Below are 144179 nucleotides of genomic sequence, written 5' to 3'. Positions count from 1 at the left end.
TACACGGACTCTTTCATCATAATACTGGGAGATTTTAACAGAGCAAACCTCTCAAATGAACTCCCCAAATACAGACAGCATATTAAGTGTCCCACCAGAGACAAAAACACACTGGACCATTGTTACACAGCTTTAAAGGACTCATATCATGCTGTTACCAGGGCTGCTCTGGGTTTTTCAGATCATTATCTAATCCATCTCATCCCAACCTACAGACAGAGACTAAGAGCTTCCAAACCCAAGGTTCACACTGTTAAGAAGTGGACTGAGGAATCAAAGCAGATGCTACAGGCCTGCTTTGAATGCACAGACTGGACTGTTTTTGAAATTTCAGCCACTGACTTAAACCAACTAACTGATGTGGTGACATCATACATCAGTTTCTGTGAGGACATGTGTGTGCAGACCTAGACCTTCTGCACCTTTGGGAACAACAAGCCATGGTTTACTCCACACCTCAGGAATCTCTGCAGGGAAAAGGAAGAAGCTCACAGCAGTGGAGATTGGGCGCGGTACAGGCAGGCCAGGAACAAACTAACAAAGGAGATCAAAGCAGCCAAGAGAAGCTACAGTGAGAAGCTGAAGAACAACCTTTCTACTGGTGATGCTTCAGCTGTATGGACTGGTCTGAGAAACCTGACTGCCTATAGGAGCCCCTCCACCCATCCTGAACAGAGTCGTCTCCTGGCCAACCGTCTGAATGGCTTCTACTGCAGACATGACAAGAAGCCATTCACACCTCAAATCATCTCCTCCACATCCCATTCAGGAACAAATTCCTCCCATAAAGCTACCAACCCCCCACCTTCAGATCCTCTACCTGCACTAAAGATCTCCGAGGAAGATGTAAACACGCTCTTTCAGCGCATGACAACAAAAAAAGCTGGAGGACCTGATAACGTCTCCCCATCATGCCTGAAAGCCTGTGCAAATCAACTCGCTCCGATCTTCACAAGGATCTTCAACAAATCACTGGAGAAATGTGAGGTCCCCTCCTGCCTCAAACGATCCACCATCATCCCGGTGCCCAAGAAACTGGACCCCCTGCAATTTGCTTACCGAGCAAACAGGTCGGCAGATGATGCTGTTAACTTAGGTCTACACTTCATCCTGCAACACCTCGACCACCCAGGGACGTACGCCAGGATCCTGTTTGTAGACTTCAGCTCCACCTTCAACACCATCATACCAGACATCCTCCACCAGAAGCTCACCCAGCTCAACGTCCCAGCCTCCACCTGTCAGTGGATCAACAGCTTCCTGACGGACCGACAGCAGCAGGTGAGACTGGGGAGCATCTTCTCCCGATCCAGATCAATAAGTACTGGTGCACCCCAGGGTTGTGTTCTATCCCCACTCCTCTTCTCCCTGTACACAAATGACTGCACCTCATTGGACTCGTCCGTGAAACTCCTTAAGTTTGCAGATGGCACCACTGTCATTGGACTGATCCAGGACGGTGATGAGTCTGCATACAGACAGCAGGTGGATCGGCTGGTACACTGGTGCAGTCAGAACTACCTTGAACTGAACCCACTCAAGACTGTGGAAATGGTGGTGGACCTTCGGAGAACACCACCCCCATACACCCCCCTCACCATCCTCAACAACACTGTATCGGCCGTGGACCACTTCAGGTTCTTAGGAACCACCATCTCTGAGGACCTGAGAGGGTCTTCACACATAGACACTGTTCGAAAGAAGGCCCAGCAGAGACTGTACTTCCTGAGGCAACTCAAGAAGTTCAACCTTCCACAGGAGCTGCTGGTCATCTTCTACACTGCCATCATTCAGTCTGTCCTGTCTTCATCCATCTCAGTGTGGTTTGGATCATCCACAAAACAGGAAAGGTCCAGACTGCAACGAATAATCAGGACTGCAGAGAATAATCAGAGCTGACCTTCCCTCCATCCAGGACTTATACAGGTCTAGGGTCAAGAAAAGAGCTGCTAAAATCTCTGCAGACCCCACACACCCTGCACATAAACTGTTTAGAGTTTTACCTTCAGGTGGCGCAGATGTTGCAAATGTACCTTTTTATTATATATGTGTATATTGTACATTGTAAATATGAATATTCTGTAATGCTAAAACAAAACCAAAGAGCAAAGTGTACCGGAGTCAAATTCCTTGTTTGTATGTACGAACTTAGCAATAAAGCTGATTCTGATAATTAAGGATGTAGCATGACATTTAGATTTATGTGTTTTACTATAAAAAGGTTAATGAAATAGTTTAAACTAATTTGAAGAATTAGTTTTGCATGCAGAATCATTGGTGATTTATTAGATTGGAAGTTTCTCTGGTACCATTAAGCTAGCTGACAGTTCAAGATATGCCAAAAGTAAGGAATATAATTTTGATAAAGAATCAGAGTTATGATTTCATACTTGACAGGAATTATTTATTAGATTAAATTTGTAGAGTGTATGCATCAGAATTACATTAGATTTCCATTAATCTAATACTCATCTTCATACAAGACAAATCAGGATGATATGTGACTTATTTCTAAGTGAAATATTGATGAACTGAATAACTGAAGTTTGTGTTTTATTTTTAATGGAACTGAGTTACAGTTAAAAACATCTGGATTTTATTTATGTTGCTTTTGTTAAATTCATAGAGACACATAGTTATGTCAGAATTCATTTCTTTGGTTCTATGTAATGTGATCTTGGGTACTAGAACATTCTTGTTTAAACCTTTTGCTGGATTGTTGCATGGGTTGGACCCTGCGCCAGAAGAGGGGAATGTCAGAATAAAGTAACGTGGAGTTATTGCCAAGATCATTTTCTTCCACATCTTTGTGTGAAGATAGGATGTTGTTTTACTGTCAAAACCTGTCCACTGTGTTTTCTCAAGTTTCACAGACGTTGAAGGCTGCATTACCAGAAACAGCCACTTCCACCCTCCAGTCCTTTATTCCTGGCAACTGGATTCTGATCAGAGAATCTAGGAGAAAACACTGGAAGTCCAGGCGCTGGAATGGCCCATATCAGATCCTACTAGACACCCAGGAAAGCTGCAGGAAAGCTCCTCCAGCTTCATCTGGCTTCCAGGACACAAGTCATCTTCCAACTGGATCATCCACAGCCTGAAAGATGTGAGGACAGCGGACCACCACAAGACAAAGAACTGTAAGCTGATCACTGGCGAGTGATTGAAGAGGTGGTTGAAGAACACTGTTCTTACAAGGGCACAATAATCCCTTGGGCAGTGCAACGTTATTTCAGAATCTACTTAAGGCCATCACATTGCCTGAAAACTAGAAATCATAAGGTCATTTGCCTCACTGCACACACACCACAGTGAGAGACACATAGGAAACATACAGGGAAGACCTCTACACATTTGCACATAACCTTTCTCTGGATGATGGACTGGTGACGTCTGCAACAGAGAGACAGTCAAATATGCGCCATGATGCTTATTCTCCTTAATTTCTTAACATTTGGTGGCTACTAGGCTCCTTTGCCTGGACAGCAAGGGTCAGCCAAATTCTTTTCTCCCACTTTGACAGCAAAACTGACTCTGAGGAGGAAATCTTGGATGCTTTTATCTAACTTTCATGTTTATTGCTTGAAATCTATCATTATGGTACAAATTTGAAATGTGTTCATTTCCACCGTTGTTTAGTTGGACTATGGAAGCCTAACTTCCAGCAAGTTAGAGTTCCTGTTTCTAAACATATTTCTAGAGGATCTTCCTACGACCGCCCACCTGTACCAGACTGGTAACAGGGCAGCTTGAAGCCCAGAAGCCACTCAGGAGAGGCAGCAGGATTTTTGAGTTTTGTTTATGATTTGTTTTCTTTGAAAAAAAAAAAACTGTTTGCTTTCAGTACCAGAAGAAAGGACATTCCACTTCAAGGTCACGATGCAGCTATATGGAAGATGGTCTGTTCTGATGCTAATGATTGGTATTGCAAGTATTTTATTACTCTTGTGTTCATTTGGGGAAAGGTACAGCAAAGATAATGTGGTTAATCTGAGTAATTATGCCAATAATACTCATCAGTTGATTCAAAGAGAGATTCATCACTTTTCTGACTACTATGATCATACTGATAATGTCTGGTGGCAACTGATGCATCAAACTGTGAGGAAGATAAGAAATGACAGTTGCTATGTTTGTTGTTTGATTCCACGTGTTATTAATGATCAACCATTTTTAGTACCTGTTCCTATTGATACTACTTTCTTTCCAGATAGGCAACATAACCAGCTGGTGGAGGTTGGTTTTCCTTGGGTGAGGAATTATATTGTAAGGCAAAGCAGAAATGTTAGTAGATTTTCTAGTGAGACTAATTTAATATGTGCTACTACAGGAATTCTTTAGAGATTTTGGGGTAATAGGAATCAATTGGATATCAAGATATATGTACAGATATTTTTATCGTACAGGAGGAAAACACACCTTATTTTCTTGGAAAGACAGAAGGTTGCAAAACTATTATATCTGTTTCATGTGCTTTAATCAACAGACATGAATTTGAGTCATGTCCTATCAGAACTGCTGCTTCTACCATTTCAGGATCTTTGGTCCCAGATCTCTTTGTGTTAACTCTTAATCTGACAGCCGTACCGAATGGAAGTAAATTGTATGACCAGGCAGGTAAATTAACCAGGGTTCTTGTTACTTTTCCTAGTAGAGATGGGTACTCATGTCCTAAGAACATGGTTTGGATGTGTGGAAATAGATCATATCTGTATCTGCCTGCTAATTGGTCTGGAGTATGTTATCTAGCTCACTTACTACCTACAGTCACAACTTGTAATTCAATCAGATTTCAATCTCTATAATTAGAGAGGAAGGTTTCACTGTTCTGACCAAGGAGCAGCAAGCTCTTAGAACATGAGTTTGAAAAGTAGAATGGCTTTGGATTATCTGTTAGCTGAGAGGGTTGATGGTTTTGAAGAATTTCTTTTTTCTTTTAATTGTGATTACCTTGTAATCAGAAGAAAGGAGTTGTAATGGAAATCCTTGTATTAAGTGCTCTAAGGAGTTCCAAAGTGTATAACCTTTAGGTTACCTCTCTTTCTTCAGAACATCTGTGTTAGAGGAGGAAGCTGTAAAAACCAGGATCAGACATTTAATGGTTAAAACCCATTCCTTTTGGGTGATGTCTCAGGAAAAGCAGATGGTAACTTTGTTACCTCTGACCCGAGGAGGGTCTAGGCCATAAAGCACAAACTCTTTTAAGTTGAGATAACACCCACATACTCTTTAAATACTCTGTAAATGTTGACACCACACTGAACCCAAAGACAGATGACTATGATGACACAGAAAAGGTTTATTTTACCGAGCTACAAAATAAAGACCACTACTCCTATGATGACATGTTGTAAATGAAAATATCTTTGATGCCTGAGTGTACTCATAATTGTACTTTCATAAAATGACTTTATAGCAGAAAATCGAAAGAAGTTGCTATTTAAGTGGAATGAGAAAAAGTACAATGATGACATGAACAAGGCTTGTTTTAATTATTTTACTTTTATTACATTTTGTTTTCTTTGATTTATTATATTATTATTGTACTCTGAGTATTTTTCCCACAATATAATCTGCTTACCATCGGTGGGTTTTTCGCTCACACAGAGTGTTTTCTTTTATATGTATCTAATTATGGCTTTCTTCGTGATAAAAAAGGAGGGACTGTTAGGGTTTGAAAACTTTTGTATTGTTTATCACTCATGTCTGCTCTAAGTGCTTTTCCCTCCTACATACCACCGAAAGGGATATACTTTTATCAGCAACATCTAGGGGCTGTTACCAAGTCCTCACTCCCTCTCTGTTTAAAATCAAGACACATGAACACTAACCTTTCTGACCCCACGCACACACACACACACACACACCCTGAATATTTGTTGAACTGTGTGTGAGCCAGCATGTATAAATAAAGAGAGAGGGGTGCTAATACTTTGTAGATTTGCACTGCAGAGTGTGAGCTACCCTTGCTGCAAGTAAATCTGACTCTGTATCGTTCTTGCCTCTGAGTTGACTAATTAATACCTAACATAATACAATCCTTCTAAGAAATCAAAAAATCTATGAAGCCACATTTAGGTAAAAAGAGGATAAGAAGAAAGACTACATTAGGTAAGAGAACGGGGGAAAAAATCAAATTTCACACTTTATCCTTAGCAGGATACAGTTTGAAATATCAAATAAAAAACTCAGCACAAATAAGCAACACATATACGAGACAACATATTGCAGGGATACGGTGAAGGCTGTATGTCAGGGGTGTGTATGTTTATATGAGCATGTGAGTGTGTGCAAAGTAAGTCTATGAAGCACTGTCACAGAGGCCATTGTCCTTGATGATACGTTGGAGTGTTCATCAACCAGCCACACAATTCTGAGCAGGTCCACAAAGTCCTCAGGGAAGGGAGGGGGCAATGAATGGAGTTCATTCCTCCTTTTCCCTCTTCAAAACCTTTTCATTTAAGTTAAGACAGATATTTATAACTACAATACATGAACACCTTGTATTTATGTGTATGACAAAGTGACAATGATGTACTTTTGATAAAGTTAATCTTTAAATTAGCTGACAGTAACATGTGCATTCTCAGCGACCTTTAGAATTCCCCTGTATGTACTTAAATTTCATCTATGTGTGTTTTGTTCTGTTTCTTTATTATATTAAAATATAACAGTGTGATTACTGATGGGCTAGTTCTTGATTCTATAAATAACTTAGTTCCAGTTTAATGATTAAATTTCATCTGAATTGTCACTAATATGATTCTTAATATACAGTACCAGTAAACAGTTTTGAATACACTTTCTCACTTAATGGGTCTTTTTATTTTCATGACTATGGTAGATTCTCACCAAAGACAACAAAATTATAAATGAACACACATGGAATTATACAGTAGACAAAAAGTGTGAAATAACTCTAAACATTTTTATATTTTAGATTCTTCTAAATAGCCTCCCTTTGTTTGAAGACTGCTTTGCTCTCTTGGCGTTCTCTCCATGAGCTTCATGAGGCGTTTTTCAAAAGTCTTGAAAGAAAGAGGTTCATTGAGAGATGGCCAAAGATTAATATTTCAGTCATTACAGCAAAGGGCTGTGATGATGCGATCTAAAATATAAAACATATTTAAAGTTCTTGGACAATTGTTTGTTTGCTACATAATTCCATATGTGTTCATTCACTGTTTTACTGCCTTTACTGAGAATCTGCGTACAATGTAAATAATCATAAACATAAAGAAAACCAATAAATGAGAAATATGTTCTAAAACCAGTCAGAGATAATGTATATATAATTAAATATATGTATTTAGAATGTATTAATGTATTTCCTTTCTCTAAAGTATACAGTTAAAGCTCACTGAGAAGAACTATTCAGACTGAATTCTTATAGATTTGAGGGTAAGAAAAACTATTTTTAACTAATGAGACTGATAAGCACCTTTATAAATGCTATGTTTATTGATCCACTGTTTGTGAATTATCATTTCCTCTAATTCCTCTATTAATGTCTCCACCTCTCCACACAGATATGCATTCTGTTTCACACAAAGCTAAGTGCTCCTGACCAACAAACTGCCAAAACTTCAGCTTTCATATAGTTGCCTAAACATGCTGATGATCATGCAGAACCAAATGCAACGTAGTTACCTCTCAGTTCCTGTGGAAACAGCTACAGTGAGTTTTTATGTGGCTTCTGCATTAGCACATTGTTTTGTAAAATAATGCATGACAGTTTGTTAATATATTTTAAGTGTTTATGAACCTACAGTTTGTACAGATACTAGGACCTGCAATCACATCACACATATAATCTATTGTGTTTGCTGCATTGGCTTAATTGTTATGCAGTGTGTCATTCTAAGGCATTAATATGAAATGCTCTTGTTTAAAAATAAATCTAATTATGTCACTCGATCAACAGAGCAAACATTTTTGTCAGATTACATAATTTGTGTGCTTTTCAATGTGTGTCTTTATGGATGTGTGTGCATGTGTGTGTTCATGTGTGTGTACAAGGACTGGTAAATAGAACACAATACAGGATTATTTGGAATGGATTTTAAAGACACAACTCAGGACTACATGTAGCTGGATGCTTAATGTGGATTAACAGGCAGCCGAGGTCAGACTACTTCAGGTTACTTTTTTAAAATTTTTATATATTTTTTTTTAACCGTGTCCTGTCCGGCAGAGTAGGGCTCAGAATTGTTGTCTGAGTGCCAAGAAATTGCCCAACAGATTTACTTTCACAAGCAGAGCATCACAGCTAATGCTTTAAAGCTCTGCTTGATATTTATAGAAGAAACTTTATTATAAACTTCTTTGGGAATATTTCAATTGTTACGGACACGGAGACTGAAATGAAAAGGAAAAATGAAGCTCAAAAAAGAGAGAGATGGGGAAAAGGGGAGGAAAGAGTGGAGGAGAGAAAGAAGGATAAAGAGAATTACACCCTGCTTGCTTATACACCTGGAGCTGTTTTTTTTTTAACAAAATAGTACATGGTACTTATGAATGTAAAATGTACTTAGTGAGAGGTGCATCCAAAGGACCCCCAAAGCACAGGAACCCTGGGAGAACCACCGCCGGGACTACCGCAACCCCCCCAGAGAAGAGCAGTGGAGAGTCCCAGGGGAACCACCCAGCAGCGACAGTGCAGAAGCCCCAGGGAGCCGCAGCGACGAGCCCACAGGGCCCGCTGGCAGCTGTCCATGCCCAAGCAGATCCAGCCATGGACCCAGAGGCCTAAGACCCCGGGATACACAACCCCCCAAGCAGAGGCCTGACAGAGCCCAGGGGGCCAGGCCCCGTCCAGCAGCCACCGGGAGTGAGCCAACACACACCAAAGCACCCGGCCCGGACACCGAGAACCACAAGTACACCAGCAGGCAGAGACTCCAACCACTGGCAGGTAGTGTGGCGGGGAGGAAATAGGCCCCCTCTAATATGAGGGTCCTAAGCTGATCCAGGAGAGGGAGCAGTCCAAGACCGAACCTGAAAAAAAAACAGGCACACACAGTTACATTCACCCACTCCCACCCTCATGCATATGCATAAAATCACTCGCACCCAACGTAAAGACAAACAACAATGGACGTCATACACTCACTCACACTTCCCATGCATACTCTATACTCCCAGGTCCAGGCGCCGGTACCCCCTAGGGGCAACAAGCCCCCGGACCCAGGAGGTGGTCCCCTTCCCTCCTGAGGCAGAGACAGGCAGACAGCGCCGGCACCGCCCAGACCGGGGTGACCCCGGCCTGGCTCCCGCCCCCCCACCCCGAACCCAGTCCCCAACAACCCCCATCCACCTCCGGAAAGGGGGCTATGTACAAAAGAGGGGTCCACATGGCTCAAAGCAGCCCACCAACCGGAGCCGCCCCAGGACGGAGCAGTCCCGACCCCACAATGAGCTCTGATCCCAACCCCATGAGTCTCCCACCCCCAGTGAACCCCAACAAGAACCTCCCCACAGGGCCACCCTCAACAAGGACACCAATATCGAACACATCCCCCCGCACCCATACGCCACGAATCCCCTCCCCCACAGGGGCACACTCCCACAAGTGAACTCCATGGCAGAGAAGCCGATGAAGCTTCACCCACACAGCGTAAGCTCCAGACACAGCCCCTCTCTAAGAACCTCCGCCGCACCCCGCTCCCCCACCACACAGTGCGCCGCAACGGCAAGGCAAGGGCCCCGCGCAATGCCACCTCCGCCCACCGGCGCAACAGGGCAGACCCCACCTCGCACCGCACCCACAACAGGACTCCCGACCCCGCACCACGACGGGATAAACTCGGCCAGCGGCAGACCGCCCAGTGAGAAACTCTATCCAGCTCAGCTCCACCATCGCCGCCCAGCCGATCCAAACGCCGGTGACCCCACGCCCTAGAAGTGGACACAACCCCTCCACCCCACAAGCTGCCGCCCCTCCACGCCACCCCCCAGCCCACTGTCCCGATCCCCCCTCGGACACGACAGCCAGCAGAGCAGCACACCTTCAAGCCCACCCAACCCCTCCAGAGAGCGCCAGCAGCCCCAGCCCACCAGTCCACGAAAGGGATACATGCACCGGCCGGGTACCTGGGCCATGCAGGCCAACCGCTCCAGGCCAAGCACAACCTGCCAGCCGCTCCGGTCCAGTCACAAGACATGCTCTGTCGCCCCACCCACCCGACCACCAACCACAGCCCGGCGCCCGACCATGGGCCAGAACCACAGAAGGAAGCAGTGGAAAAAGGCCACGGCGGCTCCAGTTACCGGGCACCCCGCCAACTCCACCCCCAAACCCCGGTGGCGCCCCAGCCCGCCGGCCACCCGCACCCCCGCATGGCGCACCATGGCCCACCAAGCAGTCCAGCCGGCCAGCCCCTCCACCAAAGCGGGGACACATCCCAATCAACGCCAGCTAAGACCCCCCTGCTGGAGCCTGGCACCCCCCCCCCCCCAGCTGGCAGACCGGGGCCCAAAGCCAGGGGCCGAGATGCAAGGGAACCCAAGCCATCCCGAGAGAGCCGAAACGCCAGCCCCAGCACCAGACAATCCCCAAGACCCGACCCCCAACCCCAGCCCAGACCCGACTAGAGGGCCCACTCTCTCTCCCGGCCTCTGACCACAGATGGGAAATACCGAACGGGGGTGAGAAAAGACCCCAAGCCTGCCTCCGCCAGCTCAAATGTGGTGTTGATGCATGTTGTTGTAGTGTGCACTTAAAAAGAAAAAAATGGTGTGTAAGAGAGTACATGCACCCCCCCCCCCAAAAAAAGAGGCCACACCCCCATCCAGAGACGCAGACCCACCTACATCCAGGTCAGCCACGATAGAGCCGAGCCGGACCGCAGCTCCCCCCGAGCCAGCGCCACAGCAACACCACACATCCTTCTGTGCATTTGTGGGGGCACGGCTAAGACCACTAACCCCAAGCACATACAACCCACCAGGAACCATCCAGCAAACAAGCAAACCCCACCCCAGTACGAGGCGGAGAAGCCCGACGCAAATGCAGAGCTCAGCGACACCCGCCCTGCCGCACCCACACCTGGAGGTCAGAGCCGCCACGCACAGGACCACCGCCCCAACACCACAGCACACCACCCAAGACCAAACAATGCCCACAACCATCCAAGGCCAACCACCCTTCCCCACCCCAGAAGGAAGCCTACACCCACCCCAACATTCGAACTACCCCCAGAGCACATAAGACATTGGACACCCAGGTTGACCCCGCCCCACCCCCTCCTGCAGACCCTCCGCCCCGCCAGCAGAATGTGCTCCTTGAAGGAAGGAGCACCTGCAATGAGATGGGACCTACCCGCCAGTTTTGGAGGCCCTTATGCCCACCGATACACCAAAGGTCCCCGAGCCAGGGCCGGGCGCACGGGAATGCACCAGCCCAAAACCCCGGCGACATGCTCGCCAGGACCCAAGACCCCCAAGGCCCAGCCAAGACCCCAGCCCGGGAGGCGATAGGCCCCAGAGTCCCCAAGCCCACCCCAGACCCACCCATGAGCAGCACAGGCACCAGGCCAGTGACCTATGTCCACAGTCCCCAGTGCCAGACCCCCTGCGATCCCAGCCCAGGGTCACCCCAAATGCCCCAACCCAGACACCCCCCGAATCTGCCACAATGCCCCACAGGATGAAGCCAAGGGCGCCCCACCCCCACTAGGTGATGGAGCCAATTAAAGGAGCCCAGAGAGATTGATCTGAGGTGGAGGCAGAGGCTGTCTCAAGGCTTATATAATCCAACAGAAAATTTCTATACTGATTAACATTAAGAAGGTTTTCATTTTTCCAGTTCATGAGGATAGTTTTCTTAGCGATGCATAAGGCAGTGAAAACCATGTGAACTGAATTTGTCTCTATGATGACATCATCTAAGTTGCCCAACGAGCAAACTGAAGGGGAAGGTGAAATATTACATCTCAGACACTTTGATAAATCTTCACATATCAGGCACCAGAACCTCTGAACGGGTGTACATAACCATAGTGCATGGATGTAATTGTCTGGTATATTGCTTGTGCAGTGTAAGCAAGTATTAGAAGGTGTCAAGCTCATCCTGAATATCCGTTGACCTGTATAGTATACTCTATGAAGGATTTTATATTGTATTAATTGCAAACTGGGGTTACTAGTCAGTTTAAATGTTCTGGAACATATCTGAGACCAAAATGTTTGGTCAAAGTTAACTGATAAGTCCACCTCCCACTTCGTAATAGGAAGGGAAATTGATTCATCTATATTAGACAGTGTCCTGTATATTTTAGATATTAATTTGGGGGGGTTGAGTTTTAGGAACACTTGTACACTTGATGGCATTTGTAACCCAACGTTATTAAGTCTAAATTTATTTTTTATTATAGATGTAATTTGTTGATATTCTAAAAATGTATTCTTGTCCATCCCGTATTGTATAATTAATCTGTTAAATGGGATGAACTGAATTCCTTCAAATATATGTTCCAGGTATTCAAATCCTTTACTCCTCTAATCTGGAAAATTTATCATATAATTTTTTGGAGGATGTCAGGGTTGTTCCAGATGGGTGTACGTCTGCATGGGATTAGTGAAGACCCTGTCATCTTTAGATATTCCCACCATGCTGTCAGAGAGGTGCTGACATTGAGGCATTTGAAGCATACATGCCGTTTTATATTTGAGCTAATAAACGGTAGATCGGAAATCTTTATATTATTGCATAATGTCTGTTCTACGTCTAGCCAGGGTTCATCTAGAGGACTGTGTTTAAACCATTTTGAGATGTAATGTAGCCTGTTAGCTAAGAAGTAAAGATGAAAGTTAGGCAGATCTAGTCCTCTTTTATCTTTGGTCTTCTGTAGTGTTTTTAGGCTAATACGTGGGGGTTTATCTTTCCAGAGAAATTTAGTGATGGAGGAGTCCAGAGATCTAAACAAGTCAGATGATGGTTTATTCGGAATCATTGAGAATAAGTAATTAGTTTTTTGGCAAGACCATCATTTTTATTGAAACAACCCTGCCCATGAGTGATATGGGTAAAGATTTCCATCTAACGAGATCATCTTCCACTTTTTTTCAGAGCGGGATGTGGTTTAGTTTTGTTAAATCTGCCAATCTAGGAGACACATTAATGCCTAAATATGTAATATTCCCTGATTGTAGTTGTATATTAGGAAAATTGTTGAAAGAACAATTAATTGGAAGAACTGTCGATTTTAACCAATTTATAGAATAGTCTGAAATTCTTGAGAAAGAATTAATCAATCCAATCACCTGAGCGACAGAGGTTTGCAAATGCTGGAGAAAGAGTAATACATCATCTGCATAAAGACATATTTTATGTTCAATATTCCTGCATTTTATGCCTTTAATATCTTTATTTTGTCTGATTGCTGCTGCTAGTGGTTCAATAAAAATAGCAAATAATGAGGGTGAAAGTGGGCATCCCTGCCTGGTGCCCCTCTGAAGACAGAAGCGGGAAGATGTTTGGTTATTTGTTCTGATACATGCCGCTGGGGAATTGTATAATATTTTTATGAAAGAGCTTCCAAAACCAAATTTAGTCATGGTTGCAAACAAGAATTTCCAGTTAACTCTATCAAATGGTTTTTCTGCATCTAGAGATAATATATTGATCTAAATATTTTTACTGTAGGAATAATCTATTAAATTAAGTAATCTGCGTGAATTAGTGGATGAATGCCTACCTTTAATAAATCCAGTTTGGTCAGGATGTATTATGAGAGGAGTAACCTTTTCTAGTCTTTTTGCGAGGGCTTTACAGATTATTTTGAGATCGGCGTTAATAAGGGATATGGGTCGGTAGCTGGTAGGGAGTACTGGGTCTTTTCCTGGTTTTAACAAGAGAGCAATGTTGGCAGAATTTATATCTGGCGGAAGTCTGACATTTGTTTCGGTTTCCAGCACCATTCTTTGGAATATTGGGGCCAAAATATTCCAGAATTCTTTGTAAAACTCTGTTGGGAATCCATCTGGCCCGGGAGCCTTTTTATTGGGCATGCTTTTTAGAGCTTCTTGGATTTTGGCTGAAGTCACTGGTACATCCAGGGCCATCGCTTGATTATCTAATAGTTTAGGAATTGTTACTTTATCCAGAAATTGATCAATGTCATTATCTGACGGGTCTATCTGTGGTGAGTATAAAGCTTTGTAGAAATCTCTGAAATTGCTGTTTATTCTTTCAGGATCATAAACTGTATTCCCTGTCGAGTCTTTTACAGCAAATATCGTTGTTCTTTCTTTATTTTTAGTTGCTTAGCTAAAAAGCTACCTGATTTATTGCCATGTTCAAAGTTTTGTATACGAAGTCTTTGTACAAAGAATTGGGGTTTTTTGTCGATGATTTCATTTAATTCTAGTTTGGCTTTACGTAGTTTGCCCAACTTTTAATGATTTCTTCTAATTCCTGTATACGTTTGTTTTCTTTTTTCTTCTTATGTGATGAGAATGAGAGTATTTTACCTCTCATCACTGCTTTCCCTGCCTCCCAGAAAACAGATGTTGATGTCCCTGGGATATAATTAAATTCCAAATATGAAGTCCACTCTTTTTTAAAATATTTAATAAATTCTTCGTCCTTAAGCAATGATGTATTAAACCTCCACAGTTTTTGCTTTGTGGGTTTTCTTTCTTATTTACTAGAGTTAAGGAAACAGGTGCATGATCGCTGACAGCTATAGGGTGTATCTCAGTGTCTGAAATGTCAGTCAACAATGAGCTGCTGACTAAGAAATAATCCAGACGAGAGTAAGATTGATGGACATGTGAGAAGAATGTATATTCTCTGTGATTAGGATGAAGAGATCGCCATGCATCGCAAAGTCCGTAATCACTCATGCACTGTCTAACTATATTTATTGATTGCCAACTGCGCTGAGTCCCGGTTGTACTCTGCCTGTCTATTTCTTCATTTAGACCAAAGTTGAGATCGCCCCCAAGAAGAAGTGAGCAATCCAAGTGTTTAGACAGTGCAGAAAAAAAAGAATGGAAGAATGGGGGATCATCAACATTTGGGGCATATATACTGACAATACATATCTTTTGGTTATGTATAGATATTTTTATTATTATAAATCTACCCTCTGGATCTGTAACTGTGTCCAATACTGTAAAGTTAACATTTTTGTGAATTAAGATTGCTACTCCCCTTTGCCTAGAATTATTGCAGGCAGAAAACAAATTAGGAAACTCAGGTGATTTAAGATCATTTGCAGCTGTGGCAGATTTATGAATCTCTTGTAATAAGACAACGTCTGCCTGCAGTCTTTTAAGCTGATTAAAAAATGTTTAACTTTTTCTCTCTGGTGCTGGCTCTATGCACATTCCATGTGAGAAACCTTAGTGTGCCCATAGTTGTGCGTGTGTAGTGGGACAGCGCATGTCACCATAGACACAGATAGACCCAAGTGAAATCATAATTAGTGCTTGGGGTTGCCTGATATGAAGTCCAGAAGCAGAGATATGGTAGGGAAAAAGACAGAAAATTAAGAGGCTGCTGGGGGTAAGAGGGGTGAGAGATATAAGGTTATGTTAATAGATATTTGTGTGTGTGTGAGTGTGCTTTTTGTGTGTGACAGAGAGGGGTGGTAACAAGTGTAAATGAGAGGAAGATGAGAGGAGACAAAAAAGGAGCAGATAATCAATAGCCCAGCCTTGGGCCCACCCACATCAAACAATGTAAACAACATGCTGAGCTGTGCTTTACATTACATTTGCCATATATCTGACCTCTTATCTAACCAGTGTTACATGTTATAGATTAACCTACTGTTGCTCCTAATAAAGCCAGGGAGTGATCTCCCGATCTCTAAACAACTGACCATTGATATAAAGTTTGTTTACAGTAGCTCTGATGCCTTCGCTGATATATTTCTTTCTAATTGGGAATAAAACTCGTCTCCAATCGAGGATCTCCTTTGGGAACTGGTCATTAACACTGAAGTTCGTTTCCCGCAGCTCTGCCCCGACTTCTGACCTGCTCTTTTTGTTTATAGTGCTCGAATTTTGCTACAATTGGCCGAGGTCGGCTGTGTTCGGGTTTCTTACCTCCGAGCCGGTGAACACGATGGAAAGTGTTTTTTACCTCGTAACTTGGGAGTTTTAGATGACATTGGAGAAATTCACGGACCGTGGATTCGGCGTCCTCCTCTGCCCGTTCCGGGATACCGGAGAAAACAAGGTTGTCCCGCATGCCCCGGGCCTGTATATCCAGGATGGTCTCCTTCATTTTTTTATTTTCTCCAGACAGCTGTCATTCCATCGGTGAGTGTTTTCACGCTATCCCTCAGTGTTTGGTTCTCAGCCGTTAGCGAAGCGAGTTGTTCTTGGCTAAACTCCAGAGACTCCCTCAGAGCTTGAAATTCCCTGTGGAGAACTTCCACCAGGGCGAGACGGGCATCCAGGCTGGTTAGCCTCTTATCGATAGAGTCCAGGACATCAGCGTAGCTTTTCTCTGGAGAGATAGTGGAGGTGCTGGCCGAGCACTCTGAACGGGTGCATTTTGATGTTGGTGTGGCCATGGGTGGAGAGTTTTGTGGCTTGCCCATTACAATGTTATCAAAACATACGTCCACGTAGCTCTCCAGGCTGTCCAAGGTTTCCTCGTCCAGTTTGTTTTATTGGAAAAATATGAGACAGTGGTTAGTATTTTACACGTTTCTATGTTCGGCTTGAATTTATTGGCTTGTTTTACCTGAGTTCTGTCGTGTTTGTTTGCCAATATACCACCATATTACTTACGCACAACTCTCGCGAGATCTTATCCGCTCATCACTTTCAATCGTGAAGTTCAGGTTACTTTTTATAAACAGTGATTTGGTTGTTGTTTTTCTGACTAATTTCCAGCACCAAGATTTTGAGATTTTTATTAGTTGTGCTAGTTCAGACACAATTGCAGGCTCATTAGGTGTTCCTGTCACATGTCATGTTGTTGGGGGTCCAGTAGCACAGAAGAGGACTGGAGGTGCATGATGATTTTTATGTTACCTGAACTCACAAAACCGACAAAATAGGCTGGCAGCAGCAACAGAGGATCTAAAACTGACTGAGAAAAAAACAAGAACTATTTATGCTTTGGAGCTTGATCACTGGATTGCTAGACAGGCAAGTTAATGCGCAGATGCGAGACAGCTAGGGAGCGCAAGGAGCTGAGACAGTAGGAAAGTTCTGGGAAATCAGTAAACTATTACTAACAAAACATAGTAAACACTAACAGAAATGAAAACTTTTAAAATACACAGAAACTCAAAATACTGCAGATCGTATAGTAAAATTTTTGACATGATCCTTGTTTTAAATTCCATTCAGGTGCCATTAGCTCCAACCACAGTTTTTCTCTTTCAGACTGAATGTTGTGAGCTTGTGCTGTTCTTCTAGGCTGCACTTATACAGCTTTTATGAACCAGGCCAGAATCTAATATCAAGATGATTTATTTCAGTAACCCAATTCACTAAGTGAAACAAATTATACAGATCAATTACACAGACTAATCTCTTCTTTATTTCTGTCAATTATGATGATTTTCTGCTTACAACTAATGAAAACAATTACAATATTACATCAGATCGATTAAAAAACATTTTTAATACAGAAATGTTGGCTTAATGAAAGTAGGTTTAATACCTGCTTGTTATTTTCAAATGTTACATTTAATTTGACAAAGACCCTCAATGGAACACACATTCCAAGATGGCGCCACAGATGGCCGCCTCGGCGTGTTGGTGCGCATTATTTTGTTTTGTTTTTTGCTTTAAAACGGTCTTCTGTGATGGTACCCGGAGCTCTCTCACCAGAGAAGAACTCATGAACATCAGGGCTACTACTCCAGAGGAGTTATTTCCCACTTTTCTGCCTACTGCTCTGGAATTTTTGGACATTCTGGTCAAAGGTGCGCTCACCTTTGTTCACGCGGTGAAATGCCGGAAGAGAGGGAAACGGGCTGGGGTGCTGGTACGTCTTCACCAGCGTGGACTACGAACACCGTTACCTGGAATATTTCTCTCTAACGTGCGCTCACTTCCCAACAAAATTGAGGAACTACAACTGATGTTGGGGAAAAACAGGGACTTTTATTCATCTGCAGTTTTGTGCTTCATAGAGACGTGGCTGTGTGGATTAATACCGGACTCTGCGCTGCAGCTGGCAGGATTCCAGCTCTACAGAGCGGACAGAGACACGGAACTCTCCGGCAAAGCGAAAGGTGGAGGAATCTGTTTCTATCTCAACAGTGGTTGGTGGAACGACGTGACAGTGATTCAGCAGCACTGTTCTCCAGATCTGGAAGCCTTCATCATAAACTGTAAGCCTTTCTATTCCCCCCGTGAGTTCGCTTCGTTCATCCTGGTCGGTGTTTACATCCCGCCGCAAGCTAACGTGCAGGTCTCACAGCGCATGCTCGCCGACCAGATACTGAGTGTGGAGCGGACCAACCCGGACTCCTTAGTTATCGTCGTTGGTGACTTTAACAAAGGTAATCTCACCCACGAACTCCCCAAATATAGACAGTTTATAAAATGTCCGACCAGAGAGGACAACATTCTGGATCACTGTTACACCACCATCAGAGACGCTTATCACGCCGTCCCACGTGCTGCACTGGGCCAATCCGACCACATCATGGTCCACCTGATTCCTGCATACAGGCAGAAACTAAAGCTCTGCAAACCTGTTGTGAGGACGACAAGGAAGTGGAGCAGTGAGGCTGTGGAGAATCTCCAGGCGTGTTTAGGCTGTACAGACTGGGATGTGTTCAGGACTACTACCAACAGTCTGGACGAGTACACAGAGGCTGTGACTTCCTACATCAGCTTCTGTGAGGACAGCTGTGTACCATCATGCACCAGGGTGAGTTACAACAACGACAAACCCTGGTTCACAGCTAAACTCAGAAGGTTAAGACTGGATAAGGAAGAGGCCTTCAGGAGTTGGGACAAAGACATATACAGAGAGGCCAAGTACAAGTTTGGCAAGGCAGTGAAAGAGGCCAAACGACTGTACTCTGAGAAGCTCCAAAACCAGTTCTCAGCCAACGACTCTGCGTCTGTCTGGAAAGGGCTCAAGCAAATCACCAACTACAAGCTGAAAGCCCCCCACTCCATCAACGACCGACGCCTCGCCAACGACCTGAACGAGTTCTACTGCCGCTTTGAAAGACAAAGGGACAGTCCTGCAACCATCCCCCACGACGCCCCCCAACAGCTGCAGCCACAATTCACCACCCCCACCTCCCCAACCTCAAGAGGGGCCTTGGCACCTCCAACCCCCACCCTGAAGTTCCCCCCCACCAGCCCCCTACCCACGCCGAGGACGGCTCTTTCCATCCAGGAGAGGGACGTCAACAAACTCTTCAGGAGACAGAACCCCCGGAAAGCTGCTGGTCCGGATTCTGTCTCACCAGCCAGCCTGAAGCACTGCGCTGATCAGCTGTCTCCAGTCTTCTCAGACATTTTTAACACCTCACTGGAGACATGTCATGTGCCAGCCTGCTTCAAGTCCTCCACCATCGTCCCTGTTCCCAAGAAGCCAAGGACCACAGGGCTTAATGACTTCAGACCCGTCGCCCTGACCTCTGTGGTGATGAAGTCCTTTGAGCGCCTTGTGCTCTCACACCTAAAAGACATCACCGACCCCCTCCTGGACCCCCTACAGAGCCAACAGGTCTGTAGATGATGCAGTCAACCTAGACCTTCACTTCATCCTCCGGCACCTGGACTCCACAGGAACCTATGCCAGGATCCTGTTTGTGGATTTCAGCTCTGCCTTCAACACCATCTTCCCAGTTCTGCTACAGGAGAAGCTCTCCCAGCTGAGTGTGCCCGACTCCACCTGCAGGTGGATCACTGACTTCCTGTCTGACAGGAAGCAGCGCGTGAGGCTGGGGAAGCACGTCTCTGACTCCCTGACCATCAGCACCGGTTTTCCCCAAGGCTGTGTTCTCTCTCCTCTGCTCTTCTCCCTGTACATCAACAGCTGCACCTCCAGTCACCAGTCTGTCAAGCTTCTGAGGTTTGCGGACGACACCACCCTGATCGGACTCATCTCTGATGGTGACGAGTCCGCGTACAGATGGGAGGTGGACCATCTGTTGGACTGGTGCAGCCAGAACAACCTTGAGCTCAACGCTCTAAAGACAGTGGAGATGGTTGTGGACTTCAGGCAGAACCCAGCCCCACCTGCCCCCATCACCCTCTGTGACTCCACAATTGACACTGTGGAATCTTTCCGCTTCCTGGGAACCATCATCTCCCAGGATCTCAAGTGGGAGCCAAACATCAGCTCCCTCATCAAGAAAGCCCAGCAGAGGATGTTCTTCCTGCGGCAGCTGAAGAAATTCAACCTGCCAAAGACTATGATGGTGCACTTCTACACAGCCATCATTGAGTCCATCCTCACCTCCTCCATCACCATCTGGTACGCCGCTGCTACAGCCAAGGATAAGGGCAGGCTGCAGCGTGTCATTCGGTCTGCTGAGAAGGTGATTGGCTGCAGTCTACTGTCGCTCCAGGAACTGTACACCTCCAGGACCCTGAAGCGGGCAGGGAAGATTCTGGCTGATCCCTCCCACCCCGGTCACAGACTCTTTGAGACTCTCCCCTCTGGCAGGAAGCTGCGGTCCATCCGGACCAAAACCTCACACCACAAGAACAGTTTTTTCCCATCTGCCACCAGCCTGGTTAACAAAGCCCGGAAACCACCCTGACACTCTCCCTTTCCCCCACACCCCCCCTTTTTTTGCTGACAGGACACCTGTAACCTGTAACTCTATGTGTTACATTAACGCTCAGCATGGACTCCTGCTTTACTTGCACTGCCATACTTGCACAATGATCACCTGCACTGTTGTACTGCTATATTTATATTATATTGTAGATATGTTTATACTGTTTAATTTGTATTGTATTGCACCGACTACGCCAAAACAAATTCCTTGTATGTCCAAAAACGAACTTGGCAATAAAGCTTTTCTGATTCTGATTCTAATTTATTGAATAGAACTGTATGTGGGGAAATAATTTATCCCTCCAAATTGATTTTTAAAAGACTGAGGCTTATTGGTCAAAGATAACTTAACATAACTTAATCAGCTACAATACGTTAGGTAAAAAAATGCACAAGATGGTTTGCAGCACAGTTAACTTATACATTTATTTTGAGCTGGAGCTAAAATAAACCAACAAACAAAAAAAGCATCCAGGAACAGTGACAATAGTAGGGGGAAAAAAACCCTAAAGAATAACTTTACAAAGCTAATTTAAATATGTCATGGTCTTTGGGTATTTGTGATTTTGTTTTCCATTGGGTTTGTTTCTGACCATTTCTGGGTTTAGGTCTTGCATAATCAGTTCATTTCCTGTCTTTCAATATTGCCACTAATATCTTATTGTTCAGGTTCATTCCTTGTGTTTAATTTCTTAGTTGTTTCTTCTGTTCTATTCTTAGGGCAGTTTGGGTAATTATCTTATATTAGTGATAGGTTTTTCCATTTTGATTTTTAAAACCTCCCTATGTGTGAATAAGTCTTCTTCCCATAGTTCAAATGTGTTTTTGTTAGAACATTGTGTTCAGTACTGTGCAAACCCATGATGTCTAGTGCTCCCTGAAAAGCAAGTTAGATGTTTAAGGAGCCTGGCAGCAGAGGGCTTTGTATTCTAGTATTAACTTTAAAAATGAAATGTCCTCATCTTGTAACTGTGCATCCATCTACTGTAACAGAATTACTCAATCTCTGCTGCAAGGCTTTATATTGACTTGTTTTTTAAATGACTACAGCACCTGAAACGTTTACATCCACCTGTGAGGCAACATTGCACACCATCAGAAGCACTGTGCATGTATGGCTGCTGAGCTTATCACTAAGCTTATTGAATATAAAGTTTTTTTAAATATTAGAACAGGAATTGTTTAACTTCATAACTCCAAATCTGTCACATTAAGGGAATATGAATTTGTAGGTTTGTTAATTGGGCTAACACCACTGAGATCAATAACAAAAACATGGGCTGTCAGAAAAAAAGCTCATGGACAAATTACAGACCTTTTTATTTTTATCATTAAAGGTCAAAGTTCATAATTGATCATATTTATTTAATATTTTATCTGCCTTAAAGTCAAAGAGCTGTGACAAATTTGATTAAATCTTGAAACATTTTCTGGTCATTTTCTAACATTAACCATATTTTTAGGAAAATGGATCATTGTCGTGGTAAAAAAAATCTAAAAATACTGAATGTTCACAATTCTCTGTTGGAAAGGGAAAATAAACTAGTGTTGAAACAAATTCTGATTGATAATTTTACACATAAACTGAAATGCATGTTAATGGGAAACTGGTTTAAATTAGAGACTGACATTTTTGCGGGAGTCACACGGGTCACACGGGTCACGGGAATCCCGCGGGACGGGAGACAGCATCAGTAAAGATCACATGATTGGGACGGTACAGGATAAAAAATGAATGGGAGCAGACGGGAGCAGGAGCTAACCAATAGGAGGAAAAGAAACTAGGATCAATTGTCTTTGGAAATGTAAAACTGAGACTTTGTTATAAACGTTAAGAAAAAAAAACTTGGATCGACACCGCCATTGTGTAGTTTTTTTCCAGAAAGCCTAAACTATAATGTGAGTCAAACGAACTACACGACCCACAAGCCAACAGTGCTTCTGATCGATGTTTTCCACCTGCGTTCAGAATGGAGGGAGCAAACGCAGGTGGAGAACTGGACGTGGTAAAATTGGATTTGTAACGTAAAGTCAGAAATAAGGACTTATCTATTAAACTCATAGAGCTGACAGGAAAGTTGCAAATATTACCAAACTTCAGGAGAGTTGAATGTAGCGGTGTTAACATGCAGTATGCTGCTTATTACCCAGCTTGTACACCAGTGATTAAGGCACACTTGTTAGGCAAATTCTGGATTAAATCAGTCCTGCATCTCTTCATTCGTCAAACCAAAAGTACCATCATGTGTCAAGTCTCATCTGACCAACAAAATTGCTGCATGTGCACTAAAGATTTAAGAGGTAAGGTATGGAAGCCCGTGAGGGGACATGGGGAAATTTATTTATTTTGCGTCCCCACGCAATACTTTTGCGTTCGGCATTTTGGAACAACAGCACAGATGACAAACTGCTCATAAAACAAACACTGATATGTCATTGATATGATTTATTTATCATATGCAGGTTAACACGCAGTAAACAATGTGATTAAATGTTTAGGATAAGAAGAACTGTTCAAATCACGATAAAAACAAAAACACTAATGGCGTACAAAAAAAGTACACATCATGCAGCAGTAATAAGGAAACAAAGTGTCACAGATGTGGTTTCATGCAGTATTATTGTTCAGTAGTTTGTTTGACAGCTTGTGGATAAAAACTGTCTTTTAGTCTGATTGAAGATAATTTTATTTAATGCTGATTTCAAAATAAAACTCAATAAATCTCAAAATGGGTGTAGTGTTTGTTTCATTTTTGCAGTTATCTGGTTTGGAAACTATCCCACAAAGTATTGCGAAATAACGCAAAGACTATTGCTTGGGGACACAAAAGAGAAAACAATTCCCCCATGTCCCCTCGCGGACTCCGTAGAAAGACTTCATCAAGGGAAGATATTAAATAAATATGTTGTGAAATAGAAAAAAATTTAATGTACCATTAAATGTTCAATTTATTTAATAAATCATTAAATATTAAGTGTACCACTAATTACGTCATGTCGTCTTTAAACTTATACTTAATTATTCAGTGGCACATTTAATTGGATTTCATGATATAATGGTACATTTATTGTTTCTAATGATGTATTAAATAAATAAATGGTACCTTTAATTTAATGGCACATTTAATGTTACATTTCTTTCATGTTACATTTACTTCACTTATGTAACATTCACAACATTTATTTATTTAATGATGATTTTATTGTATTAATTTTGTCCTGTTTGACCCTCCATTCTTGATGCCTGTATAGGAGGTCATGTCAGAATTTGAATCAGGTGTTCTGGAGCAGACAAACATCTAAAACCTGCAGGGAAGGGGTCCCTGAGGACCAGGGCTGTGAACCATTGAGGTACAGTTTCTAAATTATGAAGGTAATGCATTTTTGTCCTTTTGTTCACCAAGTACAGTTCTCTTACTAGTTGCATTTTTCTTTTGTTTCAGCAATTTGAAACATAAAAGTGATGTCATTGTTCAAAGGAAACAATCACTTAATAAATAAGTAAAATACAACTAGGTACATTTTGTTTATTCAACTAAGACAGGCATGGTCTGTTTCCTTGTTTGATATTTTATTATTTCTTCATTATTATTCCTTTTACTTTAACTGGCCTTTACTACAGCTAAAAACAGGAACCTAACTGGTCCTTCAAACAAAGAAATTGCCAAAAGACTAAATGAAGAAAACAAAAATGGGAGTGGCACAGGAGTGGGAGTCGTTCTAAATGGGAGCGGGATGGGAGTGGGAGTCAATTTACCAGGAGTGGGACGGGACAGGATTTTTTTCGTTATGCTGGCCTGGGATTGGGATTTGACAAGACATTTTTCTGTGAGAGCGGGATGGGACAGGAGAGAAAATCCACTCCCGTGTCACCCTCTAGTTTAAATTGTTCTCATATTGTTTTATGCTTACATGTGTTCTATGTATCCTATTTTTCCATCGTGAAGTTCAAGAATATACCTGACACTGGGTTGGTCCAATAATATCTCTTTATTTGTTATCACAACCAAAAACACAAGGTGAGAACTTCAAACATGTATTTGCTGTGTATCTGTTTCTGGAGGGCACACAGAAAAACTGCTCGGTTGTTTCATTAAGCCTATAGCTGGCTTCATGCTGTTGAACAGAACTTGGAAGTTTTACCTCTTCTCCAGCAGAAATCATAGGATGGTAAAATGATGCTACTTAAAAACACTGCCAGTGGATCTAGTTTACACTACAGAACCAGGTGTTTTCACTTCAGATAACATGAACTTCCACCAGCTATGTCATAAAGTCAATATAGGCAGGCTAGATTTTAAACCTTCAAAATTAAGCTGAAAAAATGTTTGAACTCAAATTTAACTAGTTAAGTTATCCAGGCTAATCTTGTCTACCCATGCTTTGAAAACATTAGACTTAGTCATTTTAGCCCAATTTTTGGATGGAAAACCTAACTCAGTGGGCTGTTCAGATGTGTTAAATCAACCAAGTGCTGGGTCAGTTACATAACCCAATCAACATTTATGGATGCTTTTCCATGCCAGATACTTTAACTGGATTTTGTGTCCAAATTTTTCATCGGTTGCTCACTGAGTGATTTTTTTTAATCTCAGGGATGGATCTCATCTGTGACGGATGGAGTTCCAACATACTTTATTTTTGTAAATGTTACGGTACCTTTACAAGTCATTCATTCAATAGTGTGGTGTATTAGTAATATGATTTCATACTCTGACACACTCTGAGACTGCACACTTTCATGCAAGTTAGGTTTTGTTTCAGAGGGACTATTAGCATGAGTATTTTAAACATGCAAAAGTCCATGATCATGTTTAAGCTGCTAAAGTCTAAAGCTTTTCTGAAGGAAAAACCTATAACATTCATATAATTCAGCAAAGACTGAAAATCATGAAAGCACAGTCATTTCATAGAGGAACCTTTTCCTGTTCCCACCAAATGTCAGCGTCGCAGAGAAACTTCTCTCTTGGCATTCACCGCGTGCCTTAATTGACTGATTTTAAATCAAGGTCCACTGTGAACACTAAGAGAAAGAAGCCAGGAAACAAACCTGGTGACTGAAACTGTGAGGTAAACAGCAGGTAGAATAGAATAAAATAATCGGAAGGTCACAGATGTTCAAACGTTTGCCAACTTCAACTGTATGTTCCATTTTTTCTGCATGACATGTCAAGGGCACATCAGGCAGGCAGGCAGCCATTACAGAGCAGAACCGGGTTGAGAAACCGATGTAAACAAGAGGAACTAGAATAGAAATAAAAAATCTCTTGTTCTTTGTTTCAGATAATTCCACGTGCCTTCTTTCCTTGTCGAATGAGAACATTAAAGAGCAATAAGTAAGCAGTAATGGAAATTCTGGATTATGTTAGAGATATTTGGTATAAATATTCAACAACACCATGCTATAGTGAAAATAATTTTAATGTGATTTTCTTGGAATCTTATATAACAATGGCTTTTTTCCCACCAGGATTTACACCCCTCCCGACAATGAATGGAGCAGATTAATCTGTAGGCCGGACCATGCAACATTAGCCTACATGTTCCATACAGGCCCAAACCACCGCATTCTGCCTAGTCCACTTTAGGCGTAGAAAACCATACGTATAATTTAGATATTCGTATTTGTCAGCGGAGACAAGCCGTTTGATTCCGTCTCTGTCAGGCTGTTTAAGCACAGAGGAGAGTCCCATAATAACCGCAGCAGGGAGAGAACCAGCAAGTTGACGGGAGCATTGATCTCTGCAGCTGCCAGTGTCTGTGTCGCATAATCTCCTCCAGGATCCATCCCGAAGCCTCAACATTTCTCCTTTCCTCCTCCCATCTTCTCCTTGATGCGGGACAGGAAAAATAGGGAAAAAAGAGAAAGAGAAAGAAAAACAACGGGATCCGAGGCGAGGTCTCTTCTTTCCGCTTCATGGATGATGAAAACCACCTTCAGTTATTTTTGATGTTTAAAACGGATCAGTTGTTTGGATTCCTCTTCTCGGACGGTGCGGACCGACGGAGGATTAAGGCGCAGGAGGAGGCAGGGTGACGTCACCATGCAGACAGATGCTCTCCTCTTTTCCCCCCACCCAGCCACCCATAGCATCACCTCCTCCCTCTCTTTGCCTTTCAGACAGGACTCCAGTACAGCTGATGCTGCCGTTTGGGTCTGTCCCTTTGCCTTGAATTCAGTAGTGTGCTGCAGGATGCAGCGTCCCTTGTTACTGGGTCTGGAAGAGGAGGCAGGGGCGTCCTCTGTGGCAAACGGGTATTGCAGGAAGTGAAAGGAAACAACTACACGAAAAAATTAGTCCAGAGTAAATTTGAACGGACCTGCGTTTTTCCATAAGGAATAATTGATGTCACAACAGTTAATTGCCATTTCGTTGCAAAGTACAGTACAGACCAAAAGTTTGGACACACCTTCTCATTCGAAGAGTTGTCTTTATTTTCATGACTATGAATATTGTAGCTTCACACTGAAGGCATCAAAACTATGAATTAACACATGTGGAATTATATACTGAACAGAAAAGTGTGAAACAACTGAAAAAATGTCTTATATTCTAGGTTCTTCAAAGTAGCCACCTTTTGCTTTAATTACTGCTCCACACACTCTTGGTATTCTGTTGATGAGCTTCAAGAGGTAGTCACCTGAAATGGTTTTCACTTCACAGGTGTGCCCTGTCAGGTTTAATAAGTGGGATTTCAAGCCTTATAAATGGGGTTGGGACCATCAGTTGTGTTGTGCAGGAGGTGGATACAGTACACAGCTGATAGTCCTTATGAATAGACTGTTAGAATTTGTATTATGGCAAGAAAAAAGCAGCTAAGTAAAGAAAAACGAGTGGCCATCATTACTTTAAGAAATGAAGGTCAATCAGTCCGAACAATTGGGAAAACTTTGAAAGTGTCCCCAAGTGCAGTCGCAAAAACCATCAAGCGCTACAAAGAAACTGGCTCACATGAGGACCGCCCCAGGAAAGGAAGACCAAGAGTCACCTCTGCTGCGGACGATAAGTTCATCAGAGTCTCCAGCCTCAAAAATCACAGGTTAACAGCAGCTCAGATTAGAGATCAGGTCAATGCCACACAGAGTTCTAGCAGCAGACACATCTCTAGAACAACTGTTAAGAGGAGACTGTGTGAATCAGGCCTTCATGGTAAAATAGCTGCTAGGAAACCACTGCTGAGGACAGGCAACAAGCAGAAGAGACTTGTTTGGGCTAAAGAAGACAAGGAATGGACATTAGACCAGTGGAAATCTGTGCTTTAGTCTGATGAGTCCAAGTTTGAGATCTTTGGTTCCAACCACCGTGTCTTTGTGCGGCGTAGAAGAGGTGAAGATGGACTCTACATGCCTGGTTCCAACCGTGAAGCATGGAGGAGGAGGTGTGATGGTGTGGGGGTGCTCTGCTGGTGACACTGTTGGGGATTTATTCAAAATTGAAGGCATACTGAACCAGCTTGGCTACCACAGCATCTTACAGCGGCATGCTATTCCATCCGGTTTGCGTTTAGTTGGACCATCATTTATTTTTCAACAGGACAATGACCCCAAACACACCTCCAGGTTGTGTAAGGGCTATTTGACCAAGAAGGAGAGTGATGGGGTGCTGCGCCAGATGACCTGGCCTCCACAGTCACCGGACCTGAACCCAATAGAGATGGTTTGGGGTGAGCTGGACCGCAGAGTGAAGGCAAAAGGGCCAACAAGTGCTTAGCATCTCTGGGAACTCCTTCAAGACTGTTGGAAAACCATTTCAGGTGACTACCTCTTGAAGCTCATCAACAGAATGCCAAGAGTGTGTGGAGCAGTAATCAAAGTAAAAGGTGGCTACTTTGAAGAACCTAGAATATAAGACATATTTTCAGTTGTTTCACACTTTTTTGTTCAGTATATAATTCCACATGTGTTAATTCATAGTTTTGATGCCTTCAGTGTGAAGCTACAATATTCATAATCATGAAAATAAAGAAAACTCTTTGAATGAGAAGGTGTGTCCAAACTTTTGGTCTGTACTGTACATGTGTGCTGCGCATCCATGATGTGAATGTTCCATTCCACCACGTCCTAAAGATGCTTTGTTGGGTTGAGGTTTGTTAAATGTGGAGGGGATTGGAGTACGGAAAGCTCAATGTGATGTTCAACAAACCAGTTTGAGATATGTCCGAGTTACCGCACCCTGTTGGCGGTCAGATGCCTCGGAGCTCCTCCGGTACTTGGTCCCCAAAAGCGATCAGACTCTATCTAAAGACTCTTAAAGGAACAACTCTCAACCAGTTTCTAACTTTTAGCTCCTTTAATCTAAGTTAAGGCAGAGGAATTATTGCAGAGATCAGCGCTGAGGCTCCCGTCTCGGACCGTCGCCGTCTGTTAGAGGATGACGAAGAGCCTCGATAGAAGGTCACATGTAGTTTTATATCTGGGATTCCAATGCAATGGATGTTCCCTCCCTCAGTGATTATCAGTAGACTATGTGCCACCATTGTGGTGTCTATCTGTTAGATTGTGTAGTAGCGGGTGTCCATACTTAATCTAAGTGTGCTGTAGCTTTCTAATCAAACCAGTTATACCAGCTGCTCCACTATCTACCCCAGTGCCCCAGCTTCAGGTCACTTATGACAAACCTTGGGCCATTTATCCTTGTAATGTGTGTCTATGAGCTTCTTATCCTATTGTAACAAAAGGGAAACAATAGAACTTATATTTAATTTCACTATAGTATAAAAGGGAAAAACAGCTATGAGTCATATTAATAAAGGTTATTCCTAACAACCCCCCTGATGAGGTGTCATTTAAAGGCACCTCACTAATTTACATCAGTTAACCCCCTAGGCACTGGGTAGTGGACCACCTGCAACTGGGTACCCACCCACCGAAACAATCATTCAACCTTGTATGTGTGTTAAACCTATATATGACCAATTAATCTCCTTCCAGCTGTCACGTGGTTCCTCCCCCCCAAGGAGGAACGCCATCTCTCCGGTAGACCCCCGGTTGTGTCTAAGCAACAGTTGATACACCTAGTGGAGACAAGTCTAACCCCATCAAACCTGTATGTGTATGATTTAGAGAAAAGAGAGAGAAAGGACAACAGCCTGAAGCACAGCAGAAAATTCTGTCTAACATCATGTGAATCAGTTAATGTAGACCCCAAGTGTTGATTGTCTTCGTCCATCTTCTCTGCCCCGAGCAACATCCCTAAACGTATTTTGGCAGGTTCAGCTACCTGAAAAGATGGGTCTTAGAATGGAATATAAAATCATATGTTCATACCGGGCAGATTACGCCCAATTGTAGGTAATTATCAACTACTATTACTATCATTAAAACAGGCCACATCATATGGATCTTAGTCAAAAACATTTCATCATTATCAAAAACAATGTAGTGGTTTAGCACAATTAGAAAACATTTTACTTTAAAGCAACCTCCATTTATTACTTAACACATGTCCTAAAAATCAACCTATGGAGAGGTGAACACATAACTAAAAATAACCTGTGAGGTCCTATTAATACTTTCATTCATGACTTGTGCTTAACTAATTTCATTTAATCAATCTGTCATTAACTTATCTGATTATCTGTACATCGTTCATACCAATAAATCAAATATTCTGATTCCTTTAATATCAACATTATTTATTAAGTCACATAAATCACTGTAAAGGATATTGGGTCAGACGGCGGGCCCCCCTTTTTCACTTATGGGTTATCCTCTGTTAATCCAGTGAGCCTGATCATGGCCCCCTCTTTCTTACATCCTTGATTTGAGGGGCCCGACCCCTTAACTATTTGCATCTGACAGGCGGTTGTCACTCTCAGTCCCCCTGAGTCCATGGTTGTAGTTATTCCCTGAGAGCCTAAAGGGTGTCATCCTCTTGTATTAGTTTATCTTTGATTATGTGTTGCATCTTATGTGAAATCAACAGTTATGTTGTGTAAGCTGTAGCAGTGAGCCGTGATAAGATAAGCAACAAGGGCAGATATATTTAATTAAGGCAGCAAAGAGATAATTAGAAAAGGCCACAGAATCATACATCCATAACAATCCCCCTGTTGAGGTGAGAAAAACTCACCTCCCATCAATCAATGTGTCTGGAGGATATGGACCCTAAGCTAGAATATGGGAGGCAGTTTCTTCCGTCCGTCGCTTAACTTTGTCCCCCAAACAGAGTACCATCTCTCTGGTAACTGCCTGCAGCCCTCAGTGTGTGGACCCCCTCTGGTTCCCATAGAGCAGACCTGTGATGATGTGTGTCTGAAATTTAAATGATTAAAACATTGCAAATAGATAATAATGCCCTGTTGGAAAATTTAAAACAACAAAACTAATAAAAAGCTAGAAGCACAGCAGAAATGAGCAGCACAATGTATATCAGTATATTATAGACCCTGAATGTAAACCCTGTTCAATTATCTATTGCAGTCGTCTGGTCCTCCTCCTCCTAGCACAGTATCATAATTTCTCCAACACTATGGTTTGGTTCCATGAGATCCACATCATCACTTGTGCTTAAATATTCAGCGGACAACATCAGTGTGGGCTCTGGCACCACATCCATTTAATATTCTGGTAATCTCAAACCTCTGGTATCACTGGAACCAATCGCACAATCAATACACCTGAGGATGAGAGCTTGAATACACGTTGCACAACAGCATACACAACCTGCGATCACCACAACTGTTAATGAAGTGAATATACTCACCAGTAGGTTTCCCCATTTTCTGAACCACGTCTCAAACATTTTTGTAAATTGTTCATAGATTCCTGAGTGCGATTTCAATTCAGTGGACAGTGATTGCAATCCTTTTAGGGCCTTCTTTAGAGATCCATCAGGTGCTGTAATTGTTGGGAATAAAAGAACAACAAGCCTCTCCAAAAACACACACAACCCTTATTTTTTTCCTTTTTGCTAGGATCATATCCAAAGCTATTCTATTTTGACAAGAAACAATTTCAACATCCTGGTTACACAGCCTTCAGCTGTCTCTCCTGTTTTGCCTTGGTGTCATTTAAAAGATTAGAAACGGTTCTAACAGGAAGCAGTTTGTATTCTAGCAGACATATCAAATTCAAAAACACATTTTCTGAAAGGTTCCCCCTGACGAAGTAGGCCAATCGGTGTCAGGGCGTCCTGGATGGGGAGGGTAACCAGGGCACAGCTTTCCTGTCCAGTCAATAGCAATCATTATTAATTATTAAAGCAATTATTCCCCATAAATAATTTCTGTTCAGCAGCAAGTAAAAGTTTAAGGCCTTGTATCAAGTTAATTTACAATCTAAGTTGTAAACAACATAATCTATAAATAAATAACTCAGAAGCACATAGGAAGTTATAATTTCTATTCATGAAGTTATTCGAATTGATTAAATAGTTGAACACTCCTTTAACCCTTAATGCAATTTATTCCACAATTTCCCACATTCACAGAAGTAAACATTTGTTTGTACGTTATTCACACAGTTTTACTTTAGAAATCCTTCTCCCCTCTGTGATTTTTGATTTCGTGACCTATTAAATTTACCAGAACATCCTTCTTCAAGCTTTAACCCAACAAATAGAATTTTTATTGTTTATATCTTTATCACGTTCCCTCTGTTAAAGTAACCCAGCCCACTCAAGATTTATGAAACAGGTTCCACATAATTGCATTTTGTTAGTTGTAAGCAAAAAGATGAGTTAATCTTACCGTTTGACGTTATGGTTACTGGGATAAATCAATTTAGTTTCATAAGCACATTTTTGATGTGTTAGCTGGAAATAAAATGTAATGTCAAAAGATATCCAGTTGAACCTATTCATATGTTCTTCCTCAGGTGCTTTCTGATTTCTCTGAGGTTTCCTTCAGATGATGGCTCTCCCTTCCTGCAATATGATCTACTTACCTTAGTTTTGCCCTCATCCAGAGTTTGTTTCTCCTGTTGGTTCTTTGGTTGGAGCCTCCTGTGTTTAATGAGACAAAAACTTCACAGCAGATTAGAATAGTTGAGCATAGTGTGTCAGTTGCTCACTCTGTGAATCCAGACTGGGTTCACACCCTGACTGGTTCTTCCTGTCAGCAGCTCATGGGGAGTTAATCCCATGAGCTCAGTGGGTGATGATCTGATGTAAAACATCACCAAGGGCAGCGCATCCAGCCACTTCATTTTTGTGTCAGCACAAACTTTAGCCAATGTTCTTTGATTGTAGACATAGTTCTGTTAGCTCTCCATACTAACCCATGAGATGCTGGTTTGAAAACCTGCACCAATTAACGTTTTACTCCCATTCATCTTTCAACTTCCCTTGGATCTTTATTGGAGAAAATGAGTGCCATCGTCAGATCTCATGATTTCCGGCTCTCCCATGGTGTGATTTCCTGGTCTTTCCCTTTTTAGAAGGAACCTTTTCCTTCAGTTTTGTGTTCTGATCCCATGTCAGTGAAATCAATCATTATTTGCTTCCATGGAGCACTGTGGACTAGAACACTGCCCAGTCCTGTTTTTGATGAAACCTTTTGATTAAACTGATTGCAGATTTCACACGGTTGCACAAAATATGTTGTGACATTTTTCCAATTGTCCTTCAGTTTATGACTTTTGAGAAATGGGACCTGTTGCTTTGAACCAGCACAGAGACGTCTGCTGTTTTTCTACTTCCCCCAGTTGAGAGAGAAAAAGTTATCATATCTAAGGTTCTACTTCTAGAGAATCACATACATTTCTGGTGTGCCGATTTTGGCCCGCGGGCCCTGAATTCTCCACATGCAGGGTAGAGTTACAATCTTTATCAGAGCTCTCAGCAGAGACAGGCTTCTGCTGTTTGCAGAAGTGTTATCTTTGTTTTCAGGCAGCTGCATGTCTGTGTCAAGTTTAATGCTGCAGTCATTTCACAGAGCTGAGGAGAGAATTTAACTTCTTTCAAAAGAGGAAAAATCAAAAATGCACACAATCTGGGTCTAATATGGAATTATTTCCCTGTAAAATGAATCTTCTGCATGTTATTATAGTGTCGCTGGTAGTATAACACCATATAATGATTTCAAAGCACCTGTTTCACCTTGTGAGAGGTTTGATTGGTTTTAGGCACTGGCCTGAGTTTTAGGTTCCTCCTCGTGAGTAATTTGGAGCTACCTTGGTGTTCTGAACTGGGATGGGTGGCAGTCTGCCCCCTTTTTGTTTTAAGTTTTCAGTTAAGCTGAAATTTCTGCCATGTGGTTTTCAACTGGCCTCAGCATTATGGCTATGTTAGTTAAAAGCTGCTCTTGCTGTTCTCTCTGTTCTTTAATTTTCAATCTAGTCTGACACCATGCTTGAGTTGACTAGGTTTGTTTCGTGAGTTTTTAACACAAAGCGGGGGAGGTGCACAATGAATTATAAAACTATTTTCTTTGCCTGTTGTTTATTAATCGCAGTGCTGCTGAATGACAGAGTGGGAGAAAATGATTTCCCTATAAAATCTCCATGAATTTCCAAAACATTCCCACAACCTGCATGTATTTGCACCAGCTGTTAAGAGTCCAATTGTTGTTTTGTGGTTTTAGCTGGATTTATGATTTGTTGTTTGCCGTTTTCCAGCAGTGCCCCAAAGGACGCTGGTGGATAAGGACTATTACTCTCATTCATACTCACTCAGTTTCTCATGGGGCCGCCCCCCATGACTTGCTTTTTATTCACAACACTCAGTTCTGGCCAACTGGGACGTATGATACGCTATGTTCCAAGCTCCTGGTCCAATTGAAATCGCTCTAATCGGCTTCCAAGACACCAGAACACATTCGCTGCACCGGAGGATGGATTCAGCGTGCAGTCCTTGTTATCACCGCTAGGTTTCCAGACTACACACTTCCTCAATCCACCGATCTCTTTCACACAGTACAAGTTATGTAAAAACATCATCATTTACAATACTACTGTTTACCGAGGCGAGCTTGTAAAAACAGGTGGGGACTTATTTTGTATAACTTCGTACGCAAGTTTCCCCGAGTGTCAAGATCATTGAGTCATCTTCTCACCTTTAACCCAAAAATCATATTTATATTGTAACCCAGTTAGTTGCTAATTTGTCTGTTAACTTGTTGCCAAAGTTAGATTTGTTCAAACTGTTATTTTCCATAAAAACGTTTGAAATCATCCCCAGAACAAAGTATTTACATCATTTACCATGAAGGTGTCCATTGTTTTGGACAAACTACTTTTCAAGCGCATTGATAATTTGATTATATCTACCTAAATTAGACCTTTAGGGTCCCTCCCGGTAACCTCTACCCCCAATAGTAGATAAAAGTAATTGGCATATTCTGTACAACCTTAATCATACCATTATTTAGTTATTCATTCCTGTTAAACATTTGATCGCTATAACCAGTCTTTTTTTCCCCCGTAAATTAATTTCCATTTTTTTCTATCCTATGATTATTATTATTATTATTATTTCTTTTTGTTTTCTCTGAAGTCTAAAGGTTAGTCAGACAAACATTTGAGACAAACATTGAAACAGAAATTTAGACAAACACTTAAGACACACAACACATGCCGGCTTCAGCCTCCCCTCTTAAAGAAGTTTGCTGCCAAATCTTTTACTATCAAATTATTCAACCAGAACCCTATGGCAGAATGACAGGTTCTATTTGGTTCTGTTCCCATCCCAAAGAGAATTTAGATCCAATTTCACCTCAAGAAAATTCATTAAAAATTTTAGTTTTCACCCTCAGAAACTAAAACCCAGAACATTGGTCCAACTTGCGAGCATCTGAACACATCTAGGGAACACCGACATTAGAGAAAACGAATGAAAAACAAACTTGGTGAACTCTAAAACGTTCATTAATTGTTCCAACACAACTGTGAATCAAAACCCAGAACAAATAATGAGCTCACAGAAACTAAAACATTCGCTCCATGAACCTTTCACTCATGTGGCCCACATCATTCATCATTCATACCTTGGACCTTCATTCATTCCTGTCACACTCTTCTCAACCACACGTTTTCAACCCTCAAACACAATCTTTGGATTCCTATTGTTCCTGAACCCCAGAGATGTCATGTTCTAAGTAATAATGTGTCAATGGACCCATTTGTCAGGCTGGTCCCAGCCACCTTTTCAGACCTTCTTCACCCAGGAGAAAAATAAATGTTTAGGGTTATCGCTCACATCATCAGGCAATATAGTGAGATGACTCTTCATCAACCTTTCCAGAGAAATCATGAGTATTGTGACCAGCAATGCCTGAAAATAACCAGTTTGATCATACAGTCATCCCAGTACAACAAATTAACAGAAACAAGAAATCACAAACTTGGGTAGTGAAATCAGCATTTTTCTTTCTTTCACCAACTTCATTTCACAAAACATAATCATATTTGTACATTGTTATTTCCATTATTATTATATACAAAGAACAAAATAAATGACATTACAGTCTTGCTGTGTACCAGCTTATTAAGGAGTAAAAGAAGATAAAAAGCAAATAGATTAGTTATAAACAGAATAATTTCGTTCAGAAAAAGGAAAGTATAGCCTACCTTTGTAGCACCTGGTGGTCTGATGCAAACACTATGGATACTTGGCCTCTTGTTACCCTTTTTGCAGTATCAAGTAGTGAAAGTTGAAAAATTAATTTGTACTTCTGCCTACCTCAATAAACCTATTTATGCATAAATAATGAATCTGACATCTAAACATTATTAGTTAAGTTTTCAGTCCAAATTTCCTTTCATTTTCTTATCCATCCTTTTATTCTTACCTCTGTTATTTGATTTTCCATACCACTGCAATGTTCCTCCTTATGCACAGCGTCCTGAGTGCCTTGTTGCTGGAAAGCACTATATAAATAATTTGACTCAACATAAATCGGTAGGTACGATTTGCCTGGCATTTTATTGCTTTTAATTCCATCAATTAAATCAAATCTATCATTTAATGCAACTACCACTTTTGGTGAAAACCAAGTTTTAATACAGGACATTAATTTTAATCTTGTCAGAAGGCAATGGTAGATTTATTCTGTTCAAATTATATAAAGTTAACAGCATTTTCCTCCTGCCGTAAGTCTTAAATGAGTGAACGTTTTTCCAAGTTTAATCACTGCAATTATTTGTTGTAAAGTTTTCGACAAATCATCCTTTGGAGTCGGACAAAATCTGAGTCTAACTGGTCGAGTTAAAATCCTAAATTTAATATTGTTTGAAAGCCTGTTGCCTTAAAATTGTCACATAATCTTTCTGAGAATGTTTTTCTCTTCCAGCTCGTAAAAGAGTTTTCCACAACTGGTGCTACCGATCCTAGAACACGCAGATGTTATTTATGGCCATGCCACAGAAACTAATTTTCATCCCCTCAAACTTTGAAATACTGCGTATTTAGAAATACTTAATCCAATTTAATTCACTATATGGCCTGAGAAATACTGATCAGTTATCTTTATGTATTTTACACCAAGAATAAGGAAACATTTTGACAGTTTGCATTTTGGTTTAAAGCTTCATCAGCTTGAATACTTTGCCTCATTCACTTGCTGTATTACTGTTATTCATAGATCTAAGCTGTCTTTACTTTATTTTAAAACATCTTTTTCTTGCATTCAGTAAGAATAAAGGTTCATTTATTCTGGACTTAATCCTCACAGAGATATGAACATGAACTCTGCATCTGTATGTTGTCTTACTTTGTGTCTTGATGTGAAGTCTATGTGTCATGCAGTTGCTATGCTGGTGGTTGAGAGAGTGTGTGTTTGTGGGTCCTTGAGAACGTTGTGGGTATTTCTGTGTGATTTTGTTTTACATTTGTTTGATACGTTTTACTGTTGTTTATCTTCTGTTCTGCAAGAACCCTGTCAAAAATGAGATGGTACATCTCAAGGGGTCACCCTTGAAATAATCAGGTATCAGTGTTGCCAATTATATCTTTTATTTCTTTCCATACATAATATGTGTCATAATAGGGTTAAATAAAGTCAAAATCAGGTTGAAGGACATTGGATCTTCCCTACAAATGTTTCTGTTTGGCCCTGATAAAGCTGCTCTCTTGTAATCATCTGGTTCCATAACAATGTTTGTGGTATTCGTCAGCAAGATTATAACGGCTCTGAAGGTTCTATTCTAATCTAGCTTTATTTAGATCTATCTATATTTTCTAATGCATATTTCTGACACTATAAAAATGTGTTCAGTTGTTTCATCCATCCCACAGTGGTCACATTGTCCTGCATTATGTTTTTGTATTTTAAAAAGTGTATAATTAAGTCCTGTATGTCCAAATCTTAATCTTGTTATTATTCTGTCCTCCATTCTACTCATTCTTCCAGTTCTTATTTCACCTATGGCCTTTTTGATCCTATAAAACAATCTTCCTTTTTTCTCCATCCCACATTTTCTGCCATTATTCCTTCAAGTTCTGTTTGATGATGCTCCTTGCCTCTGATATACTTAAATGTACTGCAAAATGTATATGATTTTGTGTTGCCTTCTTAGCCATCTTATCTGCCACCTCATATCCTTTAACTCCAATATGTGCTGGAACCCATAAAATACTATTGATAAACCCATCATTTGTAGTCTGAGTAAAGTATCCTGTACTTCTAATAGAATGTCTGGCCTGCTGTCTGAATTATTATGTCTTAAAATCAATAATACTGAGCTTGAATCTGAATAAATTGTTGTTTTTAATGGTCTTATGTCTTCCACCCACTGTACTGCTAATAGTATTGCTAACATTTCTCCTGTGTATACTGATACACCATTTGTGGTTCGTTTTCCTATTTTTACTATGAATCCTATTCCTATTTTATCATTTGTTATCAATGCATCTGTATAAATCTGAAGGTATTGGTCATAATTATTAACATGTTCCTGTACTGTATTTAAATCTAATATACATGTTCTTTTCTTTTTTGATGTTGTTTATCATTATAGTGAACAATATTGGACTTATAATACTACTTTGAGGTGTTCCATTGTCTATGACATATTTTGACATTTCTTGATCTTTTCTAACTTAAAGAGTTCGATTTGTTAAAAAGTTTTGAATCCAGTTAAACATTTTCCCAGTAACTTTCATTTCATTTCATTTAATCAGTAATCCTTCAACCCACATCATGTCATAAGCTTTCTCTATGTCAAACAATACAACAACTACACTTTCTTTATTAACTTGCGCTCTTCTGATTTCATGTTCTCAATATAATGTTGGGTCATTAATATTTCTCTCTTTTCTAAAACCACTTTGCACTTTAGTAATGTACCCGTTGCTATTCAAATAATATGTTAATCTATTATTAATAATTTTTTCCATTATTTTACATATATTTGATGTTAATGCAATAGGTCTATATTTTCTGGTTTTGTATTATCTTTTCCTGGTTTAACTATTGGTATGATGATTGACTCCTTCCAGCTCTGAGGCAGCTCCCCCTCCTCCCAGACTTTATTATAAAGCTCTAATAAGACATCTTTGGATGTTTCACTGAGATGTTGTATCATTGTGTAACAAATCTGATCTTGACCAGGTGCCGTATTTTTAATTTTTCTAAGCACAGAGTTCAGTTCTGCTTTTGTATATGGTTCATTCATTAAGTTATGTGTTTCTTCAGTGTTCTGTAGTAAATATTTGTATTTCAGTTTTCTAGCTTCCCTCCCTTTCCTTCCCTTGTCACTAATGTTACATGAACTATGAATTTTATCAAATGTTTTTGCTAGTATTTCAGCTTTTTCTTCATCTTTTATTATAGTTGTGTTATCTACTTTCAATATTGGACATCCATATTCTTTCTTAATACCATTGATTCTTTTAATTATTTTCCATATTTTATCAATTTTTGTTTCTCTCCCTACCGTACTACAAACGTTCCTCCAATAATCTCTTTTTGCTAATCATTTTCCTCACCATTGCTTGTTTTCTTTTATATTCAATGAAGTTTTGAAATACTGGATTTCTTTTAAGCGCACTAAATGTTTTGTTTCTTAATTTTATTACTTCTCTACATTCACTGGTCCACCATGGTACCATTCTCTCATCACACCGTCTTTCTCCTTTCTTTATTGAATTTTCTGCAGCTTCTATAATTGTTTTACAAACACATTAATTTATATTATTTACATCCGTTGTCATGTCTATTTTTCCTAGATTATTTTCACTCAAATATTGAAATTGAATCCAGTCTGCCTTATTAAAATTCCATTTATTTATTTTTATATTCTTAATGTTCAATATTAATCCTGTTCTGATTTTAATTGGATAATCACTACCCATTGTTGTGTTTTTATCAATATCCTACTCACATATACCAGCTAACGAATTTGATACCAAAGTTAAATCAATTGCTCACTCTGTTCCTCTTCTTACATTAATTCTTGTACCCATTCCATCATTAAGACATACTAAATTTTTGTTTTTATCACTTCTTCTATAACATGTCTGTTTTTATCATTACACTATCTCCATATTGTGCTTTAAGCAGTAAAGTCCCCACACCATATTACCTTCTCTGTCATAATGGGGTTTTCTTAGACTCTGAGGTACACAACCACGAGGACAAAGACAGCGTTTTAACAGTTTATTAAGAAACATGGATAAAGCTCGGACTGGAACCAGGACTGAAGCTGGCGGGAATCCTGAGAAACTGCAGGTGAGACCAGAGAAGCTGCTGGAAAACCAAGAACTGGCACTGGAGCTTGAAATGATGAGGGTGGAGGACCTCCAACGGAGACTGTATCTGGAGGGTCGAAAAATCCCTCTCTAAGAAACTCCTCATGCCAACAGCACAGATTCATAGTCCCGGGGGTTCTTGGCCAGATGTTCTGCTGTCTCCAAACAGCGTCAATTGATGTACCGGACTGCACCCATGCAGGTTCCTCTCTGAAGGAGGAAAACAGAGGCTGGTAAACACTGGGTGGAAATGGAGAAAATGTAAATGTGTTCTTCAGGTGCTGACTTACAGGTGTTGAGTTCTTGGAAAGACCAGGTGGAAATAAGTCCTTTTCCACGGTGGCTTGAGGCTCACAGGCTGTGAACAGTTTTTGGTAGATGAAATGCTTTGTTTCTTCTCTTCCAGGAAACTCCACTATGGTTGGAGAGTTAACGTTGGAGGGTGGACAGGCAGGTTGATGGGTGGTTCTTAAGTAACTCCTGAGAAGCTGGGTTTGGAGTTGAAAGCAGAGTGGAGGCTCAGGGCTGAGGCGTTGAGGCTGGAGTTTCCAAATTCCTCTGAACATGACATGAGTGAAAACAGAGACCAGAGAGATTCTACGACTTCCTTCAGTGAAGGTTGATCAACAAGGAAGGGAAGAAAAACAAGGAGATCTGAGAAATCTGCTTAGAAGCAGGACTGCAGAGAAGCAGAGGTCTAGCTGTTACCACACCAGGTGAGAAAACGAGCTGACGCCTCCTTCTGGGTTTCCACTCCATAAGAAGCACAGCTGATTGCTCTCAGATGGGCAACGCCTGTGCAGCATCATCTGCCAGTCACACCCTGCACAGAAAGAGCAAAGCACACAAAACACAGCCTGCATGCGGCCTGTACACAAACCACCGTGGATATGACATTCTCCTCCAGATATTCCAAAATCTCTTCCATCAACTCCATTGATAATGTTTTACATGGGTTATAAAAATCAATTATCTTACATTTACCTTTGTTTTCCCAAACTTCAACAACTATATACTTCAAATCTTTACCCTTTCCTAATATTTGATATTGAACTCCTTTCTTTATAAATATCGCACAGCCTGCTCCATTTCTTTCTGGACGATCCCTTCATATACTATCATATTCTTTAATAACAAAATCTAATGTTGGTTTTAACCATGTCGCCTGTACACAAATTACCTCTGGTTTCTCTTCAAGTCCATCAATATACACTTTCAATTCCTGTACGTTAGTTATCAGACTTCTTGCATTCCATTGTTGTATTATCTGTCAGGATCTGCCATTTTGGACTTTGTTTTGGTTTTGTGTTTGTTTACTTTTTCAGGTGTTTCTATTCCTTTGGGTTTAGTAGTTATGTTTGTTTATTCCTTCTGTCATCCTGATGTTGGTTTTGTTCTCTCTCCTGCCCCCTAGTTTTATTAATTCTTTCTCCCCTCGCCCATAGTTCCCTTGGTGGTTGCTTTCTCATTTATTTATTACTTAGAATGGTTTTCTCCTCTGGTTATTATTATTATTAGTACAGTTCTCTTTTGCTTCTTTGGTTTTTCTTGTTTAGTTTTTCGCTTGGTCCGACCCAAAACCATTCCTTAACAGAACGCGGCTACCAAAAGGACCAGGCAGAGCGGATCACCCTGTGGGAGTACCTCCGACAGGCAGCAGAGAAGAGCTCGCATCAGGCTGCAGAGGAGGAAAGGCAGCAGTCGCCATTTCGGGATTGCAAGTTGGCCATTCCCCTTCCTGGTACCGGCCCGCTTCGCTGCCAGTCTTCTCCACCTCCCCAGAGTAAACCTGCTCCAGTGTCTTCCCCCTCACACCATCCCTCACACCATCGTCGCCATCCATCCACGTCCGCAGCAGCATCAGCCACCGCCAAGGTTCCTGCGGGCTTTTTTTCTCGGCCAGGACGCCGCCGCTGTCGGAGCTCCGTTCCTCTCCGAGAACCCAACCTCGCCTTCTGGTGTCTCCAGGCGAGAGAGGGGGGCGTGGTCTGGGCCACCAGAGCAGACAGAGGCATATGCACATGCAATCCATCCTCCAGTGAGTCCACCAGCTCCTGCATGGGTGCAGTCCGGTACATCAATTGACGCTGTTTGGAGACAGCAGAACATCTGGCCAAGAACCCCCGGGACTATGAATCTGTGCTGTTGGCATGAGGAGTTTCTTAGAGAGGGATTTTTCGACCCTCCAGATACAGTCTCCGTTGGAGGTCCTCCACCCTCATCATTTCAAGCTCCAGTGCCAGTTCTTGGTTTTCCAGCAGCTTCTCTGGTCTCACCTGCAGTTTCTCAGGATTCCCCTGCGGCATCTTCGGAGCCATATGTTGCTCTTCAGGACTCCAGCGGTTCCCGCACCGCTTCCCAGAGTGTCAGCGGTTCCCGCACCGCTTCCCAGAGTGTCAGCAAATTTAAGTCTCCTGAGTGTCAGCCAGTAGCCAAGTCTCCTGAGTTTCAGCCGGCAGCCAAGTCTTCAGGGCCCCAGCTGACAGACAAGATTACAGAGCCTCCGAGAGGAGTTCGAAGGTGAACCGCCTCCATCCCTAGTTCCAGAGTTCCGAGAGGGGTCCGAAGTTGAACCGCCTCCATCCAAGTTCCCAAGTTTCAGGACGGTTTCGGGGAAGAACAGCCTGCAGCTAAGCCTCCAGAGCCTCAGAATGACTCTCAGACTTTTGACTTAGACCTAGACCTTGACCCAGACTCCAAGTCTCCAGAGACCTAACATGACAGCAAGACTGCAGACTCCAATACAGACTTCAAATCCCGAGACTCTACGACCGACTTTCTGACTGACTTCAAGTCTTCAGACTCCAGATCAGACTCCAAGCCTGACTCCAAGGCATCAGACTCTCAGTCCGACTTCAAGTCTCCAGACTCCAGGCATCAAGACACTGCTACCGACTCTCCAACTGACTTTAAACCTGACTCTCGACCAAACTCCAGACCAGACTCCAGACCAGACTCCAGGTCAGACTCCAGGCCTCCTGAGTTCCTGCTTGGTCCCAAGCCTCCTAGACTGCCCATGTTTCCAGGATCACAACGCGGTGCCAAGTCTCCCAAGCTCCATTGACTCAGACCTCCAGACCGCCTGCTTTGAGGGTCCTCTACTTGGCACGGCCGAGCTCCTGACCGAGGGTCCTCTACGCTCCGTGGCAGACCTCCAGACCTCCTCGGGTTGTTTTGTGTTGTTGGACTCTATAGATCGTCTGGAAGAGGCGGGGGACATCAGGATCTGCCATTTTGGACTTTGTTATTATTAGTACAGTTCTCTTTTCCTTCTTTGGTTTTTATTGTTTAGTTTATCGCTTAGCGGTTCTGTGCTTGTTCATTGTTAGTCAGGTTTATTTATTCTTGCACCATTATTCTAGGTTATTAGTTCCCTTTCCCCTTTGGCCTTGGCCTTTTTGTTATTGTTACCCAGATGTTGTTTTTTCTTGAGTCTTGTTCTCCCCATGGCCTCTGGGTTTAGTTTTCCCCCTTGAGTTTGTTTCTGTTTTAGGTTTTATTTATTATCCTTCCTAGCTTCCTTGATTTATTTACTTGCAGAGTTGTTTTAGTTTAGTGTGTTCCCATGTTTGTGTTCCAGCTTCTAGCCCCATCAGTACCCATAGCAACCTAGTTCCCTTAGTTCCCTTCACCTGGCCTGCTCACCTGTAATCACTCACTCTGATTACCTGCTTCCCTCTTACCCATCGTTGTCATCATTCACTTCCCCTGTATATATACTCCCTGGTATCACTTCTCCCTGTCGCTGTGTCTCTCTTCTAACCACCTGACAAGCTCCAGCCAGTTACCTGCCTTCTGGTCCTGTAAGTTCTGCTCGTTATGCTTACTGTTTCCTGCACTACTGCTGAGCATTCGACAAATAAAACATGGAATGAAACCTTACCTCATGGCTCTCGAGTGTCTCTCTGCAAGCTGGTCAGACCCAAAACCATTCCTTGACACCTGGTCTCCCCTCTGTTTCCAACCTTTTATTAATGTTCTTCCAAGATCCCTCTTTGAAACAAAGAAATTTTTTTTGAAATGAAGAAATTTTTGTGCTCCCCTTACAATTATTTAAATTTTTTCAGTTTTATTTTTGGCATGGTCAGTGCAATTCATTACATAAGCAATGAATAGTATGGGTTTTTCTACCGATAATGTGATATTCTCCTCTGTCTGCAGTTTGTTTTGTTGAGGAATTTGTCTGTCATTTTGTTCTGTCTCTCTTATCTTTTGTCCTTTAACACTATTGACTACTTTTGCATAACTTGTTTTTTTGCTCATCTTAACATGTTAGATATTCATTGCTGTTTTTCTCACCTAAGATCCTCCTTATGTTACTCTATGTTGACCTCCACAGTTACAACATGTTTCTTGCACTTCTTTACAGTCTTCTATCTTGTGGTCTTCTCCACACTTTGCACACCTCTGCATAGTGCTGCTATGTGTCCATATCTCTGGTATTTGTAACATCTAAGTGGAGGAGGGATGTATTGTCTTACTTTGAAGCTCAAGAATCCTATTTTTATGTCTTCTGGAAAGACTGTTAAGGCAAATTCAAGTTTACGTCTCTTAACACTTTCACCATTTCTACATCTCCTATTTTCCTTCTTATTTCCCTAGAAATCACTATCGGGCTAAGGTTATTGTGTTCTGCCTCATTTTTTTATTTTAATATTATTTTAAATTCCTCCCTCAGTATTTTCCTTCTTACTATTCTCTCTTCATCCGAGCTGCTTCCTTCCAACTCTCGTGTGCTACCCTGACTTTCAAACATCCCTCCTTCCTCCTTTTTCCCACGACCTCTTCCTCTCCCCCTACCTACCGGTGCCCATCCCTCAAAATCCGTATCTTCCCCGTCTCCTAACTGTACTTCCATCCGAACCATTCACATACCAGTTTATGCCGTATTCCGCCTTTCCAATATCAGAACAACGTTTATCCAATAAGCCAAAAGGAAGCTGGGTGGTCAATAACCAATCTCCCACTCTGTTGCCTGCGCCGCGAAAACCACGAAGAGGTCTGTTTGTTTTAACGCAGGGTTTTTATTCAAACAGTGATGTCATGGGAAGTCCGCTGTTACCCCTCTTGTTCATGTTCCTGGCTATGCTGGAAGTAGGTTAATGCGATTTATTTTGAAAGTTCCAGTAAAGTTCTTACTGGCCTTTAATGTTGTAAGTTATGGCTGGGGACCCAGCAGATGCAATAAAAAATTATGAAGATGGAGGTATAAAAGCAATAGATTTTGAAACAATGAATGTTGCAGTTTGATTTTCCCTACATACCCTGATGTTACAAAAAATAGGAGATATTCAGTTTTTATTAAAATGTGACTTCAATTCCTTGAACCGCCACCTTAACGTGGTGGAGGGGTTTGAGTGCTCAAATGATCCTAGAGGCTATGTTGTCTGGGGCCTAAATGCCCCTGGTAGGGTCTCCCATGGCAAACAGGCTCTGGGTGAAGGGTCAGACAAAGAGTGGTTCAAGAATCCCTCATGAGGACCAAAATATCGAGGCACGTGATGTCGCCCGGTACGGCGGAGCCGGGGTCCCACCCTGGAGCCAGGCCTGGCGTCGGGACTCATTGGAGAGCGCCTGGTGGCTGGGTTGCTCCTCGCGGGACCCGGCCGGGCAAAGCCCGAACGAGAGGCCATTCCCCAGTGGGCCCACCACCTGCAGGGGGAACCGTGAGGGACCGGTGCAAGGAGGATTGGGTGGCGGACGAAGGTGGAGACCTCAGCGGCCCGATCCCCGGATGCTTAGGCTGGCTCTAGGAACGTGGAATGTCACCTTGCTGGGGGGAAAGGAGCCTGAGCTTGTGCGGGAGGTCGAGAGATATCGACTAGAAATAGTCGGGCTCGCCTCCACGCACAGCGTGGGCACTGGAACCCATCTCCTTGAGAGGGGTTGGACTCTCTTCTACTCTGGAGTGGCCCACGGGGAGAGGCGGCGGGCTGGTGTGGGTTTTCTTGTTGCCCCCCAGCTCAGCCGTCTCGTGTTGGGGTTTACCCCAGTGGATGAGAGGGTCGTATCCCTGTGCCTTCGGGTTGGGGAGAGGTCTCTGACTATCATTTCAGCCTACGGGCCGAGTGGTAGTGCAGAGTACCCGGCCTTCTTGGCGTCCCTGTCGGGGGTGCTGGATAGTGCCCCTCCCGGGGACTCCATTATTCTGCTGGGGGACTACAACGCCCACGTGGGGAACGACAGTGACACCTGGAGAGGCGTGATCGGGAGGAATGGCCTCCCCGATCTGAATCCATGCGGTGTTTTGTTATTGGACTTCTGTGCTAGTCACGGATTGTCCATAATGAACACCATGTGGCACCAGGACACCCTAGGCAGGAGGTCGATGATCGACTTTGTTGTCGTATCATCAGACCTTCGGCCGCATGTTTTGGACACTCGGGTGAAGAGAGGGGCTGAGCTGTCCACTGATCACCACCTGGTGGTGAGTTGGATCCGCTGGAGGAGGAGAAAGCCGGACAGACTTGGCAGGCCCAAGCGCATAGTGAGGGTCTGCTGGGAACGCCTGGCGGAGCCCTCGGCCAGGGATGTATTCAACTCCCACCTCCGGGAGAGCTTTGACCAGATCCCGGGGGATGTTGGAGACATAGGGTCCGAGTGGACCATGTTCTCCGCATCTATTGTCGATGCTGCTGCCCGTGGCTGCGGCCGTAAGGTCTGCGGTGCCTGTCGCGGCGGCAATCTCAGAACCCGGTGGTGGACACCGGCAATAAGGGATGCTGTCAAGCTGAAGAAGGAGTCCTATCGGCTGTGGTTGGCTTGTGGGACTCCTGAGGCGGCTGACGGGTACCGTGAGGCCAAGCGTGCTGCAGCCCGGGCTGTGGCAGAGGCAAAAACTCGGGCCTGGGAGGAGTTTGGTGAGGCCATGGAGAAGGACTACCGGTTGACCTCGAAGCGATTCTGGCAAACCGTCCGGCGCCTCAGGAGGGGGAAGCAGTGCTTCGCCAACACTGTTTATAGTGGGGGTGGGAGACTGCTGACCTCGACTGAGGACATTATCGGGCGGTGGAAGGAGTACTTCGAGGATCTCCTCAATCCTGCCATCACGCATTCCGTGGTGGAAACAGAGGCTGGGGACTCGGGGTTGGACTCTTTCATCACCCAGGTTGAAGTCACCGAGGTGGTTAAAAAGCTCCGCGGTGGCAAGGCTTCGGGGGTGGATGAGATTCGCCCTGAGTACCTCAAGTCTCTGGATGTTGTAGGGCTGTCATGGTTGACACGCCTCTTCAACATTGTGTGGCGGTCGGGGACAGTGCCTCTGGACTGGCAGACTGGGGTGGTGGTCCCCCTACATAAGAAGGGTGACTGGAGGGTGTGTTCCAACTACAGGGGGATCACACTCCTCAGCCTCCCTGGTAAGGCCTACGCCAGGGTATTGGAGAGGAGAGTCCGGCCGATAGTCGAACCTCGGCTTCAGGAGGAGCAGTGTGGTTTTCCTCCCGGCCGTGGAACACTGGACCAGCTCTATACCCTCTACAGGGTGCTCGAGGGTTCATGGGAGTTTGCCCAACCGGTTCACATGTGTTTTGTGGACCTGGAGAAGGCATTCGACTGTATCCCTCGTGATGCCCTGTGGGGGGTGCTCCAGGAGTACGGAGTCGGGGGCCTTTTATTAGGGGCCATCCGGTCCCTCTACGAGCGGAGCAGGAGTTTGGTCCGCATTGCCGGCACTAAGTCGGACCTGTTCCCGGTGCATGTTGGACTCCGGCAGGGTTGCCCTTTGTCACCGGTCCTGTTCATAACTTTTATGGAAAGGATTTCTAGACGCAGCCAAGGGCCGGAGGGGGTCTGGTTTCGGGACCAGTGGATTTCGTCTCTTCTTTTTGCGGATGACGTGGTCCTGCTGGCCCCCTCTAGCCAAGACCTACAGCATGCGCTGTGGCGGTTCGCAGCCGAGTGTGAAGCGGCTGGGATGAGGATCAGCTCCTCCAAGTCCGAGGCCATGGTACTCGACCGGAAAAGGGTGGCTTGTCCTCTTCAGGTTGGAGGGGAGTTCCTGCCTCAAGTGGAGGAGTTTAAGTATCTACGGGTCTTGTTCACGAGTGAAGGAAGAATGGAGCGGGAGATCGACAGACGGATCGGTGCGGCTGCCACAGTAATGGGGGCGCTGTGCCGGTCCGTTGTGGTGAAGAGAGAGCTGAGCCGAAAAGCAAAGCTCTCAATTTACCGGTCGGTCTACGTTCCTACCCTCACCTATGGCCATGAACTTTGGGTCATGACCGAAAGAACGAGATCCCGGATATAAGCGGCTGAAATGAGCTTCCTCCGTAGAGTGGCCGGGCACTCCCTTAGAGATAGGGTGAGGAGCTCGGCCATCCGGGAGGGGCTTGGAGTAGAGCCGCTGCTCCTTCACATCGAGAGGAGCCAGTTGAGGTGGCTTGGGCATCTATACCGGATGCCTCCTGGACGCCTTCCTCGGGTGGTGTTCCAGGCACGTCCCACCGGGAGGAGGCCCAGGGGACGGCCCAGGACACGCTGGAGGGACTATGTCTCTCGGCTGGCCTGGGAACGCCTTGTGCTCCCCCTGGAGGAACTGGAGAAGTGTCTGGAGAGAGGGACGTCTGGGCGTCTCTGTTGAGTCTGCTGCCCCCGCGACCTGGTCCCAGATAAGCAGAAGACGACGAGTACGAGTACGACTTCAATATTTCGAAATTACTTGTCAAATTATCTGCTTTTCACCAACAGGTTTTGATGAATTGGAAAATTGCATACAAATACAATTTCAGTCCCCATAATGTTCCCATATCACACACAAAACATAACTAAACAAATCAAAATAGAAGAGGGCTAAACTAACTCGGACAGCTAATATACTGTAGTTTTTTTTGGTTCTCAATTTTTCAATTTTTGTAAGTGAACACCTTAACATATGGAGTTCTATTTGAAAAATGGTCCACTAGGGGGTCTTAGGTACAACCTCTTTTATTCAAATATCTAAAAATTGTATTTTGATAGTCATAATTAGGTTCTAAATATACTGTATGTAGCTGTTTAGTATCCCGATCAACACTCCATTCCAGTTGATGGCGGTAATGCACCAGAACGTTGCTTGCCAACTGCCAAGAAGACGTTTTTGTCAGCTGACACTGGAGTAAAGGCACGTGACTTGTAGAACTGAGTCGCTGTTGACAAGACAAGGAAACGTTTAAATATTCCTGACGCTTTCGTCGAGATAACTGTAAGACGTTTCTGTTTATTTGTAGACCATGTGAGTGTTGCGGTGTAAACGCTGTTCTGGATCGGTCAGGAAATGTTTCATGAGCAGAGCTCCATGGAGGTGCTGGTTATCCCTGAGAACCAGCACGGTGGTCAGCTAGCAGACATCCAGAAAGCCGAGCTGTGTCCTGCGGGTTCTATTCTTTGCTGTCTGGGTGTCTCGGGTCAGCTGCTGCTGTGGGACCCTGCAGACAGAGAGGCCCCTCCGGTTACCCCGGACGGTTGTTTCACTGAGTGAGTTCTGACAGATCTTCACTTCCCGTGTTGAAAAGAAACAAGATCTGTAATGTATTTCCCTGTGTCAAATTGCTTCTTATTTAGTTGCTTCGCATTTTGTCCTATTTGCCTTTAATTTCCCTGTATTGATTATTTTTTTTCACTTTTATGTTTTCATCCATAGTTTAATGTGATTAACCTAAATTAACCTAAAGTTTAAATATCCCCTCCAAATAAAATGCAGAAGGTATGGACCTCAGCTGGAGTCAGAGCTTTAAGAGTGACCACACACAGATGTGATCACAGCTTTCATATCCTCTATGTTAAGCTGCTTCTGAACCAGAGGCCATGTCAGAAATGTTATATATATATATAATTTCATTTCACCCAGCCTGATATATTTCAATCATTTGTATCTGTTATTTTGTATATATATGAACAACCTTGTGATAGGAAGGGCAGCAAAGACACTACTTTTTATCCAACAAAACCTCTTTGAGAACCTGTGGTCAGTTCCACAAAAGCAGGCGGAGAAACAGAATCCAAGAAATTGCGATCAACACCATCAGTCATGATTGTTCTATGTTGTTTCTATTAGTAAAAAAAGGAGATCAGGCTAAATACAAATGACAGTATATCTGTATTTTTTTTGCAGCACTAGTGGCCTTTATTTTTCATAGTGTGTTATTGACAGTGGATAGACAGGAAATGGGAACGGAGAGAAAGGGGAAGACATGCGGCAAACGTTGCCGGGGCCTGGACTCAAACCCGGGACAGCCATGTCGAGGACTAAGGCCTCCGTATATGGCTCGCGCGAGCTTAACCCCCTACTTCTGATATAAAATCTAAATTGTTCATGATTAGTTCTTCAAAAGCTAAAATTCTTTTTTTCTACTGAATGTGCATTATTAAAATAAATGGGTACTTTTTAAATCATTCCATGAACACAGCGCAGTTTAGAAACCTACCCCTAAGAGGAATTTTGAATGTGATGCAGTTAATGATAAGGAAATAAAAAAACACATTTTTTTTGTTAGTATGTGACCTGTTGATCTCAGCGAATCAGCGCATGTCACTGCTGGATTTATAAGCGTCTCTAATTTCTGGTGTTAAAAAGCAAGTTAACTATTAAATGCTGTTTTTCAAGGGGTGTATTTGAAAATAAGCTTTATCCATTCCGTAGCTTCTACTGGGAGGAGGTGACGACCAGCAGTCAGGAGGTCAGCAGCTTTCGTTTGTTGGCTGTTGGATCTCAGGGTGATTTGAAGCTGCTGGAATATGAAGCAGAACAATCCGCCCAAGTTTCGTTGCTGAGTATGCAGAAGTATTCTGCAGACCATCTACTGGACATTATCAAAGAGTGCAACCAAAGTGAGTACTCTGTTGTCCCTGTAAATCAGCTTCTGCTAATTGTTTTTATTTTTTATGTTTCGGTTTTACTGATTGAGCTCTTGTTGCCAGGTATGTGTGAACTGGACTCTGTACAGGTGCTGTCCTTTGTGGGCAATCGATGCTGTGTACTGTTAAACTGCCACTGGTTGCTGCAGTTGCAGTGGGAACAGGCATCACAAGAACCAAGAATGACCTCCTGCTGCGGCATCCAGCTAAGCAGCAGTGACATGCATGCTGCTGTTCACCACTGTGTCTGTGCAGAAACCCTGTTTGTCCTCAGCTCCAGTGGACTCATATGTATCCTACAAAAAGCTTCTTATACCAAATAGTAAAGTTGCTGCTTTTAACTTCAAGTTAGAGCTGCAGAACTAAGGACACTGATCAGTGAAAGATTAAGTAAAGACATATTTACGTAAAATATGTTCTGACTACTTTTTAATTCTGGATAAGGCTTTAAAAAGAATAGAAGAGTAGGGAAACATTATATTTTCACACTGTTGCTTTATTCCCCATCCTATCCCCAAATATCTATCCATCCATAAAAACAGGAGACACCTGCAGTACGTTGGTTTAATAACTACGCTGTGGGATCTAAAGCCCAGACGCTCTAACTCAAACCACAGCCCACCCTGAAATGTACAGAGAGCCTGGCGGGGCACATCAACCACACCCTGCACAACTGCAAGCTGCCAAGCCAAACATCAATGCATCCCTGTAGTGCCACCCTAAACACGTCACCAAACACCAACCCAGAGGCACAACGAGCCCCACAAAACCACTCCAGTGATTGTGCATAAATACCAAGAGTCAGAGACCCTGGAGTGACTTACAGAGTAGATGCATATGTTCATAGAATAACTAAGGAAGACCTATAAGGTGAGTGAAAAGGTTAGTTAAACCAGATTCCTAAAAGAACCCCTGGCAATAATGAACTCACTCCAGGACTCACTCCTTTCAGTTCCACTGCCTGTTTTTCTCTTTGTTACTGAAGACATTTGGCTGTAATTGGATGTGTTGTGACTTGCAATCCAAAAAAAATCTTTACGCAACAACGTATTTCTGATGAAAGAGTGCTTTTCCTAATCTTTCCACCAGATGTGTATGGCATTACTGATGGGTCACTGCTGGCCAGCATTAACCTTCCGGCCTACATGAGCTCTGGCTGGGCAGAGGCTGATCTGGCTTACTCCTCGCTCTCTTCCTCCTGCTCCTTCTCCCTGTTCCATGTGTCAGCAAATCTCAGTACAGCTGTTGCTGTAACTCAGTCTCACATAGCCATCGCTGTTGACCTTAACCACTACTTCAGGTACAGGAGCTAGTTTAGTAATCTTTAAATGTTTTTTCATTGTTTTAATGTTTTTTTTAAAGTCGTAAAACACGTATTAGTGATTTATGGCATTTCTCCTTAAGGTTTTGACCGTCCTCAATCTTTTAGATCTTTGTTACTCTGAAATTAAAATGTATACGTTTCGATTGCATTATATTTGATGTTTGTCCAAATGATGGAACGCACCAGCAGGCACGTAGTTAGACCTGGGCTTGTTTTCTGAAGAGTCCCGGACTTCTTGATAAAAGAAATGTAGAAGTATTAAAAAGATGCAGCCATAAAATGGTATTGGACTTCGCATTTTTATTTAAAAATGATCAAATTTTTTCAATTGTGTTCCATATAATCACGTCCCGCTCCACCTAACCTGACAATGAGTTAAAAGGAGAACACAAAAAATGGCTATTTGCGCACTCGCGGCGACTACGCACACAGCCAGAGACGGACTCTATTCTGGAGAAGTCCAGAACAGCAGTTCACTCCAGGTCGACCTGCCGCCTTAATTACCTGAAAAGTTACACTGAGCGCCTCAAACAGAGATCATTACAGAGCAACCATGGAGCCAGCTAGAGAGTAGGAGGCTGGTGGGTGTGTGTTCAGGAACAGGTGGAAGCCGAGCGGTAAAACCTGAATGCTGACTCAGAATGGGCTAATTGTAAGTTACAGCTAATCACTGATTCACTCAGAAAGACATGAGGTGGAGGTTCACTCTAATGAGCATCTTCAGGGTCATGATGAGGAACTTTCACCTGAGCTACAGGTGAAGGTAAATGATCTGTGATAGAAAACAGCGGCAACCTTCTCTGTGAGCTTCTAGTCGGATAATCATCATAATGTAAAAATATCTGGTCCTTTACTTGAGTCAAAATAAAAGCATTTAATCCTAATGTAGCTGAACACATTAAAAGGTCCTTCAGATCAACACATTGATCTCATTCCAGCAGCCGGTCTTATAGTCCAGTTCTACATGTAGACAGAACCATGTTTTGCTCAATAAACCAGGAAAATATCTTCTGGTTCCAGTAAGACGTAGTAGAAAGTTAGAAAGTAAACCTCCCTCTTCTCTTTCATATCTTCTGCTGATTCTAAACATACAGCTCTGGGTCTAAAGATGCAGAATAATTAAGAAATAAATCATAGCAATTAATAACAGGTGGACCATTGATTAGTTAACTATTTTATTTTTCTGAATTGCACATGTAATATTATATAAACTAAACTAATTAAACAAGGATACAGTTTTACTGAAGGTGAGACATACATACCATATGTATACAGTTATTAATAACTGTAATATTAGTACTGATAAGGTCCAGGATGAGGCTCTATGCTATATTTTAAACACCACAACTTAACACCCTTTCCTGTCAAAGTGTTTAATAGTAAAAACTTAAAAATGTCTCACATGCTCAGTGCAGAACAAAAGACTGTTGGAAAATGTTTCTTTTATTATTTTTGGGAGGCCAAATTTCTTTAGAAATGGAATGAAGGGCTGAAAAGATGGTGATAAAAGAGAACAGGTTAATAAAAGAAGGAACAATTTTAATAAAATGTTTCGAAAGCTCTTGGCATAATTAACGTAAATAAATGTGTTTTAGGATTTTGCTAATTGGCTAAGATTTAGGAAAATCAACTTTATACCACTTTCCTTTTTTGAAATATAAGAATAAAGACATTGGAGCCTCAGGAGTGGAACACTTTGATGAGAATGTAACGTTTAAAAAGGTTATTTATGTAGATGACAAAAGAAGCACATTTATTTGGCCCATAGTGAACATCTCTGAGTTTAAGAAAAACTTTTGTCAGCAAAAATTCAGATTAAGTTCTTTTTGAAATACCTCAAAATGTCTAATTTTTGCTTCAGCAAAATGGGTTTTCATGAGTCCTAAACTCTGTTTCTCCTTGTCCTTCATTCAGCTTCTAACAAAAATAAAAAGTAAAATTATTGCAAACTTTTTTGTTTGATTCACAATAATTTACATTCAGTCTAAAACCAGCCGAGACAGAGAACTGGTACAATATGTCCTATATTATTTTAACTTTAAATTACCTATAAATTGTCTTATTGAAATCTAAATATTTTGGATTTGGGCTGAAGCCCCCAATGTTTTGAGACCCTAAAAACGCCCCTGCGCACCAGAACACTGGATGATGCATACAAAATAATGTGGGAAAAATGTATTCTTTTAGTCTTTGTTAGATTAAGATCATTAGTGTTAGACTGAATCTGTATTTAACAAAAAAAAAAAAAAGGATGTGCTTCTCAAATACCTGCTATTCTGTGTGAAGACTTTGCAAAGAAATAGCTCAGCAGTTGGTAGCCCATGAAGCTTCAGGTTTTAATCATATGAACTGGAGGTGTGTCTTTTTACCTACCATAGTGAAATAAACAGCTCAAAATAAATAAAAGGAACACTTGTGTTAAGAACACAAGAATGATCAATCCACAGAGAGCTTAATATGAAATCATGAAGACATTTAAACAGGGAAACTAAATGGCAGGCTAGTCCAATTTGCTAAAAAGTCCTTGGAGCAACTCAAAATAGGACTCTATATGGTCCTTAAGTGTTGCTATGTATGCCTGACAATGTCAGGGCATGCTCCTTATGAGGACAGATGTTTTCCTGGGGTATCTCCTTCCAGATACCCCAGGACATCACTGCGCTCCTGAACAGTCAGTCTGAGGTGCAACCTGGTGGCATCAGATGGACCAAAACATGATATCCTAAAAATGACTTTGTGAAGTGCCTTGAGACGACATGTGTTGTGAATTGGCACTATATAAATAAACTGAATTGAATTAAATTGAAAATGTGCTATTGGATTTAGGTCAAAGGAGTGTGGAGATAAGTCAGTAAGAAAAGTCAATGGTTTAAGGATTTCATCCTAATCCTAATGGCAGTCAGGGTGCCATCGATTATCCTGTACAGGTCTGTGCATCCCCTCATGGATATGCCTCCTTAGACTGACACTGACCCACCACGAAACGATTTATGCTGAACAGTGGTGTAGGGAGCATATCGGTCACCGGAGCTTCTCCAGACCCTTTCACGTATGTCACATGAGCTCACAGTGAGCTTGCTCTCATCTTTTAAAAGAACAGGCCACCAGTGCTGAACCTGCCATTTCTGGTGTTCTATAGCCAATACCAGTCAAGCTCCTCTGTGCCCAACAATGAGCACAGGGCCTATTAGGGGATGTCAGGCCCTCAGGCCACCCTTAAGAAGTATGTTTTTAATGGTTTGGTCAGAGGTATGTATGCCAGTGGCCTGCTGGAAGTCTATTTGTAGGGCTCTGGCAGCACTCTTCCTGTTCTTCCTTGCACAAAGGAGCAGACATAAGTCCTGCTGATGTCCAGCTCTCCTAAAGTGACTGCCTTCCTCCTGGACTCTCCATTTTCTTGAGATTGTGCTGGGAGACTCAGCAAACCTTCGAGCAGTGGCACACATTGATGTGCCATCCTGCTGGAGTTGGACTGCCTGTGCAACCTCTGTAGGGTCCAGGTATTGCCTCATGCTATCAGTAGTGGCACTAACACTGGTCAGATGCCAAACTACTGAAAAGCGATCAAGAAAAATAAAAAGGAAAAAATATCTGTGGCCTCCACCTTCAAAACCATTCCTGTTTTTGGGGTTGGGTCATTGTTGCCCCTTTAGTGCACCTGTTGTTAATTCCATTAATACCTAAACATCTGATACTGATTAATATCGCCCTCTACTACTTATCTGACCAGATCAATATTTTGGACGTTTAACTGTCTGGATATTATCCTGATTAAAAAGTGTTTCTATAATTTTATTGAGCAGTGTATTTTAGCTGATCCATTACAACAAACATCTGCTGGTTGGTTTCCCCTTAATACATTAAATCTGTCTTTCAGAGTACACCCAGAGCACCTACACTGTGTTGGCCCCCAGTCCTATTCCACTCTTCAGCCGAAGGACCCAAGAGACCAGGACAGCCTGTCCAGCTGCAGTTATAGTCTCGCTGCTCTTGGCTCGCCCTTCTGTGATGAACGGTATAATCAATAACCGCAAACTGTCCCTTTTATTCACAGCAATACAGAATGAGAAGATATACTTTACTGTCCTCTTGGGGGTAAAATTGTTTTGTACTGAGCACTGTTTCTACAAATAAATACGCTTTTAGGTCAGTGTTTTACCAAACGAACATAATTCCACTATTCCCGTTAACAGAGAGACAAACAAAGAAGAAAAAAATATTACACAGTGTCAGTATTTTCAAAGATGTATGCAAAAGTTTGAAAAATATTCACTTTAAATTTAGGAATGCTGTACCTTCAACCTGACCTAAAGATGTTGAACATGTCGGACAAAATGTCCTGTGCCTGTTTGAGTACAGACCCCTCATAAATGGTCATCATGGAGAGGATATTATGTCATTTTTATGACCTTGATAGAAAGACAGAAAACATTCTACAGTTACAAAACTCCTGTAGCTTTTCTCTCTATGACTTCAAATTTACAGTTACAATGCACAAATACCTTCCCCCCAGATTTACCTTCATAGTCCAATAGTTAGCATGACATTTAGTTGAAGTTCAGGATTCATTCATTTTCAGTTTTTGTTTTTCTCTTTTAGCTCTTGGGAAACTCGTTTAGCATCCATGTATAGCAGAGCACAGCAGACTGCTTCTCCCTCATCCCCCTCTAAGTCTGCAGAGACGATGTGGTTCTACTCGCTCCCCCACATGCAGTTCCACCCAACTCCAACCTCCTCCCACAACAGAGTGCCTCCCAGTGGGGCATTTGTGGTGTTCTCTGTCCCTGAAACATCTACTCTATCTCTGCTCGCTGTTTCTGAGTTCTCTGCACTTTTGACCTTTGTCACTCCTGGTAACACACAGACCACAGTGGCCTTATGGGATATGGAGTCTGGGAGTATAAACTACCACCAGACTGAAGGCATGGCCGTACCAGTGCAGCACAGTGGAGAAAGACAGAATAGACTGCTGCTGAAGAGTAAGCTAAGCAATGCCACAGTATTCATTGTTATTTCTTATGTCGACTGCCTCTAATATACACATTTAAATGTTATTTTAAAGATAAAACAGATTTAACACAATTTATTTGTCCTTTGTTTTTTTTGTTTTTTAAACTTGGTGTTACTTGTAATGCAACAGTAATCAAAGTATGTATTTTGTGTTTGTTTGGCAGTTTGCAGACATGTTTCTAAAAAGATGCTATACAAAGGAAGAAGATAATTCAAAGTCCAGTGTTCTTATTTTAGAAGACTCCACAGATTAATTATCTAGCCAAAGCTAAGAAACTCATCATTACTGCTGTTCATATTTCTGAGCCGATATTGTATGTGTTTTCCCCCAGGGTCAGGTATGATCCAGGTCTTGTTCACAGTGTCCCAGCAGGATTTATTAAGCAGGTTGATGCTGTTTGGCAGTGCGGCAACAGTGGACACAGTCTGTCACCTGAACAGCTGGGGGCACTGCTCCATTCCCTTCCATGCCTTACAGGTAGGCCTCTCCCTCTACTGCAAACATTAATTGATTGATTGATTATGTGTTGTTCCTTTTATTTATTTATTTTCTGTCTTTTTATAAAGGCTGGACTGAAGAACCGACAGCTTGACACAGTGGATTTGTACCTGAAAAGTAAAGAAAATGTCCTGAACCCCTCAGCACCAGTTGATGTTTCTGAGCAGTCAGTAGACTCGAAACAGAGTCTCAAAGCCAGTACGTTTGAAGGATTCATGAACGGTTAAACCATCACATTTAAACCTTTTCTCCTAAAACTAAGCCTTTTGCCAGACAGACAGCCCTGACTCATCATTGCTATGTCTGCACTTAACCTCTAAATGTCTGCTGTGTAATATGCTACCAAAAATGGAAAAACTTACTGTTGGCTTGAAGTTTGGTAGAGAAGCTTCCAAGTGTCTAATTTGTCAAAAACATTTTAAATATACTGATGAAATAGCTTAAAACTGACAGAATCTGAATGGCATCTCTTGTAGTTGATTTCATATTTAACAAAAATTAGCCTTTACTTTAGATTATTACCTCAGTTGAATGTTTCATAAAATTATTATTAACCAAATGAAAAGGGCATTGCCAAAAAAGAAAGGATGTCATATTCTTTGGCAGCACTCTTTTCAGCCATCACTGCCAGCAAGCAAAGGCTGCACTTCACAATGAGACATCTACATTTGTTAACAGGGCGTTTTAGCTTTGTTGTGTTGGGTGTCCTCACTGTAGTTTTCACAACCTCCTTTAGATGCTCAATAAGAATAAACATCTAAGCTCATAAAAGGTATTTAAATAATCCAAGTCCAACGTTTTCCCAGCCATTCTTGAGAGCTTTTAGCTTTATATTTGTTATTATCCTTTTGGAGAACCAATGACCAGCAACTGAGGAAGAGCTTTTTGACTCTGGGCAGTACATTCACTTCAGGATCCTTAGGTGTTCTGAGACATGCTTGTGCCCTGCAAAGATGGGGTTAGATTGGTTAATAGTCTCTTTTTATTGGCTCCAACAAACCTGTCCATACCATTTTAGCATATTTTCTAAAATATATGTTTACTTGATCACACTGTGAATGCATGGGTTATTGCTTTTTTAGCATTAGTCGGTTCTTGTCCTATCCCAGCATTTGTAAAATGTGTTGCTGACATCATACTCAAAATAAGCACATATTCTTTGAAATCTATACAGTTTCCTTTTTATTGTTTTCATTTTTAAAGCAGATCTTTTAATCAGTCCTTGCTATGGTTGTTTTAACGCGCTTTGTGAATAAGGTTTGTGTGGTATTAGATTTTTTATGAAGTTAAAGTTCAGAAAATTGGTAATCATCACATCTGTCGTAATCTGTTTGTAGCTGATTGAGATCCATTCTTAGTGCATAATAACATATGGGTGGTGTATTTTTGTGTTTCAAACTGTAAGTAATACACATTGCTATCCTTGCGTCTGTGTGTGTACCCATTCCCATGCAGGTGTCCAGGAGTTGTTTCTTGCTTTGGACTTGCTGTGTTCAGCTGTCAGGGATTTAAACTGTGAAGCTCAGAGTCGACAGTTCTCTGAGCAGCTGCTCAACCTTACCCTCTGCTTCATCAACACACAGATTCGCTCTGTGCTCCTTCAGCCACACTGTAAGAAACACACTGCACAGTTGCTTTATTGAAATGTATTTTTACTATTTTGAATTCCGAGAGTTGGAGCTGTTTTTGTTGTGCTTTCAGATGAGCACTCTGATGTGCAGAGCATTGTTAAAATTCTGGACAAATATGTCACAAAGTTGAGGAGTCATATGAAGAGATTCCCCTGGGCTTTAGGATTCATCACATCTAATACCAGTGCTGCTCCTCTCCAGGAAGTTAAGGGAGATGAATGGGAGCAGCTTTCAACTGGGGTGAAATTTACACTCACATTTGCTCTGGCATAAGTCATGATAAATAGTTAGTTATACCTCTTGTATTTTCTTGAGAAGAAAATCTCAGTTTTTACTGTTAATGGGTCTGGTCAATAGAATGCATCCAACCAAACTTGGATGTGTTTATGCCTTGCAGGAAGTGATCTATCAGTCAATCCTCACCAATCAGATTCCCAGAGCTCAGGCTGTATTGGGGAAAGGGAGCCAACCTGAGCAGCATCTGTCAGCTCTGAGGATGGTGGGGCTTCACCATGTCTTGTCCTGCTTGCAGTGCAAAGACCTCCAGTCTGCCAAAAAACTTCTGACTAACATGGTAAGAGTATGTTCCAATAGAAAACAAGCATACAGCTATTCTGTAAACGCTGTTGTGGTTATTACATTCATGTTTAGTTCCTGCATTGTTAATATCAAAACATATAGGTTGACGGAAGCCTTTAAAAAAAAGAAATTCCAAAGGGGAGTGGCTTGTGGCGCAGCGGTAGAGTGTGCAACCCATGTCACTAAGAAACACAACCAAAGCATTGAGAATTTACAGAATATATTTACCAGTTTAAAACCCAACAACGTTAACATAAAATTATGAGTCAATGATACAGACAACCTGCTGATAAATAGATACATGGTAGAATCAGATGTAAAATTATCTAAGGGAATGCAGTGGGATGAACAAATCTGAGAGAGCACATTATTTGCAGGGTAAATATCAGATATGGGTTAAATAAGGTAATACAGTCAGTCGGTCATTTTCTATACCACTTCTTCTATAGTGGGTCGTGGGGAAGCTGGTGCCTATCTCCAGGGCGAGAGGCCGGGTCCACCCTGGACAGGTGGCCAGTCCATCGCAGGGCAACACACAAACAACCATGCACACACTCATTCAGACACCTAAGGGCAATTTAGAGACCAATTAACCTAACAGGCATGTCTTTGGACTGTGGGAGGAAGCCGGAGTACCCGGTGAGAACCCACGCATGCACGGGGAGAACATGCAAACTCCATGCAGAAAGACCCCCGGCCGGGAGTCTAACCCAGGACCTTCTTGCTGCAAGGCAACAGTGCTACCAACTAAATTGAAGTAGAGTTTGCTAATAATATGGTCATGAAACACTCCACTGATCAAGGCTTTATTCTGCATCATTTTTGCTTTCTTTTGTTCGTTCTTTCTGTCTTTCCACTGACAGTGGTCAGTAACCGGTGGGTTGCCGGTTCGAACCCCAGCTCTCTCCATCTTAGTCGTTGTGTCCTTGGGCAAAACACTTCACCTGCCTTGCCTGCTTATGGTGGTCAGAGGGCCCGGTGGTGCCCATTGTATGGCAGCCTCACTTCTGTCAGTCTGCCCCAGGGCAGCTGCGGCTACGATGTAGCTTACCACTGTCACTGTGTGAATCTGTCCCAGTACTCGCACCACCCTTGTGTCCCTCAATTGCGCATTCCCGTTGATAGGTTCAAGTGTGTGTGGTGTCCCAATTGTTCAGAGTGGTCTTTTGCCCTGCCCCCTTTGTGTCCTTTATCCACACTTCGGCTAGGCGCACATCTAAGCAGACTTCATTGAAGTATATTACCCACGATTCACTGCTACAGGTGACATTTTGAGCAAAAACCAATCACAAACATCAATGTAATCAATTATCAAATCAGAATAATATCTGCGTAAACTAGACAGCAAGCCTACAATGTAAATATTTTTACTGGGCTCAACATTTTAAGGCGCTACTGGGTGATTCTTAGCAGTCAATAGCCCATAACATTGAAATTACCTTTCGAACTGGTGTATAAGCCTCCTTTGATTCCTGCGCTTCCTTCTCCTCAAAACAATTGCTTGTTGCAGTTTAAAAAAATTTTTTTAGCTGCAAGACTGCAAATACAGCGAGGGGTCCCGCCATTTTATATGTTGCAGTTACGGCGCAGAGGTGCTAGTTGATGACATAACCCCTATTCTCCAAATTCTCCAATTTTGCACGCTTGTAACCTGTGCACTTCAACCCATACATGCACTTTTGCAAAGTACACACTTCATAGAGGGGTGTTGGGTGTCGTGTGGTTATTGGAAGAGGACCTGTGTATGAATGGGTAGATGACTGGTTGTAGTGTAAAGTGCTTTGGGCTCTCTGGGCACTTGATAAGGCGCTATACAAGTACAGACAATTTACAATTTTTTGTCTTTTGTTATTTCTGTCATTCTTGCATTCTCTGTTTTTTTGAAAAAAAACAAAACAAAGGAAATTAATTAGAGTAAGGTCAGGTATAACTAACTAGCTTGAGGCAGGATTTCTTCTGAATTTAATCACTTTATCAATTTGTTACTTATCTTACTTACTACTTGGATTATTTTCTGGTTTACGTGATAAATTTGGCTAACAGAGTTGTTACTTAGAGCTCCACAAAAACTTTCTTTATGAGCAGACTAAAAGTCTAACATTTTGTGTCCAGGATGTTTGGGGTCTGCAGAGATGTTAACTGCCTTTTTCGACACCCTAGACCTGTACAAGTCCTGAATGGAGGGAAGATCCGCCCTGCTGATCTGCTCTCCAGGACTGATTGTTTATTGCAATCTGACCCAGTCCTGTTTTGTGGCTGAGCCAAACCACAGAGTAATGGACAAACACAGGACAGACTGTACAATAGCTGTGTAGGAGATGGGCCAGCAGCTCCTGAGGCAGGTTGTGGTAGTTAAGTTGTCGCAGGAAGTACATTCCCTTCTGGGCCTTCTAAAGAACACAGTCTATATGTGTGGTACACTTTTGGTCCAGAGAAAGGATAGTTCCTAGGACATAAAAGTAATCCACAGTAGAGACTGCGTTGTTCAGAATGGTAAGGAGGAAGTGTGAAATTAAGCAACCAAAGGATCTCCTCTCATTTCTTAGAATCCGCAGGTTAGCACAGGTGTCCACTCTCTAGACTGCCCCCTACATCATTATGTGATTATGGTGCTGCTAGAAAATGGTTATTTGTTTTAAGGCTTTTTACAGAAGGGTGACAACATTTGTTGAGGTAACTGTACAAGGTTAAAGCAAAAGCACCCACTTTTTTCAAGTATAAATAAAAAATTCGAACAACCAAACGGGGGATGAGCAGCTAAGGTCTCGTGAGAGTTGTGCATAAGTAATATGGCGGCATACTGGTAAACAAACAAATACGACAAACTCCAGTAAGACAAACCAATAAAATTAAGCCAAATATAGAAAACTTAAAATACTAAACGCTGTCTCATATTTTCCCAATAAAACAAACTAGACAAGGAAATCTTAGACAGCCTGGAGTTACATGGATGAATGTTGTGACAACATTGCTCATCCATGACCACACCAACATTAAAATGCATGTTCAGAGTCCTGGGTCAGCACTTCTACTGTATCTCCAGAGAACGCTACGCTGGTGTCTTGGACTCTATCGACAATAAGCTAAGCAGCCTGGATACTCATCTTGCACTGGTGGAGGTTCTCTACAGGGATTTCCAAGCTCCAAGGAAGTCTGGACTTCAGCCAGGAATAACTAACTTCGCTCACAGCTCAGAACCAAACGTTGAGGGATAGCGTGAAAACCCTTACTGATGGAATGACACAGCTGTATGGAGAAAATAAAAAAATTAAGGATGCCATCAATGATATACAAGCTCGGTGCATGCGGGGCAACCTTGTTTTCTCCAGCATCCCAGAACCGGGGATGCTGGAACAAGGATGCTGAATCCATGGTCCGTGGATTTCTCCAACGTCAGCTGAAACACCCAAGTGATGAAGTAAAAAACATCACATTCCATCGTGTTCACCGGCCTTGGCCATCTGTAGCAAAGTTCAAGCACTACAAGCAAAAAGAAAAGGTCAGAAGTTGGGGCAGAGCGCCAGAGCTACAGTGGGTGTAGATAAACTCAATATTGCTGGGCAGTTGTTCAGGGACTGGGAGATCACTCTGTGGCTTTATTGGGAGCAACAACAGGTTAATCTAAAACATGTAACACTGGTTAGATAAGAGGTTAGATAACTAACAACTGTAATCGAATGTAAAGCACAGCTCAGCATTTTTGCACTGTTTGTTTGATGTGGGCAGGACCAAGGCTGGGCTTTTGTCTATGCGCTCCTTTTTGTCTCCTCCCACTTTGTCTGTTACCATATTTCTTTGTCACTCGTTTTTCTTTCTGTCACACATAAACATGCACACTCACACACATGAACACGCACACACAAATATTTCGTAAAATAATATATCTCACCACCTCTTAACCCCAGCACCTTCTTAATTTTCTGTCTTTTTCTCTGCTATATCTCTGCTTCTGGACTTTACATCAGGCAACCTCAAGCACTGACTATGATTCCACTTGGGTCTATCTGTTTCTGTAGTGACATGCGCTGTACAACTTTAACTACATATGCACAACTATGTGCTACAGGCAGATGATGTCATATTATGATGTCATATTGTGAGAGATTCATAAATTTGCCAAAGCTGCAAATGATCTTAAATCACCTGAGTTTCCTAATGTGTTTTCTGCCTGCTATAATTCTAGACAAAGGGCACTAGCAATTTTAATGCACATAAATATTAACTTTACAGTATTAGACACAGTTACAGATCCAGAGGGTAGATTTATAATTATAAAAATATCTATACAAAATCAAAAGTTATGTATTGTCAGTATATATGGCCCACATATTGATGACGACCCCATTCTTCCATACTTTTTTTTTCTGCGCTGTCTGATGCCTTGGATTGCTCACCTTTTTTTGCAGGCAATCTCAACTTTGGTCTAAATGAGGAAATAGACAGGTTGAGTACAACAGGGATTCAGCGCAGTTGGCAATCAATAAATATAGTTAACCAGTACATGAGCGATTACAGACTTTGCGATGCATGGCGATCTCTTCACCCTAACCACACAGAATATATTTTCTTCTCACATCACTCCCATCACTCTTACTCTCGTCTGGATTATTTCTTAGTCAGCAGCTAGTTGTTGACTGACATTTCAGACACTGAGAGACACCCTATAGCTGTCAGCGATCATGCTCTTGTCTCTTTGATTGTAGTAATTTAATACATATTGCTTAAGGATAAAGATTTTATCAAATATTTTAAAGAAGAGTGGACTTCATATCTGGAATATATTGACCTGCCTGGGATATCGACATCTGTTTTCCGGGAGGCAGGGAAAGCAGTGATGAGAGGTAAAACGATCTCATTCACATCACATAAGAAGAAAAAAGAAAACAAATGTTATCAGGAATTAGAATAAACCATTAAATTATAAGAAGCTATGCTGGGCAAACTATGTAAAGCAAAACTAGAATTAAATGAAACTATTGACAAAAAAAATAAATTCTTAGTACAAAGACTTTGGATATAAAACTTTGAATATGGCAATAAATCAGGTAGCTAACCAGGTAAAATAAATAAAGAAAAGACAACTATATTTTCTGTTAAAGACTCGACAGGGAATACAGTTTATGATCCTGGAAGAATAAACAGCAATATCAGAGATTTTTACAAAGCTTTATACTCACCAAAGATAGACCCATCAAATAACCACATTGATAAATTTGTGAATAAAGTAAAACTTGAAAAACTTTCAGATAGTCAAGCGATGGCCCTTGATGTACCACTGACATCAGCCGAAATCCAAAAAGCCCTCAAAAACATGCCCAATGAAAAGGCTCCAGGCCCAGATGGATTTCCAACAGAGTTCTACAAAGAATTCTGGAATATTTTGTCTCTTAACATTCCACAGAATTTTGCATGAAACCGAGGAAAATGGCAGACTTCCGCCAAATGCTATAGGTCTTGGCTAGAGGGGGCCACCAGGACCATATCATCTGCAAAAAGAAGAGATGAAATCCACATAAGAGTTATGAACAGGACCGGTGACAAAGGGCAGCCCTCCCGGAGTCCAACATGCACCAGGAACGGGTCCGACTTAGTGACGGTAATGCGGACCAAACTCCTGCTCCGCTTGTGCAAAGACCAGATGGCCCCAAATAGAGAGCCCCTGACTCCGTACTCCTGGAGTACCCCCCACAGGGCATCACAAGGGACACAGTCGAATGCCTTCTCCAGGTCCACAAAACACAAATGGACCAGTTAGACTGGGCAAACTCCCATGAACCCTCGAGTACTCTGCAGAGGGTGTAGAGCTGGTCCAGTGTTCCACAGCCAGGACGAAAACCACACTGCTCCTCCTGAAGCCAGGGTTCAACTATCGGCCGGACTCTCCTCTCCAATACCCTGCCCTAGGCCTTACCAGGGAGGCTGAGGGCTGTGATCCCCCTATAGTTGAAACCCACACCCTTCGGTCATCCTTCTTATTAAGGGGGACCACCACCCCAGTCTGCCTGTCCAGAGGCATTGTCCCTGACCACCACGCAATGTTCAAAAGACGTGTCAACCATGACAGCCCCACAACATCTATAGGTAATAATTGGTTATTCCTAACAACATACCGCTTTTTTGAAAATAAAAAGGGTAAGATGACCTTGCTACATTGAAATCAGTACCCATATCACTTCAATAAAAATTATAGCCTTGCAAAAAAGCAATTACTTATTCTTGAATTACAGAAGTGTGGAGACAGTTGCTATGTTAACATGCACAAAATTTCACGATCGGATTAAAATGTATTTGTACTTAAAAACAAAAAATAATCGAATTGTACCGTTTATATGGACATAGGTAATTAGAATACCCCAGAGGACCACCACCACCACGGTAGTTGCAGTAGTCATGGTGATGGTGGTCCTCTTGGGGTTTCCATGCTCTGGAGGGCCTTTGGATGTGTGTGGCTCAGATTTCCTCCGTGTCTGTCTTGGGTCCTAGGGGGCAGGTCAGAGGATCTTTTTTATGGGACAACCCGATATACACAAGCACGTTATACACATGCACCCACAGGTGTTTGGATTCAGGTGTTAACAGATACAAAGATGTTCTATTTTGAGCAGCAGTTGCTACTAAAAAGGGGCATATCATGCTTTTAAATCCTTCCTTTCAGTTGTGCTCTATATAAAGTGGAACCCTAACCCTATATAAAGTGGAACTAGCACTCTAAATTCCTTGTTATTATAGCATTATAGCACAGACCTTTGATAACAATTATCCAGCGCCGCAGAAACAAGACAAAAATGGCAAAAACAATGCAAAACTGTTTATGTAATAACATTATTCACGGTTATGTCCTTAAGGACCTAAAAACGTAAGCAGAAAGTATGATGCTACTGCTATCGACACAATGGCCAGGACTTCATATGAACACACAATAAATTTATGTCTAAAATAAAGTTTGTTAGGTAAGGTAAGGTAAGTTTATTTATGTAGCGCTTTTCAGCAACGAGACACTCAAAGCGCTGTACATACAATTACAATACAATCACAAAGCAAATAAACACTGATACAGACACAGACACAGAAAAACAAATCAAATGATAAAAATCAAACAACAGAGATAATTAAAAAAAGTAAAATAAAGAAACATAAAGAAAATAGAATGATGGACAAGAAAATGAAAGGAAAATTGGACTGAAAACACAACTAATCATGCCTAAATGGCCCAGTCAAAGGCCACTCTAAACAAATACGTTTTTAATCTTGATTTAAAGCAACTTAGGGTTTCGGCGCTTTTACAGTTTTGTGGCAGTTTATTCCAGGTTAGTGGAGCATAAGAACTAAAAGCTGCTCCTCCATGTTTGGTTCTGGTTCTGGTTCTGCAGAGTAGATTTGAGCCAGAAGACCTGAGAGGTCTGGATGGTTGATCCACTGACAACAAGTGTGTAATGTATTTTGGTGCTAAGCCATTCAGTGATTTATAGACTAACAGAAGTATTTTAAAGTCTATTCTCTGAGCTACAGGGAGCCAGTGTAGGGACTTTAGAACTGGGTTGATGTGCTCCACTTTCTTAGTTCTAGTTGTTGTCATATTAGCATTATTTGGTAATTCTTTCATAAGTTGTTCAAACTACTGAATGTGGTTTGTACTAAATACTGGGGCAAGAAGGCGTCTGTGCTTGCCCTGGCCATTACCTTTCTGCTAGTGTGAGCCCGGCGTAATATGACTGAAACTCTTTTTTTGTGTTCTATGGAACACTTTTGTGATGATTGGAAAAGTTATGGGAAACTTTAGTGTGCTCTCCTTCCTTGCCCTACTTTTTATTACTTACGAATGCGCTTTAGAAAAATCGAAGAAGAAATCGAGAAAAAGAGGTTGTAGGGCTGGCATCCGGGTACGAATGAGGCGAGCATCCATGTCAGAGTTTCCCCAACTGGACTGGAGGCGTCCCCGCTTTCTGCTGCCTGTTACTCTCCAGACCATGGCTGAAAACACTCCCTCACAGCCACATAAGCCTTGTCTCTTCTCTCTGGATGCTCTGGATTCTGTCGAGTGCCGCCGGACTGCTGCGCTCTCGCCAGTAGCACCACTAAACCAGGAGATGGTTTCCCGCTGCAGCTTGAGATCATGTAACCGGACCAGTTGTTTGCTGTCAGCCTCAAGGCGATTAGGTTTTGTGAAACCTGGGCTGTCGTCACCCAGTCGGATTGCCTTTCTTAACTCTGACTTCATCGCCAACAAATCCATCTCCCTTAACGACCTTTTTACAAGAAAAAAGTGGGATTTTTTGTTTCTCATGGAAACATGGCAGAGGGATGGCTAGTTTATCCAACTAAATGGAAATTGCCCTGCTGGCTGTTCCTAACTGGTAGTTCCCCTGTTTAGGACGTCATGGTGGAGGACTTGCTGCTGTGTGAAAGGACAGATGCACCTGCAGAGGTGGGCAAACTGGAAACTACACTTCTTTCGAATTGCTAATGCTCAGGGCTGGCTCTTCTAACATGTTTTGCTGTGTTTTAATTTATCAACCACCTGGACCTACTGGGATATTTTACAGATTTGTTTTTTAATCTTCCATTATTAAGTTGGAAAAAGTCTTAATTCTTGGGGATTTTAACATCCATTTTGCTGATGCTTCTTCAAGCTGAACTTTCTTCATGTTTTTGGGCCTATCCAAATAAAAGGCCATACACTGGCCATGTACTAGCAGATCTTTTGGATAAAATGAAGCCGCCTTCAAGCACTTGAGATGTTCTCCTCACCAGGCTTTTTATCAGGGTCTTTGACATGATGGACCTTGGGTTGTAAATTTATTTATTGTTTACTTTCTGACTGGGGTGGTCCCCAGCTTTTTTAAACATGCTATTGTTGAACCAAAGCTTAAGAAGTCTAACTGGGATCCAACACTACATGAAATTATAGGCCAATTTCTAAACTTTCTTTCATGTCAAAGCTTATTGAGAAGGCAGTTGCTCTCCAACGTACAACCTACTTGGAAAGAAAAAACATATATGGTGATTTCCAATCTGGTTTTTGTAAAAAATGCATTGCACTGAAACGGCACTACGTAAGTTTACCAGTGATATTACGATGTTAGTCATGCTATTCTCATAAACTGATTGAGAGAAGTGTACTGTTTATTCTGCTGTCTTATTCTGTTGTAAAGCACTTTGTGACATTCTGTCTGCGAAAATGTGCTATTCAAAAAACTTTTATTTACTTACAGTGTCCTTCGTTTTCATTGACAGAAGAAACTGACCGCCTAATCAGATGAAGTCTTTCTGCAAATCCTCCTTGATAGTGGTGGAGGTTGCTGAAGGCACTTGTCCTTGTAGTGGGGGAAATGGAAATTTTCCCACTCATGTGGGTAGATTTCCATGAAAAACAAAATTTCAACCAGGCACTTTAAAAAGGCTCTGATGCTGGGGTGGGTTGTAATGAATTGTGTGGGTGAATACACCCAACAACCGAACTGAACTGGCATACTTCAGCTTGGATAACAAAATCGCAACGAGAAATAAATGTGGTGGACATGCAAAATTGGTCAGGCGGAAGTCCATGACCTTATTTAGCTGTTCCGCAACAAATACTGTGACATAACAGTTGGAAAAACATAATAGTTTGTAGAGAAAACTGAAAGGACTGAAAAATATCACTCAAACTGAATGTAAAGCTATCTCTGTAGCAGCCGGAGAGACTAAATTCAACTTTTCTGTACTCCTACAGACTCCAAGTACACAACAAAATGTATTTAAAGGCTAAAAAAGTAGATTTTGCATATGTCCCCTGAAATACACCTTGCATTCCTTAGTACCCTCTACTTTTCAGTAATATTGCTGTAGTTATATATGCGTTACTGCAGATGTAGTAGCAGTCTTCTAGGGTGTTATCTTGTATTCTCTTCATTCTACTTTCTCTCCTCTATTCTTTTCTCCCTCTCTCCCTTTTTCCTTTTTGCCCCACCTCTCTCTTGCTTCGTTTTTCCATTTTCGTTTCTGTCTCCATGTCCATTACAATTGAAATATTGCCAAATCAGTTTCTAACAAAGCTTTTTTTAAAATATATCAAGCGGAGCATTACAGCGTTAGCCATAATGTGACAGTTGTGAAAGTAAATCTGTTGGGCTTCTTGTTGGGACTCAGACAACAATTCTAAGTGCCACTCTGCCAGACAGAACAGGAAAAAAGAAAAGAACCAAAAAACATTATACATTTATGTCTATATCCAGAGTTAATTGGCAAAAAATTCTGTCCACCCCAACTGCGTCCATAATGAGTAACCAGGTAAGTATAAGCTGGGTACCACTGATTAAATGCAATGATTGTCTGATCAACAGCAAGTGTGACCACCTCTGCATATATAGAGGTGGTCACACTTGCTGTTGATCAGACAATCAATGCAAGTGTGACCACCTCTGTATATTCAATTCAATTCAGTTTTATTTATATAGCGCCAATTCACAACACATGACGTCTCAAGGCACTTCACAAAGTCAGGTTCATACATTCAAATCAATCCTAACCATTGAACAGTGCAGTCAGTTATTTATTTAAATTGGATAAAACGTTTTTCTATCTAAGGAAATCCAGCAGATTGCATCAAGTCAGAGACTTTAGCAGTCACTCCTGGATGAGCATGTAGAGACAATGGACAGTCACTGGCGTTGACTTTGCAGCAATCCCTCATATATGCAGAAATGTTGTTAGTTTGCTACTCTGGAGCATTCACGTGTTAACACATCGTCTAGCAGTAAAAAAGATATCAGCAATAACCTGAGAGGAGCAATTGTTCCTGTCCATCAATTGGAGAAATGTTTTAAGACCATCCTTAAAAGTCTTGGTCTGTTGAGAAAGATTATTGAAAGTGGTAAATATTTCAGGTCTGATAGTACATTGTGTACAAAACAAAAGAGCTAAAGCTCAGAGTCTTGGCATAACATTCACATAACAGCACTATGTTTAGCTTGTTTGGAAGGATTGCCAGAAGAAAGTCTTTCTAAAACGAATAAAGCAGCACAACTTAAGTTTCCAACGTTGCATCTGATGTAAACCCCAATAATGTTGGTTAGTTTGGTTTTTAATACACAGCTTTCCTATTTTCACTTCATCTTTGTTATAGAAAAGCAAAGGAAAATGTGTGTTTCTGTGTTTACTTTTGTTAATGCTATCATAATCTGGAACAATTATTAGGGTTATGCACGTTGTTGGCACCTATGTTTTATCTCTCTAGTGTTTTTATTTTTTTGTTTTCTATTATCTATTTATTTAATAATTTTTCTTACGAATGTCTTGAAGAGAAACACTGTTATGTGTTGTCTTCTTCTAGTAGGGGAATAAAATGATAGGTAATTGGTTTCATTAATGGAAATAATTTTTTAACTAGATTTTGGTACTAGATTTTAACTAATTTTTATGTCCGCATGCATCAAATCCTAGAAATGAAAGATACTTACTTTTTACCATGACTGTGGCAATAAACTAAATTGTATTTCAGCTAAGGTCTGCTAATAATAATAAAATAATTAAAAAAAGTTAAACTGCAACATTTTGCTGTCTGCAGGGTTTAAGTGTGAAGAAAGAGCTTCACAGCATCTGCCTTTATACCAATGACAGAAACCTCCGGGAATTATTGGTGAGTCAGTCATTTTTCAATAAACACCTCAAAGTGTTACCATTCTTTAATCTGATAGAATTATCCTCTATGTTCTGTTTCCAATACATTTGCACATTTTGTTATAGCTCTTCATATGTTAAACACATAATAAAGTACTATCTAAGATATGTTTTGGTTTGTGGACAGCCTTTGGCACCTTGCCTACAGAAACCCACGCTTGTACAGGGGCATCTTAATAAATTTAAATATATTTAAAAAGCTTGTTTATTTCAGTAATTTAATTACAAAACTGTAATTACACATATAGATTAAGGTGTTTAATTTGACAAAAGTTTGGATGATTCTTCTTTACAGTTAATTAAAAGCCAAAGTTCTGTTTCTCAGAAAAGTAGAACATTACATTGGACCTATAGAATATTATGTTTAAAATGATGTCTTTGAATGTTTGAATCAGCATTGAGGGGTTATCCCCTCTGAGGTCATTGTATTTCTGTTACAAAAGGTCAAACCTTTTACTGACATGCAAAGTTGTATATAAGGCACTTTAAATATAACATTCTACTATTTACTGCATCTAAGCTGTCCTTTGCTATTGCAATATTGCACACTTTTGTATTGGTACTGCTAATGGAAATACTAATGAGATATGATAAATTGTTCAGCTCTGCCATGTAACATACAGCATATGCACTCAGTACTTGTTTAGACCTAATTTTTCATGAATTCATCAGTGGGGCATAGCAGGTCTAATTTTGTTTCTCAAAGGTTGTTTTCTAGCAACTGCAATAATTTCTTATGCAAAATTGTATTAATTAAATATTTAAATCCAGTTTTAAGGCATAACATAGCACTTAGTTGGCCCCAACCAAGATTTACTGTTATTTTTGCATTCCGAGGACTGTGCAGCTGTAATGGTTTTGGATCATGGTTCCTGATTTGACACCCTTTGTCAAGGTCAGCACTCCGGTCCAGATTGTTACTTCAGTCCAGATCCATGCTGGGCACAAGGATACATACAGAAAAGCACAAGATGATATATAAAACATAACATCCCTAGTTGGTCTGGACTTTTAACCTTGTCCAGAAATCAGATTTGGACCTTTGAACATAATGTATGAGAACCTCTGATCTAGACTGTGTCATTATTTAACAACTTGTGGGGGTGGGGGTCTTTGGCTCTGAGCCCAAATGGTCTACATCTTATTTTGAATCAGACACTTTTTTGTTTCTTTGAATAACAATTCCCCAACACCTTCCTCCACATAAGATCCCGAGTGACCTAGCACTGGTGATGACATGTTACTAAACCTCCCATTACAATATGTCATTTCTGGTGTCCTGCAGCACCTGTTTAACTGCTTATAGTGGATGGCAGCTCAACCCAGCTTCTGAAATTTCAATTACAACACTGAAATAGAAATATTTGGATTTCTTGGTACTGCAGCTCATAGGTAACGAAATCATGAAAAGCCATTAAACGTAGTTGCTAGATCATCTTCTTATCACCTAAGAATCTGGAGCAAGTCCAAGCATATGTTTTCTTTGCTCTGCCACTGGTGCGGAATGCCACTGTGTGCTGACCCAGTAAATGTCCTGTCACTTTTTAAGACATTACATGAAGAAACACCAGCCTTATATCACCAACCTAATTGATCCTTACCACCCACAAAGAGTTCTGATGTCAACAGACTGCTCCCTGTTCCAACCAGCCATATAAGAAAAGTGGTTGGGCTTTCTCTGTGGCAAGGCTAAAATTGTGGAACACAACATGATCCACATATGCTTTGCCTCTAGCTTTTGTATAATCTTGGTTTTAACTTGTTCTTGTATATTTATTAAGTGCTTGATTGACCATGCCAGTCTGCTCTTTATAACTCTGTTTCATCGATCAGGTAGAGGATCTGTCAAACCAGAGTTCTTTGCCGAAAGATGAGATGCAGAGTGTTTCATTCATCAGGGAGATAGAGAGGCTTGGCGTGCTACCAGCAATGTTCTGCCAAGCTAATCCCATTTCACAAAGGTACAGATACTGTATTTTGTCTGTTTATTTGTTGTAATAATGGTCATCTCCACCTGAACAAATACAAAAGAAAATTGAGACAATTTAATCGACAGACAGAAAAAGCAAGCACACATTTTGATGAAATTTTTTATGTGAGAAAATATGAACACACTTTTTTCAAATGGATACAAATTTCAAACCAGATACATTAATATATAAAAATCTAAGATGAATAGTAGTATTAAATGCTTTTAATTATTCTTTAATATTTTCTTATTTTCACATTTAATTACTTAATTTACTTAAAGTATAGATATTTATGACTGTTTTGTGGTAGAAGTTCTAATTTCTTTATTCTTATACAGATTTCATAGTTTTTTGTGACACTATGGTAATTTCCTACTTGGTTACTTAAAAATGTGATAATCCTGAAATTTCCAAGATCTTCTCACTGAGCCTTATTAATGAATTTCTAATGGCTTTTCATTCTTAAATTCTGACTATTAATGTTTCTTACACATAGATGAAGTCTGTGTTTTGCTCTTTAGAGAACAAACATGTTCTAGGTTACCTCAGATGGTTCATACAGAGGTGGATGGTGAAGAGGTGCTGAAGGAGCTGGTGGAACAGAGGAGTCCTGAGGAGGTGAGAGAACTCTGGAATAACCTCCGACTGGACTGGGTGAGGAACTGGGACCAGAACTGCCAGACAGCTGTTCTCTTATCCAGGCTGCACCACATAGGTCGGGAGTCAAGTCCAATCAAAACTAAAATGGCTCTGTAGCTCAACAGTGTATAGATGCACAGCAATGATTTATCTTTTTAACAGAGCTGAGCTGCTTTGACCCTTCCTTGTTGTGGCGTTACATGACTGCCTTTCACGACCAGAAGCAGGTGGTTGACTGGATTCACAACCAAAGGACCTCCAGCTCCCCCTGTTGGCCTGACATAACTCCAGAGATGGTCAACAATAACACAGTGTGCAGCATCTTCCTAAAGGAGAACATCCTGGACCTTCTAGCCAGGCACAGTAGCTTATTTTAATCATTTATTTTTTGTTAGCTTCTTGTGTCTGAAATTGAAGTTGTTGTAAACAAAACAAATTGGCTCATCCTGTTAGCAGTCAGATATTTAATGTTTCTAAAGAACATGTACAGTATAAGTCCAAATCAAATGTGTTGGTTTTAATATATACTTTTAATTAGTTGAATATTTTTGTAGATAACAATACTGAACTATTTGCTAACAATGATGTCTTAGCCCCACGTCTATCTCACATCAGACATAAATGCAAGCTTGAAGTGCATACCTCCTTTTTTGTTTGCACTGTATTTCAGTGAATGTATTACATTGTCACATAGTTGCCTGGCATAGTTGTTAATATGGGGCGGGTTCTTTTGTATTGTTGAAAGTTTTTGTTATAATGGTATTCTTTTAAGGAACTTTTATGAAAGAACAAACAGCTTGTTTAGGATAATGTGGCATTACTATATGGATAATACATATAAACCATGGGATTGAAGTGTACCTAACATTCAATCTATTAAAATCTACATGTGCAAAAAAGACGTGGGTCGGTCACTAAAACTGACCCAATGCCAAGGCACTGCTTCTTTTAAATCTGGCCCTGCCTTCTATACATTTACACAAAAAATTCCCGACAGAGTGAAAAAGTAGAACTTGACCTGCCTCAATTCAATTAAATTTATTTATATAGCGCCAATTCACAACATGTTGTCTCAAGGTTCTTCACAACAGTCAGGTTCATACATTCCAATTAATCGTAACCATTGAACAGTTCAGTCAGATTCAGTTATTTATTCAAACTGGATAAAAAAGTTTTTCTATCTAAGGAAACCCAGCAGATTGCATCCAGTCAGTGACTTGCAGCATTCACTCCTCCTGGATGAGCATGTAGAGACAGTGGACAGTCACTGGTGTTGACTTTGCAGCAATCCCTCATACTGAGCATGCATGTAGCGACAGTGGAGAGGAAAAACTCCCTTTTAACAGGAAGAAACCTCCAGCAGAACCAGAACCAGGCTCAGTGTGAGCGGCCATCTGCCACGACCGACTGGGGGTTTGAGAGAACAGAGCAGAGACACAAAGAGAACAAAGAAGCACTGATCCAGGAGTACTTTCTATGGGAAGGAAAAGTAAATGTTAGTGGATGTAGCTCCTTTAGTCGTTTCATCTAGAAAGAAAGAACAGATAAACTCTGATCCAGTTTTCAAGGTTAGAGTCTGAAAGAGAGCACATAGAGTTAGTTACAGTAGAAGCTCAGTCAGTAGCCATGTCTAGGAGAGAGAAAGGGTTAAACACTAAAAGACAGGGCTATGTGGATCATCTGTAGAAGGTGAGCATTAAGTTGTTGCCAGCAGAAGCTTGGACGATTCCCCTCTCCAGAAAGGTGTCACAGGTAGACACAGAGTCTGGCCAGGTGTAGCTTCTCGGAAGAGAAAAGAGAGAGAACATAAAGTTAAAAGCTGAAATAACAGCAAATAATGCAAAATTGGAGAGTAGTGTGAGAATGTAGCGAAGAGGGTGAAAGTGGTCATTGTGTCCTCCAGCAGCCTAAGCCTATAGCAGCATAACTACAGAGATAGCTCAGGATAACCTAAGCCACTCTAACTATAAGCTTTATCAAAAAGGAAAGTTTTAAGCCTAGCCTTAAAAGTAGACAGGGTTTCTGCCTCACGGACTAAAACTGGGAGCTGGTTCCACAGGAGAGGAGCCTGATAACTAAAGGATCTGCCTCCCATTCTACTTCTAGAGACTCTAGGAACCACCAGTAAACCTGCAGTCCGAGAACAAAGTGCTCTGTTAGGAACATATGGAACAATCAGATCTCTGATGTATGATGGAGCTAGATCATTAAGGGCTTTATATGTGAGGAGGAGAATTTTAAATTCTATTCTGGATTTAACAGGGAGCCAATGAAGGGAAGCTAAAATAGGAGAAATATGATCTCTCTCTTTTTAATTTTCATCAGAACTCTTGCTGCAGCATTTTGAATCAGCTGAAGGCTTTTAACTGCATTTTGTGGACATCCTGATAGTAAAAATTACAATAGTCCAGCCTTGAAGTAACAAATGCATGGACTAGTTTTTCAGCGTCACTCCTGGACAGGATATTTCTAATTTCTCCAATGTTCCGGAGGTGAAAGAAGGAAATCCTAGAAACCTGTTTAATATGGGATTTAAATGACATGTCCTAGTCAAAAATAACACCAAGGGTTTTTACTTTATTACCGGAGGTCAATTTAATGCCATCCAGGTTAAGTGATTGACTAAGAAGTTTCTTTTTTAAAGACTGAGGTCCAAAGACGACAACTTCTATTTTTTTTATTTAGAAGCAGAAAATTTTAAGTCATCCAAGTTGGGGTCTATAAACTGTAATGAACAGAAAATGCTCAGAATCTCTTTTGTTTTTTTCTTGGAGGCAGAATTTTTAGAAAGTTTTAGGCTGGGGATCACGTTTTTTCCCAAACATTCAGTCTCATTTAACCCTTAATACCCCCTGCCACCCTAGGAAAGGTGTGTTCATTCCAGAAGAGATGTCAGACTTGGAGCAGTTGTTATGGCGGCTGGCTCACGGTGGGGAGCTGATGGGTTCACCCCTGCTTGTACCTCAGTGCCGCTCCCTTGTGGGCCTTGACCTACACAGTGCCTTTATCGCATTCTGTCTGGACCATAGTCTTCAGTACCTGCTTTATACCTACCTGGAGCACCACAGGTATGTGACTGCTGTTAATGATGTACATTCTGCATGGATTGAAACTGTTTCTGTGATTGTACTGTGAAAGAACGGCTGTGGGTCCCCTCTCCACAGACTGACACCCAGAAACTGCCTCCTCCTGACCAATCAGAGCCTGTTTGGCAGTCAGCCCTGGTTTGAGATGCTGGTAAAGACCCAGGACATAACCAGGGACCTGTCAGGTACTCAATGTGGCTATGATGCATTGAATGGGATAGAGCTTCTCTTCACACATTAACATAGGACATTGTCTTGAAATCAAAATGACAAATGGATGGTTGAAGCATCATAGCAGTGCAAATTAGTTTTTTTGGTTCACTAATTGAAATTACATCCATTTCATTAGGGTTTATAATATAACAAACTGTAAGTCACCATGTTACTCAAAATTGAAATACAGAGATAAAAGATTTCAAAATAAAGTTTATGATTATACATTTTGTGTTTTTCTATGTTTCCAGATCCAGAACGGCTGTTCCAGGCCAGTTTGACCAGTGCCCAGGTGCTGTTACCTGGCAGCCAGGCATCTCTGAGCAGTCTGCTGTTGGAGGGACACAGTCTGCTGGCTCTGGCTTGCATCATGTTTGCTCATGGTGGAATTGATCAGGTAAAATCTGCTGTTAAAAAAAAACTTTTTTCTTTAACTTACCTTTTCTCAAAAAAAAAAAAAAAACTAACTAGGACAACAGTTATATAGACAACACTAAAGAAAACATGAATAATATTAATAATACATGTTATTTATAAGTACCTGTCAAATCACTGTTGGGGTAAAAAAAATGTCTTTCAAAGAGGGGGGGGGGGGGGGGGGGGTGTTAATAGGTGCTGTTTAGGAGGCCAAAATGGGATTAAGATTAACCTAGGCAGAGATAAAGTAATGTTTCATCTCTACAAACGGAGGGTCCACAGATTACACCCCCACCTTTTTATAACCAATCATTGTAATTTTGTTTGACATCATCCACTTTATAAAACATGATAAATGCCTCCTCTTCAGGATATTGTGTGTAGGGATTGGTACCAAATTTTTTACTTTTATAGGTAGCGACCGAATTCCGTCGGTACTACAGAGGACATGCACAATCGAACGGTACCATGTTTCGGTACCTAAACGCATCATTGTGACATCGAGGGAGTGGAAGAGTGGGTGACTTTCCATGCCGGACATGATGCATTGCGCGCACAAGAGCGTAAAGACGTCAGTAGCCGCTGGTACCGTCAACAAAGTAAGCATGGCTGATAGAAAGCGCTCGACAGAATGGCTCCACTTTTAAAAATGCGGTGCAAATTACGCTCACTGCAATATTTGCGATGCATTGTGCAAGGCCAGCGGTGGGAATACTTCTAATCTGAGGAAGTACCTGCAGCATTTGCCTTACCACTATTCAAGGGGGACGCCCCGCCCCGCCCCACCTACCAGACCGCTCGCCCCCCCAAGAGGATCACGGCATGTAGTAATAGTATGTTATAACAATTAATGTAATTTGTTTTAATAGATCACATTGTAAAGGATTTCTGTCCCTGCATCGTCGCTACTCTACTTTCTATGGGCATACTTGACAAAAGCCGGACAAAAACACATTCCTCAAATTCTGTGTCACCAACGCTGACACACTGAGTTATGCTCGCGCAGGTGAACACACTTTCATTTTGTGTGTGACTCCAAATCCAGGCCTCCATTGGTTAATAAATTTGATTTCCATTGATGATTTTTGTGTGATTTTGGTGTCAGCACATTCAACTTTGTACAGAACAAAGTATTCAATGACAATATTTCATTCATTCAGATCTAGGATGTGTTATTTGAGTGTTCCCTTTATGTTTTTGAGTAGTGTACTTTCAAATTACAATTGACTGTAATTTTAAAACAGTGCAGTCACATTGAGTTTATTATTGAAATTGCTTAAAAAGTTTTCTAAGGAAAGGAAACCCAGCAGATTGCATCGAGTGAGAAACTTGCAGCATTCAGTTATCCTGAATGAACTTTTAGCGACAGTGGGCAGTCGCTTGCATAGAATTTGCAGTAATCACTCATGCTGAGCATGCATGTAGTGAAAGTGGAAAAGAAATCTCCCCTTAACAGGAAGAAACTTCCAGCAGAACCAGGCTCAGTGTGAGCGGCCATCTGCCACAACAGACTGGGGGTTTGAAAGAAAAGAGCAGAGACACAAAAAGAACACACAAGCGTGAGTCTGAGAGTACTTTCTTTGGGAAAGAAAAGTAGAATATTAATGGTAGTAGCCTCTATAGTGGCATCATCTAGGAGAGAAAGAGAGCTATAAGCAGATAAATTGAGTCAGTTTTTAAGTCTAAAGTATGAAACCCATACAGTCAGTCACAGTAAAAGCTCAGCCAGTAGCTATTTCTAGGAGCGAGACAGGGATAAACACTAAAAGACAAGACCAAATGTATCATCTTTAGAAGGAGAACATTAAAGGGGACATTTCATGCTTTTAAATCCTTCCTTTTGTTCGTCCTGTGTTAATTTACCCAACAACCTAACATTTAGACTTTATCCACTTGCAGCACCGGCATACTTGAGCTTCAACTACAAAATCACAGCAAGAAATAATAATGCTGGATACACGAATTGGTCAGAAGTCCATGACCTTGTTTAGCAGTGCAAATACTGTGACGTGACAGTTCAAAAAACGTAACAGATGATAGAGAAAACTGAAAGGAGTGAAAAATTTGACCCAAACAAAATATAAAGATATCCACAGAACACATGGAGAGGCTAAATTCAACTTTTCTGCACTCCTATAGACTCCAAGTAAACAACAAGAAGTATTTAAAGATTTAAAAAACCTTTAAGTCATTGGCAGCAGTAGCTCAACTGATGCCCCCCCTCCAGGAAGGTGTAAAAACCTGAACACAGAGCCAAGTCAGATGTAGCTTCTGGAAAGAGAAAAACAAAGGTAGAACATAAAGTTAAAAGCTGAAATAACAGCAAATAACACAAGTTGGAAAGTGGTCATTACGTCCTCCAGCAGCCTAAACCTATACCTGCATAACTACAGAGATAGCTAAGGATAACCTAAGCCACGATTAGCCTTAAAAGTAGACAGGGTGTCTGCCTCACGGACTAAAACTGGGAGTTGGTTCCACAGGAGAGGAGCCTAATAAGTAAAAGATCTGCCTCCCATTCTACTTCTAGAGAACCACCAGTAAACCAGCAGTCTGAGAATGAAGTGCTCTGTTAGGAACAATCAGATCACAATCTTGATCCATTAAGAGCTTTTTATGTGAGAAGGAGAATTTTAAATTCTATTCTGGATTCAACAGGGAAGCTAAAGTAGCAGAAATATTATTTCTCTTTTTACATTTTAGCAGAACTCTAGGCTTTTAACTAGATTTTGTGGACATCCTCATATTAAAGAATAGTCCTACCTTGTAGTTACAAATGCATGGACAATTTATTTTAGCATCACTCCTGAAAAGGATATTTCTAATTTTAGGCAGTATTCAGAAGGTTAAAGAAATGGAAGGCTGGTTGTGATAGAATACTTATTGGTTTTCAGCAGAGTAGCTGACTGCTCTGGCTGTGAGGAGTTTATTGCATTCTTCCCTTCAGGATGCTGCTGGTGCAACTGCGGCAGTTGGGTTTAGCGATGCAGCATTGCAGGCTTTGCGCTGATGACCAGAGAGCTCGGTCGTGTCATGTCTTTTCTCGTCCAAGCTCGTCGACAGGTCTGGCTGGCGCAGTCTCCTCTGATCGAAACATGCTGTCGGACCCTCGGGGTGTCCCAGTCGTGCCGGGGGAGTTGTTCGGGTCAGCAGCTGTGGAGGAGCTGGAGCAAACTGTTCAGGCACGCCAGACTAGCCAGCAGCTTTCTGGGCTCTGCAGGAGTATGCCCCCTCCTCCACAGCGCTCGAGCCGTCCTTCTGTTAGCCCCAGTGCTCGGCCGCCACCTCGGCATGGTGATAGATCTGGGGGTTTCTATCCCCGAGAGGTGAAGCACAGACCCGGCAGGGACGTTCGTCAGCTAGTCCGCCGCCCAGTTAGACAGACCCAGGACCCAGGCAGTGGGGATCGAAGATGATGCCACCAGGCCAGCTATCAGACATTTTTTCCCATCAGCAGCTCAGTTTCTGGCCTGCTCATACTGTAGATCTGTGGGTGTTTGCCACTTTGACCCACGGTTACAGGCTACAGTTCCAACGGCGGCCCCTCTTTTCACGCTGGGTCAAAATGACTGTTATCGCCGACTGGTGGTGGTGGCTCCGTTATGGCTCCGGTATGGCCGACCCTCAACGTCTCCAGCTGTGGGTGGGCATGGCCACCCGGAGGCTGACCCGGTGTTTGGACCCTGTCAGGCGCACCATATTGAGTGCTAGGGCACCCTCCACTCGTTAGCAGTATGACAACAGAGGGCGTCGTTTTTTGCAGTTGTGTTCTGCCCGCAATGAAAATCCGGTTTCTTGTCCGGTGCCCACTATTCTGGAGTTTCTCCAGTCTCTGCTTGATGAGGGTCGCTCTCCTTCAACCCCCAAGGTATATGTTGCAGCAATTTCATGTCATGCATCAGTTGACGACCGAACGGTGGGGAGCCATGATATGGTCTCTCTTTTTCTGTGCGGTGCATAGGTTGCACCCGCCACTGGTTTGGAGATTGCGTGGTTGGGATCTGCCCTTGGTTTTCGAAGCTTTGTGCTGCTCCCCTGTCGAGCCTTTGGTGCTGGCGGACCTCAAGTGGCTCTCGTATAAGACTGCCTTTTTGTTAGCTATTTTTTCGGCTAAGAGGGTTGGCGAGCTGCATGCAGTTTCTGTCAGTCCCTCATGTCTCCAATGGGTTCCAGATGATTCGGATGTTGCCTTGTGGCCTAACACTGGGTTTGTGCCTAAGGTGTTGTCTAGTTTGCACCGTAATCAGCCATTGAGGTTGGCTCGGTTTCGGCCTCAGTCGGGTGCAACGGCGGATGAGTCTGAGTTATTGTGCCCAGTACGGGCGCTGGAGGCATATGTTGTGGCCACTGAAGCTGTTAGACACTCAGACCAGCTTTTCCTGTGCTATGGCGCTCCGAGGGTGGGTTGTCCTCTTTCTAGACAACGTCTCTCCCACTGGATTGTGAATGTCATCTCCCACACCTACAGTGCAGGACGCCATCCGCTGCTGGTCTGTGTGAAGGCCCACTCTACCAGGAGCGTGTCTGCTTCCTGGGCTGCTATGAGGGGGGTTCCGCTGGAGGCCATATGTGCTGCTGCATCATGGGCTTCCCCAAGCACGTTTGCCAAGTTCTACAATGTTAATGTGGCCCCTCATCCCCTGGGCCTGGTTTTTTTGCGAGGTTCCGCTGGGCCCTCTCAGTGAGGTATGTGCTCAGGATTCCTCGTGACATGGTTGGTATTAGTCATTCAGTGCTTTCAGCACCTCCCTCTGGCGGTCAGTAGGGATGAAGTAGAATGTTACGTATGTAACTACGGTTCTATGAATCCCAGAGATTCTCTGTCACTCAGAATCCTTGCTTCCACGAGAAGATTCTGTAGGAACAGAGCCTCGGATGACGTAGGCATATATAGCCTCTGTGGTCATCCGGTGTGTCACAGGTGTGACACACCGGATGACCACAAGGGAACATTAAGTGCTTTCAGCACCGCCCTCTGGCAGTCATCTGGGATTCATAGAACCGTAGTTACATACGTAACTTTTGTTTTCTTAAGGCTACACAGCCGTTCAGTCCCAATCGCTTGAGTTCCCTTCGCATTGTGCGTGTGGAAAGGCTCTTACGTTCACTATTAAACAAAGCCCGGAGTTCTACTGTTTTTCTTCGATTTGATTTCACCACACGTTTAAATGATTACCAATCACGATCATTCAGTATTTTTTTCTGGACACATTTCAAACTGTGAATGTTTTTATATATATTTTTTTTAATTCATAGGCTTTAGATAAGTGCTGTCAATCAAACTGGAATTATTGATTCTCCCACACCTCTGTACCTTAATTATTCAGGGTACAGCCTTGAGACGTTATGGGAAAAATTAATAAATGACAAAAGTGTGTCTGACTTTAGACTCAAATCTAACCCAAGACCAACTGCAAGCAGGGTTAAATGTTTGCTGTCAAAGAAACAACATTGTATTTCCCCGGTGAAAGCAGCGAGGTACGTTTTATTTATTTCATTTGTATGTTAAACACATGTTCTGGAATTTTAATGTTTGTATAAATGTTCTAGTTTTCACGGTGTCTAAGGTGACCATGATGCTCAAGATGATCAAAAAGAGACAAATAAAGCACCTGAAATCACCTGTTGAGACTGTGCTGACTTTTGTCCAAGTGCTGGGGAGCTATTACAAAACCTAATATTTTACTGTGATCTTCAAGCAACCAAAACACCCAAGCATTATTTTAATGCCAATCTCCCCAGGTTCATGTTCGACCCCAGCTGGGGGCACACCACACAGTACTATTTAGAGAGCTGGCCTAAGGCCCTACAACAGCATTAATGTGATTTTAATATACTTTTTTATTATGGTCTTTTTTTTATTTTTATAGATGGCTTTGCTTCTTATTCTTCAGTCTTGCCTTATCGATGAAGTGTTCAAAAAATACTGTGTTCCTTAAAACAGTGCTGCTTATGTCTGTATTACAATCAACTTAATCTAAAGCTTGTGGTGCATATAATCTCTATTGATCAATATTTTGGTTTTGGTCATGATGAGGTGGATTTTAAATCTGTAAAACACTTTTTACCAAGCGTTGTATAAAGTGTGCAATACAAGTTTGATAAATTGTTGATGACTCAGTTTGGTGCAAGCTTCAGACAGATATCTTTGTATTGGACTCTGGAATGCTGTGTTATTCTAAGGTGCCTAGCTCCTGTGGCTGTATATAATCCCAAATCATCACCTTTCCAACACCGCACTTCACAGTTAAGAAGTGTTTGTGCTGATATTCTGTGTTGGGTTTTCCAGACGTTTTGGTTATTCAGATGCAACTGTGCAAACCTATGTCATTCTAACATGTTTGCAGTCTTTCTCTTGGTAACTTTCCCGATAAGACATATATGTAATGTCGAATTATCGAGTCATCATTTCAACCTTTAGCATCCTAACTGAAGCCTGCAGAGCCTGAGTTTGAGCCTTGTGTGTTTTTGTTAGTTTTTCTATCACATTTTATTTAAGCATTACAGATATAAGGTTGTCGTGTTACAAAAATGTCATCAGCAACTTGGTGTTTACCAAGACTCTTTTATAATTGTCCTCCATGCTATTATGCACAGGTGGCTCAAGGGTCAAGAAGTTTGGAGAGAACTATTGATCCCCAGCTATTGAAGATGGCACTGGCCCCTCATTATAAGCTGAGAGCAGCACTCTTCCCCTCTGGATGTTCTGGGAATGGCCCATCCCCTGACATCTCCATTTATCACCTTCTTCAGGTACACACACAAAATGAAAATGAAATTAAAAATGCTAAATGAATCTGTTAGGTAACTGGTTTAGCGACATCTGTCTTACGACAGGAGGAGAGGGCTTTACGGCACCGGGGATGTTATATTGGGTACCTGTTGTGAGCACGGGGAGGGGGGTCATTAAAGTTTTGGCCGTTCTACAAAGAAGTCTTGAGTGCCTCTTTATGATAAAGAGACAAGTTTATTACATGGTGTCAGAAGATGGCAAAGTTTCAGAGTTTTTGCTTTGAGAAGCCGGCGGAGTGGCCCGAGTGGAAGAAACGCTTTACTTGGTACAGGACTGCTACTAAACTGGACAAGCCTTACTTTAGAGATGACGGTACAGGAGGTGCAGCAGTCAGAGGAAGTTAAAGTGCAGGTAAACCAACAAGGAGAACAGTTCAGTGCAATCCAAGAGGTGGCGCAGCATCACGGCAGCGGGGCTCGCGCAAGATGGCGGCAACCACACCGAGATGTAAACAAACCCAAAGACAGCGAAAATTAAAAAAGATGTGGACGATGTGAGAAAACAACACACAGCCAGCAGGATAAATGCCCAGCTACCAACTCCATCTGCAACAGATGTGGAAAAAAAGGACACTGGGAAAGGATGTGCAAAAGCAAACTGGTGAGTGAAGTTACTGAGTGTGAAAAACAAAATGAACACTATTACCTGGGCTCAGTTAATGGCGAACCACATGACGATGAATGGACAGTGACTTTAAACATAGGTACTAAGCCTGTAAAGTTCAAGATAGATTTTGGAGCTGACTGCAGTGTAATGAGTGAGGCTGTGTATAAATCAGTGGAGCTAAAAAGACCATTGCAGAAAGCAAAGAAGATACTGAGTGGCCCGGGGGGTGAGTTAAACTGTTTGGGACAGTTCATAACTCAAGTCAGCTACAAAGATAAATTCAATTCAATTCAGTTTTATTTATATAGCACCAAATCCACAACACGTCTCAAGGTTCTTCACAAAAGTCAGGTTCATACATTCCAATTAATCGTAACCATTGAACAGTTCAGTCAGATTCAGTTATTTATTCAAATTGGATAAAAAGTTTTTCTATCTAAGTAAACCCAGCAGATTGCATCCAGTCAGTGACTTGCAGCATTCACTCCTCATGGATGAGCATGTAGAGACAGTGGACAGTCACTGGTGTTGACTTTGCAGCAATCCCTCATACTGAGCATGCATGTAGCGACAGTGGAGAGGAAAAACTCCCTTTTAACAGGAAGAAACCTCCAGCAGAACCAGAACCAGGCTCAGTGTGAGCGGCCATCTGCCACGACCGACTGGGGGTTTGAGAGAACAGAGCAGAGACACAAAGAGAACAAAGAAGCACTGATCCAGGAGTACTTTCTATGGGAAGGAAAAGTAAATGTTAATGGATGTAGCTCCTTTAGTCATTTCATCTAGAAAGAAAGAACAGATAAACTTTGAGCCTGTTTTCAAGGATAGAGTCTGAAAGAGAGCACATAGAGTTAGTTACATTAAAACCTCAGTCAATTGCGTTATCTAGGAGAGAGAAAGGGTTAAACACTGAAAGACAGGGCTATGTGGATCATCGGTAGAGGGTGAGCATTAAGTTGTTGCCAGCAGAAGCTTGGACGATGTCCCTCTCCAGAAAGGTGTCACAGGTAGACACAGAGTCAGGCCAGGTGTAGCTTCTAGGAAGAGAAAAGAGAGAGAACATAAAGTTAGAAGGTGAAATACCAGCAAATAATGCAAAATTGGAGAGTAGTGTGAGAATGTAGCGAAGAGGGTGTCCTCCACCAGCCTAAGCCTATAGCAGCATAACTACAGAGATACAGTACAGACCAAAGGTTTGGACACACCTTCTCTTTCAAAGAGTTGTCTTTATTTTCATGACTATGAATATTGTAGCTTCACACTGAAGGCATCAAAACTATGAATTAACACATGTGGAATTATATACTGAACAAATAAGTGTGAAACAACTGAAAATATGTCTTATATTCTAGGTTCTTCAAAGTAGCCACCTTTTGCTTTAATTACTGCTCCACACACTCTTGGCATTCTGTTGAGGAGCTTCAAGAGGTAGTCACCTGAAATGGTTTTCACTTCACAAGTGTGCCCTGTCAGGTTTAATAAGTGGGATTTCAAGCCTTATAAATGGGGTTGGGAGCATCAGTTGTGTTGTGCAGGAGGTGGATACAGTACACAGCTGATAGTCCTTATGAATAGACTGTTAGAATTTGTATTATGGCAAGAAAAAAGCAGCTAAGTAAAGAAAAACGAGTGGCCATCATTACTTTAAGAAATGAAGGTCAATCAGTCCGAACAATTGGGAAAACTTTGAAAGTGTCCCCAAGTGCAGTCGCAAAAACCATCAAGCGCTACAAAGAAACTGGCTCACATGAGGACCGCCCCAGGAAAGGAAGACCAAGAGTCACCTCTGCTGCGGACGATAAGTTCATCAGAGTCTCCAGCCTCAAAAATTGCGGGTTAACAGCAGCTCAGATTAGAGAACAGGTCAATGCCACACAGAGTTCTAGCAGCAGACACATCTCTAGAACAACTGTTAAGAGGAGACTGTGTGAATCAGGTCTTCACGGTAAAATAGCTGCTAGGACACCACTGCTGAGGACAGGCAACAAGCAGAAGAGACTTGTTTGGGCTAAAGAACACAAGGAATGGATATTAGACCAGTGGAAATCTGTGCTTTGGTCTGATGAGTCCAAGTTTGAGATCTTTGGTTCCAACCACCGTGTCTTTGTGCGGCGCAGAAGAGGTGAACGGATGGACTCTACATGCCTGGTTCCCACCGTGAAGCATGGAGGAGGAGGTGTGATGGTGTGGGGGTGCTTTGCTGGTGACACTGTTGGGGATTTATTCGAAATTGAAGGCATACTGAACCAGCATGGCTACCACAGCATCTTGCAGCAGCATGCTATTCCATCCGGTTTGCGTTTAGTTGGACCATCATTTATTTTTCAACAGGACAATGACCCCAAACACACCTCCAGGTTGTGTAAGGGCTATTTGACCAAGAAGGGGAGTGATGGGGTGCTGCGCTAGATGACCTGGCCTCCACAGTCACCGGACCTGAACGCAATCGAGATGGTTTGGGGTGAGCTGGACTGCAGAGTGAAGGCAAAAGGGCCAACAAGTGCTAAGCATCTCTGGGAACTCCTTCAAGACTGTTGGAAAACCATTTCAGGTGACTACCTCTTGAAGCTCATCAACAGAATGCCAAGAGTGTGTGGAGCAGTAATCAAAGCAAAAGGTGGCTACTTTGAAGAACCTAGAATATAAGACATATTTTCAGTTGTTTCACACGTTTTTGTTCAGTATATAATTCCACATGTGTTAATTCATAGTTTTGATGCCTTTAGTGTGAAGCTACAATATTCATAGTCATGAAAATAAAGACAACTCTTTGAATGAGAAGGTGTGTCCAAACTTTTGGTCTGTACTGTAGCTCAGGATAACCTAAGCCACTCTAACTATAAGCTTTATCAAAAAGGAAAGTTTTAAGCCTAGCCTTAAAAGTAGACAGAGTGTCTGCCTCATGGACCAAAACAGGGAGCTGGTTCCACAGGAGAGGAGCCTGATAACTAAAGGATCTGCCTTCCATTCTACTTCTAGAGACTCTAGGAACCACCAGTAAACCTGCAGTCTGAGAACAAAGTGCTCTGTTAGGAACATATGGACCAATCAGATCTCTGATGTATGATGGAGCTAGATCATTAAGGGCTTTATATGTGAGGAGGAGAATTTTAAATTCTATTCTGGATTTAACAGGGAGCCAATGAAGGGAAGCTAAAATAGGAGAAATATGATCTCTCTTTTTAATTTTCATCAGAACTCTTGCTGCAGCATTCTGAATCAGCTGAAGGCTTTTAACTGCATTTTGTGGACATCCTGATAGTAAAGAATTACAATAGTCCAGCCTTGAAGTAACAAATGCATGGACTAGTTTTTCAGTGTCACTCCTGGACAGGATATTTCTAATTTTGGCAATGTTCCGGAGGTGAAAGAAGGAAATCCTAAATAAACCTGTTTAATATGGGATTTAAATGACACGTCCTGGTCAAAAATAACACCAAGGTTTTTTACTTTATTATCAGAGGTCAATTTAATGCCATCCAGGTTAAGTGATTGACTAAGCAGTTTCTTTTTTAAAGACTACGGTCCAAAGACGACAACTTCTGTCTTGTCTGAATTTAGAAGCAGAAAATGTAAAGTCATCCAAGTTTGTATGTCTTCAAGACATGCTTGTAGTCTATCTAACTGGTTGGGCTCATCAGGATTTATGGATAAGTAAAGCTGAGTGTCATCAACGTAACAGTGAAAAGTTATCCTATGCTGCCTGATAATTTGACCTATTGGAAGCATATATATAGTAAAGAGAATTGGAACAAGTACTGAACCCTGTGGTACTTCACAATTAACCCTGCAGTTTGAAGATGATCTATCATTTACATGAACAAACTGCAATCTGTCAGACAGATAAGATTTAAACCAGCCTAGCGCTGTTCCCCTAATCCTTACAGCATATTCCAGCCTTTTTAAGAGAATTTTGTGATCGACTGTATCAAATGCAGCACTGAGATCTAACAGAACCAGTACAGACACAAGTCCATTGTCTGAGGCCATAAGAATATCATTAGTGACTTTCAGCAGAGCTGTTTCAGTACTATGACCTGACTGAAACACTTCAAACAGGTCATTGCTGTGTAAATGCTCACACATTTGATTAGCAACTATTTTCTCAAGAATTTTAGATAAGAATGGAAGATTGGAAATAGGTCTGTAATTTTTCAAGTCATCTCGATCAAGCGAAGGTTTCTTAAGTAAAGGTTTAATTACAGCTACCTTAAAAGCCTGTGGTTCTGATCCATTTACTAAAGATAGATTAATCATATCTAAAATGGGGCTGGTAATCAGAGGGAACACTTCCTTAAATAATTTGGTCAGGATTGGGTCTAACATACAAGTTGAAGGTTTAGATGAAGCTAATATTTCTGATAACTCAGGAAGCTCCGCAGGATCAAAACAGTCCAAACACAGATCAGGTTCTACAGTTACTTCCACTGTTGTCTCACTCACTGAGGATGAAGTAATCATCTTCGGGAGCATGTCAAATATTTTATTTTTAATAGAATCAATTTTATTTAAGAAGAATCCCATAAAGTCATGACTGCTAAGAGCTAAGGGAATGGATGGCTCAACAGAGCTATGACTCGGTGTAAGTTTAGCAACTGTACTAAAGAGAAACCTAGGATTATTCTTGTTCTCTTCTATTAATGATGAGAAATAAGCTGTTCTAGCTTGGTGAAGTGTCTTTTTATACAACAGTAGGCTATTTTTCCAGATTAAGTAGGAATCCTCTAGGTGTGTAGAGCGCCATTTTCTCTCCAATTTTCTAACATTGTGCTTTAAAGTACGCAGCTCTGAATTAAACCGGGGAGCCAGACTCCTATGAATAATTACTTTCTTTTTCAAGGGGGCTGCATTGTCTAATGCATCACGCAATGATGAAGTAACACTATGAACAAAAGAATCAATTTGTGAAGGAAGAAACAAAATTATTGCCACTGTGTTTTTCTGTGATAATGAGGAAATTAAAAGTGGAACAGATTCTTTAAAGGTTGTTACAGCATTGTCTGATAATGATCTACTATAATGAAATTTTCTATCAGGTGTGGAGTACTCGGTTATATTAAACTCAAAGGTTATTAACAAATGGTCCGACAGGACAGGGTTATGAGAAAATATTGTTATGTCTTTACACTCAATGCCATATGTCAGCACAAGGTCCAGAGAATGAAGACAAAGGTGGGTAGGTTTGTTAATGTTTTTAGCAAAATCAATTGAGTCTAAGATAGCATTAAAGGCTATATTTAGGCTATATTCACTTTAAGTGTCAACACGAATGTTAAAATCCCCCACTATAATAACTTTATCTGTATTTAACACTAAATCAGATAAAAGGTCTGAAAACTGATCTAAAAATTGAGAGTAAGGACCTGGTGGATGGTACAAAACAACAAACAGAAGTGGTTTTAGTGCTTTGCCATTTGGATGAGGAAAGCTAAGGATTAAATATTCAAAAGAGTTGTAGCTATTGATTGGTCTGGGACTAATCAATAAATCGGACTGAAAGATGGTTGCTACTCCTCCTCACCCAGTATTTTGAGGAATGTAAAAATTTAAATAATTAATAGGAGTTGACTCATTTATAGTAACATAATCCTCTTGCTACAGCCAGGATTCTGTGAGGCAAAATAAATCAATCTGATTGTCACAAATCAGGTCATTAACTAGCAAAGTCTTTGAAGAGAGAGATCTTATGTTCAGGAAGCCACATTAGGTTATCAGAGGTGATAAAGTAAACAACCTGCTGAGTAGACGAGCATCATTAGCTATGGGGTTAATTAAGAGAGTAAATGAAATTAACAATAGTGAGCTTGAGTTTGGTCTCTTGAAAACACAGCCCGTGAAGATACTGTTGCCCAACCATATATTATACATACAGCACTAAGTGTCCCCATCCCTCTCCTGAAGGCAGTTAAAGAAGAGCTGGACAGAATGGAGGCCAATGACACTGTGGAGGCAGTAACAAAACCAACTGAGTGGTGTGCCCCAATGGTCCCAGTTCCTAAAAAGAATGAAAAGACCTGCATCTGCTTAGACTTAAAAAGACTAAATAAAGCAGTTAAGAGGGAGCGGTTCATGCTACCAACATCAGAGGAGATGATGACGAAGCTGAGTGGTTCCACAGTTTTTTCATCATTGGATGCAGCTTCAGGGTTCTGGCAGATTCCTCTGGATAAGGAGAGCCAGAGGTTAACTACCTTTATAACCCCGTATGGAAGATATTGTTTCAAACGTCTTCCCTTTGGGTTTACCAGTGCCCCAGAGATTTTCCAGAGGAAGATGGTGGAGACCCTGGAGGGGCTGGAAGAAGTTGCTGTCTATATGGATGACATCATTGTCCATGGCAAAGACATGAAGTAAGACAATCAACAGCTGCAAAAAGTTATGGAACGACTAGAATCAGCTGGTCTGAAGCTGAACCCAGAAAAGTGTGAACTAAGAAAGACAGAGCTCCACTTCCTGACCCTGCCAAAGTATCAGCGATCAAAAACCTCAACCCACCGGAAAATGTCCAAGAACTAAAGAGAGAGCCCTTGGGATAATCAATTACCTGGGGAAATATATCCCAAACTTACCCACAGTGGGGCAACCACTGTTTGAACTGCTGCGATCAAAGTCAGCCTGGACCTGGGGCCCAGCACAGCAAATGGCTTTTGATAAAATAAAAGAACTTCTCATGTCATCACCTACCCTAGTGTTTTATTATGCAAACAGGAGTACAGTTGTTTCTGCGGATGCCAGCAGCTTTGGCATTGGCGGTGTCTAATTGCAGCTTCATAGTGAGGACTGGTGACCGGTGGCATACTGTTCAAGAAGACCGATTGATGTTGAGACAAGGTATGCTCAGATAGAAAAAAAAATGCCTGGCAGGTGTGTGGGCATGTGAGAGGTTTGAGACATATCTCTATGGCCCACCTATTTTTAGGTTGATCACAGACCACAAACCCCTCATTCCACTGATGAACTCCAAGGACTTGAATAACACTCCAATTTGATGCCAGAGGCTTCTTATTCAGTTGATGAGGTTCAAATTTGAGGCGGAGTACACACCTGGGAAAACTCTGGTTGTGGCAGACATGTTGTCAAGGAGCCCACAGCAGAAGGTGGAGCACACGGACATTGAGTGTTATGTAGCTGTCGTTTTGAGCAGCATTCCTGCATAACTGATGAAGATGGACACTGTCAGAGCAGAGACAGCATCTGACCAGAAACTCCAGCAGGTCATAAGGTACCTTCAGCAGGGATGGCCTGAACACATGACACACACACACAGTTTAGCAAGAGAGTACTTTACTGTGAGGAATCTGTGCAGGATGGGTTGATGATAAGGGGCAGAAGAATAGTGATCCCAGAGACAATGAGGACAGAAATCTTAGAGAGAATACATGAGGGTCATCAGGGGCTAAATAAGTGTAGAATGAGAGCAAACACCTCAGTTTGGTGGCCAGGTTTAGCTTCACAGATCACACAGTTGGTGGAAAACTGCATGAATTGTAGGGAGCACAGAAAAGCACAGGTCAGAGAGCCTCTTATGTCAACTCTCCTCCCAGATAGACCATGGAAGAAAATAGGCCTGGATTTATGTGAATATGACAAAGAAAACTTTCTTGTCATATCAGACTACTATTCCAGATACTTAGAAATACTACATATGACATCCACTTCAAGCACAGAGGTCATACTGAAGCTTAGAGCTACATTCACACGTTACGGCATACCAGAAGAGGTTGTTAGTGATAATGGACCACAGTTTAGCAGTGATGTTTTTAAAGAGTTTGCACAGGACATGGACTTTAAATACACAACCTCCAGCCCCCATAACCCACAAGGAAATGGACATGCAGAGCGTGCGGTCCAGACAGCAAAGAACATTCTGAAACAGAAAGAGCCTCTTCTAGCACTCTTGGCCTGCCCACACAGTAGTACTGGTGTAAGCCCAGCGGAGCTTCTGATGGGCAGAAAGATATGAACGAGGCTTCCCACCCTGACTAAGAATCTGCAGCCAGGATGGCCAAAACAACACCTCATCCAAGCCAAGGATGCGGAGGAGAAAAGAAAACAAGGCTTCTACTGCAACAGATGACATGGTGTGAGACAGCTTCTACTCCTGCAGAGAGGAGATCCTGTCCTCGTAAGAGTGAACAACCAAGAGACTTGGTCTATACCAGCTGCAGTGACAGGTGAGAGCAGTACATCGTCGAGACAGAGCAAGGTGCTTCTTACAGGCAAAATCGTCGCCATCTCCAGCCCCTGCCCTCATCTGAAGAAAACAAAAAGGACCACAGAGACTTCAGATGCTTCACTGGATTTAGAGAGCAGTCCCTCTGGTCCAACAGTGACTCCTGATGGACAGATTCGGACGCACTCTGGAAGAATTTCTAAGCCTGTTCAGAGGCTGAATTTGTGAATAAGTTAGTTACACAAACTGTAAAAAAAAACTTGAGATAGTTGAATGGTTCTGCTAAGAAAATAGAATATGTTACCCTGTGGGTGGGTGTTACTGTTTAACGTGTGTTAACCTTTGTAAAAGGGGAAGATGTCAGGTAACTGGTTTAGCGACATCTGTCCTACGACAGGAGGAGAGGGCCATACGGCCCTGTTGGGTACCTGTTGTGAGCACGGGCAGGGGTGTCATTAAAGTGTTGGCCGTTCTATAAAGAAGTCTCGAGTGCCTCTTTATGATAAACAGACCAGTTTATTACAGAATCTATTGTATTTTTCGGGAGTACCATCTGTAACCATGCTCCTATTACAATTCAGTTCAAAATACGTTACTTATTCAAAAAGGGTTTTTAGTTTAGAAAGAAAAAACACATTCCTGTAAACATTATCAAATAGTCTCCAAAATGCATTTTCCAAGCCACTAAGTGGTTTAGTACAATGCATTTGAAGTTAATCAGTCCATCAAAACTGTTCAGCGGCCTAATAGCAGAAGGAACAAAAGTATTTGAAAATCTATTGGTTTTCCTAGGTGGCGCTACAAAGTGGCAGCATAAGGGTAAATTCCATAGACAGAATATGGTTCTTTCTGGAGACTATTCCCATGGGTTTTCTGACCACCTGCCTCTCCCACAAAGTGTACAAGTCCCTCTGCTGAACACCAATTATCTTGGAGTATACCCTAACGATGTTGAGGCAATTCCTGCTTTTAAATGACAAGCTCCCGAACCAGCAGATAAAAGAGAAAGTTAAATTACTTACCAAAGAAATCTTGTTTGTACAACAGTTAAAATACCATATCTTATCAGACTGATAGACCTGATAGTCTTTAATGCTTTTTGGTGTTTTTTTTTCTAGTCGCTCCACCCTCTTGACCCATCCAGGCTGTTTGGTTGGCAGGCAGCAAACACTCTGAACTGCACTGGTGAGCAGACATGACTTACAGGAACATCTCAAAAAAGTCAACAGATTTATTACACATGAACAGAAATATTTCAAGCATTTATTTCTTGTAAGTTTGATGATTATGGCTTACAGTTAATAGGTACCTAATATTCAGTGTGGAAAAAAAATTAGAACATTGTTAAAAAGTTAATTATGGGACACTCATGGTGTCACATCCTAACCAAGTAATTAACTCAAGATATCTGCAAAGGTTTCCTGAGCCTTTCAGTCTCTCAGTCTGGGTCAGTATGCAGCAAAATCATGGAGAAGACTGCTGACTGAACAGATGTCCAGAAGACAGTCACTGATGTCCTTCACAAGGAGGGTAAGCCATGAAAGGTAACTGCTAAAGAAGCCAGTTGCCCACTTGGTGCTGTATCCAAGGATATTCATAGACGGTTGAATGGAAGGAAAAGGTGTGGTAGGAAAAGTATGGTAAGAAAAAAATGCACCAGAAACAAGGATAACTACAGCTTTGAGAGGATTGTCAAGCCAAATTCATTCAAAATTTTGGGAGATATTCAGGAGTGAACTGAAGGTTGTAAGGGTTATGATTATTGATTAATTAATATTTATCAAAAATTATAATTTAAAATCATAATTGGGAAAAAATAATAATTTCTTAACCAAAAATCATTACAAATTGAAATCAGAGATGTGTTGTGATTATGAGCTCAAGGCCTTTGATAATTACAATTATTAAATTCTCAGAAATAACTGATAACTGTTACTAGATGTCACTGTTTAATCAACCACTTCTCCGAAGGTGGGAAACTTTGACCTTATTTTGACAAATCACTCTTGCTCAAAATAAACAAAAACACTTTCCCTTTATCTACGTGAATATTAATTAAATCGACAGCCCTGGGGATTACGGGATTACTTGGTGCCGTCTTCTCTGGAGCAGGGGATAGAGGGGGGAGTTTGTTACGTGTCTGTAACAAACTCAAAAAGACGGTCTGCTTCCCTCCTTTGGCAAAGGCGAAAAATATGACGGACCGTCAGCAGTCGTCTGAAGTAAACACAAAGAGGAAAATGTCATCTCCTTGGAAAACGTCCGTGGGTTTTTCTTGGGTTGCCTGTTAAATCCACGCCTTCGATCCTTGCTAGTCCTCCTATCCCGTCAAGCCTTTCAGCTCATTGAGCTTCTCATGAGTTTGGCCAGTGAGGAGAATGAATAAGAACCCACATGTGAGTTTCTTCTCCAGAATGATGCGCACCTCCGTTGCGTGGTAACCGCGTCTCGGTTTCCAGCGGGGGAAAAAGCAATGGTTGAGCGTCTCCAGTGTTCTTATATAGCCCACTATGACATCAGAGTTGTTTTGTCCCTTCCTATTAGCTGCAATTCATGCTAGGAGTTGTAGTAGCGGACGCTACTGGGGTATATACAGGGGTTGGACAATGAAACTGAAACACCTGGTTTTAGACCACAATGATTTATTAGTATGGTGTAGGGCCTCCTTTTGCGGCCAATACAGCGTCAATTCATCTTGGGAATGACATATACAAGTCCTGCACAGTGGTCAGAGGGATTTTAAGCCATTCTTCTTGCAGGATAGTGGCCAGGTCACTACGTGATGCTGGTGGAGGAAAACGTTTCCTGACTCGCTCCTCCAAAACACCCCAAAGTGGCTCAATAATATTTAGATCTGGTGACTGTGCAGGCCATGGGAGATGTTCAACTTCACTTTCATGTTCATCAAACCAATTTTTCACCAGTCTTGCTGTGTGTATTGGTGCATTGTCATCCTGATACACGGCACCGCCTTCAGGATACAATGTTTGAACTATTGGATGCACATGGTCCTCAAGAATGGTTCGGTAGTCCTTGGCAGTGACGCGCCCATCTAGCACAAGTATTGGGCCAAGGGAATACCATGATATGGCAGCCCAAACCATCACTGATCCACCCCCATGTTTCACTCTGGGCATGCAACAGTCTGGGTGGTACGCTTCTTTGAGGCTTCTCCACACCGTAACTCTCCCGGATGTGGGGAAAACAGTAAAGGTGGACTCATCAGAGAACAATACATGTTTCACATTGTCCACAGCCCAAGATTTGCGCTCCTTGCACCATTGAAACCGACGTTTGGCATTGGCATGAGTGACCAAAGGTTTGGCTATAGCAGCCCGGCCGTGTATATTGACCCTGTGGAGCTCCCGACGGACAGTTCTGGTGGAAACAGGAGAGTTGAGGTGCACATTTAATTCTGCCGTGATTTGGGCAGCTGTGGTTTTATGTTTTTTGGATACAATCCGGGTTAGCACCCGAACATCCCTTTCAGACAGCTTCCTCTTGCGTCCACAGTTAATCCTGTTGGATGTGGTTCATCCTTCTTGGTGGTATGCTGACATTACCCTGGATACCGTGGCTCTTGATACATCACAAAGACTTGCTGTCTTGGTCACAGATGTGCCAGCAAGACGTGCACCGACAATTTGTCCTCTTTTGAACTCTGGTATGTCACCCATAATGTTGTGTGCATTTCAATATTTTGAGCAAAACTGTGTTCTTACCCTGGTAATTGAACCTTCACACTCTGCTCTTACTGGTGCAATGTGCAATCAATGAAGACTGGTTACCAGGCTGGTCCAATTTAGCCATGAAACCTCCCACACTAAAATGACAGGTGTTTCAGTTTCATTGTCCAACCCCTGTAGTAGCAGATGACACTGGGAGGTATAGTAGTGAACAAATGGTCCAACCAGGTGGCGTATACACATCAAGAGCCACTAGGCACAAACAAATCCTACGCATTGACTACAAGCGTCTTACCTGTGCTAAAGAGAAAAAGAACTGCTTAGTGGTCCAATGTCCCACTGTCAAATAAAGTTAGGCTTGCATTTCTTTTGCAAATCATGGTTCCAGAGTCCGCAGAAATAGTGAAGAGGAGCAGAATCCCAATTGCTTGAGGTCCACTGTGAATAATAATTTGGAGTGCCATGACACGTGCTGCTGTTGATCCACAGCATTTTCTGAAGTTCTAAGTCAATGCAGTAATCTACCAGGACATATTGCAGCACTACATGCCTCCTTCCACTAGCAAACGTTATAGAGATGCTGATTTCATATTCCAACAGGACGTGGCACCTGCCCACACTGTCAAAGGTACCCGAAGCTGCTTCGGTGACCATGGAGTTACAAGTATGTATTTAATACATTGCTGATTTTGCAGGTTTCTCCACTTGCAAAGGTACTCTTCACCTGTCAGTGACAGAATCTAAAACTAAAATGCAGAAAATTACGTTGTGTGGTATTTAAGAAATTTATTTGCAGTTCAAGGCAAAAAAAAAACAGCTTATGAATAAAGGATGTACAGTAAGTGTTTCTAAGCAACTGTCAGACAAAAAATCCTTTTTGATGACAGTCATGAAATGGGCATGGTTTGATGAAAATTACATTCAGTGATGTTTGCCATATCTGCACTAGCCTTGATGGAAAGTTAGAAACTCATGATGGTGGTTGAGAGACAAAAACAAACCCCTTCCACATTTACTGATGATATGAAGATGCTTGCCAGTTCAAGGAAGAGGGGCTTATAGTAGTCGGTACCGCTACAGGAAATGCAGAAGAGAATATTCTCTCATTGTACCCACAAAAGCAGGTTTGCTGATGAAGTCAATTTTCAGAGTTATATTGCTTCTGTCCACTGAGCAAAGAGCTAAAAATATTTTTTGGAGATTACACAGACAACATCCGTCTGTCGATCTCCCACTCCATTCTTCCCTCACTCGTGAACAAGACCCCGAGATACTTGAACTCCTCCACTTGAGGCAGGAACTCCCCTCCAACCTGAAGAGGACAAGCCATTCTTTTCCGGTCGAGAATCATGGCCTCGGACTTGGAGGAGCTGATCTTCATCCCAGCCGCTTAACACTCGGCTGCGAACCGCCACAGTGCATGCTGTAGGTCTTGTCTAGAGGGAGCCGGCAGGGCCACGTCATCTGCAAAAAGAAGAGAGGAAATCCACTGGTCCCCAAACAAAGGGCACCCCTGCCGGAGTCCAACATGCACCGGGAACAGGTCCAACTTTGTGCCGGCAATGCGGACCAAACTCCTGCTCTGCTTGTACAGAGACCGGATGGACCCTAATAAAGGGCCACTGACTCCATACTCCTGGAGCACCCCCCACAGGGCACCACAAGGGACACAGTCAAATGCCTTCTCCAGGTCAACAAAACACATCTGACCAGTAGGGCAAACTCCCATGAACCCTCTAGTACCCATCAGAGGGTGTAGGGCTGGTCCAGTGTTCCACGGCCGGGACGAAAACCACACTGCTCCTCCTGAAGCTGAGGTTTGACTATTGGCCTTACTCTCCTCTCCAATACCCTGATGTAGCCCTTACCAGGGAGGCTGAGGAGTGTGGGGCTGCAGGTGGTGGGCCCACTGGGGGATGGCCTCCTGTCTCTCATTCTGGCTTGGCCTGGCCGGTTCCTGCGGAGAGCAATGCGGCTTCCAGGCGCTCTGCGACGAGTCCCGACCCCAGGCCTGGCTCCGCCGTACCGTGTGACGTCACGTGCCTCGATTGTGTGTTCCTCATGAAAGGTGTCTTGAACCGCTCTTTGTCTGACCCATCACCCAGAGCCTGTTTGTTATGGGAGACCCTACCAGGGGCTTTTAAGCCCCAGACAACATAGCCTCTTGGATCATTCGAGCACTCAAACCCCTCCACCACATTAAGGTGGCGGTTCAAGGAGGGGTCAAAGCCAAACTGTGTAAATGAAATTGTTTTATGTTGCAGTGGCAGCAATGATGAATTGACAGATGATAATTTATGTATTTCCTACAGAAACATCTGAGCTGCCTCATTTTTCCAGCTCTCATCTGGTTGACAAGTTCGCTCTGGTAGAAAACCTGGACTTTTTTTACTACATTCATCATGGCCGACCATCTTTTGCGTACGGAAACTTTCTCATCCAAGCGCTGGGTGTCTGCAGTGACGTGCAGTTGTTGTAAGTGTCCCTACAGTCTCATGGCAGAATTTACTGAGATGGTTACTTGGGCAGGCAAGTTGTTAAACATATGTTTCTGACAAACAGCAAAGTTTTTTGGTTTTGATTGCTTGTGTGTTTCAGGCTGCAGAAGGTTTGGCTGCAAGTGTACAGGTTGGCTCTGAAGTGTTTCAATATGCCGTCTGTCACATCGTCTGCTGTCTGTTTCTGTGAGCTGCTTGGAATCTGCAGCCTAAAGCTGAGAGTCGACATCAGAAGTATGAACGCCATTCTTCAGCACTGGAACCAACTTGACAGGCACACACCAGCCCAGAATCTGCAAACTTTAAGTAAACACTAACACGTACACCACTCCAACAAAGCATTTCTTCAGTCCGATGGAACATGGTAAACTCATGTACTGTGCTGTTTCAGTATCTAAAGCTGTAAAGCTGGTGAAAGCAGAACCAAGAGCAGCAGAAGAGCTGCTTCATTACCTGGAAGCTGCAGTGGCAGACAGTCTGGAGCAGAGGGGTATCAGCAGGTTAGCCCCCTGCTAATGCATTCCTAATTCACCACCTAATGTCCTTCATCACCCATTTACACTTTATATTCATAAATTCAATCATTGGATTGGATAAAAACCTGATTTTTGATTTCTGCACTGTCCCCTGTTCAAATTAAAGGAATCTGTTTATCTGTTTCTCCATTTAAAAAAATGGGACTTTTAAAGAAGTTAAATGGATTTTCTTGTTTAATATAGTGTTGTATCTAATCCTAAGTGTCTTTTTCAGCTAATTTGTTAAGATATTATCCTTAACAAAAGGAGACAAATGTCTAAATTGCTAGTCACTTTTTTCCTTCTAGACAACATGAAATGTGAAAGAACTCACCTCTGCTAAACCAAATCAGTTGAATCCGATAGAAGACCTGATTTTAAAATCATATGTTTAGAGACTCTAAGCATTGGTTGTATATGTGTGTTCTTCTCTCAGGTCATCACATGAGGCAGCTCAGGAGTGGGCGTTGCCTGTTCAGTTCTGTCAGCTCCACAGTCTGGAGCTCAGTCCAGTTTATCCCAACCACTGTGCCAAGGACAGACAATTTATACACTTTTTATTGTTTGTCCAACTGCACAACTTTCCACCCCAGCAGGTGAACAATGGCACACACACAGACATACATATTTGTATTTCTGTCTTATTAGAACATTGTATTAACTTCCATTTATATGAGTTACCCAGCAGATTGCATCCAGTCAGTGACTTGCAGCATTCACTCCTCCTGGATGAGCATGTAGAGACAGTGGACAGTCACTGGCGTTGACTTTGCAGCAATCCCTCATACTGAGCATGCATGTAGCGACAGTGGAGAGGAAAAACTCCCTTTTAACAGGAAGAAACCTCCAGCAGAACCAGAACCAGGCTCAGTGTGAGCGGCCATCTGCCACGACGGACTGGGGGTTTGAGAGAACAGAGCAGAGACACAAAGAGAACAAAGAAGCACTGATCCAGGAGTACTTTCTATGGGAAGGAAAAGTAAAACATGAATTATTATAGCTCCTTTAGCTGCGTCATATAGAAGAAAAAGACAGCTAAGCAGATGAACTCTGAGCCAGTTTTCAAGTCTAGAGTATGAGAGAGAGAACATACAGTTAGTCACAGTAGAAGCTCAGTCAGTAGCTTTAGAGAGACCCATTGCCTGGACCTTGGCTCTTCAGGTTGGAACTAAGTACCCACTGCACTCTCTCTTTCCCTCTCTGGGGGGAGGGACAGGAACCCCCTCGCTCCCAGCGGTGCTGTTGACCCAACTGCGTTGCACCGCCGGGGCGGTGACCAGCACATATAAGATGCGCAAATAGTCAGCGATGATGTTGGCTACCCAGCCATTCTGTCTTGAAACCAAGGAGTCTAACATGCGCGCGAGTCAGAGGGCTCAATGAGTGAGTGCCAGTGCGCACTGCCTGAGGTGGGATCCTGGGCTCCTCCTTGGCTCCCCCTTGGCCCAGGCGCACCACCATCTCGTGTCCCCTGCATCGTCGGGGATGTGGAGCATGAGTGTGTGATAGAACCTGAAAGATGGTGAACTATGCACAGGCAGGGAAGAGCATGTGTGAGACACTTGTTCGATGTGAGCAGAAGGCAGTGAAAGCACAGAAGGAATATTTTAACCACTATGGAGAACAAAAAGTTTAATTTTTAGGAAGAAAACAGAGGTGCAAAATCTAAAATAACTTTGGGAGCAGTATTTCGAAATGTGTTTTTCTTGTGCATGAACTGTTGAGAAATTAGCCATATCCAAGACATTTAATTAATTTAATTTGCATATTCATTAATAAATGTGAATATGCAAGTTAGGATTTTTTCATAAAAAATTATTTTCATGCTTATTTTCATGCTTATGTATGTAACCTTTCCATTACAAACCAGGGATTTATTGTATATTATTTGAACACTAGAGGGGCACTAGTAGCTACGAGCTACCTAGTAGCTGATGCTTCTGCAACGTGAGTAGCCATTTACCTGGATCTTTGCGCTCTTGTTCTAGCTTTCATTCTTAAGTTATCAGTTTGTCAGATGCAGGGGGACTACAAGCCTAGTATAGGTTTATTTTTGGCAGGGCAGTCAAAAATAATTATATAATGGTTTCTCCCTTTTTTCTAGTGTCAGTACAGCAAAACCCGTTACCAGCCTTACCCATTTATAAAGTGCTCTAAACTTCTAATAGTATTCTTTGACTCTAAATAAAACACCTTATAGTATGCCACAGAAATAGTCTAAAGGATAAGTGCATTGTGTCCTCAGGCTACAGACTAATTTATCCCTGACAGGTATGTCATGCAGAAGACATTCTGAGTGTATTGGTGAGAGTGATTAAAATGAAAAAAAAAAAACATTTATGGCTAAATGAAACTTATTCCTTCGATTAATTTGCAAGCATTATTTATTATAGAAAATGCTCACTACGTTATAAACCTCTTATGTAACAAGAGTGGACTTTTAATATTAATTAAAAAAATTTAGCTAGGCAGAATAGTTTGATACATGGTGTGCTTCAAGTTTTAATAAAATCGAATTCTTGATTTTTCACTAAGGGTCTTGACAAAATATTTTTGCTATATGCCCCATGCCTAATCACACACAAGTGTGTGTGATGAATATATTCTTAAAGTGTTCCTGAGGAGATATATTAATATAATATAATAATAAACTCCAGTCTCTTAACGTATGTGTTTTTTTTCTTTCACCCCCCCCCCCCCCCCCCTCCCCCCCTTTCAGGTGAGGTCCCTGGTCTGTCTCTTTGGCCCCACCTTGCAGGCTCACCTTGGCATTGCATTTCAAGACTTGCAGGTGCACAGTCAGAGAAGGGGTGTTGGACCTGAAGAAGAGTTGGGGTTTCTGAGAACAGAAGAGGCCGAGCTGTTTCAGGCGCTGCTGCAGAGCCAGGAGGAGCAAATGCCATGCCGGTTTCTCCTACATGAGGCAGTAGTTCAACAGTGCCCAGTGCTGGCAATACTCTCTGCCTGTCAGCAGGTAAATTAACAAATTATATTCAGAAGAATGAAAACATAGACACAGGTCCACACATTGCACTTTAATGTCTCGAGAGTTTGACTAGGAATGATAAACTGTTAATTTTATTTATCCATTTTAATTTTGCTTGAATGACAACATTGTTTTAGCAAACTCTACAGAGATATTTGCCACAGCTTCATCTTTTGTCTTTTCTTCACTGTTTTGGCATCATTGTGTGACAAATTCTTTGGTCCTAATTGTCACTCACCTAATCAGTTTCTCAATTACCCTGTGTCTGTTTTTGAATTTATACTGTCTGTATACAGTCCCAGGTGCTGCTAATGAAAAGTACTTGATCAATTTATCATCAACATGTTGACCACCTCTTTAAAAACAGGGATTTTGGTGGTTTGCTGCTCATTACAGGACAATTGGAAAAATTTAAATTATACAAAGCTTGTTTTGGGAGGTTACCATGGAGGTTTTTAGAAGAAGGTCTCTTCTAAAAAACTTAACTCAAAATATGATTTAGATTTGAAAAGATACATTTCAAACTTACACAGATTAACTTTCAAGCACTTTGGCGGACAATGTTTATTTGGCCGTGTAACCTGAATGACTGGCTCAACCAAGAACTGTGCTGTATTTCTAATTAAGCTATCTGTCTGGCAGATGAAGAATGACTAAAATTGAACCGTCGGCAATTAGAAAATGAAACTTTATTTAAATAGTGTCTTTTAAGCTTATGATAGAAGAATTGTAAAAGGGTTGAGCAAGTATGGCTAATTTGGAAGGGACAAAACTCTCCTCATTAAAACATCATGAGCTGCATGACTTAGGTTTGCTTTCTTTCGAAAGATGTCCTTTGGACAGATAGGACCAAAGATAAGATGTTTTGTGAAAACCAAACACAGCACAAACCTCATTTAATAAGTATCAAGCATGATATTGGTGGGAAGATAATTAAGGGTTCTTTTACACCGATAGAACCGTAGCTAACTGAATTTCTCTGTGTACCAAAATGTAGAGTAAGACGCATATCTGGCTGAAAAGAAAATAATCGAAGTGTTGCAAAATTCAAGTCAAAGTTCAGATTTAGGCCTAAATAAAATGCTCTCTTAGGATCTTAAGATACAGAGCCTTGTGAAAGTATTCGTCCCCCTTGAACTTTTCAACCTCTTGCCACATTTCAGGCTTCAAACATAAAGATATAAAATTCAAATTTTGTGTGAAGAATCAACAACAAGTGGGACACAATCATGAAGTGGAATGAAATTTATTGGATGTGTCAAACTTTCTCAACAAATAAAAAACTGAAAAGTGTGGCGTGTAATATTATTCAGCCCCTTTACTTTCAGTGCAGCAAACTCACTCCAGAAGTTCAGTGAGGATCTCTGAATGATCCAATGTTGTCCCAAATGACTGATGATGTTAAATAGAATCCACCTGTGTGTCATCAAGTCTCCGTATAAATGCACCTGCTCTGTGATAGTCTCAGGGTTCTTTAGTAGCCACTACTGAGGTTTCATCTGATACTAAGCCTCCGATGCTTGCTCCAAACTCGCCAATGTATATTTCAGAACCGCTCTGTCTGAGCTTGCTTCAAATTGGGTAAAATAACATGACTGATGATGTTTGAACCAGCTCCCTGCTTCACTCAGACTTGATCAGGTGGCCGGTTTGGTTTGCTAGGCAATTGGAGCAATATAAATATATTTAAGATGGAAGGAACAGAGCTATTCGTCTTATATTTTATCTGTATTTTTGGGAGGTTGCTTAGTAGTAGTTTAAATAGCTTGGAGAAAACAAAAGACGTTACAAACATAATATGGTGTGTGTTTAGGCTATATTTGTTTGTGTGTGTTTGTGTGCGTGAGCATGCTACCAAGGCAGAGGAAACGTGTTGTGTGCATTCAGTAACAGCTGCTTTGTCACATAAGTCACAAATGGTTTATCTGTATAACATATCCTTTCCTTGTTTGCCTTCTAAATTTCTACAGAATGCTAAGTCAATCTAATTATTCTTTTGATTACCTACTATTTTCATGTGGAGGCAGCAGAAGTTTGATGAACAGTTGCCACAAGGGTCACACTCTACTGAAACTTAATAAACAGGGTTATTACTGCAGAGCAAATGATCAACATCAGTTAGGCACAGTTTGCGTTATGAAGAAGACGAAACATGGTCGCAAAAAGAATCCTAATACTGATATAGTTCTTGTTTCTTTCTGGCATATGTGATTGACAGAGAACAGAGTTGGTGCCATGCCTGTGTGTGTGGATACTAACCTCTGTCGATGACACTACAACAGAGGAGGCCACGTCACACCTCTCTGAAGCTCCCCAGCACCACGAATGGACCCTTCATGACTTGTCAATCATCTGGAAGACACTGCTGGGGCGGCGTCACGTCAGGGTCCTCTTGCAAGGATTTGAGCTTTTTCAGCAGGTAACACTGACGTACACTAGTCTCAGGTTTAAAATAATGTTTGTACTACAAAAGAAAAAAGCAAAACAAAAGAATAAGTACAACAAAGAAAATAATTGATTGATATTTTTTTAGGACAGCCCGCTTGTGTTGGTGCTGAGAATGTTCGAGTTGTGTTGTGACTACAGGAAATTCACCGAGGCAAAAACAAAGTTGTTGGACTTTCAGCGGACACTTGTTACTGTGAGTCTGAACTGTTCACTACATTTTAATGCTAACAAACAATAATTCACTTCAATTTAATTCAAAAATACTTAGTTAATTCCAAAGGGAAATTAAATGTTGTTGCTCATTGTAGCAGTTTGAACAGCTACTACGTTACAAGGACACTTCCACTGACACTTCCAGCTGAAAATGTCAATATAAAAGCACTTCCTGTTTCTTTCATTTAGAAGTTTAACACTCATTTATTTACGTAATGCACTTTGCCTTGTTCATTAGGAATTCAGAACAAAGTGTTAAAAAGGAGGATTTAGCAAACGGTTTCCCAATCCATCCATTGTGTTCCCCTTATCCAATATTGGGCCTTAGGGACAGCCGGTCTTGGAGGGAACCCCAGACAACCCTCTCCAAAAATTAACAAAATTAACGAATGAAAGTCAGACGTTACTTTTCAAACACAGAATTATTTAAAAAAATTAACTCATGAAACAGGGCTGGACAAAAATGATGGTACCCCTGAAAATAATTTGACCAAAGGGACGTGTTAAATCAAGGTGTGTCCATTAATTAGCATCACAGGTGTCTACATTCCTGTAATCAGTCAGTGGGCCTATATATAGGGCTACAGGTAGTCACTGTGCTGTTGGGTGACATGGTGTGTACCACACTCAACATGGACCAGAGGAAGCGAAGGAAAGAGTTGTCTCTAGAGATTAAAAAGAAAATTATAGACAAGCATGTTAAAGGTCAAGGTTATAAGACCATCTCCAAGCAGCTTCATGTTCCTGTGACTACAGTTGTACATATTATTCAGGAATTTAAGATCCATGGGACTGTAGCCAACCTCCCTGGACGTGGCCACAGGAGGAACATTGATGACAAAACAAAGAGACGGATAATACGAAGGGTAACAAAAGAGCCCAGAAAAACTTCTAAAGAGACTAAAGGTGAGCTTCAAGCTCAAGGAACATCAGTGTCAGATCGCACCATCCGACGTTGTTTGAGGCAAAGTGGACTTAATGGGAGACGACCAAGGAGACCATTGTTGAAAACTAATGAAAAAGCTAGACTGGAATTTGCCAAACTACATGTTGACAAGCCACAAAGCTTCTGGGAGAATGTCCTATGGACAGATGAGACAAAAATTAAACTTTTTGGCAAGGCACATCAGCTCTATGTTCGCAGACAGAAAAATGAAGCATATGAAGAAAAGAACACTGTCCCTACTGTGAAACATGGAGGAGGCTCTGTTATGTTCTGGGGCTGTTTTGCTGCATCTGGCACAGGGTGTCTTGAATCTGTGAAGGTATAATGAAATCTCAAGACTATCAAGGGATTCTAGAGAGAAATGTGCTGCCCAGTGTCAGAAAGCTTGGTCTCAGTCGCAGGTCATGGGTCTTGCAACAGGATAATGACCCAAAACACACAGCTAGAAACACCCAAGAATGGCTAAGAGGAAAACATTGGACTATTCTGAAGTGGCCTTCTATGACCCCTGACCTAAATCCTATTGAGCATCTTTGGAAGGAGCTTAAACATGCCGTCTGGAAAAGGCTCCCTTCAAACCTGAGACAACTGGAGCAAAACTAAATCAAGTCATATTTCAGTGATTTTTGGTGAGTTTTAGCTCTCTTTAGTTTGTCATTACCGATTTTAAAAAAAGTATGCATGGCTGCCACACATTTTCTTGGCCGCTCAAATGTTTGTGCGGATTACCGTACACTTTCACACATTGTTAATTTTAACATAAAGAGTTGAGCATGAAACATTGTTTTTGTGCGTACACACTTGGTACATGAGGCCCCGGGAAAGGTAAATTGCCCAGGTAAATCTGTATCGAAAAGCGCCTTGGGCTTTTAAAAGCCAGTTAGAAATAGTTGGACTCACATCTACACACAGCTCGTGCTCTGGAACCCAGCTTCTAGAGAGGGGATGGACTCCCTCCTACGCCGGAGCTGTCAAGGGTGAAGGGAGGTGTCGGGCAAGGAAGAGGATACTTGCAATCCCCTGGCAGAGTGCCTTGATTTTGGAATTTTCCCCATTACGCGAGAGGCTGGCCTCTTTGTGACTTCAGGTTGCAATATTGAAGGTTCTGGCTGTTGTCTGTGCACTGAACAGCAGTTCAGATCACCTTTTTAGGATCTCTGGATGGTGTCCTGGAAGGGGTCCCATCTGGGAATTCAGTCGTGCTCTTGGGGGTCTTCAGTACCATGTGGGTAATGATGGCATTGTGCTTTGCTGTTATTTCTTTGTTGGTCTGTGCAGGGCATGAAATATCTATAATGAACACCATGTTCGAGCCCAAGGTGGTTTTAAGTATACTTGGTACCAGGCCACCTTGGGCCAAAGGTCAATGATCAATTTTGTAATCACATCATCAGACCTGCGGCGTTATGTGTTGGACACTAGAGTGAAGAGAGTCAACACTGAAGTAGGCTGTCAACTGATCTCCAACTGGTAGTGAGTTAGATCCAGTGGCAGGGGAGGTTGCTGAACAGACCTGGTAAACCCAAACATGTGGTAATGGCGACATGGGAACATCTGGCCGAGGAACCTCTTTAATGTACACCACCAGGTTTCCTCAATATCATTAAAAATGCCCCAGCTCAGAGAGAGGGGAAGAATAACCTCCAGACCATATTTAGAGCAATGTATAGTGACGAAGAGGACAATATGGAGACAGGACAAAAAAGCAAATTTTTTGATTAATTTAGAAATTCAGTAACAAGTTTTAATTTCTTGAACTTGTTTTATTCTGAGCATAAATGCCTATTTTTATTTCTAATGGGGTAAATTAGATTTGATCAGTTTTCCAAATATTTCAGACTTTAGCATTTTATTATTATTATTTTTTGTTAGATTTTGTTTGCTGCACCAGTGGGCATTATTTTTATTTTTCGCAAGTAAGCAGACTTAAGCATATTTCTGAAGGTAAATTAGATGTTAAATTATCAAAAGATAACTGTTAATATATATTAAAAGATTGAAAGATAATTATCACATGTTCAAGTGGTTATTTAAGTCTTAGGACAAATTATTTCATCTGTTTACTCTGAATTGGGGCCAAGGAAGTGATTTGGACTTGCCCCTCAAAGAATTTAGAAGTGAGTTGGATATGTAAACATCTCTGGTAGATGCTGAGATCATTTTCTGCGTTCTTGTTTTTGACCAGGTTTTTTGCTTTTTGAAATCCATATAAACTAAAAAAAAATGTATCAGTGATTAAGTTGAAAATGTATTTAAAAAACATAGAAAAATTATTAAATTAAAGGATATAAAAATAGTTCCTTTAAATTACTAAATAGAACATAATGAAATGTACATGATAATTACTGTACAATATAACAATATTTTTAAAGTAGTCCAAAGTAAAAACTTAGTTGCATGAAAAATTTCTTGCAGAAAAAGCTGAATGGCCATTTAAGCACTCAAAACAAATGAACCAGAGGAAAAATAATAATAATAATAATAATAATAATTTGATAACACAATGACTCTATTTGTTGTCTTGATTTGGAAAATGTTTCCAAAGTGAGATCGTCATTGCTAGAGCAACGTCGGGAAAGCAGTCTATTCTTCAATCCGTCTGTCAATCTCCCGCTCCATTGTCCCCTCACTCGTGAACAAGACCCCAAGATATTTAAACTCCTCCACTTGAGGCAGGAACTCCCTTCCAACCTGAAGAGGACAAGCCACCCTTTTCTGGTTGAGAACCATGGCCTCGGACTTAGAGGAGCTGATCTTCATCCCAGCCGCTTCACACTCGGCTGCGAACCCCCAGTGCATGCTGTAGGTCTTGGCTAGAGGGGGCCATCAGGACCACATCATCTGCACAGAGAAGAGAGGAAATCCACTGGCCCCTAAACCAGACCCCCTCCGGCCCTTGTCCATAAAAGTTATGAACAGGACCAGTGACAAAGGGCAGCCCTGCCAGAGTCCAACATGCACCGGGAACAGGTCCGACTTAGTGCCGGCAATGCGGACCAAACTCCTGCTCCACTTGTGCAGAGACCGGATGGCCCCTAATAAAGGGCCCCCAATTCCATACTCCTGGAGCACCGGGCATCACGAGGGCATCACAGGGCATCACGAGGGACACAGTGGAATGCCTTCTCTAGGTCCACAAAACACATGTGGACCAGTTGGGCAAACTCCCATGAACCCTCGAGCACCCTTCAGAGGGTATAGGGCTGGTTCAGTGTTCCACAGCCAGGACGAAAACCACACTGCTCCTCCTGAAGCCGAGGTTCGACTGTCGGCCAGACTCTCCTCTCCAATACCCTGGCGTAGGCCTTACCAGGGAGGCTGAGGATGGTGATCCCCCTGTAGTTGGAACACACCCTCCGGTCACCCTTCTTATGAAGGGGGACCACCACCCCAGTCTGCCAGTCCAGAGGCACTGTCCTGGACGCAATGTTGAAGACGCGTGTCAACCATGACAGCCCCACAACGTCCAGAGACTTGAGGTACTCAGGGCGGATCTCATCCACCCCTGTAGCCCAGCTACCGCGGAGCATTTTAATCACCTCAGTGACTTCAGCCTGGGTGATGAAAGAGTCCCCAGCCTCTGCTTCCACAAGGGAATGCGTGATCGCAGGATTGAGGAGATCCTCGATATACTCCTTCCACCACCTTATAATGTCCGCAGTCGAGGTCAGCAGCTCCCCACCCCGCTTTAAACAGTGTTGGCGAAGCACTGCTTCCCCCTCCTGAGGTGCCGTACTGTTTGCCCGAATCGCTTCGAGGCTGGCCTCACCGAACTCCTCCCAGGCCCAAGTTTTTGCCTCTGCCACAGCCCGGGCCGCAGCACGCTTGGCCTCACGGTATCCGTCAGCCGCCTCAGGAGTCCCACAACTCAACCACAGCCGATAGGACTCCTTCTTCAGCTTGACAGCGCCCCTTACTGCTGGCGTCCACCACCGGGTTCGGGGATTGCCGCCGCGACAGGTACCGCAGATCTTACAGCCGCAGCTACGGGCAGCAGCATCGACAATAGATGCGGAGAACATGGTCCACTCGGACTCTATGTCTCCAACATCCCCCGGAATCCGTGGCCGTGGGCTCCGCCAGACGTTCCCAGAAGACCCTCACTATGCGCTGTGGCCTGCCAAGTCTGTCCGGCTTTCTCCTCCCCCAGCGGATCCAACTCACCACCAGGTGGTGATCAGTGGACAGCTCAGCCCCTCTCTTCACCCGAGTGTCCAAAACATGCGGCCGAAGGTCTGATGATACGACAACAAAGTCGATCATTGACCTCCTGCCTAGGGTCTTCTGGTGCCAAGTGCACTGATGGACACCCTTATGTTTGAACATGGTGTTCATTATGGACAATCCGTGACTAGCACAGAAGTCCAATAACAAAACACCACTCGGATTCAGATCGGGGAGGCCATTCCTCCCGATCACGCCTCTCCAGGTGTCACTGTCGTTTCCCACGTGGGCGTTGAAGTCCCCCAGCAGAATAATGGAGTCCGCAGGAGGGGCACTATCCAACACTCCCGACAGGGACGCCAAGAAGGCCGGGTACTCCGCACTACTGCTCGCTCCGTAGGCCTAAACAACATTCAGAGACCTCTCCCCAACCCGAAGGCGCAGGGATGTGACCCTCTCATCCACTGGGGTAAACCCTAACATGAAACGGCTGAGCAGGGGGGGCAACAAGCAAACCCACCCCAGCCTGCCGCCTCTCCCCGCGGGCCACTCCAGAGTAGAAGAGAGTACTGCACCTCTCGAGGAGATGGCTTCCAGAGCTCACGCTGTGCGTGGAGGCGAGCCCGACTATTTCTATCTCTCTCTATCTCTCAACCTCCTGCACAAGCTCAGGCTCCTTCCCTCCCAGCGCGGTGACATTCCACGTGCCAGAGCCAGCCTAAGCATCCGGAGATTGGGCTGCCGAGGTATCCGCTTTCGCCTGCCTCCCAATCCTCTTTGCACTGGTCTCTCATGATTCCCCCTGCAGGTGGTGGGCCCACTGGGGGATGGCCTCACGTCTCTCGTTCGAGGAGCAACCAAGCCACCAGGCGCTCTCCGACAAGTCCTGACCTCAGGCCTGGCTCCAGGGTGGGACCCTGGCTCCGCCCGTCACCCAGAGCCTGTTTGCCATGGAAGACCCTACCAGGGGCATTAATCCCTGGGCAATATAGCCTCTAGGATCATTTGAACACTCAAACCCCACCACCACGTTAAGGTGGCGGTTCAACATAATTAAATTGGTTGTCCTATTTCTCCACCAAATACATAAAGCTTTACATTTATTTTGTGCAATATTTTGTAATGGCTTTTTGGGGGTTTATCGTGATACTATCACTTCGTATGCAAATCAAATAGATTGTAATTTTGATAAATACTGAGGGTAAATACAACACATGGATTTTACAAAGTAAATAGTTTTGTTTCATATTGATGCTCATAAAAGATTATAGTTAGATCTTAGTATGTGATGGGCATAATTTGACCTACAGTGCATGTGTCTGCCATGTCATAATTGTGTTAGTTTTGTTTAATGATTTTTTCCTTTTAATACATATATTTATACATTTTAGCACAGTAATCAGGTAGGAAGTAGTAAGTAAACGGGAGAAAATTATCGAATGATCTGGCAAATTAGAAAAAGGAAGGACATTGTCATTGACCTGTTTCCTTTGGTGCAGCTCAGAAATGGTGGTCCTGGCACCGCAGGTAGCCTTCCACTGCAGTGGGTGGAGAGCCAGGCCTCAGTATTGCTCCTCACCATGCTGCAGTGCTGCTCCTCCCAGTATGATCTTCACCGGCTGCTACAGCTCCTGGCTGATGTTGACAAACTTCTCAAATCCAACGGTGAGATGTTCAGGGCTGTCACCTCATTAACACACGTCCCGTACTGACAGGATCAGTTCAGGAAATGCAGTTTTATTCTTAGCATATATTTCACCAGATCTTATGTCCAGTGCGGTTAAAATGTATTTGCCACAGGTTTCTTCTGTTTTTGCTTTATTGTTTCACATTATCAAACTTTTTTTTTTATATTGAAGATAACTTTAGTAAAAACATAAAGCAGTTTTCCAATCATAATTTCATGTATCAGCCTATCCACAAGTAAGTAAGTAAGTAAACTTTATTTATATAGCACCTTTCGCAGCTAAAAATCACAAAGTGCTTTACAGAGTGCAAATAAAATAAATACAGATATAGTACAAAGACAGTAAGAACAGGTAAAATCAAGAAGTAGAACAGTTAACTAAAAGCTTGTCTAAATAAAAGTGTCTTAAGCTGCTTTTTAAAGAAATCAACAGTTGACCACATGAAGAGACAAGGGCAAGGTATTCCACATCCTGGGGGCTACTGCCTGAAAGGACAGGTCACCTCGAGTTTTGAACCGGGTCTTGGGGACCTTTAGAAGGTTCTGGGCAGAGGACCGAAGAGTGCGAGCTGATCAATAAGGGATCAACATTTCAAAATTGAATGCAACAAGTTAATACTTTGGAATAACTAATAGTGACCCCAGATCACATTAACTATGCGCCCTGCCCAGACTAGTGACCAAATGGCGGATGGCCTAACAATACATAAAAAAAAGGAAAAAAGGTGTTTTAATAAAGTAAGACACACTTTTTTAAAACACAGGAAATACTGTTAAACTATAGCACATTTTCAATTTACAAGGTATACAGGTCCTTCTCAAAATATTAGCATATTGTGATAAAGTTCATTATTTTCCATAATGTCGTGATGAAAATTTAACATTCATATATTTTAGATTCATTGCACACTAACTGAAATATTTCAGGTCTTTTATTGTCTTAATACGGATGATTTTGACATACAGCTCATGAAAACCCAAAATTCCTATCTCACAAAATTAGCATATCATTAAAAGGGTCTCTAAACGAGCTATGAACCTAATCATCTGAATCAACGAGTTAACTCTAAACACCTGCAAAAGATTCCTGAGGCCTTTAAAACTCCCAGCCTGGTTCATCACTCAAAACCCCAATCATGGATAAGACTGCCGACCTGACTGCTGTCCAGAAGGCCACTATTGACACCCTCAAGCAAGAGGGTAAGACACAGAAAGACATTTCTGAACGAATAGGCTGTTCCCAGAGTGCTGTATCAAGTCACCTCAGTGGGAAGTCTGTGGGAAGGAAAAAGTGTGGCAGAAAACGCTGCACAACGAGAAGAGGTGACCGGACCCTGAGGAAGATTGTGGAGAAGGGCCGATTCCAGACCTTGGGGGACCTGCGGAAGCAGTGGACTGAGTTTGGAGTAGAAACATCCAGAGCCACCGTGCACAGGCGTGTGCAGGAAATGGGCTACAGGTGCCGCATTCCCCAGGTCAAGCCAATTTTGAACCAGAAACAGCGGCAGAAGCGCCTGACCTGGGCTACAGAGAAGCTGCACTGGACTGTTGCTCAGTGGTCCAAAGTACTTTTTTTGGATGAAAGCAAATTCTGCATGTCATTCGGAAATCAAGGTGCCAGAGTCTGGAGGAAGACTGGGGAAAAGGAAATGCCAAAATGCCAGAAGTCCAGTGTCAAGTACCCACAGTCAGTGATGGTCTGGGATGCCGTGTCAGCTGCTGGTGTTGGTCCACTGTGTTTTATCAAGGGCAGGGTCAATGCAGCTAGCTATCAGGAGATTTTGGAGCACTTCATGCTTCCATCTGCTGAAAAGCTTTATGGAGATGAAGATTTCTTTTTTCAGCACGACCTGGCACCTGCTCACAGTGCCAAAACTACTGGTAAATGGTTTACTGACCATGGTATCACTGTGCTCAATTGGCCTGCCAACTCTCCTGACCTGAACCCCATAGAGAATCTGTGGGATATTGTGAAGAGAACGTTGAGAGACTCAAGACCCAACACTCTGGATGAGCTAAAGGCCGCTATCGAAGCATCCTGGGCCTCCATAAGACCTCAGCAGTGCCACAGGCTGATTGCCTCCATGCCACGCCGCATTGAAGCAGTCATTTCTGCCAAAGGATTCCCGACCAAGTATTGAGTGCATAACTGTACATGATTATTTGAAGGTTGACGTTTTTTGTATTAAAAACACTTTTCTTTTATTGGTCGGATGAAATATGCTAATTTTGTGAGATAGGAATTTTGGGTTTTCATGAGCTGTATGCCAAAATCATCCGTATTAAGACAATAAAAGACCTGAAATATTTCAGTTAGTGTGCAATGAATCTAAAATATATGAATGTTAAATTTTCATCATGACATTATGGAAAATAATGAACTTTATCACAATATGCTAATATTTTGAGAAGGACCTGTATATTGGGGGGCCTGTCAATTAAAAGCTCTAAAAGTCAAGACTAAAATTTTAAAATCAATTCTAAATTTGACAGGTAGCCAATGTAAAGAGGATAAAACTGGTGTGATGTGAGCCCTTGTGTTGGTTCTTGTTAAAAAGCCTCGCTGCAGCGTTCTGGACCAACTGGAGACGACTGATAGTAGATATGTTAAAGCAAGTAAAAAGGGAATTACAATAATCTAAACAAGAGGAAATAAAAACATTGATAATCATCTCCATGTCAGTTTTAGGTAACAATCCACTCAATTAAGAAATATTTCTCAGATGATAAAAGCAACATTTTACCAAAAGTCTTGAATGTGTGTCCAGAGACATTGACTGGTCAAATAGAACACCAAGGTTTCTGAGGCTGGGCCGGGAAGAGGAGCCCAGAGAATCAAGGTGTTGTTCGATCCAACAAACTTTCTGTTCAGGAGCAATGATCAGGGTTTCAGTCTTAGTAGAGTTTAACTCAAGGCAGTTTACCGCTAGTCAGTCCTTAATACAGGAGACACAATGTACTAAGTCAGCTAACTTCTGTAATTCTGAGTCAATGAAGGAACAGTGCAATTGAATGTCATCAGTATACAACAATGTTGTCCTATGTAAAAATATAAATGCCCCCTTGTTAAATCATGAATTAACCACATTTGTGGAAAGCCTAGCTTAATTTTGCTATCCACACCCATGCTTAATTACTGCCAGACCTATAGAATCAAGAAACCACTTAAATAGAACCTGTCTTGCAACATATGTAGGCTAAAAGATCTAAAAAAAGAAGCCCATCATGTCTTAATCTCAAGAAATTCAAGAACCACTTACATGTCTGGAACTGCAGCTAACAACACTGAGAACCACAAATTACAAATGGAGAAAGGAGTAGGAGAACTTTCCTCAGAGTGGCTTGCCCACCATAATTACCATAAAAGCACATTTACTATTCACCAAGCAAATCATAAAAGCCCCTAGAACAACACCTAAAGCACTGCACCCCCCACTTGATTCAGTTTAGCTTAGTTTTTATGGTTCAACAGAAAAGAAAAGCTGGGCAGCATTAACATCCATGAAAATCTGCACATTTATGCAGATTCGGATTTAGTTATTCAGAACATGACAATGCTAAATACCGAAGTAGAAGTCAACTAAATTCATGAGTCTTTTTTTCGCACTTATCCAAAAAGCGTCTTTAGTTCTAAACATTGGAGTTATCAGGCTTGTCATTCCACATATGGCTGGAGGGTCAGACAAACTAAGATGGTTATTTTACATAATATTGTAGGGCATTTTGAACCAAAAGACATTCTCAGACATTCTATCCTTGGAGTGAGACTGATTCACTCAAATACCAAAAAACACCCAAACACAAGCTTAGCCTTGTAGCATATGCAGTCTGGTGGAGTGAGGAATGTTCAGACCTCTACACTGGGGAAACAAAACAGCAGCTACACAAAAGGATGGACCAACAAACAGCCAGCTCATTGATTCAAACCTCAGCATTTCATCTACATCTCAAGTACAGGGGACACTCTTTTGAAGATGGAAATGTTCATATTTAGGACAGAAAGGGCAAGTAATTTAAGAGAGTAGTAGATGATAAGAGTAAACAGAGATGGGCTCAGGTTCCATCTTTCTAACACCTACATAGCAGCCTTAACTCGTCATGTGACTAAAACAGTTTGCATGTTGACATTGCTAGTTGACATGTTTAAATTATCAAGTTACAATTACCCAAACAGTGAACCGACTGGAGGGTGGGGCAAGTGACTCTTGTGACCTTTACATCCAATTAGTGTTATTGTTTTTATTGTAGCTCCTTAGCCTGATACTCCATACCAACTTTCATAACTGAAGAATCTTGATGACAGCCAAGGGTGCTGCTACATAGGCTAAGAGGGTTATTACTGTTTCATATTGGGACAGTTGGTGTGGTTTGCATTATGTATTTAGTCATAATGCAAACCGCCTTCAATCTTAGATGTATATTAAATTGCATTTGGGTGACAGAAAAACAGAAATCTATTGAGGGCCAAATACATTTTCACAGCATTTTAATGTTTTGGAATATACAGTCATATAAATAAATTAAAATATGTTCAGCAGATTAAAGGTACTTTTTACTGAAATGGACTTCAATAGTATTCAAATGTAATAAATATTACTGTATACTTTGAATTATCATCAAGTTAAACAGAGCAATCTGCTCAATTACCATTTGGAAACTAAAGTTAGGAGCACCAAGCTCAGGTTTAAAAAAGTTCTTTAATGGAGTTCTTTAACACAATCTTTAACACATACCAACCAACAAAACTGTGAAAAACATTGACTGACAATAGATTTAAATATGCTCTTCTTTTGAGCGTGTGTGTTTCCTGTTTGCTTGTGTAGGTCCAGACTTCAGGAAGTTAAGTCAGCTGAGTAAATTGCTTCAAGGATCAGGGGTGACTCTACCCCAGAGGCTGCTGCAGTGCATTCCTCCCTCCATCCAGCAGGAGGAGTTTCAGCTCATAGTGGATGCTTTGCAAACCGGAGGGCACTACAGCCAGGCAAGACAGGTGGCAGAGCTGGGTGATCTGCCTGTCCATCGCCTCCTCCTGAGCCAGGTCTGAGCTCTCGGGTAACACAGGGTTCAGACGTATTTTTTAGGTTTTACCTTAGAAGTATATTGAGTCATGTTAATGTAAAAGAAGAGTGGGCCCAAAATCTTTAACGATGATGTGAGACTAAGACAGTCAGATAGATAGTGACTACTTCTTGGTATTGCTCTTAAGGATGTAGAGCAGCACTTTACACTGTCAACTTTCTACACTGTTACCACAAGTTGCACAGCTTCTTTTATCTCCACGCCTCGTTAGTGCAAGTCTTTCTTAACAAATCTTTTCCAGAATCTCTGCTGGCCATATTATCAGAATAACCTTGCCTACTAAACAAATTCCACTGGCTCTGTCAAATATGACTTTGCTTCTCCCTCTGCCCACAGACAGCTTTCCATGATCATGTCACTCCATAGCATACGATCTTTTTTCTCCCATTCTCTTCTTCTACTATCCTTTTTAATCTAGTAATCTATCCATGAGAAGGTGTTTATGCTGATAAGCTGCCTTAACTATTCACCATTCAGCAAATGTGTCTCAGATGAAGCACTTTCTGACAATCAAATACATTCTGTGGACATTATTCTTTCTCACCTCCAGTGGATTAACAAAGTTCTAGTTTTTAAAATTGCTTTAATTAAGCCACTTTATCCAAGTACTTATATCAGCAAATTGTTGACTTTGTTCTCAGAAAGTTTAATTAAACAATAACTTTTCATTTCATAGCGCATTACTGTAAGGGATTATGATTATTGATCATAAATATTTATCAAAAAGTATAATTAAAAATCCTTTTTCAGAAGAAATAAATTCAAAACAAAGATAACCTTTCAAATAGAGATCAGAGATGTGTGATTTTTGGGTACACGGCACTTAATTACAATTGGTTAATTATCATTAATAATTTATGTTTATTAACCAAAACCACGCCGAATGTCAATGTGTTATCAACCGTTACCGAATGGTATTAACCCTATTTTGACAGTTAATCACTTGCACAAAATAACACAAGCAAGCGCTGTGAGCATTTATTAAACCAATAGTCTCTCTTACAATCAACTATTCTGGTCAACAACTTTCCAACTTTAATCACCAAGAATAAGGATACGTGCAGACGGTAGTTGGAGATCAAACCAGCAGTTTATGGACTATGAGCTTTGCATTGACTTGGAATATGGGAACAACAAAATCAATGGGAGGCATTGACTTTCCACATAGGCAGCGCCCTCAGGAGCGGCTTAGCTCTTTATCAATATAGTCATAAAACCCCCTAAGGCAGGAACTCCGTGAGACACAAAGGGACATAAACTGTGAAACAATGAGATGAACACAAGGCTCAGTTTGCAGCCTCAGTCTGTTCTACAGCCACTTTAACTTCAGAACATGTAATGCATGCACCGGCATTCAAAGTTTTTGAGCGCAGCCGCGCTTTGCAGTCCATCAATATTCAAATGCAATCATAGTTAAACATAAACATTTCAAAATTGAATGCAACAAGTTAATACTTTGGAATAACTAATAGTGACCCCAGATCACATTAACTATGCGCCCTGCCCAGACTAGTGACCAAATGGCGGATGGCCTAACAATACATAAAAAAAAGGAAAAAAGGTGTTTTAATAAAGTAAGACACACTTTTTTAAAACACAGGAAATACTGTTAAACTATAGCACATTTTCAATTTACAAGGTATACAGGTCCTTCTCAAAATATTAGCATATTGTGATAAAGTTCATTATTTTCCATAATGTCATGATGAAAATTTAACATTCATATATTTTAGATTCATTGCACACTAACTGAAATATTTCAGGTCTTTTATTGTCTTAATACGGATGATTTTGGCATACAGCTCATGAAAACCCAAAATTCCTATCTCACAAAATTAGCATATTTCATCCGACCAATAAAAGAAAAGTGTTTTTAATACAAAAAACGTCAACCTTCAAATAATCATGTACAGTTATGCACTCAATACTTGGTCGGGAATCCTTTTGCAGAAATGACTGCTTCAATGCGGCGTGGCATGGAGGCAATCAGCCTGTGGCACTGCTGAGGTCTTATGGAGGCCCAGGATGCTTCGATAGCGGCCTTTAGCTCATCCAGAGTGTTGGGTCTTGAGTCTCTCAACGTTCTCTTCACAATATTCCACAGATTCTCTATGGGGTTCAGGTCAGGAGAGTTGGCAGGCCAATTGAGCACAGTGATACCATGGTCAGTAAACCATTTACCAGTGGTTTTGGCACTGTGAGCAGGTGCCAGGTCGTGCTGAAAAATGAAATCTTCATCTCCATAAAGCTTTTCAGCAGATGGAAGCATGAAGTGCTCCAAAATCTCCTGATAGCTAGCTGCATTGACCCTGCCCTTGATAAAACACAGTGGACCAACATCAGCAGCTGACACGGCACCCCAGACCATCACTGACTGTGGGTACTTGACACTGGACTTCTGGCATTTTGGCATTTCCTTCTCTCCAGTCTTCCTCCAGACTCTGGCACCTTGATTTCCGAATGACATGCAGAATTTGCTTTCATCCAAAAAAAGTACTTTGGACCACTGAGCAACAGTCCAGTGCTGCTTCTCTGTAGCCCAGGTCAGGCGCTTCTGCCGCTGTTTCTGGTTCAAAAGTGGCTTGACCTGGGGAATGCGGCACCTGTAGCCCATTTCCTGCACACGCCTGTGCACGGTGGCTCTGGATGTTTCTACTCCAGACTCAGTCCACTGCTTCCGCAGGTCCCCCAAGGTCTGGAATCGGCCCTTCTCCACAATCTTCCTCAGGGTCCGGTCCCCTCTTCTCGTTGTGCAGCGTTTTCTGCCACACTTTTTCCTTCCCACAGACTTCCCACTGAGGTGCCTTGATGCAGCACTCTGGGAACAGCCTATTTGTTCAGAAATGTCTTTCTGTGTCTTACCCTCTTGCTTGAGGGTGTCAATAGTGGCCTTCTGGACAGCAGTCAGGTCGGCAGTCTTACCCATGATTGGGGTTTTGAGTGATGAACCAGGCTGGGAGTTTTAAAGGCCTCAGGAATCTTTTGCAGGTGTTTAGAGTTAACTCGTTGATTCAGATGATTAGGTTCATAGCTCGTTTAGAGACCCTTTTAATGATATGCTAATTTTGTGAGATAGGAATTTTGGGTTTTCATGAGCTGTATGCCAAAATCATCCGTATTAAGACAATAAAAGACCTGAAATATTTCAGTTAGTGTGCAATGAATCTAAAATATATGAATGTTCAATTTTCATCATGACATTATGGAAAATAATGAACTTTATCACAATATGCTAATATTTAGAGAAGGACCTGTATATTACCACTACTAGCTATTGCTGATATTACATAAACTGCATTTATTAATTTTAATGTCTGCATAAAAACTTGTGGATACAAAACACATTGTCCACTAATAAACCACATTTACTGTTTGGAGAGTCAACTAACGATTTGATTCTAAGCCTTTACAAACAAAAGATAAAACACCTTCGGCAATTCCTTTGTGGGATTTCCCAACATCTAGTATCCATAGCATCAGCGGATGCCATCTGTTCATTAAATATGTCTTCCACTTTCCTCTGTCCTCTCTCTTGTTTGTCTTCTCCAGCCTTTTTCCACATATCAGTCCCAGAAATCCCACTTTCATGTCTGTCTATGTAATGAAAATGACCTTAGCTATTGCATTGCACTGTTGTATTGCTCTTGCATCTTATACTGCTCTATATTTACTCTCACTCACTTAAAACTGTGCACATATATTTATATTATATTGTAGATATGTTTATACTGTTTAATTTGTATTGTATTGCACCGACTACGCCAAAACAAATTCCTTGTATGTCCAAAAACCTACTTGGCAATAAAGCTTTTCTGATTCTGATTCTGATTTGTCTCGGATTACGACTGGAATCACCTGTGGTTGGCCCAAGTTACCTAAAGGTTTATCAGATGCTTTACTGTGTATTTTAGCTAACATTGTAGAAGTCGAGGTTATTATACTGTATCTAAAGTTTGGAATAGTGGGCTTTCTATTATGCTACGCTATGTGTAAACACAGCATAAACAATACATTAATTTGCATTTGAGTAGAATTTTGGGTGAAAACATGAGATAAGTTAATGATATACATTTAGCCACAGCAAAACAAAGTTGCGCTAACAGTATTTAGCTTTAACAACATAACTACAGAACAGGTAAACATATTAGTGACAAAAAAAACTAACTGGATCATGTTCTGTATTTGCCTTCCCTGCAGCTACTTCAGGAAGTAAACATCCACAAGACAAAGTGGCAGTGGATGCGTTTGGAGACCCGAGTCGCCTTCTGGAAGAAGTGTCACATGCGGTTAAAAGCTGACAGCACTGATCCAGGGGCAGCCTCGCAGTTCTTTCGATCACAGTCTGAGGTTGCCTTCCCCCCTACTGATCATGAGAGTAAGACGGAGATTCTGGACATCCAGGAGTGCTGCTTGCTGCTCCAGCTCACAGCGCACTGGCTTTCTTTGCAAATCCCTGCTCCTGTAGATGAACTGGAGAGGCTGGAGAAAAGGTTCTGGCTCTGTGAGGTCCAGAAACACATCCTTACAGCTACAATAGAGAAAGATAGTGTGTTCAATCTGCCGCCACCAGCCATCACACCTGAAACTAATGCATACGAAGTGTTCATGAAGGAGTTCTCTTTTTCTAACATACCAGACCTGAATATGGAGAAGTACCTGAGTCTGGAGGGATTCCAAAGTCACTCAGAGAAGCAGGAGGAGTTGGATGCTGAGTCAGAATTAGGTGTTGAAGAGAGGAGAGTTTTGGCACTACTAATTGGTCAGTTACTAGATAAGGGTGGTATCCATGAAGCCAGTCGTGTTTGCCGCTATTTCACCATACACAGTCCAGATGTGAGGGTGGTGCTGCGCTGTCATGCTTTGGCATGTGGAGCCATGGTACCTGAACCACATGAGGAGACCTCAGAAGCAGCAGAAATGAAGGCCCTAACAAATTGTATGTTTCCTTTGACAACTTCTCTAAGATCCTTTTCCCCACTGCTCCTTAATGTCTTTTTCTTATCTGCCCCCTCCAGCTCCCTCACTTAGTAGTGTGTCCTCATTTGTGATGCTGCCCCTTCTTGAAGACGCAGTCACTGTCCAGATCCAGAAACTGGTCGGTCAGTGTTGCCATGGAAGCAGCTACTGCAAACAAATTCTTAGCCTCTACCAGCTCTCCAAGGTCTGCACCCTTTTTTCAGTAAAAACTAATACATTTGAGTGTTGTACATTTTTTCTTAATATCTGTGATAACCCTCCAACTGCCAGTTAGCAGGTCACCACTCCTTTTGTACACGACCTGCTTGTTTATTGCTGCATCTGACTGCTAAATAGATTCCTGGAATTTAACTAACGCTCCAAACTCTTATAAAAAATGTTTTGACTGATCTATAAAGGATCCTGGAAATTTGCTGATTCTTATTAAAGCAGCCCATTACATTGACAGAAGCCCCTCAATTTCTGTTCATTAAAGCTTTTGGTACCAAGAAAAAGCAGACCTGCATGATACAAATACACCACTGCTAACTAGAGATGAATGACATACCTTACCATACCCATATTGGTCCCATAAGTAAACTAGGGCCGATAATAATAACCAATATTAATTTTCATCTTGTTGCCGTTTGTGTCCATTTTCTGCGAGGGAGTTGGCCATGTGGTATTTGCTTGGGCAGATACGGGGAGTGTGAAATATTTTCAGTGACTTTTGCCTTTGTTGACAGATCGGTTAAGCCTAAAAACATTCATATAGTATCTACAGGCTTTAGTTAATATGACTAAATGCAATTCAGGTCAAACTACTTCACAATAGAGAACACTAAAGACTATTTTATGTATGGTAGCATGTATCCCAGAAACATTTAGTGAACTTTTGTAAATAAATACAATTTTTTAATTAATACCAAAGTCACACTGTCGCATTTGTTTCACTGCCTTTATTTTAAAGGCATAGGGACCATGATGATGCCATGCAAAGGAATCTGACAGCCTATGTTGCTGATAGGAAATGCAGGGACACCAGCTTATGAGCGTTGTCTTAAAGGAACAAATTGAATTTCTATGTGATAGTTATGTTATGATGTTTTTTTACTGGACATGGCTAAGTTGATCTCACGTCTGGATTTATGAAACCCAACAAAACTCATCTGTTTGTACCGGTTTGACCAATGTTCTGTGAAGAATATGCATAAACTCTGCTGGGGAGTCTTGTAGGGGGTACTCTGGGAGTATGGCATACCAGGCCCTTTGATACGAGCTGTTAGGTCCCTGTACGACTGGTGTCAGAACTTGGTCCGCATTGCCTGCAGTAAGTCAGACTCATTTCCGGTGAGGGTTGGACTCATCCAAGGTTGCCCTTTGTCACTGATTCTGTTCGTAACTTTATGAACCGAATTTAGAGTCGCAGCCAAGGTGTTGAGAGTATCCTTTTTTGTGGCTGTAGGATTGTGTCTCTGCTTTTTGCGGATGATGTGGTCCTATTGGCTTCCTCAGCTCGTGATCTACAGCTCTCACTGGAGCAGTTTGGAGCCCAGTGTGAAGCAGCCGGGATGAGAATCAGTGCCTCCAAGTCCATCTTGAGCCGGAAAAGGGTAGAATGCCTTCTCCGGATCGGGGGGGAAGTCCTGCCTCAAGTGGACAAGTTCAACTATCTTGGGGTCTTGTTCACAAATGAGGGTAAAATGAAGCGGGAGATCGATAGACGGATTGGTGCTGCATCAGCAGTGATGCGGGCGCTGTACCGGTCTGTCGTGGTGAAGAGAGAATTGAGTCAAAAAGCAAAGCTCTCGATTTACCAGTCGATCTACGTTCCTACCCTCATCTATGGTCATGAGCTTTGGGTCATGACCGAAAGAACGAGATCACAGATACAAGCGGCCGAAAGGAGTTTCCTCCGTAGGGTGTCTGGGCTCTCCCTTAGAAATAGGGTGAGAAGCTCGGTCATCCGGGAGGGACTCAGAGTAGAGCCGCTGCTTCTCCACATCGAGAGGAGCCAGTTGAGGTGGCTCGGGCATCTGGTTAGCACGCTTCCTGGGTGCCTCCCTGGTGAGGTGTTCCGGGCACGTCCCACCGGGAGGAGGCCCAGAGGAAGACCCAAGACACACTGGAGGGACTATGTTTCTCGGCTGGCCTGGGAATGCCATGGGATTGCCCTGGATGATCTGGCCCAAGCGGCTGGGGAGAGGGAAATCTGGGTCTTTCTGCTTTGGCTGCTGCCCCCGCTACCTGACCCCAGATAAGCGGAAGACAATGGATGGATGGAAGGATGGATGTCTACAAGATTAAGCTATGATTTATGCTGAAGGGGAACTTGCAGAGGGGATTTAAATAAATGCTTCTGTCCTATACATATTGTTTCATTCATGTTACTCATCAGTTGTATGAGACATCTTTAATTTAAAACACAGCAGTGGTTTTGGTATTGTTTATTACCTCAGTCTTTTTCCGTTTGCTTCCTCAGGAACTGCGGTGCCCCTTCAGTCATATCAGCAGAGAAGATCCTCATTCTGTGCTAAAGAACCTACTGATGTTGGAGCAGCCAGATCAGTTCAGGATGGCCAAGACCTTCATCAAAGCTCAGGGTCTTAGTGCTGATACTGTGGCTGAGCTGGTCTCCGATGCTTTGGTTCAAGGTCTGCTGGCATCTACCCAGGAACTGCAACCTGGTGAGAAGAGAGCTAACTTTTACATCATATACTACTTGCCCCTTAGCTTTTTTCCCTGTTAAATCTGGGCATGTTTCAACCAGGTGAGAAACAGATTTTCAGACCATCGGATGGGCAGGAATTACTAATACAGCTGATCAGACTTTGTGAAGACTCAAACATAGTGGGACTAAAACTGATGGAATACCTCCACAATGTTCCACTGAGGAACCTAAACTCCGGTATGAAACACGTACAGACATGACTGAACTTAAATGTCATTAAATGTCAGTAATTGAAGTAGCCCTAATTGTATGTATCAATACACATTTATTAATGAACCATTTTTTAACATCGTCCTTCCTTGTTCTGTGTAGTTGTGGAGCTGCTCATTGTGGCACACAGCTGTTTCAGTCTCACTTGTAACACGGATGGAATTGTTCGAGTTCTCCAAGCTGCTCGTCATCTCAGCCATACCTACCTGGCCCCAGGAGAGCACTACAGCCTGCTGGTAAGTCCTTAAACCTTAATTACAAAAAAATAAATTATTAAAATAATATTTTCATTGTCACCTTGGACTTCTCACAATGATGTTTTATAAAATTTAAAAGAAATTTAAGAACTGCTGTTTGTGTGGACTCATCTGTTCTTGTGTTTTACTTGTTTTTTATTTTGTTGTGCTGATAATGTTTTGCGACTGGAAGCTTTGGGTGAACCAGCAAGAGGTGGGGAAATTAGTTTATAGTGAGGTACTAATTTTCAAGGTCACCTACCACCATTATAGCCTAAATAAAATAAATGTAGAGAGATATAAAATTATGTATTTTTAAGGTCATTTGCCAGAGATTTTACTGTTGTTAATATATTTTAATGGCCAAATACAAAAACACAAACACACATGTAATGATGTGACAGATTACTGATATTTAGGGTAACCTAGAGACGTGTTTGCTGCTGACTGGATGTGTTGTGAAAATTAGAATGAAAATCAGAACTATCAAAGCATAAAGAATCAAGGAGCAATAAGGAAACAGAGGAGATAAAGGCACATTTCTCTCTGTGAAAGTGTTTTGAGGCATGTCCCAAAGACATATTGTACTATTTAAAAGGTTCTGTGAAACTATCTAGGCCAGTCTGAAGCAACTTCTACTGGCCTTACATCTGAACAACCAAAAATCTATTTTAGTGCAAGTACTGTCGTTTTCCACTTTAGATACAGTGAAGAGAACAATTATTTGAGACACTGCTGATTTTGCAGGTTTTCCCACTTGCAAAGCATGTAGAAGTCTTTCATTTCTATCATAGGTACTCTTAAACTGTGAGTGACGGAATCTAAAACAAAAATCCAGAAAATCACATTGTGTGTTTAAGTAATTAATTTGTATTTTATTGCATGATACAAGTATTTGATCGCCTAACAACCAGTAAAAATTCCACCTCTCACATACCTGTTAGTTCTTCTTTAAGAAGCCCTCCTGTTCTCCACTCATTACCTGTAGTAACTGCACCTGTCTGAACTCATTATCTGTATAAAAGACACTTGTCCACACATTCAATCAAACAAATTCCAACCTCTCCACAATGGCTAAGACCAGAGAGCTGTGTGAGGACATCAGGGATAAAAAAAGTAGGTCTGCACAAGGCTGTGATGGGCTACAGGAAAATAGCCAAATAGTTTGGTGAGAAGGCAACAACTGTTGGAGCAATTATAAGAAAATGGAAGAAGTTCAAGATGATGCTCAATCTCCCTTGGTCTGGGGCTACATGCAAGATCTCACCTCAGTGATCATGACAAGATGACAAAACATAATTTGGATGGTGCTGAAATTATCATGTCCAGGAAAAACTTGGGCCCCTAATAGGAGATAGTTGTAAAATCTCTGTGCTTGTACGTGACAGAAAGAAGAAAGCTAAAAGGATAAGAGACAGTAATAAACAATCAAAAAAAGCCATAAACTGTCAGGTACAACCAGACACAGAGTTAATATCAGCAACTAAGTCATATAAACTGGCTTTATTGAACATTAGATCTCTGTCAGGAAAATCATTTTTAATCCATGACTTCATTACTGACCACGATCTTGATGTTCTGTTTTTAACAGAAACATGGTTACATGAATTTACTGAAGTTCCCATTCTGATAGCGTCGACGCCTCCGAACTACAATTTTCTTTGTGAGAGCAGACAGCAAAGAAAAGGTGGAGGGGCCACTTTGTTTAAAGATTTATTAGAGTGTAAAAAAGTATTTCTGGGCAAATTTGACTCTTTTGAATATTTGGCTCTCCAGGAAAAGAGCCCGGTCCAAACCATGTTCTTGAATATTTACAGGCCTCCTAAGTCCAAAACAATCTTTATCAGTGATTTTAATGAACTTTTATCTGTGATATGTGTTGATTATGACTGTTTAATTATTGTGGGAGACTTCAACATTCACATGGACAATCCTGAAGACAGAGGTGCAATAGATCTATGTGACACTCTTAGAAATGTTGGTTTGACTCAACATGTTAAACAGCAAACGCACAAACAGGGACATATTTTGGACTTGATCATCACTAAGGGTCTAAACCTTTAACCAGATTTACTCTTCTACCTCCACTTTGCCCTGCAACACTGTAGATGAGCTGGTAGAACCCCTTCATTCTAAAATCTCAGACATCATTGATTCAATTGCTCCAATTAAAGTGAAAGTCGTTTCTGGGAAGAAAATGTCTCCGTGGAGAAGTGCTCCACCAGTCAGAAGAGAAAAAAAGGAGTGTCAAAAAACTGAACGCAGGTGGAGAAAGACTGGACTCCAGATTCACTATACAGGTCCTTCTCAAAATATTAGCATATTGTGATAAAGTTCATTATTTTCCATAATGTCATGATGAAAATTTAACATTCATATATTTTAGATTCATTGCACACTAACTGAAATATTTCAGGTCTTTTATTGTCTTAATACGGATGATTTTGGCATACAGCTCATGAAAACCCAAAATTCCTATCTCACAAAATTAGCATATCATTAAAAGGGTCTCTAAACGAGCTATGAACCTAATCATCTGAATCAACGAGTTAACTCTAAACACCTGCAAACGATTCCTGAGGCCTTTAAAACTCCCAGCCTGGTTCATCACTCAAAACTCCAATCATGGGTAAGACTGCCGACCTGACTGCTGTCCAGAAGGCCACTATTGACACAATCAAGCAAGAGGGTAAGACACAAAAAGAATTTTCTGAACGAATAGGCTGTTCCCAGAGTGCTGTATCAAGGCACCTCAGTGGGAAGTCTGTGGGAAGGAAAAAGTGTGGCAGAAAACGCTGCACAACGAGAAGAGGTGACCGGACCCTGAGGAAGATTGTGGAGAAGGGCCGATTCCAGACCTTGGGGGACCTGCGGAAGCAGTGGACTGAGTCTGGAGTAGAAACATCCAGAGCCAACGTGCACAGGCGTGTGCAGGAAATGGGCTACAGGTGCCGCATTCCCCAGGTCAAGCCACTTTTGAACCAGAAACAGCGGCAGAAGTGCCTGACCTGGGCTACAGAGAAGCAGCACTGGACTGTTGCTCAGTGGTCCAAAGTACTTTTTTTGGATGAAAGCAAATTCTGCATGTCATTCGGAAATCAAGGTGCCAGAGTCTGGAGGAAGACTGGGGAGAAGGAAATGCCAAAATGCCAGAAGTCCTCTCTCCTAGACATGGCAAGTGACTGAGCTTCTACTGTAACTAACTCTATGTGCTCTCTTTCAGACTCTAACCTTGACAACTGGCTCAGAGTTTATCTGTTCTTTCTTTCTAGATGAAACGACTAAAGGAACTACATCCATTAACATTTACTTTTCCTTCCCATAGAAAGTACTCCTGGATCAGTGCTTCTTTGTTCTCTTTGTGTCTCTGCTCTGTTCTCTCAAACCCCCAGTCGGTCGTGGCAGATGGCCGCTCATACTGAGCCTGGTTCTGGTTCTGCTGGAGGTTTCTTCCTGTTAAAAGGGACTTTTTCCTCTCCACTGTCGCTGCATGCATACTCAGTATGAGGGATTGTTACAAGGTCAACGCCAGTGACTGTCCACTGTCTCTACATGCTCATCCAGGAGGAGTGAATGCTGCAAGTCACTGACTTGATGCAATCTGCTGGGTTTCCTTAGACAGAAACACTTTTTATCCAATTTGAATAAATAACTGAATCTGACTGCACTGTTCAATGGTTACAATTAACTGGAATGTATGAACCTGACTGTTGTGAAGTGCCTGGAGACAACGTGTTGTGAATTGGCACTATATAAATAAACTGAACTGAATGGACTGAATTTTATATAGCGCCTTTCCAGTCATACAGACCACTCAAAGCGCTTTACACTAACGCTCACACATTCATACACCGATACGCAGATTGGTAGGCAACTTGAGGTTAAGTGCCTTGCCCAGGGGCACATCGACATACAGCAGGAGGAAGCTGGAATCGAACCCACAACCTTCAGATTGCAAGACAACTACTCTTCCTACTGAGCCACAGTCGAGCATCGCTGTGTAAAGTGCTACAATAGCACTAGAATGATGTCTATTCAAATGCAGACATACAAGTGTTGATGAGTGTTGTGTTAATAACTGAAATGGAACTTTATCATGTCGGTGTTTCTGTGCGTGTTTGTGTACATGCAGGTGCGACTGCTGACAGGTATTGGCAGGTATAATGAGATGACGTACATCTTCGATTTGCTCCATCAGAACCATTGCTTTGAGATGCTACTTAGGAAGAAGGTGGACACAGAGAGAGGACAGGTTTGGCACTCGTGCACACACACACACAAGGGTTAGGTTTGATCAATAAAAGAAGATTCAAATAGACATAATAAAATAAAATTGGCAGCTTTAATGCCCTCTTTTTGCAGAGCTCTAGTTTGAAGACTGCCCTGCTGGATTACATTAAACGCTGCCTCCCTGCTGATAGCGAGAAGCACAACATGGTGGCACTGTGTTTCAGCATGAGGAGGGAGATTGGAGAAAACCATGAAATTGCTGCCAGGACACAGCTGAAGATGATTGAATCTCAGGACTGGGGTGAGTAGAAAGCTTCACACAGCTTGAAAAATAGAACATATCAGCAAAAATTGCCTGTATTGTATATCCATTATAGATTATTTGCTTTAACTGCCAAGTAAGTTTTACTCTCATTGAATTTGGTTAACAGTTGTGACTCCTGATCTGAAGAGTTCATTGGTAAAAGTGTTGGGCCTGCTGAAGGATTCTGCAGAAAGTTTCTCCAAGGTTATCCAGCTTCCCTTTGTGCTCCTAATAATAGTTTTGATGCATGAAACATTGTTATACTCTATGGTTATGTGTGTGTTTGTGTGTCTTTCTGCCAGGACTCCTGTGTGCGTCAGGCGAGTCGCTGTGTCCGTAGAGCCAAACTGATCACTCTTCAGCTCCACTTCTTGAACCAGGGATCCAATCTTTGCATCATCAACCTAAAACCTGCGGGGCTACACAACACAATCATGGCTCTGCCACAATGTTACCAGGTGGGTTTCTGTCACACTCACAACATCTCTCTACTCTTTAAATCCGCTCTCTGCTGTGTATCATATATCCAGTACAGACCAAAAGTTTGGACACACCTTCTCATTCAAAGAGTTTTCTTTATTTTCATGACTCTGAATATTGTAGCTTCACACTGAAGGCATCAAAACTATGAATTAACACATGTGCATTCCCTCCTCCCTCATCCAGGAGGAGTGAATGCTGCAAGTCACTGACTGGATGCAATCTGCTGGGTTTCCTTAGATCGAAAAACGTTTTATCCAATTTGAATAAAAAGCTAACTCCGACTGCACTGTTCAATTGTTAGGATTAATTGGAATGTATGAACCTGACTGTTGTGAAGTGCCTTTCTAGAATTGCGCCGTTCAAGGTGGCAGCAGGTTGGAGTAGCTCTGTTACTTTTGATTCTGATTTATTCTTTTTTGGGAACTTTTCCTCTTGTGGTGGATACAGTTGATTTTTTTTTGGATGACTGTCCACTCCAGTGTCGGATGCTGTGCAGCTTGGAGGATTTTTCTTGATACTTTCTATTTTTTGACATTTGTTATGATGCATTGCCATGGCAACGGGGTTGTTTCTTACAACCGGGAGCAGCTGATTAATATCTCAAAAGCTCAAATAATACTTCAGCTACAACCCCAAATCCCTGATGAGTTGAAAAGGAGATGCCGTGGATGCAGAGCAGGAGCTAAGAGAAGAGAGAGAAGGAGGAAGTTCAAACCATCTCTTCCGTCGATTTTGATGGGCAATGTGAGATCGTTGGGAAACAAGTTGGATGAACTCCAAGCCCTACAAAGGACCCAGACAGAGAACTGGGCATGCAGTATTGTGTTTTACTGAGACATGGCTGCAGGATCATATCCCCGACTCCAGCGTCTCTCTGCCGGGCTTTTTGACCATACGAGCAGACCTAGATTTAAAGAGGAGTGGCAAATGTAAAGGAGGTGGACTGGCAGTACTTGTGAACAACAGATGGTGTAATCCAGGACATATTACTGTGAAGTGTCATCTCTGCAGTCCAGATATTGAACTGTTGGCAGTAAGTTTTCGTCCATATTATTTACCCAGAGAGTTCACCAGTGTTATTTTGGCAACAGTTTATGTTCGACCTTCCGCTGTTGCTGACACTGCATGTGATGCCATCAGCTCAGTTGTTGCTGAGCTACAGACACAAAACCCCAATGCTTTTGTGGCAATTTCTGGTGATTTTAACCATGCTTCACTCTCTGCTACACTTCCAACGTTTCAACAATTTGTCAGCTGCTCTACCAGAGAAAACAAAACATTGGATTTGTTTTATGCAAATGTCAAGGATTCATACATCTCTACAGCAAGACCTCCTCTAGGCAAATCAGATCACAATCTTGTTTTTCTCTGCTCAAAATATAAGCCCCTTGTTCAGAGGCAACCTGTAATAAAGAGGACTGTGAGAAAAAGGTCACAGGAAGCTGAAGAAGCTCTGCAAGGTTGCTTTGAGGCTACAGACTGGGACGCACTGTGCCAGCCACATGGAGAGGACATCAATGCCATGACTGAGTGTGTAACCGACTATATAAACTTCTGTGTGGATAACTTCATCCCCACCAGAACCGTGAGATGCTTCCCCAATAACAAACCTTGGATCACCAGTGACCTGAAGGACCTGCTTAACAAGAAAAAAAGAGCCTTCAGAGAGGGAGACAGAGAATTATTGAGGAGTTTACAGAAGCAACTTAAAGTCAAGATAAGAGACTGCAAGGAGGTGTACAAGAAGAAGCTGGAGAGAAAGCTCCAGAAAAACAATATCAGAGATGTGTGGACAGGGATGAAGAAGATCACAGGCTTCAAGCAGAAAGAAGATCAGACCGATGGAGGTCTGGACAGAGCCAATGAACTGAACACATTCTTCCATAGGTTCAGTTCAGAAACCAGCTTCGCATCCTCCTCTCCTGCTCACAGCCAAACAGACATTCCATCTTCCTTTGACCCACAGGACCCACAGCTGTCCAGTAACACCTCACATTTTTTATCTTCCACCTCAGCCCTAGACCCTTCTGCTTCTACATGTTTGCCTTCAACCATATCAGAAGATGCTGATGCTTCCTTTGCTTCCCCCTTCCACCTGTGTGTCTCAAGAAGTCAGGTGAAGAGACAACTGGAGAGACTGAATAGGAATAAGGCTGCAAGTCCAGATCATGTCAGCCCTAGAGTCCTGAAGGCCTGTGCAGAGCAGCTCTGTGGGATTCTGCAGCACCTCTTCAACCTAAGCCTGGCCCAGAAGAAGGTTCCGGTGTTGTGGAAGACCTCCTGTCTTGTTCTGGTACCAAAGAAAACTCACCCATCAGTCCTCAATGACTATAGACCTGTTGCCCTGACATCTCACATCATGAAGGTCCTAGAGAGACTCCTGTTGGCCCACCTGAGTAAGCAAACAGTAAACCATCAGGACCCCCTTCAGTTTGCTTATCGCTGTGGAGTTGGAGTTGAAGATGCCATCATACACCTGCTTCAACAAACCCACTGTCATCTGGACAAAGCCAGCAGCACTGTGAGGATCATGTTCTTTGATTTCTCCAGTGCATTTAATACAATCCAACCTGATTTGCTTTGTCAGAAACTCCAGAAGACTCAGGTGGAGGCCTCAACAATCTCCTGGATCAAAGACTACCTGACAAACAGACCACAGTTTGTGAGACTGAAGGGTTGTGAGTCTAACCAGGTAGTCAGCAGCACAGGAGCACCACAGGGGACTGTACTCTCACCATTCCTTTTCACTCTGTACACCTCAGACTTCCAGTACAAGACAGACTCCTGTCATCTGCAGAAATACTCAGATGATTCTGCAGTCGTGGGGTGGATCAGAGATGGACAAGAAGCTGAGTACAGGAAGGTGGTGGACCGCTTTGTGGCATGGTGTGGAAACAATCATCTCATTTTGAACGTGACTAAAACAAAGGAGATGATTGTAGATTTTAAGAGAAACAGGAGAAGAAGTGGAGGTGGTGGAGGAGTATAAATACCTCGGTCTTCACCTGGACAACAGACTAGAGTGGAGATGCAACTGTGAAGACATCTACAAGAAGGGACAGAGCAGACTGTACTTCTTGAGGAATCTTAGGTCCTTTGGTGTTTGCAGCAAGATGCTGCATATCTTCTATAAGTCTGTTGTGGAGAGTGTGATCTCTTCTCCATCATCTGCTGGGGAAGCAGCATCAGAACCAGGGACTTAAAAAAGCTCAACAAGCTGATACAAAAGGCTGGCTCTGTTCTGGGGACTCCTCTGGAACCTCTGGAGATCATTGTGGAAAGAAGGATTCTTCATAAAATGAAGAACATTATGGAGAACCCTGAGCATCCTCTTCATGAGACTGTCCTACAACAACAGAGTGTCTTCAGTCAGAGGCTTCTTCAGATCTGCTGTAAGACGGAGCGCTACAGGAGATCCTTCCTGCCCACAGCCATCAGCATCTACAACGACTCTTTGAAGAAACCTTCATAATATGAGCTATAACAACATTTACTTTCCCTTTGGGATTAATAAAGTATTTTTGAATTGAATTGAATTGAATTGAGACAACATGTGTTTTGAATTGGCGCTATATAAATAAAACTGAATTGAATTGAATGTGGAATTGTACAGGTCCTTCTCAAAATATTAGCATATTGTGATAAAGTTCATTATTTTCCATAATGTCATGATGAAAATTTAACATTCATATATTTTAGATTCATTGCACACTAACTGAAATATTTCAGATCTTTTATTGTCTTAATACGGATGATTTTGGCATACAGCTCTTGAAAACCCAAAATTCCTATCTCACAAAATTAGCATATTTCATCAGACCAATAAAAGAAAAGTGTTTTTAATACAAAAAACATCAACCTTCAAATAATCATGTACAGTTATGCACTCAATACTTGGTTGGGAATCCTTTGGCAGAAATGACTGCTTCAATGCGGCGTGGCATGGAGGCAATCAGCCTGTGGCACTGCTGAGGTCTTATGGAGGCCCAGGATGCTTCGATAGCGGCCTTTAGCTCATCCAGAGTGTTGGGTCTTGAGTCTCTCAACGTTCTCTTCACAATATTCCACAGATTCTCTATGGGGTTCAGGTCAGGAGAGTTGGCAGGCCAATTGAGCACAGTGATACCATGGTCAGTAAACCATTTACCCTTTTAATGATATGCTAATTTTGTGAGATAGGAATTTTGGGTTTTCATGAGGTGTATGCCAAAATCATCTGTATTAAGACAATAAAAGACCTGAAATATTTCAGTTAGTGTGCAATGAATCTAAAATATATGAATGTTAAATTTTCATCATTACATTATGGAAAATAATGAACTTTATCACAATATGCTAATATTTTGAGAAGGACCTGTATACTGAACAAAAAAGTGTGAAACAACTGAAAATATGTCTTATATTCTAGGTTCTTCAAAGTAGCCACCTTTTACTTTGATTACTGCTCCACACACTCTTGGCATTCTGTTGATGAGCTTCAAGAGGTAGTCACCTGAAATGGTTTTCCAACAGTCTTGAAGGAGTTCCCAGAGATGCTAAGCACTTGTTGGCCCTTTTGCCTTCACTCTGCGGTCCAGCTCACCCCAAACTATCTCGATTGGGTTCAGGTCCGGTGACTGTGGAGGCCAGGTCATCTGGCGCAGCACCCCATCACTCTCCTTCTTGGTCAAATAGCCCTTACACAGCCTGGAGGTGTGTTTGGGGTCATTGTCCTGTTGAAAAATAAATGATGGTCTAACTAAACGCAAACCGGATGGAATAGCATGCCGCTGCAAGATGCTGTGGTAGCCATGCTGGTTCAGTATGCCTTCAATTTTGAATAAATCCCCAACAGTGTCACCAGCAGAGCACCCCACACCATCACACCTCCTCCTCCATGCTTCACGGTGGGAACCAGGCATGTACAGGTCCTTCTCAAAATATTAGCATATTGTGATAAAGTTCATTATTTTCCATAATGTCATGATGAAAATTTAACATTCATATATTTTAGATTCATTGCACACTAACTGAAATATTTCAGGTCTTTTATTGTCTTAATACGGATGATTTTGGCATACAGCTCATGAAAACCCAAAATTCCTATCTCACAAAATTTGCATATCATTAAAAGGGTCTCTAAACGAGCTATGAACCTAATCATCTGAATCAACGAGTTAACTCTAAACACCTGCAAAAGATTCCTGAGGCCTTTAAAACTCCCAGCCTGTTTCATCACTCAAAACCCCAATCATGGGTAAGACTGCCGACCTGACTGCTGTCCAGAAGGCCACTATTGACACCCTCAAGCAAGAGGGTAAGACAGAGAAAGACATTTCTGAACGAATAGGCTGTTCCCAGAGTGCTGTATCAAGGCACCTCAGTGGGAAGTCTGTGGGAAGGAAAAAGTGTGGCAGAAAACGCTGCACAACGAGAAGAGGTGACCGGACCCTGAGGAAGATTGTGGAGAAGGGCCGATTCCAGACCTTGGGGGACCTGCGGAAGCAGTGGACTGAGTCTGGAGTAGAAACATCCAGAGCCACCGTGCACAGGCGTGTGCAGGAAATGAGCTACAGGTGCCGCATTCCCCAAGTCAAGCCACTTTTGAACCAGAAACAGCGGCAGAAGTGCCTGACCTGGGCTACAGAGAAGCTGCACTGGACTGTTGCTCAGTGGTCCAAAGTACTTTTTTCGGATGAAAGCAAATTCTGCATGTCATTCGGAAATCAAGGTGCCAGAGTCTGGAGGAAGACTGGGGAGAAGGAACTGCCAGAAGTCCAGTGTCAAGTACCCACAGTCAGTGATGGTCTGGGGTGCCGTGTCAGCTGCTGGTGTTGGTCCACTGTGTTTTATCAAGGGCAGGGTCAATGCAGCTAGCTATCAGGAGATTTTGGAGCACTTCATGCTTCCATCTGCTGAAAAGCTTTATGGAGATGAAGATTTCATTTTTCAGCAAGACCTGGCACCTGCTCACAGTGCCAAAACCACTGGTAAATGGTTTACTGACCATGGTATCACTGTGCTCAATTGGCCTGCCAACTCTCCTGACCTGAACCCCATAGAGAATCTGTGGAATATTGTGAAGAGAACGTTGAGAGACTCAAGACCCAACACTCTGGATGAGCTAAAGGCCGCTATCGAAGCATCCTGGGCCTCCATAAGACCTCAGCAGTGCCACAGGCTGATTACCTCCATGCCACGCCGCATTGAAGCAGTCATTTCTGCAAAAGGATTCCCGACCAAGTATTCAGTGCATAACTGTACATGATTATTTGAAGGTTGACGTTTTTTGTATTAAAAACACTTTTCTTTTATTGGTCGGATGAAATATGCTAATTTTGTGAGATAGGAATTTTGGGTTTTCATGAGCTGTATTCCAAAATCATCCGTATTAAGACAATAAAAGACCTGAAATATTTCAGTTAGTGTGCAATGAATCTAAAATATATGAATGTTAAATTTTCATCATGACATTATGGAAAATAATGAACTTTATCACAATATGCTAATATTTTGAGAAGGACCTGTATACTGAACAAAAAAGTGTGAAACAACTGAAAATATGTCTTATATTCTAGGTTCTTCAAAGTAGCCACCTTTTACTTTGATTACTGCTCCACACACTCTTGGCATTCTGTTGATGAGCTTCAAGAAGTAGTCACCTGAAATGGTTTTCCAACAGTCTTGAAGGAGTTCCCAGAGATGCTTAGCACTTGTTGGTCCTTTTGCCTTCACTCTGCGGTCCAGCTCACCCCAAACCATCTCGATTGGGTTCAGATCCGGTGACTGTGGAGGCCAGGTCATCTGGCGCAGCACCCCATCACTCTCCTTCTTGGTCAAATAGCCCTTACACAACCTGGAGGTGTGTTTGGGGTCATTGTCCTGTTGAAAAATAAATGATGGTCCAACTAAACGCAAACCGGATGGAATAGCATGCCGCTGTAAGATGCTGTGGTAGCCAAGCTGGTTCAGTATGCCTTCAATTTTGAATAAATCCCCAACAGTGTCACCAGCAGAGCACCCCCACACCATCACACCTCCTCCTCCATGCTTCACGGTTGGAACCAGGCATGTAGAGTCCATCTTCACCTCTTCTGCGCCGCACAAAGACACGGTGGTTGGAACCAAAGATCTCAAACTTGGACTCATCAGACTAAAGCACAGATTTCCACTGGTCTAATGTCCATTCCTTGTGCTCTTTAGCCCAAACAAGTCTCTTCTGCTTGTTGCCTGTCCTCAGCAGTGGTTTCCTAGCAGCTATTTTACCATGAAGGCCTGATTCACACAGTCTCCTCTTAACAGTTGTTCTAGAGATGTGTCTGCTGCTAGAACTCTGTGTGGCATTGACCTGTTCTCTAATCTGAGCTGCTGTTAACCTGCGATTTCTGAGGCTGGTGACTCGGATGAACTTATCGTCCGCAGCAGAGGTGACTCTTGGTCTTCCTTTCCTGGGGCGGTCCTCATGTGAGCCAGTTTCTTTGTAGCGCTTGATGGTTTTAGTTTTCCCATTTGTTCGGACTGACTGACCTTCATTTCTTAAAATAATGATGGCCACTCGTTTTTCTTTACTTAGCTGCTTTTTTCTTGCCATAATACAAATTCTAACAGTTTATTCAGTAGGACTATCAGCTGTGTACTGTATCCACCTCCTGCACAACACAACTGATGGTCCAAACCCCATTTATAAGGCTTGAAATCCCACTTATTAAACCTGACAGGGCACACCTGTGAAGTGAAAACCATTTCAGGTGACTACCTCTTGAAGCTCATCAACAGAATACCAAGAGCGGAGCAGTAATCAAAGCAAAAGGTGGATACTTTGAAGAACCTAGAATATAAGACATATTTTCAGTTGTTTCACACTTTTTTGTTCAGTATATAATTCCACATGTGTTAATTCATAGTTTTGATGCCTTCAGTGTGAAGCTACAATATTCAGAGTCATGAAAATAAAGACAACTCTTTGAATGAGAAGGCTTTTTGGAGTCAGCGGTTACCTGGCATATCGAGAAATTCGGAGAATATCAGCAGCTGTTCTGGCCATTGTAAGGCTGCCTGGCATGTGTGATAGGATCTTCAGGGCGATCAACACTCAGACTGAGATGTTACGTGAGCTGAATCGCAGACTGGATGGGATCCTTACACAGGATCGCAGGCAGGTTGCAGTTCCTGGACTCAGGGGTGAAATGGGATAAATCTTGGAGAAAGTTGTTCGCTCGGATCTGGCAGAAAGACCAGGAATTTGGCTGTTTGGATTCACCTTTGAGAAGCACCAGCGAGATTCTCAAGGCTGACGGAAAATTAAGAGTCAGCCTAACCCAAATAATTATTGTTTTTCTGAATCTGGCTCCCCTGCACGGCCTTGATGGCTGGTTATCTTCAACTTCTCCTGGAAGTTATGTAAACATGATGCTCTGCTCCCTCTGTCCCCTCCCTTCCCTGAGGACATCTGTGGACCTGCTCAGAACTTGGCCGGTTGATGAACATTCCAACGTACCTTCAAGGACAATGGCCTCTGTGACAGTGCTTCATGGACTTACTTGCACACACTCACTTGCACAAACACACACATGCTCAAGATAAACATATCATCTTGAGCATGTGAACCCTAACCCTAACCCTAACCCTCACACCACCTTCACCGTTCCCGGCATGATGTTGTTTTGTCAACTTGTTGCTTCTTTGTTCTGAGATTTTTTACAATCTCAAACTGTATCCTGCTAAGGATAAAGTGTGAAATATGATTTTTTTCCTCTACTTACCTAATGTGGCCTCTTTTCTCATCTAGCAAGGGCAGCGCCTGTGAGTGGGCAGCAAAGCCTTGGTGACCCGTCCCCCCTTGTCTTGTGTCATGATGTATGTTTGGTTGGGTTGTACTGGAATTCTAATTTCCCCTCGGGGATCAATAAAGTATCTTTGAATTTGAATTGAATTGAATTGAGAGAGAGAGAAAGAGAGAGAGAGAGAGATGTGTGTGTATATGCACTCACCGGCCACTTTATTAGGTACACCTAGCCGACTGCTCGTTAACGCAAATTTCTAATCAGCCAATCACATGGCAGCAACTCAATGCATTTAGGCATGTAGACATGGTCAAGATGATGTGCTGCAGTTCAAACCGAGCATCAGAATGGGGAAGAAAGGTGATTTAAGTGACTTTGAACGTGGCATGGTTGTTTTTGCCAGATAGGCTGGTCTGAGTATTTCAGAAATTGCTGATCTACTGGGATTTTCACGCCCTACCATCTCTAGGGTTTACAGAGAATGGTCCAAAAACGAGAAAACATCCAGTGAGCGGCAGTTCTGTGGGCGCAAATGCCTTATTGATGCCAGAGGTCAGAGGAGAATGGCCAGACTGGTTCAAGGTGATAGAAAGGCAACAGTAACTCAAATAACCACTCGTTACAACCAAGGCATGCAGAAGAGCATCTCTGAACACACAACACGTCGAACCTTGAAGCGGATGGGCTACAGCAGCAGAAGACCACACCGGGTGCCATTCCTGTCAGTTAAGAACAGGAAACTGAGGCTACAATTCACACAGGCTCACCAAAATTGGACAAAAGAAGATTGGAAAAACGTTGCCTGGTCTGATGAGTCTCAATTTCTGCTGCAACATTCGGATGTTAGGGTCAGAATATGGCGTCAACAACATGAAAGCATGGATCCAACCTGCCTTGTATCAACGGTTCAGGCTGGTGGTGGTGGTGTAATGGTGTGGGGGATATTTTCTTGGCACACTTTGGGCTCCTTAGTACCAATTGAGCATCGTGTCAACGTCACAGCCTACCTGAGTATTGTTGCTGACCATGTCCATCCCTTTATGACCACAGTGTACCCATCTTCTGATGGTTACTTCTAGCAGGATAACCCACCATGTCATAAAGCACGAATCATCTCAGACTGGTTTCTTGAACATGACAGTGAGTTCACTGGACTCAAATGGCCTCCACAGTCATTAGGCCTGTGGTGGAACGGGAGATTCACATTGTGGATGCAGCCGACAAATCTGCAACATCTGTGATGCTATCGTGTCTATTTGGACTAAACTCTCTGAGGAATTTTTCCAGTACCTTGTTGAATCTATGCCACCAAGGATTAAGACAGTTCTGAAGGGAAAAGGGGTCCAACCCGGTACTAGCAAGGTGTACCTAATAAAGTGGCCGCTGAGTGTATATGTGTACATGTATGCGTCTGTACATATGTATGTATATATATTTATATATCTACTTTGACACTGTTGCTCACTGTTCAAGCTTCTTAACCATCACGTTTTAAGCATTAAATGGGAATTAAGTTATATTATGTTTATATTGTTTAATATTACAATTAAAAGTTGAACTGATCTCCCTTTAAATAGTCACAATAGAGAAATACAAGCTATGAGCTCAAAGTCGTCAATAGTCACTTAAGAGTTTTCTTTTAAGCCGTCTGACACACTGTTTCCTGTGTTTCAGGTGTTTGTTGTCTCAGAAGCCTACTGCTACAGTCCTGACTGGGCTGAGATTTTGTACCAGAAAGTTGTTCTGAAAGGAGACTTTTTTTACCTGGAGGACCTGAAACGTCACCGCCCCCTCACTTCTTCTCTATTTGAAGATATTTTCAAAAAGTAAGAAATAACATTTTGCTTCTTCAGCTTTTGTTAAAATACATGTCTGAGGATGATTCTCCACAGAATGTCTGAGGTTTCTCCTGTAACCCTGAAGTTTGTTTGTGTGTTGTTCCAGGCTGGACAGCACCCCCAGCAGTGTCTCCTCCAACTTGAAGCGCCTGCTCACTCACTGTGATGATGTGTTTACCTGCTACAGACTGGCCTACCAGCAAAATCTTTATGATGTCACCAAAACACTGCTGCAAGATAACAAGACTTACAGCTACATGAATGACAGGCTCAATAGCAAAGCATTGATCTGATTGAGCAGCCTCATGTGACAGTTTGTGCAGTCCCATTTTACATTCAGTGGTCTCTAAGAACCCAATAAAATAATGTCAGTATAAAGTAATTATTTGTGTGTTAATCTCAAAAGGAAAACTTTAACCTTCTCTGACTTTGTTTAAAATATGATTTTCCTCCTGCAAAATAACATTTTATGAAATAAAATCTTTATCTGAAAGACATAAAAAAACTTGAACACTGAATTTTGGGTTTTCTTTACCTGTACGCGATAATAATCAAAATTACAAGAAATTAAGCTTGAAATATTTTATTCTATGTAGAATGAAACTCTATTGTCCAAGACATTTAAAGCTTCAAATGACAGCTTGAGGTGTTGATATCATGGAATGAGACCTGTCCATGTTTCGATCCAGGAAGGTGTTCATATCAACTCCAATGATTAGTGCATAATCACTCAAACCAAACAATTATTTTGCTAATAAGGTTTTTAATCATAAGAAGTATACCTCATAAATGGTTGGGCAATAAATGGATGTAAATTCAATTTTTCCAATTTTTGAGTAAAAACAATATGCCCACCTCCCATAGACTGAAATTAATTTTATCAACTTGGTATACTTCATCAGTATCATAACCCCTTACAGTTTAGAACCATCACCTAATGCAACAATAAGCTAATAATATTTATTTTGCAATATGTTCGTAACCACTGGTCAGAGACAGGTCTCCTGTCATAGAGCTACATCCACTTTCTACCTGTGTAGGAAATTGAGAATGCTAGAATGTTTAAAGGGAGAATTCAGCCCTTTAACAATGAGAGATAACTCTGTTGTTTCAAATTAGGTTGAAGTAAAAAAGCAAAAACAAATACACAGATAACTAAGTAACTACAGCCTTGACAGGTAAAAAACAAGTACCAACCGTCATCGTTTTGTCTGTGATGACATGGTGTACTTATGACAATCAATTGTATTATGTCTGCAAAAATTTTCAGTTTGTCTGCAAAAGTTTACAGAGGTTAACCCAGCTCCAGTCTTGATGACTGGTTTTGAGCTAGCTTGACAATGCTAATTACATAGATAGCTGATGTTCTTCAACTAATTTAATTTTAGTTTTTTTTTCAGAAAGTGGTGAGCCAGTTCATCCTTCACAAGAATTACTTCTGAATTCAGTTAAGGCAGGTAAATATGAATTAATTTAGGTTCATAGTTCAGCACATATACATTCTCAACTAAGTTCACAGCTCTAACTTGAACTGGATCTTGTTCAATCATATTTTGTCTGAAGGAAACTTTCAAAATATTCATGTATGACGTAATTTACAAGTAAGCCTAAGAATCATCCCATTGCCTAGCATATGTTTTATTCTCTCCTGTTGTCTTTGTTCAAATAAACTGTTTTTCATATTGGTTGAATTTCCAATATTCAGGATCAAACCTGCTGTAATAAAATAATTACTGGGCCAAAAAGTAGCAAGGCATAAATTAGAGTGCCATAAATGTGACAAAATAATAACTGTTAGTCGGGATAGATTACTGTGTACTATTGACTGTAACTGAGAGAATCCTTCAGGTTGCCAAAGTAATAAAAGGCATTCACGTTTACAAACCCACTTTCAAAGTAAAAGCATGCCTCAATGATGAACTGTATTTCCAGTCTAACCAGGGGAAACATATTTTAAGAACTTATTTAGCTGCTGCTAGCTCCTTTTCAGAACCAAGCAGCCATAATGAAGTTCAGCACCTACTTTCCAGAGGCTTTCCCTTTGGAAAGCCTCTGGAAAGTAGGTGCTGAAATAAAATGCCTAGGGAAAATAAAACAGCAAAACATAAAAAATAAGCAAAGAGATAAATTACAATAGTTAATGATTAACATAGAAATCTATATATCTGATCAATAGATCAATTACTGACTAATTCCCTTCTTTTTATTATTTTGTTGCATTTAATGGCACTCCAGTTTATATGTCTAGCTACTTTTAGTAGTAATCATTTTAGTGTTTCATTTATTTATTTATTTATGTATTCTTAATTATGACAGGTTTGGTCTTCCATATACAGGGGTTGTACAATGAAACTGAAACACCTGGTTTTAGACCACAATAATTTATTAGTATGGTGTAGGGCCTCCTTTTGCGGCCAATA

At 42.0% G+C, this 144179-nt stretch overlaps 3 protein-coding genes and 1 long non-coding RNA gene across 4 annotated transcripts; 3 read left to right on the top strand and 1 right to left on the bottom strand.

Annotated features, from left to right (window-relative positions):
* The first annotated feature begins 10161 nt into the window (after positions 1-10161).
* LOC124869754 (pollen-specific leucine-rich repeat extensin-like protein 3) lies at positions 10162-11651 on the top strand. Its single transcript, XM_047367843.1, has 2 exons — positions 10162-10494; positions 10950-11651. Exons 1-2 carry the CDS (start codon positions 10162-10164, stop codon positions 11649-11651), a joined length of 1035 nt encoding a protein of 344 aa, XP_047223799.1.
* A 28600-nt stretch (positions 11652-40251) lies between these two features.
* Positions 40252-41072, bottom strand: LOC124869285. Its single transcript, XR_007038551.1, has 2 exons — positions 40647-41072; positions 40252-40566 (listed from the first exon to the last, which is right to left on the bottom strand). It is a non-coding gene; the product is annotated as an uncharacterized LOC124869285 (long non-coding RNA).
* Positions 41073-49452: 8380 nt separating this feature from the next.
* spg11 (SPG11 vesicle trafficking associated, spatacsin) lies at positions 49453-142270 on the top strand. Its single transcript, XM_047368367.1, has 40 exons — positions 49453-49809; positions 50975-51162; positions 51253-51480; positions 52279-52489; positions 56391-56528; positions 57113-57492; positions 57856-58001; positions 58091-58220; positions 59478-59633; positions 59724-59893; positions 60051-60227; positions 71778-71849; positions 73724-73851; positions 74382-74575; positions 74662-74857; positions 77364-77567; positions 77664-77770; positions 78050-78195; positions 84813-84968; positions 94906-94972; positions 99786-99948; positions 100072-100277; positions 100363-100471; positions 100923-101082; positions 103206-103460; positions 105691-105891; positions 106006-106113; positions 112743-112908; positions 117754-117968; positions 122207-122945; positions 123025-123170; positions 125448-125652; positions 125736-125873; positions 126009-126142; positions 130275-130394; positions 130505-130673; positions 130804-130880; positions 130979-131134; positions 141596-141747; positions 141866-142270. Exons 1-40 carry the CDS (start codon positions 49610-49612, stop codon positions 142050-142052), a joined length of 7200 nt encoding a protein of 2399 aa, XP_047224323.1. The 5' UTR covers positions 49453-49609; the 3' UTR covers positions 142053-142270.
* On the top strand, positions 85076-92277 carry LOC124870013 (transposon Ty3-I Gag-Pol polyprotein). The gene is made up of 2 exons (XM_047368368.1): positions 85076-85608; positions 91516-92277. The coding sequence occupies exons 1-2, from the start codon at positions 85591-85593 to the stop codon at positions 91966-91968; spliced, it is 471 nt and encodes a 156-aa protein (XP_047224324.1). The 5' UTR covers positions 85076-85590; the 3' UTR covers positions 91969-92277.
* Positions 142271-144179: the final 1909 nt, after the last annotated feature.

The sequence above is a fragment of the Girardinichthys multiradiatus genome, chromosome 6 (assembly GCF_021462225.1).
Source record: "Girardinichthys multiradiatus isolate DD_20200921_A chromosome 6, DD_fGirMul_XY1, whole genome shotgun sequence".
Lineage (NCBI taxonomy): Eukaryota > Metazoa > Chordata > Actinopteri > Cyprinodontiformes > Goodeidae > Girardinichthys > Girardinichthys multiradiatus.
This window is presented reverse-complemented; position numbering and strand designations above follow the sequence as displayed.

Bases quoted from the DNA above. Each gene is read 5' to 3' on its own strand.
- LOC124869754 (XM_047367843.1), top strand. From the start codon at position 10,162: ATGCTCTGTCGCCCCACCCACCCGACCACCAACCACAGCCCGGCGCCC. The intron at 10,495-10,949 runs GCAAGGGAACCC...ACAACCCACCAG, and splicing joins CCAAAGCCAGGGGCCGAGAT to GAACCATCCAGCAAACAAGC.
- spg11 (XM_047368367.1), top strand. From the start codon at position 49,610: ATGTTTCATGAGCAGAGCTCCATGGAGGTGCTGGTTATCCCTGAGAAC. The intron at 58,221-59,477 runs GTACGTTTGAAG...ATTCCCATGCAG, and splicing joins GAAACAGAGTCTCAAAGCCA to GTGTCCAGGAGTTGTTTCTT. The intron at 130,881-130,978 runs GTTATCCAGCTT...TCTTTCTGCCAG, and splicing joins CTGCAGAAAGTTTCTCCAAG to GACTCCTGTGTGCGTCAGGC.